Below are 135778 nucleotides of genomic sequence, written 5' to 3'. Positions count from 1 at the left end.
TCAACCTAAGAGTTAAATTCATATTTTCTAAAGATCTCTCTGGTAACAGTGACAGGTTACAGAAATTTTGAATTTGGGGGCAGAGATTAAGGAGGGGGTTGTGCCAAATGGGGACCTGAAGTATGGATTTGTGAGTGTCTCATGTTGTACATTGACCACTAGTCACCAAATCTACTCAAAAAGAAAGTCCCCCCCAACCCGACCCTCTGCCCCCCCACACCATGGACAAGGGTGCCAGCTTCCATCTGCATCTCTGTTGACAGTCCCCAGTCCTTTTCCTCCAGATAAATGCTCCCTAGGAGAAGGCAATGGCACCCTACTCCAGTACTCTTGCTTGGAAAATCCCTTGGACACAGGAGGCTGGTAGGCTGCAGTCCATGTGGTCGCTAAGAGTAGGACACGACTGAGCGACTTCACTTTCACCTTTCACTTTCATGCATTGGAGAAGGAAATGGCAACCCACTCCAGTGTTCTTGCCTGGAGAATCCCAGGGATGGCGGAGCCTGGCAGGCTGCTGTCTATGGGGTCACACAGAGTTGGACATGACTGAAGCGACTTAGCAGCAGCAGCAGCAGGACCCAAATATCAGCAATGTTACTCTGTCTCTGGAAAATCACTCATATATTGCCTGAAGTGGAAATATGTTTCAAGCATCTTCCCCTGAGAAGCCCCAGATGACTTATCATCCAAGTGAGTTCAGGCAGAGAAAAGCTGGATTTGCCTGTGAGCATCGAATCTATACCCAGGAAAGTTCATGGCTACTCTTGGCCCTTTAAAACACCGGTCGAACCAACAACCACAGCAAAGCTTGGTCAATATGATTCATTGTGCAAAGAACAAATTCTAAAGGGGTATGCATGAAGAGGACTCATTACTTTATTTTTCCCTGAGCAGAACTGAGTTAATTGATTATTAGAAATGCAGCTGCTCTTGCTTACAGACCTAATCACATTACAAAGTAACATAAAGGCATGTGTGTGTGTGTGCCTGTTGAATAATGATGCTTCTTGTAGTTAGAACAGGGAGCCCCAGCACCACTCGGAAGCTGAAGATGTCTGCAAATGATCCACACAGAAATACTCAACTTATCAGCTAAGAAATTTGGTGCTCCGGACCAAGTTCTGGATGAGGCCAGAGGTCCCACTTTGATTCCAGACCTTCTCTTGGTTACATATCATAACTTCTCTGAACAACCTTCTTTGTCTCTACAGCAGGAATAAAGATTCCTCACCAAGGAGGGTTAACAGAGATAAAAATGCCCTCTCTGCCCACTGAAAGAAGCAGAAAGAGAAAGGGGGAGAAAATGAGAGGACCCATTCTGCCGCTCTACATCCCAGGGTGTCCTCACATAGTGCCACACTGCACCCCACTCCCACTGAGTGCGTGTTAGGTGGGAAGCACCATGCTTCATGTGCAAAGGAACATCTCACCATACATGGGGTCCTCTCTGGACACGACCAGCACTTTGAGAGTCAGAATAGAAGGCAGCTCCTCCAAAGTCCACTGTGGGAGGCCACACTTGGATCCTACTGTTTCGACTCCACTGGGATTGTTGTCCAGTTGCTCAGTCGCATCTGACTCTGTGACTCCATGGACTGCGGCATGCCAGGCTTCTCCGTCCATCACCAACTCCTGGAGCTTGCTCAAACACATATCCATTGAGTCAGTGATGCCATCCAACCATCTCATCCTCTGTCATCCCCTTTTCCTCCTGCCCTCAATCTTTCCCAGTATCAGGGTCTTTTCCAATGAGTCAGTTCTTCGCATTAGGTGGCCAAAGTATTGGAGCTTCAGCTTCAGCATCAGTCCTACCAATGAATATTCAGGATTGATTTCCTTTAGGATGGACTGGTTGGATCTCCTTGCAGTCCAAGGGACTCTCAAGAGTCTTCTCCAACACCACAGTTCAAAAGCACCAGTTCTCTGGCACTCAGCCTTCTTTATGGTCCAGCTCTCACATCTATACATGACTACTGGAAAAACCATAACTTTGACTAGACGGACCTTTGTTGGCAAAGTAACATCTCTAATTTTTAATATGCTGTCTAGGTTTGTCATAGCTTTTCTTCCAAGGAGCAAGTATCTTTTATTTCATGGTAGCAGTCACCATCTGCAGTGATTTTGGAGCTCAGGAAAATAAAGTCTGTCACTGTTTCCATTGTTTCCCCATCTATTTGCCAGGAAGTGATAGGACTGGATGCTGGTCTTCTTTTTTTGAATGTTGAGTTTTAAACCAGCTTTTTCACTCTCCTCTTTCACCTTCATCAAGAGGCTCTTTAGTTCCTCTTTGCTTTCTTCCATAAGGGTGGTGTCATCTGTATATCTGAGGTTATTGATACGTGTTCCAGCAGTCTTGATTCCAGCTTGTGCTTCATCCAGTCCAGCATTTCTCACGATGTACTCTGATGCTGCTGCTAAGTCGCTTCAGTCGTGTCCGACTCCTAGTGACCCCGTGGACTGAAGCCTATCAGGCTCCTCCGTCCATGGGATTTGCCAGGCAAGAGTATTGGAGTGGGTTGCCATTGCCTTCTCCACTATGTACTGTGCATATAAGTTAAACAAGCAAGGTGACAATATGTAGCCTTGATGTACCCCTTTCCCAATTTGGAACTAGTTCATTGTTCCGTGTCTGTTTCTAACTGTTGCCTCTGTAGCGGGTCCTGTTTGTGCCCCACACCACATCCCGTGCCTCATCTGACTTTGAATAGAACTCTGCAGCTTTTGGTCTTCAGGGCCTTCTCCAAAGCCACTTTTCCCCACACAGACATTGCAGCCCAGAAGTGCAGAGGGAAGAGGAGATGTTGACAACCTCAAGGACAATCCTCAACCAATGCAAGAATGCAGGATTTGGAAGATAAATTAATATCCTAGCCTCCCAAGCTGTGGAGGAACAATTCTGAATCAAGTTTCTTGCAGAATCAATAGAAAGTCTGAGTCCTCATGTAGGGCTAGTCTTTCGCAATCCTGAAAGTAAGGGCCTCCTTACCTTTCTACTTAGGTGACTCTGTGGTCTCACCCTGACCCTGCCCTGCCCAGCTGCCCACAGCACTAACCAGCTTTGAGGGGAATTTCTCCCTTCCTTAGCTAATTGTCTCTCTGCTTCTTTACTTTTGCCTCCTGGAATCACCTTGGAATGCCTCCTAAGCAACGCACTCCAATATTCTTGCCTAGAGAATCCCATGGAAGGAGGAGCATGGGGGGCTACAGTCCATGGAGTCGCAGAGTCGGACACGACTGAGTGACTAACACACACACCCAAATCCTTGTCTCAGCTCCTGATTTGGGGGAATACAAATTATGACAAACTCCCAGATAGCCCCCTGCTCAGAGTTAGGAAGCTGTTTTCTCATGCTGTCCACATATCCATCATCCCGTCTGCAGGCTTTTTATATATTGCTGCTGGACCAAGGTCTGCAGGAAAGGAATCACTTCCTCAAGGTTATATGAGGTGTGCAAAGGGTCCCACCCAGAAGTGAGATTGTCATCTCTTCTCGTAGCTCTCTACTCATCACCCAGCTGCTTCTGACTGATGAGATGGTTAAAGCTCCTATTCCCTATTCAATAGTGCTCTGAAGCACTATTGAAGATTTGATTGGTGATAACTGTCCTAAGACCAAGTAGATCCTTGCCTCTGCTTCAAAATTGTTCTATGATGAATAGAAGTTTAATTACAAGCTTGAGTTTCAGTTTCCCACCACATCTTATAAACGGACAAAGATTCCTGACAAGTCTACAACCTTTTATGGCCCCCTTTTCCATCGGTTTATTGTATTAGGCTACTTTGGCATTCCACTATTTGCAATAAGACTCTCCAAACTGGGACTTTACCCAGAAGTTGTCATGGTGCCTTTTTCTGGCACACAGCATTATACTAAGTGACCATCAGTTAACAAGGAACTCAGCTGGTGCCACTCAGAGCAACAGAGAACTATGGGAGAAACTTCCTGGATTCCCCCTTGTTGTCTGCCCCAGAAAGAAATCAATGAGCAGCCAAAGCTGTCTCCAGAACACTGACAAATAAGGAGTCAGACTGGTGGCTTCATTCCAGTGGCATCGTGTATGTGGACTGTGGTGCTCACCTGAGTCACCCATTGTGCACTGTGGACTGGGTGACTTCTCTGGACTGAGCCTGCACCATGTTTTACCTTGGTCTAAATGTCTCTGGATAGAGATCTCTTTGAGGATAATAGTGAGCACTTCTACATATGTTTATTCTGCCAGTTGCAACACTTCCTGCAGCCACTAGTTCTCAAAATCCCTCCCAGGATCTCTCCCAAAGAGAACTTACAGACGAAGACAGACTTCACCCACAACACTCTGCCACGGTGTGGAAAGGATTACTGTGCCCATCCTGGTCCCCCAAGAGCTGATGTCCAGTCAGAACTAGACATGCAAGGGATTGATCAGGAGAAACATTAATGATGAATAAAAGGGAAGGAGCAGGAGTCAGGAGAGACAGCCATAGGCTGTGATGCAGGTCTCCCACTGTGAAAGGAGAGAGGGAAGGAAGGAAGATGAGACAAGAAGAACCTCAGACCATACTGCAGCTCTGAGAAAGTCACAGTCAAGTTGGAGGAGACTCCCAGGAAAAAGACTGCCCAGTGGAGGACTCTGTTGGGCAAGAATTACCCAGCTCTTGTTCCTGCCTCCTTATCTTTAGTCATGGATGGGAGCAGCACAGGAAGAGCATAGCTTCTGCATGAACATTGCCATAGATCATGAAGATGCTACAGCTGGAGGTCACTAGAGCACATTTTCCGAATATATTGTCTAAGAATCCTGAGCTATCTTGGACCATAAGAGATGTTTTCTGGTTAGATCTAGCAACACCTCCTCCCTGAGTCCCCACGGTCATCATGGATTGCTCTGAAGCAGAGGCCCCATTCAAGAAGACTCCACACAATAATTTTTATATTTTCCAGATCAGTACAGAGGAGGAAGCTTACCTCCTCCCCTCCTGCAGGGATGGTCCCTTCTCTTCTAGTACCGTCTACCAGGGCAGGGACTAGAGTGAGGAAAGCAAGGTGTCCTGGGCAGAAAATTTCAGGAAATCACTCATTTTCAAGTGCTGATCTTGCACTTGCATAAAACCAAGAGTTAAATTTTGCATCCTGACACCTTTCTGGCCTCATCTGGGTTTGTCCCATGACCACTGATTCTAATTCATCCACTGAACTCTGGAGTATCATCAGCAATATCATCGGCCGGAGGTTATTCTCCACCACTCAGCCATGCCACAGCCTCTGGCTCACTGTCCACAACCCTATTCCTGTCCTCAGTTCCAGAGTGATTGGCCCAATACACAGGTTTCTCAGATCCAGTGATCATATCCCTCACCCTGCATTCGCTACTGAGACAGTGGTCTATCCCGAACCTTGGCATCACTATCAACACCACACTTTGGCCAACTGTCCCCTCACCAGTACACTTACCTTATTACCTCCACTGAAATATAATTCTCCAAAGGCTGTAGGTCTTCCATCCTTTGCCTTTTCATCACTCCCACTCTCCCCTTGCCCACTCTGATGTCATGGTCTAGCTTGATAATCACATGCTTCAAAACACTTTCAAATCTTTTGCCACCTTCCCCTTGTCTATGTCCAGTAAATCCTTAAACAGACTTCCCTGGTGGCTCAGATGGTAAAGTGTCTGCCTACAATGTGGGAGACCAGGGTTCAATCCCTGAGTCAGGAAGATCCCCTGCAGAAGGAAATGGCAACCCACTCCAGTATTTTTATTTGGAAAATCCCATGGTCAGAGGTGCTTGGTAGGCTACAGTCCATGGGGTCGCAAAGAGTCGGACATGACTGAGCGACTTCACTTTCACTTTCACTCCAATTAAACCCAAATCTCTACCCTCTCTGTTCCTACTCCAGACAGTTGCTGGCCTTACTTCAGTTTCATAACCACAAACCTTAGATGGGCTCTAAATATTGTCCAATGACCCTGTTGCATTTCCCTAGAAAGTTCATTTTCCTACCCACCAAAATGACGCTTTTGTGTCTCTTCTCAAGCCTCCAACCCTTCTAACCCCTGACTTCTCCCCTCATTCATTCTCAGTTTATGCTCCCAACTCTTACTTCCTTGTTCAGTGATGCAGCTTCATTTTTGCTGTTCACTGTTTCATAAATTTCTATTTTTTATTGAAGTGTAGTTGATGCACAATATTATATGTTACAGGTATAAAATATAGTGATTCAAAAATTTTAAGGGTTTATCCTCCATTTATATTTACTGCAAGATATTGGCTATATCCCCTGTGTTGTACAATATATCCTTATACTTTATTTTATACATAATAGTTTGCACCTCTTAATCCCCCACCCTAATATTTCCCCTCTTCCCTTAACTCTCTCTACTGGTAACCACTAGTTTGTTTTCTATATCTGGTGAGTCTGCTTCTTTTTTGTGAGATTCACTAATTCGTTGTAATTTTTAGACTCCATAGATAAGAGATATTACACAGTCTTTGTCTGACTTCCTTCACATAGCATAATGACCTTCCATGTTGCTCCAAATGAGAAAATTTCATTCCTTTTCTTATGGCTGAGTAGTAGTCCAATGTACGTGTGTGTGTGTCTGTGTGTGTGCATGCACACACACACCACATCTTCTCTATCCATTCACCTGTTGATAGAGACTTGGGTTGCTCCCATATCTTGGCATTTGTAAATAATGTTGCTATGAACAGTGAGTACATGCATGTTTTTGAATATGTGTTTTTTCTTTTTCACATACATACCCAGAAGTGGAGTTGCTGGGTCATATAGTAGTTCTAGTTTTAGTTTTTTGAGAAACCTCCATACTGTTTTCCACAGTGGTTGCATCAATTTACAACCCCAGCAACAGAGTACGAGAGTCCCCTTTTCTTGACATCCTCGCCAACAATTTTTGTGTTCTTTTTGATGACAGCCATTCTGACAGGAGTGTGATGATATCTCATTGTGGTTTTGATTTGCATTTCCTTGACTATTAGCGATGTTGAACATCTTTCAAGCACCCGTTGGCTATCTGCATTTCCTCTTGGGAATACAAGATGGAACACTTCTGAATGAAATCTTGGATTATCCCAGAACTTTTCTAACTACTCTTATGTAATAAGAAGTCCATTGGTCACTTTAAGTCCCCAGCTGATGTGATACTTGGCGTGTCAGTCCTGTGTAACAGCCGAAGTTTCCAACTTCATTCAAGGTTCTGGCTCTCCCTCCTCCTTAGCTAGGGCGGGCTGCAGCAGGCTGCCGGCTTCCTGGGAAGGGGTGTTGGTCATGTCGAATGCTTTCTCCCTCACTTGCCTGCTCCTGCTCTCCTAGGTGCTGTCTCTGATTCCAACAGGGTTTGGCGGTTGGAGAGAGAAGGGCACTGGAAAATTCTCCCGCTTTCTGAGCCAGGCCAACATTTAAAGATAACTCTCTGGGAGTTTTTGTGAATTCATAAAAGCTCTGATTCCTGGAGATCTCTCACCTGCAGGTCCTTTGTTTGGAGTAATACCCTCCCCTCCAGCTCATCCTCCTACTCACTTCCTTCTGTAGCCCTGAGAAGCCTGAGGTGGTCCACCTCCAGGTGCTGTCTGCTGAGGGGCCCTGATAGATTCATAGACTCACTCTTTTTTTCTCTCTCTCTCATACCCCACATCTGATGCCTGGGAACAGTCACAGGTCTGACAAATAGTCTGCCAAATTCTGGGAGGGCATCTCCATCACAACAAAGCCACCTCTCCTTCAGCTTCTCTGCCAACAGCTAGGTCAGCCCACTTTTAGCTGATTAATGTCCCAGGCAGGAGCAAACACCAACCACTGCATCTCCCATTTGCAAGGATCCCAAAGCTGGCCTTTTAAAATCCTCCTCACAGGGTTCGGATATAAAGGCAGGCACCCCACCCACAATACCTCACCAGTGGATGTGGGGATGGGTCTCTGTACACTGTCTCAGCCCACTCTTGCCCCTTCCATCAAGAATCATCCTTAAAAATCCTTCTACCTTCAGGCAGATTGCCTATCTCCACTTCACTTAGTTTTCTTCTGGATTTCGCCTTGTTCCTTCCTCTGAATATATATATTTTATGGTGTCTAACTTTCTGTGTTTGCGGTCTCCATTCTGCAGGCTGCAGGGCTATAGCTCCTCTCACTTCTGGTGTCTACCCTCAGGTGGGTGGGGTTGGTCCAGGGGCCTGTGCAGGCTTCCTGGTGGGAGGGCCGGTTGCCTGTCCCCTGGAGGGTAGAGCTGGGTTTGTCTTTCTGGTGGGCAAGGCCACGTCAAGGGGTGTGTGTGTTTAGAGGTGGCTGTGGGCAGACTGTCTGCTGGTGGGTGGGCCTGCATTCCACCCTGTTGGCTGTTTGGCCTGAGAGGTCCCAATACTGGAGCTTGCGGGCTATTGGGTGGGGTCAAGTCTTGGCACCAAAAGGGCAGCCTTCGGGAGAGCTTGCAGAGAGGACTATTCGCTGAGGCGAATAGTGAGGCCCCCAGTGAGAGCTACAGCCGCCCCCACCTTCCCAGGAGACCCACCAAGACATGCAGGTGGGTCTGGCCCAGGCTCCTACAGAGTCACTGCCCTGCCCCGAGTCCCAGTGCTGTGGCATCTCGTGTGCGCCCTCCAGCAGTGGAGTCTCTGTTTCTCCCAGTCCTGAGCAGCTCCTGCACTCAAGTCCCGCTGGCCTTCAAAGCCAGATGCTCTGGGGGCTCCTCCTCCCTATGCCAGACCCCAAGCTGGGGAGCCTGATGTGGGGTTCAGAACTCTCACTCCTGTGGGAGAACCCCTGTGCAGAATTACTTACCAGTTTGTGGGAGACAGTGGGTATGGAAATTGATTATATACCAAAAGCTCCCATCCTACCATTTCGCTGTGGCTTCTTCTTTAACTTCGAATGTATAATATCTTTTTTGGTAGGTTCAAGTCTTTTTTGTCAATAGTTGTTCAGCAGTTAGTTGTGATTTTGGTATTTTCGAGAGAGACAGTAAGCTCAAATCCTTCTACTCTGCCATCTTGTCTCCTCTGTCTCTGAAGTGTTGGCATAGGTCTGTTCAACAATATGTTCAACTTTTAGGGTAGTTGCAGGGCTTCCAGGGGAAAAAAAAAAAAAAAAGCATGTCTCATAGCATATATAGGTGATCCACGGTTTCAGGATTCCTCTAGCCCCAAGGATGGAGAAGGTGATGGCACCCCACTCCAGTACTCTTGCCTGGAAAATCCCATGGATGGAGGAGCCTGGTAGGCTGCAGTCCATGGGGTCGCTGAGGGTCGGACACGACTGAGAGACTTCACTTTCACTTTTCACTTTCATGCATTGGAGAAAGAAATGGCAACCCACTCCAGTGTTCTTGCCTGGAGAATCCCAGGGACAGTGGAGCCTGGTGGGCTGCGGTCCGTGGGGTTGCACAGAGTCGGACACAACTGAAGCGACTTAGTAGCAGCAGCAGCAGTAGCCCCAAGGAATCCTGGAAGACTCTCACCCAGGATTCAGGTGGCCCTTTCTCGCCTGGACCTCGAAAAATCCTTCCATCATCATCCTGACAGTCTTACTCCTGCATCCCTCAGTGTAGGTGGAGTTTTAAGAGTCATGTCAGTATTTCTTCAAAAATTTGCATCTTGGTCTAGCACCTTACTTTAACATGTCAGATGTATTATATTTTGGTGTCTCAATCAACACTTACAATTTAACATCCTTTTACACTTCATTGAAAGAATAAAGTTATCAGACAACTTCCCACCAGCAAATAGACCAATTCACCCGCCTCAGTGAGTATATTCTCTGTGTTCCCTACTCCTAAAATGGAAAAACGTTTCTGCTGAAATCAAAAGTCAGTCTGTCCTCCGGACCACATACATCCTCATCCACCCTCCTTCTTTATCGTCAATGTCTTCATTCCCATCAGCCTTCAAATATGTTCTTTATCCCCCACCTTAAAACACACATACCTCCTTCCCCCTCCTCCTGAGGTCTTCCTCCTGTCCATCTCCCTGCTCTCCTTCACGGCAAAACTTGACTGAACAATGATCTAGACTCTCTCCACTCACTTAACTCTTGTTTGTTGATTTATTTGGTTTGAATAGAATTTCTTTCTTGCTAATTTTTATTCTAACTTTAAAATAAAGAGAAAAGCAGAAAAGGACAATTCCACAAGCAAACCCTCATTGAGCCATTACCTAGGGGTTAAGGGTATTGAACATCTTTTCATGTCCTTATTTGTCATCTGTAAATCCTCTTCAGTGAAACATCTGTTCATGTCTTTGGTCCATTTTTCAATGTTATTGTTTGGGTTAGTGTTACTGTTGAGATTAGAGAATTTTGTGTATATTCTAGATAGGAGTCCTTTGTCAGGTATGTGGGCTGCAAGTATCTTGTCCCTGACTGTAGCTTGTCTTTTCATACTTTTAACAGTATCTTTTGCAGAGCAAAAGTTTTTTAATTTTGGTGAGATGCAGTTGGCCAAGTTTTCCTTTTATGGATCATGTTTTTTATGTCAGGTTTAAATCCTGAAATCTTTCACCTACATATTTTTCTAAAAGTTTTTTAGTTTTACGTTTACATTTACGTATGTGATCTATTTTGAGTTAACTTTGAGGTTTGGGTTTCGGTTCATATTTTTGCCTGGAGATATCCAGTTGCTCCTACACCATTTATTCAAAAGTCTTGGGCTTCCCTGCAATCCGCCTGCAATGTAGGAGACCTGGGTTCGATCCCTGGGTTGGGAAGATCCCCTGGAGAAGGGAAAGACTCCCCACTCCAGTATTCTGGCATGGAGAATTCCATGGACTGTGTAGTCCATGGGGTCACAAAGAGTCAGACATGACTGAGCAAGTTTCACTTCACTTTCATCCTTACTCTATTGAATTGCTTTTGCACCTCTGTCAAAAATCAGCGGGACATTTTGTGTGGGTTTTTTCTGAGTTCTCTCTTCCATTCCAGGGATTTTTGTGCTTAGCCCCTCATTGGTGCTCCACTGTCTTGATTGCTGTGGATATGTAGTAAGCCTGAACATTGAGGAGAGTGATTCCTCCCACTTTTTATTTTCAAAATTATTTTAGCTATTGTAAATCCTGGGCCTTTCCATATAGAATTTAGAATAAGCTTGTCAATGTCTCCAAAAACTATTACTGAGATTTTTGACAAGAATTGCAATAACTCTGTAGGTTAATTTGGGAAGAATTGACATAGTCACTATAATGAGTCTTACAATTCATTAACATGGTATGTATCTCTATTTATTTAGGTATTCTTGAATTTTTAAAATCCACATCTTTTAATTTTTAGCATTTAGATCCTAATCATGTTTTACTAGCTTTACATGTAAGTATTTCATTTTCCCTGGAGTAATTATAATGATAGTTGTGTTTTAATTTTGGCTCACTGTTAGTATATAGAAATGTGATTATATTTTGTGTGTTGATCTTGTATCCTGGGATCTTGCTCAACTCATCAGTTAGTTATAGGAGTTTGCTTTTGTAGATTCCTTGGGATTTTCTAATAGATAATGTTATCTGCAGATAGGGAGCTTTCTTTCTTTTTAATAGGTATGCTTTTACTTATTTTTCTACTTGCCTGGCTAGAACTTCCAGTACTATGGTGAATAAGACTGATGAGAATAGTCATCCTTGCCTTGCTTCCCAGTCTTAGAGGGAAAGCATCCTGTTTTTCACCATTAAATATGATGTCAGTTGTAGGTTTTTTATAGATGCTCTTTCTCAAGTTGAGGAAGTTCCCCTCTATTCCTAACCGAGTGAGAGGTTGTATCATGATAGGTGCTGGGTTTGCCAAATGCTTTATTCTGTATCAGTTAATATGGACTGAATATAGCATGGGCTGCTTTAGCAGCAGCTTAGACAGTCAGAGGTTCATTACTCTGTCACATAAAAGTCCAGATGAGAAGTCTAGGACTGAAAAGCAGCTCCAGAACCATCCTTCTATTGAGCTACTCTGACAGCTTCACCATGAAGCTTTTATCTCATGGTTCAAGAGGGCTTTCCTGACTCCCACTGCTGTACCCATATTCTAGCCAGTAGGAAGTGGGAAAGGGGAGGGCGCATTCTTTCTTTCTGAAGGTATGAGTGGAAGTTGCCCACATTTCTTTTCTCACAGCCCCCCTCATGACTAGGTGTTTCCACGTGACTAAGTTCTAACAAGAACACAATCCCTTCTAGGTTCTGGTCCTCCACTCTAACTATGCACACAGCTTTGGCTGCACCCTCAGGGAATGGCACACCACCCACCATGGAGAGGGTTCTCTTTCCACCTTTTCAGTTACCTAATTGACAACTTAATACCTCATTAACAATCTTTATGCTAAATTACTCTCTATCTAAATAAGTGATAAGGACTTCTAGAAGGCAATGGCACCCCACTCCAGTACTCTTGCCTGGAAAATCCCATGGACGAAGGAGCCTGGTAGGCTGCAGACCATGGGGTCGCGAAGAGTCGGACATGACTGAGCGACTTCACTTTCACTTTTCCTTTTCATGCATTGGAGAAGGAAATGGCAACCCACTCCAGTGTTCTTGCCTGGAGAATCCCAGGGATGGGGGAGCCTGGTGGGCCGCCGTCTATGGGGTCACACAGAGTCAGACACGACTGAAGCGACTTAGCAGCAGCAGCAGCAGCAGCTTCAGCTTGGAGATACAGATAGCTAAAAGCTGAAGCCTAGCTCCCTGGGAAGCAAGGCTGATCTGGTGCCTGACACTCCTTTCCAGTATGGGGGCCTCTGGGATCCTGTTCTCTGCACCTCTCAGAAATTACGAGTCCAGTGCAGCTCCATACTCCCACAGTGCACATTGAAGATGCCAGGGCCCCAGATTCACCCCTAGGAACCCCAGCAACAACAGCCACTGCCACTTCCAGGCCTGAGGCAGGCCACTCCTTGTCCCGGGACCATCCCCTCCCTTGAGAGCAGTGATGGAGCTGGCATGGTTGATGTCCCCGCCCCGGCAGCCCCGATGCTATGAGCGGGCGAGAGTGGGAGGCAGCTCCTCTGTTCTCCTGTCAGCCTTCTCTTGAGAAGCCTGCACTCCAGCCCCTGCCTCTTATCTCTTCAAAAGCTGATATACTCGCAGACAAGAGGCGGCTTTTGTCAGCTGCTGCCAGTTCTGAGCATTTTCTGGCCCAAAGCAATGACTTGCAGTGAAAAAACCAATTTCCCTACAAAGTCTTCTGAAGTCTCTTGTCAGGCCTGGGCACCCTGGCTCACCCTCTTCTCTCAGGAGTGTGAAGGTGGGGGAGAGGGGGTTGGGTGATCTGCCAGCCATGGCGCCCCAGGACACATGTCAGCGTGTGGACAGAGTCCTTCCTTGGGTGCCTGTGGCCTTGTGGGCTTCCTTCCTTCATTGCTACAGCACTCTTGCGAAATGTCAGAGAATATCATAATCCCCACAGGCTTTTTGTCTTAGAGATGGGGAAACTGAGGCCCAGAGGATTCTGGGAGTTGGTCTGCCCAGCACCAGGGCTTGAGTCACTGGGGCTGCTGACCCCATATTCTCTTTCTGTATCTGTGACGCTTTTCCTCTTAGGACGCTGTGGATGCTGGAGAGGGGCAGGAGCTGAGAAAGCTCCGAGGCTCTCTAGGTGTGGAGCCAGGACTCACTCACTGGCCCCCTCCCTTGCTCTCTACCATGGCAGCACTAGGGAGGAAGTGTCTGGAAAAAAAAAAAAGAACCAACAAACAAACCAAAAAAAAAAATCCAGGCTTTCGTTTTAAAGTCCACAACCCCTGTTTCTGGGCAACCAGAGCCTTCGATTCAAGCTCACATACAGAGCAGTGGAGAGTGAATGCCTGCAGTCCGCAGACCCTGTTCTCCAGCTCTCTGGGGCCCGGAACAGCGGCTCTGACCATTGTCTCTTCAAGAACCACACACACCTCTTCTTTCTCTTCCACACACACCCACACCCACACCCACACGCTCACACATTCCTGAAGGAAATACCACTTCTGTTCAAAAAGGTAAAGATGCCTCCTTTTTTCTTTTTAAATTTTGTATTTATATTTTAATTTACATTCAGGCAAACCCATCCCTTTTAGTGCACAGTTCTGAGTTTTTGCCAAGTGCAGAGTCATGTAACCACCACCACGGTCACGACCCAGACCTTGAAACACTCCCTCCCTCATGCTGCCCTCCAACGCCACACCTCCCTCCACACCAGCCCCTGGCGACCGCACATCTGCTTCCTGTTCCTTTAATTTTGCCTTCCCCAGAATGCCGTATAGATGGAATCTTCCAGTATATGTAACCTCTTGAGGCTGACTCCCTTCACCCAGCATGACACATTTGAGATTCACTCAAGTTATGCGTATCAATAAAAATGCTTCACGAAGGCAGAAAAATCAAACCGTGATAGGAGCTCTGTGAGTAAGCATGGTGCCCATCTGGCGGGGGCCTCTGGCTCTGAGCACAGCTCCCCAGCTCCCCTGTAACCAGCCTCACCCTCCATCAGCCTCATTCCATTCCTGCCCTGAACCACTTCCCTACCCAGAGTCCAGAATTTCCATCCCTCCCATCAGCACCCACCTACTTCTGATCCTCGTTCACGTGACCACATGGGGTGCTCCAGAGTCCTCGTGGGGTGCTGGGCCCTCATCCAGAAGAGGAGAACCCTCTTCTTGTATTGTATTATAATATTGTATTATATATTGTATTATAATACATAATAGAACATAAAACATGATAGAGAAAGAAATGGTGGGAACCAAAGAGGACAGTGCATGTCCTCCCTAAAGACATTTGTAGCACCACAAACTGTCAGACACGCTGAGCTGCCCCTCAACATCCCCTCCCACAAGCACACCTGTGGGCTGCACTCAGGAGCCCAGACTCTGGTTCCCAGCCTCGAGTCTCTCATACTGAACCTCTTCCTCGAATCCACGACTGTGTTGATACAAGCTGTGGCACAGGGCAACCACGTCACAGTTACGAAGGTGGCAGGACTCGGGGTGACCACGTGTCCTTTGTGGAGTGGGACAGAACAGGAAGCAGGCTGCCCTATGTGGACCTGGGATGCGCCTATGGAATATGCTTCACACAGGTGAAGCTGGGAGCAAGGGCAGCTGAGCGGAAGAAACAAAGCCCGGGAGATCTGACCCTGGCCACAGCAGGCTAGTGCTTCTTATTCTACAAAACCCAGACCCAGGACGGTTCTTCTGTGCACAGAATCCATCTTTGGCTCTTTTCCAGCACCTGCCATATCACATCTACTGAGACCAACACCCTCCCCCACATATACGACCCAGGGAAGGGGGATGCTGCGGCAAATTGCCCAGAGCCCCTCTTAGGATCGAGGTACCGTTGTTCCTCCAGCTGCCGGGAGTATGGCTGCTGACAGCTCAAAGCTGCACCCACTCTGAGCACTGCCCCTGCCTTGCAGGAGCTGCCTCACCATGATACCACCGATGGCTGAAGTTCAGGTAGAAAAGGTTGCTCACTCTCCCCAGTCTCAACTGGGGACAGCTCCACGGGATCACCCCGCTCCAGAGTCTCCTGTGGCCTTTGGCTGAAGCCTCTGTTGCAGCTGCATTGGAGATCAATGTCTCCTCTGCCCAAAGCTGCTCCCTCACATCCTCACAGACATTGAACCCCAGTCCGCTCCCTAGAAACCTCATACATGAAAACCTCCATCTCAGAGTGTTTCCAGGGAACCCAGCTGAAGGCAAAGGGTGAACAGGCTTCAGTCAGTACGAATGCCAAGTTCAGCCTGTAAAATATTTATTGTAGTTCTCACGTGTTATTTCATTTGATCCTCTCAACGACTCAGTCAGGTGGGTATATAGTTATTCCACTCTGTATATGAGTAAAGTCTGGAAAGGCTATATGTGTCATCCAAGTTCACGTGGACAATAGTAATTGATCCCATCTGAGCTTCCCACCCTCCAAGCCTGGATCTCTACTTCACTACACTGGTCAGAGATGATGTGTGAGGGACAACAGTTTATGAGGAAGAGATGGTCGAGGTGAAGGCAGGAGCAGTCAGCCACATACAGCTGTGCTTCACACAATTTGGGGGCAAAATGCACATTCTTAGCCATCAGAGATTTACATCTATTTTCTCTCAACTCTCCAGCAGATGGCAGTCGAGTGTCTGGAGGAAGGGGTGGCTCTTCATTTGAAGACCGGCATCATTTGTGCTGGGAGCTGGCAGAGGTAAGGGGTTGGGTGTGACTAGGGCTGAAGGTGCATATAGGACACAGCAGGTCCCAGCTGGCAATGGTCCCTCAATAAGTGTTAGCCTGTCCTTCATCTAGGTATAAAGGGGGCATCAGGTCACCATCCCCTGGTAGCTCAACTGGTAAAGAATCTGCCTGCAATGCAGGAGACCCCCGTTCGATTTCTGGATCAGGAAGATCCCCTGGAGAAGGGATAGGCTACCCACTCCAGTATACTTGGGCTTCCCTGGTGGCTAAGACGGTAAAGAATCTCCCTGCAATGTGGTAGACCTGGGTTCGATCCCTGGGTCGGGAAGACCCCCTGGAGAAGGGAACGGCAAGCCACTCCAGTATTCTTGCCTGGAGAATCCCCATGGACAGAGGAGCCTGGTGGGCTGCAGTCCATGGAGCTGCCAAGTGTCAGACATGACTAAGCAACTTAGCACACATGTCCTTGGCCTTGACCATGAGCAAAGCCCCCTCTGAGGAGAACACTGACAACCCACAAGGGTACCGTGTGATTGCTACTTAAACTTACCTGGAGGAGAAACTGATATGGAGGACTTCCTTCAAAATATAGTGGACTGAAGACAACTCTTAAAATTTCACTAAAATTATACCAAAACAAGACATAAACCCTCCCTACAAGGACAAAACGTCTGGAAGAGGAAGCAACAGTAGATATGATGACAACTTTTTGAAAGTTTGAATGGTAACTGACTTCAGAGCGGGGAAGGTTGGATTCAAAGAGCCCACCGAGGGACGTGTGCCAAGGAGTGCAAAGAACTCCTCCACCTCAAAACCCCAGGACATTTCTGGAACTCAGACACTGGGTACCTCTGGAAGTGGGGAGGCGAGGTGAGGCCAAAAACAAGAGAGCTGGTGTACAGTTTGTATTAGAGCACCTGGGTTTCCAGACCCCTCCCCATCCAACACCACCTGGTTGCAAATAACAGAGAATCTGGTTTCGTCTGTTTGCACGAGGGGTGAAAGAAAGTATGAAGGGGGGGCTCTGGGGATCATGGTCATTGGGGCCAACCCTCCAAATCTCCTGGCCTTCCCTGCATGGCCACGTGATGGCTTCATCAGCTCCAAGCATCGTGCCCTCATTCAAGGCAGGAGGAAGGGGAAGAAGGAAGACAGCTCACCCCACTGCTCCTGTCCTCTTTTATCAGGAGAGGAAATGCTTTCCCAGAATCCGCCCTTCCCCAGCAAAGCTTTGCTTATGACTCCAGGCCGTTCAAGAATCACGTGGCCAGCCCCAGCTACAGGGAAAATTGGACAGGCAAATACTCAGCTTGTCCAGCCTCCAGAGAGGAGCAGACAAAGGAGAAATAAGATGGCAATGCATGTGGAGGGAGCACAGTTCCCAGGCGGCAGGGCTTCCAGTGGACAAGACTGGGTAGGTGCCCAGGATCAGAGGTCTTTTCTCTTGGGCTGGTCATTTTCTCCACGCAGAATTCCTCAGTCTTTTGCCAGAGTTATGGCACCTACAGAGAGAACCAGAGCTCTCAGTAGATCCCTTTACTCACAGGAAGTCTTCCCACTCCTGCCAGATGCCCGCTCCCAGAGCCAGAGGTAGTCGAGTAGATGGGGAAGGACCGGCCCTTAGCTTGGGGAGGTAGGGAGGAGGCATCTGCCTGGGGCTGTGGGTTTTTATGTGCGGTTTTCCCCACACCTCCTGTTTTTAGCCCCAACCTGCACCTCTACCTTCTAAGATGCCTGGTGCTCAGTGCCAGTGGATTCTGAACCCTGAATCAGCTTACTTCTTCACCTCCCCCCACCCCGCCTCAGGCATCAGCAGAATGAAGCCAACAGAAACACAAGCCAGTTACTACTCTTCCATCCTCAACCCTACCTAGCATCCCTCTCGAGGGGACTGGATAAATAAAACTCGGTGGATGCATAACACAGAACACTCTGCAGCTATCAGAAGCCAAGAACTAGCTGCCCACACCAAAACATGGATAGAGCTCAAAATCACAGCACTAAGGGAGAAACATAAGAAAAAGAATGCAAGTTAGAACAATGCCCATTTTATATAAATGGAAAGCACATACACACAAATGGCCAATAAACCATGAAAAACGCTCTGTTTCATTAGTCATCAGGGGAATGCCAATTAAAACCACAATATGAAACCTCTTCTCCACCCACTCAAGTGGCTAAAATGAAAAAGACAAAAATACCAAGTGCTAGAGGATGCAGATGAACCAGAATTCTCTATACATTCATCACTGGTGGAGTATGTTGGTAGAACCACTTTGGAAAACTATTTGGCCGTGCCTTCTAAAAGTGAGCACACTCCCTCCCATGGCCCAGCAACGCCACTCCCAGGTATGCCCCTGGCAGAAACACACACAGATGGCCACTGAAATTCACACCCCGGCACGGTCATAGCAGTGCTAGTCATAGTAACCCCCAGCTAGAACCAGCAAATGCCCGTCAGCCAAAGAATAGATAAATAAAGTGTGGGGTATTCACACAGTGGAACTCTATGCAATGACGACAAATGAATTCTATATATATGACTACAAGCAGCCACAGGGATGAGGCTCACAAACCTAATCAGAAGAACCAGACACAAGCATTTGTACTATCTGATGCTAGTTAAATAAATATCAGAACTGGACAAAACTAACCTAGGGAGTTGGCTGTGAGTGTAGTAGTTAATCCCAGGGGAGAAGTGCTGGTGACAGGAAGAGGGCAGGAAGGGGAGGTCTGGGTGCCGTTGCCGTTTAGTTTCTTGACCTGTGTGCTGGCTATAGGGATGGGTTCAACTAACAGGGTTAAACAACTCTTGCACTGAACACTTCGGGTTTGTGCACTTTTCCGTATGTAGTTTCAATAGAAGTAAAACAACAACAACAAAAATGCTGGGGCAGTAAACACACATATGAAAATCCATAGGCACAAACAACAATACTGCATATTTTACAAAGATGTGTACATATTTAAAGACCTGCCTATAAGGAAGGGCTCCTGTGTGGGGAGGGAGCTGGCAGCAAGGTGGTGGTAGCAGGGAGGAGAAATAAAAGGAAGTAATACAGGAGGGGGAGGAATCCTCTGTGCATGCACAAAGCGCTTAACCCAACTGCGAACCTCAGCTAGGGGGAAGAGCAGAAAAAAGGCAACAGTTTTTAAAACCTTGGATGTTCCAGCTTTCATTAAATGGGGTCTGACAAAGAGAAGGGAGTCTCCCAGATCTTGACAAGGGCTCCTTGTGGGAGGTGCCCTGTCTCTGGTCCATTAACCTTTCCCGCCCTCTGCCGCCACTCTCAGACCACCAGATATGTTTGCTGAATCTCTGAATCCGAACCGAATCAGAGCTTTTGTTCCTCCTTCTAATGAGCTTCTTTGCCCTTGTTTAAATCTGGGGTGCATACCTCTCCTGTGAGCAAAATCCAGGTGCCCACCATAAGGAGTGTGAGAAGCCCACCTCTGCTAGATGTAGATGAAGCACAAAGTCTCTCTGAGCCCGCCCACCCCTCCCCCAGAAGCCTCCGTTCTGAGTCTCCTTCTTGGCCCGACGTTCGTTTGCAAGTTTGAATCTTCATTCTGGGGCTCCAGAAGCCTGGTGGAAAACCTCAGGGAGAACCTAGGTTCTGCTGCTCTCTCCTCCCACCTAAGAGGCATGGGGTCAGGTGGTGCTAAAAATGGACATTGCCTGCACTTCCCTCTCTGGCCGCTAGTGGGAGATGCTGGCCTACCTGAGACCCATCAGGGGACCAGAAGCAGGAGGCGGGAATGTGGTTTATCTGGCGCCAGCCACTCTATCAGACCCCGGGCCAGAAAGGGTCCTGTGTCCTGAACTTTCCTACAGACTGGCCTTCTGTAGGGACAGATAGCTCCTCAGTATATAGGTAAGGCACCCAGTGATCCCTGGAGCGCCACACCCAGGTCCCAAATGGAGGATGGCCCCCTGGTGATGTCTCCAAGATCCCGAAAAAGGAGAGGCAAGTCACAGCTTCCAAACTGCCAAACACAGCACCTGGGTGCCCTCTGAAAGCGCTATTTACATTTAGGAGCGTTGAAAAAAAATGTCAGGAGAGATTAGAAGGCTGCAGGGGAAGAAGACAAAGGCTGTGTATCCCTGTGTGTGTTTTTATGTGTGTGCTCCTGTGTTGACTCTGGGCAATAGCCCATCCCTTCCAAAGATGTTTCTGGCCTGTGGGCAAAAACTGGTGGCCTGTTTCTTTTAAAGAAGGATGTGTGTTCCTGGGTATGTCTCCCAGTGGGTCAGCCTGTGTGTGAATGACTGTACCAGTCAGTGTGCGGGTCTCTGCATCCGTGTGTCAGAGACAGTCTGTTCCAGGGCCAGCAGGTGAGTGCCTACGGGTGTGTCAAGGTGTAAGTTTCCTGTAGATCAACAGGGTGAAGTGAGTGTGTATGTTTCAGTGTGGGTGTCCCCGTGTTGGTTGTGTCTGTTGTGTTGGTTGTTTCTGGTCTGGGTGTGTTTCTGTCAGTACCAATGTGTCAGTATGAAAGTGTCCACCATTGTGCAGACTTCTGTGCTGTGTGTGTGCATGTGTCTCTAGGAGACAGTGGTTTTCTGTGCGTGTGTCTCTGTGTCAGTGTGTCAGTGGATGTGTGTCTCTGAGTCATGTAGGTGTCCCTGAGTTTGTCACAGTATGTCTGCCTCAGTGTGTGTGTGTGTCAGTGATGTGTCTGCCTGTGTCCGTGTGGGTGTCTGTGTGTGTCTATGACAGCAGGTGTCTGCGAATGTCAGTGTTTGTCCGTGTCCACAGAGGTGAGGGCTGTGGTAGGGTCCCCAAGTCAGTGAGCATGTGTGAGTGTGTACCCCGCGTGTGCCAGGGTGTTTGCCTGTCCGCGTAGGCGTAGGTGGCTGTAGCAAAGCGTCTCCGGGTGGCTATGTGTGTACCCCCGCGTATGCCGGGTCTGCGCGCGTCTGTCGTGTCCGCGTGGGCCGCTTTCTGTGGCGGGGCGCCCCCAGGTCAGCGCGGGGGTGTGCGCCCCGGCGGGTGCCCAGGACTTCACCCTGAGAGCGGGCGGAGCGCCACGTGCGGAGTCCGGGGCGCGTCGCTCTGGGGCGGAGCCAGCCTGGGGCCCCAAGCCCCAGGCCGAGCCCAGGCGGGGCCCGCCCCCGACCCCGCCCCCAGCCCGAGCCCGCGCCGCCCGCCGAGCCCCGGAGCCCGAGCCGAGCGGCGGAGCCGAGACGGCGGCGGAGCCCGTGGGATGCGGGGATCGCGCCCCCGGGGCCGCTGAGCCTGCGCCCGGTGCCCGGAGCCCCGCGCGGAGCCAATCCGTGCCGAGCCGCTGCTGCCCATCCCGGGACCCGGGCCGGGGGACCAGCAGGTGAGCGAGCGCCTTCTTCAGCAGCCCCGGCCCGGCCGGAATCCCCTCTGCCTGCCGCCGCCCAACTTTCCTCCCCGAGGGTTGGAGCCTCCAACCCCTGCGCGCCCCCTCCCCAGCCCCGGGTCCACCGGCAGGCTCCCTCCCCCATCTCTGCCCCCGAGGGTAGGGGAGGGAGAGGAGGGGGCGCAGAGCTGCCTGGCTGGAGGGTATCCCCGGGAGGGGGGGCGTCTCTAGCCGGCGCGCGCCCCCTCCCCTTCCCTTTCCTTCCGGGTTTCCCCGTTCGCTGTCGAGGGCCGGGGGAGGGGGAGCTGCGGCCCCGGCTTCCCGGCCGATCCTGGCGCAGACTCGGGGAGGGTCTGGGGTTGAGACCCGGATACCGGAGGCCGGAGACCCCAAGGTCAGAACAGCGACTAGGAGCGCAGTGAGTGTGACTCCAGAGAGCGGGGGAACTGACCGAGCAGGGCTGGGAATGAAGGGGCCATGCACCCTCCTTTCTCTGGGCCCTGTGGAGCAGTCCGCCGGGGCTGTCCTCTCTGGGGTGAGATCTCTGCGTGTCCTGACCGGGGATAGATCTCTGTGCACCCCGAAAGGAAAAGATGTATGTCGTGTGTCCTGTCTCTGCGCGCTCCGACCATAAAGAGAGCTCTGTGCCCTCTTGACGCCCTAACGGGGACACATCTGGTCTCTGTGAGCCCTGGCTGCGGAGGGATCTCCGTGGGCTCTCTCCAGGGGAGACTGTGCGCTGAGATCAGGCGAGTTCTTTGCCCTCTTCGCTCTGACGGGGCAGATCCAAGCGCCCTGACGAAGGCCGTTTTCTACTTGTTATTTGATCGCCTTTGGTGGCGCCCTGGGAGGAAGCAGAGGTTCCTAACCTTGTGGGGGCTGGATATGTGGAGAGTGCTCGTGGTGAGGGGAATGCTGGGGACCAGGCGCTGGCCTTAGGCCCGCCTTGCAAACACCTGTTGGAGGTCAGCGCACAGCCGAATCCGGAAGCCATGGTCGAGGTTGTGGCAGGAGTCATCTTCTCTCCTTAGTGCTTAAGACCAGTGGGAGTGATGGGATCAGTTTCCTCTTGGGGTTCTGGGCTGGTATTCCATTCCCCCAGCTGTATCCTCCCAATCCTGCTGAGACCCCAGGCATCTCCACAGACAGCTTAGACATTGTGATGGAGACAGGCACTGCATATGAGCCCACCATGCAGCAGCACGGCTCCCCTCTCCCTGATTCCCACAGCCCTTCAGGATCCAGAGGGTCCCTGAGTGGCAGAGGCCCCGCCATCAGAAGCCCAGGCCCCTACTGCTGCCATCAGCCTTTCGCCTTAGAACTGGGCAGGTGCAGGAGAGTGGGCCGTAATGGAGCTGGAAGGTGGGCTGAGAGTGGCATGGGCTGATGGCTCAAGCATTGCTGCACTCACAGGAGTGAGGGTCGGGTTGGGTCAGAGAACTGCCAGAGTCGGGAACATAGCTTTTATACCAGAATGTCCAGTCCTGTGCTGAAATGAGCCTCAGTGAATTTTTAATCCAACCCTATCATCATCACCACATCATGCCAGGGTGGGGAGAAACTGAGGCTGAGAGTGGGTCAAGGACTAATCCAAGGTCACCTGAGAAGTCAGTGGATTGGGGGCCCCACTCAGGGTGAAGATGCTTTGAGATCTACTTTCTGAGAGCTGAATTGACCTAGGACTGATCCCAGAGAATCTGAGCAGAAAGGGAACTGGCCCTGGGGTGCCAAGAGCCAGCATTCAGCCCAGTGTGGTACAGCCAGCTGCTGTGCCTTTGGGGGACTTGGTACAGACTCTGTGGTGCTTGAAGGTCCTCTGGAAGATTTCCGGGATTGACTCACTCAACATGAAGATGGAACTCGGAGTAGTGGTGGGGAGCGCCAGAGAGGGCTGGGAGTTGGGGAGCACAGGAGCTGGTGTTTAGGGAATCCAAGGAGAAGGGAGTTCTGGGGCCAGCCTGGGACAGTGGTAAACAGCAGACTCAGTTCTGTTCATAGGAAGCTGATTCCTGCTGACCCTTGGGAAGCTTATTGGAAAAGTGTGCAGCCGTAGAAGCGTATCCCCACTCCACTCAAAAGAGGAGTGATTATCTTTGGCCAGGAAAGTCAAGAGTATCTAACAAAAATAACTTTCCTGCTGGATTTTGAAGGATGAATAGGAGTTTTCTAGGTGGGGAAGGTGCAGCCTAGCCATCAGGTCTAGCAGGTACAAAAGCATAGAGATGTGAAACAGTACAATTGTTCAGTGACCCGACGGGTCCCATGGTATGAGGAAGAGAAGAGTGGAAGCTAAAGCCAAGGTCACAGTCACGGGGGCCCTTGTGAGCTCCGCTCAGGAATTGGGAATTTATCCTCAGTAATGGTACTAAAAATAGAGAACATTCACTGAGTGCTTTCTGCCAGCCAGGCACAGCACTAAGCACTTTATAAGACTCATCTTGCTGAATTGTTGAATCAACCCTGGAGGCAGAGACCATAATAAGGTCCAATTTGCAGATGGTGAAACTGAAGGCCCAGAAAGGTTAAGTAACGTGCGCACCATCACACATCTACCAAGTAGCAGGACTTGAGTGTGAGCCCAGGTGTCAATCGAACAGCTTTGCATTGTACTACCTGTCCAGTGCAGACCATGGGCTCCGCCAGAAGTTTTTCAGCTGAAGGAGAGGGACAGGGAGATGACCACAGGTGATAGAACTTGTGGTGTTCCCACTTCCTTCCCTGTTAAGGGATATGCCACTCCTCCACCCCTAGCTTCAGTTGCTCACTAGTGAGGTTCACTGCTGCCATATCACACTGTGAGGGGAGGATGGACGAGTGGAACCTGGGTTGATCAGCTTGATGTAGAACCAAGGAGAAGTTGATGAATGTTTCAGGGTCCTGATCTGAACCTGTAGTACTTCCAGGGAGATGCCAACACCTTACAGTCAGTTGGAGGGAAAGGTCGAGGGTCTAGGAAGGAGATTTGGGCTGGAGGCAGAAACTTTGAATCATCCACAGAGGCTGGTCGTTGGGGCCATGACTGTATTAATTATATTTTGTTCAATGAGAATGCAGAACAGTGGTTCTCAACCCTGATGATATTAGCATCACTTTGAAAGCTTTTTAAACAAAATCAATCTATGCCCAGGCTCCACCCCCAGAAATTTTAGTTCATTCGACTTAGAGGTGAGGCCCAGGCATCAGTAGTTTTGGAAGCACCAGGGCAATCCTAATGTGGAGAAGAGGGTGGGAGAAAAGAGAGTTGAGTCCAGAGAGCCCTGAGACACTGCAACAGTTGAGGCTGGAGAAGTCTGCAGAGAAGGCTGGGACGGAGCAGTCAGAGAGGTGGGAGGAGAGCCAGCAGTGGGAGGTGTCACAGAAAGCACGGAGGGCACATGTCCCGGGAGTCTCCTGATTCTGCCAGGGAGAGTTAAGATACATTCTGAGAAGCTCGTGGATAGATGAAAAAGAATGCATAATTTTAAAACGAGTGTCCATTGGATTGAGCGACTGTGAGTGTGCTGGTGACCTTGACCACAGAAATTTCCCTCTTGACACCCACCGAATGTGGTGCTGGGTGTGTTGTTGAATGAATGAATGAATGAATGAATTGGTGAGAATGGAATTTCAGTCTGGAGTAGGTTAAGGAGCAAGCAGAAGGTGAGGACGTGCAGAGAGCATGTGTAGACAGCTCTTTCAAAGAGTTTGATGGTTTAAGAGGGAGGAGATAGAGGGGAGCTGGCCAGGGGGAGGTGGGCTCAAGGGGGTGCTGTAGGAGGGCCTGGGGTGGACAGGCAGGCGTGTGTGTCCGTGCGGTATGTCCACATGCGCGAGCTTATGGGGAAGATGCCTCTCCCTCCCAGAGAGGGCGGGAGATCTGGGAGGTGAAAGCGTGCCCATGGTGTTCTCAGATGCTCTGGTTTGTCCAGTGGGCTGGTCAGGAAGGCCTAGGGTGAAGTGACTCTTCCCATGCAGCTCTGAGAGGGTGATTTTGATGGCAGGAACTGTGATTCCTGCTGGGGGCGAGGGGCAGGAAGGAGAGGAAGATTTGCTCTGAGGAGAGAAAAGGGTTCCAGAAAGCCGATGTCTGGGGGATAAGATGAGGTTGTCAAGAGCAGGTTTCCAGAAGTAGAGGGGCTGGGCCAAAAGTCCTATGGCTAAATGCACAAAGGAGACAGAGTCAAGAAGATGAAGCCAGGGCAGCCCGTGGAGAGAGGCTGGATGATGCAGGGACACCCGGGCTTTGATGCCCACTGCCCTCTGCCAGCCCAGACTTGCCTGTGGTGGTGGTCTGAGGCTGAATTCAGCCTTAGGTGGTTGGAGAGCACCTGGTTTGGGTGTCCAACACATAATCTCTGCCAGGGAACATTCTAGAAGCTGTACAGCTCAGATATAATACCTGCTCTCATAAAATTTACATACTGTTGGAAAAGACAGGCTAGGTGCCATGAAACAAATAGACACCAAAGAGAACTTTAGATTTTGACCAGTGCTGTGTGTGTGTGTTAGTCACTCAGTCGTGTCCAATTCTTTGCAACCCTATGGGTTAGTCGTTCAGTTGTGTCTGATTTTTTGTGACCCTATGGAGCCCGCCAGGCTCCTCTGTCCATGGAATTCTCTAGGCGAGAATACTGGAGTGGGGAGTCATTCCTTTTTCCAGGGGATCTTCCCAACTCAAGGATCGAACCCAGGTCCCCTGCATTGCAGGCAGATTCTTTACCGTCTGAGCCACCAGGGAAGCCCAACCAGCGCTACAAAGGAAATAAAACAGGATGAAGTGGTGGAGAGATGGGAGTGACTCTAGACGGGCTGGTCAGGGAAGGCATCTTGAAGGAGGAGACTAAACTGAGACCTGAATAACACGAAAGAAGCAATCCTGAGGAGATCTGGGGCAAGAGTGTCTTGTAAAGAGAAGACTCCCAGGGCAAAGGCCTGGGGCAGGACCAAACTTCTGAGCAGGGTTGGCTGCTGTGCTGGAGCAGAGGGACTGGTGTGGGGATGGAGAGGTCCCTTGTGTCTGTACCCCACCTCCCAGTTCTCAGCCCCCTCAGACCACCCTTCGCTTATGTACTGCTTATACCACTCACCTCAGACAGGCAGCAGTTCCTGGGGATGACACTATATTTAGACTTTTCTCCTCTCTGTGGGCCTGGAACATACTGTGTGTTTTTAAGATGATCAATATGGGATGGGTGCTATTTATAGAGACCCCAAGTCAATTCCAGGGACCTGGGGCCCTTAAACGGTGGAGGAAATCCAGGACTAGGCTTTTTAGGGGCAGCCGCCACAGCTGGCAGAGCGCTGGAGCCATCTGATCCACGGACTCGGAAAGTGGCATCACCTCTCCTGGCAGGCCCGCCTCACCCTTCTCTGCAGAGTCACCACGGCCTTGGTGTGGGGAGCTGGGATGTCCATAGTCTATCCATCTCCAACTCTGTTTTCTTAAAAAAAAAAAAAAAAAAAAGGAACGCTTCATGAATTTGGGTGTCATCCTTGGGCAGGGGCCATGCTAATTTTCTCTGTAGCATTCCAATTTTAGTATGTGTGCTACCGAAGCAAGCACTCCACCTCTGTTTTCTGGAGGGGTACCTGGTGTGCCCCAGGCCCAGCAGAAAATTTCATTGTGATTGTCGAAACCAGAGTCTGGTGGGACAGCCTGTCCATCTCTTGTTCATTCCTCACTCTGTTTACTACTCTGGGAGAGCAGAAAAGGACCTCAGGGCCTCCCAGGTTCACCCCACAAGCCAGAGAGAGGTCTGCCCAGGAGTAAATGCGAGGTTGGAGTTGGGAGCTTAGTCTCTCCAGCCGGAGGTCAGTGTGGCCAGGAACAGCCAGGGGAGGCTGCCTGGAGGAGGTGGAATGGGAGCCCAGCCATGGCAAGCACACAGCATTTGGAGAGGCAAAAGAGAGCAGGTCAAGTTTTCAGCCTGTTTTTGGAAGAATGTTTATGATCTGAGGCTGGAGTTCTTTCTCTTTTTCTCCTCTTCCGTTCTTCTGATTAAATCTCCCAGGGAGACAGTGGAAAGTCACGTCCCCACAGAGATATTAGCTGAGTGGAAGGACAAAGGTGCTCTCACGGAGTCTGTGTGGGCTCGAGAAGATGCCTCACCCACTTGGAGATCCCGCTGCCCGTCATCTCCAAGGGCATTCACTTCCCTCCTGAGAGCCCCAGGAGGCCAGGGCCGCTGCTGGTTGCCCCCTAGACTCAAGGTCACACGGGCACGCAACTGGCACTAGGCCCAGAGCGGTGTCTCCCTGGCCCCACCCAGGCCTTGCCCAGGCAGTCCCCGGGCTTTCTGGGAATGGATTTTGAACAGTAGAAAGGCTCTTGCTGGCATCAGGAGGGTAGTAAACACCTTTCTGGCTGGTATTGATTCCTCGAAGGCCTGTGTAAAGGAAGAACCTGGCTCAGGAGGCAGTTTTCAGAGGGACAGCAGGGTGGGGGGCAGGGTAATCTGGCTTGAAGTACCAACTCAGTTCTCAGGCTACATTAGCATCCCTCCATCTGGACTGGGAGGTGCCCAAGAGGATCTAAGATGGGGGCAGGGGGCGATCAGACCATGGGAGGGACCAGCCCATCCCAGTCAATACCTCTCGCGCGGCCATCAAAGCCCCATCCTCATCGACCTGGGCTGAGAGCAGGGAAGTGGTCCAGAGAGCCTCTAAGAGCCAAGGTGCCTGCTCTCTGCTGCCCAGCACTGCTGCCTGCTTCTGGGCCTCTTCCTGGGAAAAATCCCAGCCCTGGGCCCATTCCCTTTAGGGCCCAGGGCCCCACCCATGGGACACCCAACTGGTGTAGTAGTGCAGAGAGGGTGAACAACAGAGGCCTGCCCACCATGGCCAGACTTGAGCAGGAGAAGGCCCAGGAGCTCAGAAGCCCATTCCGGTGCCAACCCTGCCACCGTACTGGGTCACAGGCAGTGCAGACTGCCAGTTACATAAAGCAACAGCTAGTTGATAACGAAACTGGAAATGCAGGGGAAACCCCCACTCACTTGCTGGGCCTGGGTGCCTATTAGATGTATAATTGCTGAGCTTCCATTTCAGGAAATGTCTGAGGGAAGAAGGAAAAAAAAAAACTCCTTAAGAATCCCCCGGGGCCGATCGTCCCCAGAGACGGCTGGACTTCGGGTCCCTTCCAGCCCTGTGCTTTATGATTGAATTAAGGACTTGTCCCCAGATGGGTCACTTGTGTTCCTGTGAATTGCACAAGTAATTTAAATGGCACTCACCAACAAATAAAACATAGAAGTCTCAAAAGCATTATGTTAAGCAAGAACACAACACACAAGAGCCCATACATTGTGATTCCATGTATAAGAGGTTCTAGAACAGGCAAAGCTAATCTGCGGTGATAGAAGTCAGAGAAGTTGACTGGAAAGGGACAGTGGGGAGCCATCATAATTGGGGTAGTCGTTACATGCGCATGCCTGCTAACTCTCTTCAGTCGTGTCTGACTTTACAACTCTATGGACTGTAGCCCGCCAGGCTCCTCTGTTCATGGGATTCTCCAGGCAAGACTCCTGGAGTGGGTTGCCATTTCCTTCTCCAAGGGATCTTCCTGACCAAGGGATCAAACCCAGGTCTCCTGTGTTGGAGAAAGATTCTTTACCACTAGCGCCACCCGGGAAGCCCCAGTAGTTACACAGATGTATATATACATTTGTTAAAACTCAACCAACTGTACACCTAAAATCTGTGCATTTTTAGGTGTACATTATGCCTCAATTTAAAAGAGTGTTAAGGCTCAAGGGCCCCACATTTGGCTCTGCTGTGTTCTGGACAGTTCTGTGGCGTGAACTCTGTGGATTAGTGGACTGGCTTCTCCCTCTGTGGACTGCTAGGTTTCTCTGGGGGATCTGTGTCTTCAGTGCACACAGTAGGTGCCCCCATAAATGCCTCGGTTGCCATGGCATCTGTACACAGTTCCCCTGTGGAGGCTTTTTTTTGACCCAGGGATTGAGGAAAGTGAGTCGGAAGGAACCGGGTCAGAGAAAGACTCGGGTTGCTGATTGCTGTCTTGGGGGCACCTCTATGCCAGGAGGGCGTTTCCTGAGCCACAGTGGGGCACCTTTCTGGCCCGGTTGTATGTATTGTGTGGGTATAGCTGCCACAGGGTCTGGGGCCGAAGTGCCCAGGGTGACTGAGCCAGCTCTCCAACTTCTGGTCTCTGAATAGTGGATGATCCAGGTCTCCACCCAGGAGACCCAGGGCCAGAGGCAGCGCTGGGCCTTGACTGACAGCTCAGAGCTGCTCAGCACATTATAGATCCTTAGTCATGGGCATTGGAGGGGAGTGGAGGAGGAGACTTGAGCTTGGGGCGAGGGGGTGCCGTGTGCCCAGTGGAGGGTTTGCACTTCCTCTGACCTGCCACCGAAACACCACAGAACACTCAGATGAGATGACCTGCCACTTCCTAGCCCCCAGGCCCCACCCTTACTGTGGGGAAGCAGAGATGAAAAGGCAGGAGGCTTGGGCTGAGTCCAGGGCTCGGCTCAAAAGTGCCCCTTTTGGACCTGAGCTCTGCCCACAGCTCCCAGTCCAGAAGGGGGCCTGGTCTCAAGGATCCCCTTTTCTTCCCTGCCTGGGGAATCACTTGAGCAGAGCAAGCCAGTGAGGTTTTGCCGTCAGCTGAATTAGCCTCAGCTTCTGCCTGAGTGTTGGAATAAATGAGATGCAAATGCATGTAAATGAGGGCATCCCCAGCTTCTGGGGTGGGTGTGTTCACCTCAGAGAGAGATGAGGATGATTCTGCAGGACTTCCCCAGATTGCTGGGGGCTGGGAGGGCGGCTGGGGAAGGAAAGCCCCTTCGTGACACGGCTCCCCCCTTCCCAAGGACCCGGCTCCAGACTGGACAGGGTTAATGCCTGTGCAGCCTCAAAGGAATGGAGCCTGCAGGGAGCCGGTTAGCTGAAGCCCCTGCACAGCACAAGGACGTGCCAATGTGCCTTTGATCTGGGAGCAGGGACCTGAATGCACAGGCCACGAGCACCAGCTGACACTCCCGCTGAGCCTTTGTCCAAGCTGTTACCCTGGGAGAGCCAGGACTGTGCAGATAATTGCCCGGGCAGGAGGGCTGGCCCGAAACACGCTGTTGACCCCTCCCCTTCCCCCCGCCCCCTCCCATCGCAACCTGTGGCTGGAGCCAGCACAGCCACCCACAGCCAAGACCAGAAACCCGGGTGGCCACTTTCTAGTCCGCTGAGGACGGCTCGCTTCCCACCCATCCCCCGCCCCTCCATCCCTCCTCCCCTTCATTTTCTGCTCCCTCCCCTCCCCCACCCCCAGGCCAGCCAGAGGCCCAGCCCCAAAGCAGGTGGAGTTCTGTAAGGGTTTAGGGTCCAGTGGCTGGAACTCTAAGACAGTGCCACCCAATAGAGATATAATTCGAGCTACAAATGCGAAGTCCCAGAGGCAATTAAAAATGTTCTAGTAGCCACATTTTCAAGAGTAAACAAGTGAAATTAATTTTAATATGTTTTACTTCCCCCAGTACATATATGCAAAATATGATCAGTTTAAGTTGTAATCGATGTTTTAAAGTTAATAATGGAATAGTTGGCTTTCTTTATCGTGCCAAGCAGCGTTCCGTGCTGGTGTGGATGTAACAACAGCGCATCTGGACGGGCACCAGCCACATGCCAGGTGCTCACGAGCCGCGGGTTGGGGTGGCTTCGCCCTGGTACCAAGCAGCTCCACGAGCCTGAGCTGGAGAGAAAATTGCTGTCAGAGAAAATGCCGACTCTGGGCAGGAGCAGAAATCAGCCAGGTCTCCCTGGCCGCGCATGGGCACCTGGGGGTGGTCCTGGCCAGCTGGGCTGTGCCGGAGGAGGACCAGCCTCCATGGAGGCTGATGGGCTGCTCTTAGCTTTGGAGCCAGGATCACAGACATGCTCAGTCCAGAGGGGCAGGCCGCAGGTAACCCTGACCCTTCCTCCTTGCTCTCTGTGCCGGCAGAGGCGGGAGGCAGTGTCGTGCAGTGGTTGGTCTCACGGGCCTGGCTTCACCACGGATGCTGGCAGCAGGTCTCCCATCTGTAAAATGGGCATAATAACCTCCCTTCGTCCTGGGATTGTTGTGTGAGGTTACTCCCAGGCAGGTAGTTAGCAGGTGACGCTGCTGGGCTGACCCACCTCAGCTCATGGCTGGGGAAACTGAGGTCCAGAAAGGACGAGGTGGGTGGTAATAACATTGTCCAAGGTCACGGTGTGGTTAGTGGCTGGGGAATAGGAAGGTTAAGCTGGCACTTATTCATTCACGCATCCACTCCTTCATTCACCAGACCCTTATAGGCTCCTCTTGGGGGCCAGACTGTGCTTTGGGAGAGGGAGAGGCAGAGGTGGAAGCAAATTGTGATAAAGCCACGTATGGGAAGGCAGTATGCCAGGAACAGCAGGGAAGGGAAGGACCAGCCAGGCAGGGAGGACAGGTGTGGGCCACCAGAAGATTTTTCAGAGAAGGGTCTTCTGAGCTGGACTTCTTGGGAGAAAAAAGAATGGCAACGATACCCACAATGATTATAGCAAATGACACTCACTGAACGCTTTCTGTGTGCTGAGCACGTGCAAATGTTAACATACTTGTGCCTCAGAACAGCCCCATGAAATAGGTACTGTTATTAACCCCGTTTTACCTGTGGGAAAAGTGAGGTAGAGAACCATCAATTGATGGTTGCCCAAGAACACACAAGTGGCCAGGACCCAGGATCACACAGCCAGTCTTGCTTCCAAGCCACAGCCCTGACTTTGCCGCTGTCCCGCATTGGACTTGGGAGTCTTTTAGAGACAGAGAGGCAAGCAGACCTGGGCACAAGTCTGGGTTCTCTGGTGCAGGGCATTTCCTCATGCCAGTCTCAACAATACCCAGTGGAAGTATCCTTACAAGCTACCACAGTCTCTCTGCTGGTGACTCTTCTCCCTCTCCTATCATTGCACCTGTTGATTTGGAATCCGTCATCTGAGAAAGAAGAGTATTCTAAGAAATCATTTGTAGGGCTGTGTACAGTGGGTGCTGATTAAATGTTCACTGAGTCATTCAGTTAATAAAATGAGTCTATGTGTTGAGGTATTGATTAATCCAACGGATCCTCCTCAAGGAAGAAATGAAGTGGCTCCTGGTACCCTTACCTCTGCCTATGGGGAGTGAGCTCCTACTTCCTGAGCTCCCTGAGCTCCCTGAGCCCCTGGGACTGAGGGGGCAGGGGTAGATCAGGGGTGAAACTAGTGCCCAGGGCAATGGGTGCTCCAGCCTGAGGTCACCTGGGCTGCAGGGCAGGAAGGAGGCGCCCAGAGCCAAGGAAGCCAGCGGAGATTTTCTAGGAAGCCAGGGAACCACTTCCACAGAGCGCTTTGCATAAATTTACATGGCAAAGAATATTCTTTGCCTGTTGTGTTCCAGAGGCTCCAATTCCAAGGCGACCAAAATGCCAGACGTGACTCAGAAACTGCCTTCAGGATCCGGGAGGAGAGTGGGCAGGAAGGGGCTGCAAGGAGGGGTTAGGCTGGAGTCAGGTCCCTCCTCACCGCAGGGAACGGCCAGCTGGCCTAATTTTCCCAGGACTGAAGGGCATTTGGGGATTCAGGAATTTCAGTGCTGACACCCGGGATGTCTGCATGTCCCTCCTCCACCCCGACACTACGCGGCTGCACTGCGGGCTGCCAGGCTGTCGTGTCCCATGTCCCGGCATCATAACCACCACCGTTGGCTGAGCACCAGCTGTGTGCCCTGTGCATTCAGGAAGTCTTCTTTCAGGAAGATGTAAAAAGATGAGACAGTCTAGGGAGGTCGAGTTTCTGGTGTGAACAGTCAATACTCTCCCCCTACAGCATCTCCACCCAGATGTGAATTCCTGTACCTACAGGCCAGTGACTCAGAGGAGGGAGCCTTGCCCTAAGAAGAGGTTTCCAACATGTCTGGGGAGACCAGACCCACTCCACCAACTGTCAGAGGGCAACTGAGGCCAGAAAGGGATCCAGGATGGGATGCGGGCTCAGCCTCCTGGCCCAGAGGAGGGAGGTCAGTGTGGGCGGGGGCAGTCAGAGAGGGTCTCCTGGAGGAGGTGGGGCAGTGAGAGGAGCCTGCAGCAACTCATGCTCAGGCCATTGCACAGGCCAGCGGCGGTGCTGGGAATGTCTGAGCCAGGGAGTGGTGGGAGCCGCATGTGGCGGGCGGAAGGAACGAGGGAGGAGGCGGTGGCAGTGGGCTCAGACTAGTCCCAGTTGGAGCCAGGAAGCCCATCCCAGGGCAGTGGCTGTGGAGATGGAGGCCTGATGTTTGGTGGAGTTGGGGGACTGTAGCCAGTGTCCGAGGAGACGATGTCAGGAGGAGCCAGTTTGAAAAGGAGGGCTCACCGTTTGCTCCCAAGAACTCTCAGGAGCCAGCAGAACTTAGGGAGAGATGCACGTGGTAATCCGCTGATGGACCTGGGACAGGATGGAGTAAGGGCTCCTTAGAGCTTAAGTGACAGAACAGGGGAAACGGGCCCAGGAAGGGATCAGCTGGAAGAAGCTGACCCAGCCTAGGGGGCAGGTGAAGATGCTGGTGCAGATGGAGAATTTGGTACAAATGGAGAAGCCGGTATAAACGGAATTGTTGTTATTGTTTAGTCACTCAGTTGTGTCCGGCTCTTGGAGACCCCATGAGCTACAGCATGGCAGGCCTCCCTGTCCTTTACCATCTCCCAGAGTTTGCTCAAACTCATGTCCATTGACTTGGTGGTGCCGTCCAACCATCTCATCCTCTGTCGTCATCCCCTTCCTCTTGCCTTCAGTCTTTCCCAGCATCAGGGTCTTTTCCAATTGAGTCGGCTCTTTGTATCGGGTGGCCAAAGTATTGGAGCTTCAGCTTCAGTCCTTCCAGTGAATATTCAGGATTGATTTCCTTTAGAATTGACTGATTTGATCTCCTGACAGTCCAAAATGGAGAGACTGGTTCAAGTAGAGAGACTGGTACAGGTGGAGAGACTGTTGCCAGTGGAGAAGTTGGTGCAGATGGAGAGGCTGTCCGGGGTGAGGGCAAGAGTCATGAAATGCTGGCATCTAGAAGAGTATGATCTTTGTGTGATCTCTGAATCAAATCTGGCACCGGCTCCCCCACATGATGGAGTTGTGAGAGACAGAGGCCCCCTGTACTTCCCCAGCCAGAGGTGGGTTCTTCCCACAAAGCTGAGGGCCTGTGCACCTATGCCAGAAGGGTATGGAGTCTGGAGTGTCCTCAGATCTATGCGGACGTCTCCTTACCCCGCTGTCACTGGAAAGCTTGCAGCCAGGGCTCAGCCAGTCTCAGCCTCAGCCTCAGCCTCAGCAGGGCGTGGGCCCGGAGCTTCTGAGGGAAGGGCAGGGCCAGAGCCAGGTGCAGGCAGCGGAGAACAAGGGAGAAAACGGATCTCACCCGCCCACAGTGGGCCACCTGTGGGGACCCAGAGACAAAGCACGCTCATGGCAGGTTTACTTTGGAACCTGAAGCTGCCCTGCTGCTGGGGAGCCGGGAACTTCCTCTGGAATCTGGTTTCACAAACCACCAAGCCCCAGGGGTTTGGTTCCCTGCTGGAAGCCAGCTGCGGAAAGACCCTTCCCAGGACCCAGGGCCCCGTTGTTGGGGCTTCATGATTACTTTATTAGATAATATCTAACAGTGGTTCTAATACATGTGCATGCTCAGTTGCTCAGTTGTGTCTGACTCTTTGCGACCCCATGGACTGTAGCCCACCAGGCTTTCTGTCCATGGGATTGCCCAAGCAAGAATACTGGAGTGGATTTGCCATATCCTCCTCCAGGGGATCTTCCCGACCCAGGGATCGAACCCGCGTCTCTTGCATTGCAGGCGAATTCTTTACCACTGAACCACCTGGGAAGCCCCAGGTTTAAAGTAGCCATGGCATTAATGACATTCGCGATATTGCAGCCCCTGTCGTGGGACAGGGAAGTAGCTGCATTTCTGTTGGTCACCGGTAATGCTGGCCCTTCCGTCTTGCTGCCTACATTCATAATGGAAGGAGATGTTAAGTTTCAGGTAGACAATTTGTTAGATTTCAGGTAGGTAATTTGAGAATGAGATGCAATCCCCTCCCCTGAATTTTTTTCCCATCGCTCCAAGAGGTCTGTTAGGTGCCTCTGAACTGCAGAGACAGAGCTGGTCTCCTGACTGTTAACAGTCAGGAGAATGGTTATTCAGTTGGGGAGTGAAGGGGAACTGGAAATTACCTATTTCCCAACCTGGATGCTAGATACTGGGTGAGTTCAGTTTGTGGAAATTCATCCACGTGTGTACACTTAGGATATGGGCGCCAATCTGTACGAAAAGTTGATTTCAGTACACATTTTACAAACACTTTTACTGGAACAGATGCATATGCAGGTGCAAGCTTGCACGCACACACACACACATGCACGGGTATGTACCAGTAAAGACTCCATAGGCCCATGGGCGTCCACGTGTCTCCAGAAACCTTGCAGGCGTATGGACACAGATGGATACAGTGAGACAGAGAACACTATTTTTAGGAAATAATTCCAAGCAAAAGAGGAGGTTTCCTGATTTACGGGGCTAGTGATTGCTCAGAGTGAAGAGGATTGCCCTGCAAGGAAGGGGCTGCTGGCATCCAGGCTGGCTTCTTCTTTAAAAAATAAAAAATAAAAAAGAATAATGAGTTTATTGTTTTTGTAAAAGTAACACAAAATCATCATAAATCATTCAAGAATTGAAGAAGAGCACAAAGAAGAAAGTTTAAAATTACCTAAATTCCCAGCCCGGGGGGAAAAAAATCACCATTCACATTTGGTGATAAGTTTTACAGTTGCCTGTCTTTGTGCATGCAAAGATGGAGGTAGAGAGGGACAGCCTTTGATTAAACGGGGACCTACTCCTTCACCTGCTGTTTTCAACAAGGATGTTCCTTTAACTTTACTGGAGGGAAAGAGAAGCGCAAGAGGCTGAAGCACGGGTGGTTCTGACAGTGTCCTGGGACCTCTCTCCTCTGGCTTCCCTTCACACGTTCCGTGCCATGCCTCCCCTGGGACCAGGGGCGCCCTTTTGAGACCTGGCTGTGTTGTGTTTGCTCACTGTTTACCTGTCACCTGGCCAGGTGCCTACTTCGCGGTGCTCGGGGCCCCAGCCCTCGGCGGGGTATGCGCAGGGGTCAGGGTGGCGGCTGCTTGTTGGGGTCAGCAGTGACGTGTGTCAGGAGTCAGATCAAGGCCAAGCCGATCTTTGACGGAAAGGGATTTTGTCCTGGCAGAGACCTCCAACAGGTGCCCGGCCCTGCCTGGGTTTGATGTGGTAATTAGCAACACGGCCTTCCCCTCCCATTGGCTGAGGTGTCCCACTGGGGAGCTGGGCTGACCACATCCTGTTTTGGTGGGGCAGTCGGGCACACATTCTCCAGGCTCCGTGTCAGAGTCAGAGCCTGTTCACACCAGGTCCTGGATCATCTGAGGCCACTGGGGGCCACATTCTCCCCGTATGGCGTCACGCGCGGGCGCCTGGCTGGACGTCCTAGCGGAGGCGGGGTCACCATTTTCTGGTTCTGCTATCTCTCAGGGTTTGTTCAGACTCAGGGGGAGGGGAGCGAGTGGAGGCGTGGGGGAGTCTGGGATGCTCCGTCAGCATTTCCCATCTCTGGAAGGCTGTCTCCCTCGGGGATTTCCTTGAGATCCTCTGGGGGGTGGCCTCTGAGGCAGCTGTGTACGCCAGGTTACCAACATCTGGATGGCAGCTGCCAAATTGTTACCCAGCTGTTTCCCCAAACCTGCAGGACTTTCCTGGGCCTTGGTCAGCAGATCCAGATGCCCCAGCCATTGCCAGATGTTGGTACCTCCGTGCCCCAGGTGAAGTCTGGGCACCCTCCCCCGCACAGGTACACGGTGGGAAGACCAGACAGACTGTCCCCCGCCCTCTGGTCCCACCACTCAGGTCAGAGAGCTGCCTGGAAAAGAAGCCCAGAGTTCATACATTGGCCCGGGAGGCCTCTGATCACCCTCCTAGGGTCCCAGGGTGTCCTGTAGAGGAGGCAAATGAGAGGAAGGGCAGCATCGGGTACCTTCTAATGCGCCTGCCCCTCACCTACGTAGTCACCATTCATTCCCTCACTCATGGGTTCAGGACCAGCCCTGCCAGAGATCTAGGATGAAAAGACGACCAGCCCCTTTCCTGCCCCTTCCCGTGGAATGTCCCCCTCAGCCCAGGGTGTTGGGGGGGCACCAGTTATGAGAAGTGTGTCAAAGTGGGCTTGGTCAGGAAACTCACAGGTGTGAGGGTTTCCTTTTGTATTGAATAGGGTAGAATGAAGGGTCACTGGTGACCCAGTTTCTCATGCGTACTTGCTTTCAAAGTTGCTCCTTGGGATGGGGAAGGGACGAGTGCCCCTCTTGCAGATCCCCTTGCATTCCCCGCAGCCCGGAGAATTCCAGGTTTCCCCTGGGTCGGTATCTGCCGGGCGTGCCTCTGGAGAGGTGGGGACATCTCTGCAGGGATGTGGGTCCTTCCTCCACCAGGCCCAGCCGCTCCCCCCAGGTCTGACCAGCCCACCCCCCGGCCCCGGATGCAGCCTCAGCCCCGTGTCTGCGTGTCTTTCAGCTTCCCTTCAGGCAGCGTGAGGACAGCCTGTGCCCCAGAAGCAGGATGAGAAGATGGCAGCCTTCCTGTTACCTCGGGGCACCAGCAGCTTCCGCAGGTTCACCCGGGAGTCTCTGGCAGCCATTGAGAAGCGCATGGCGGAGAAGCAGGCCCGGAGCTCGGCCGCCTCGCAGGAGAGCCGTGACGGGCTGCCCGAGGAGGAGGCGCCCCGGCCCCAGCTGGACCTGCAGGCCTCCAAAAAGCTGCCGGATCTCTACGGCAACCCACCCCGAGAGCTCATTGGGGAGCCCCTGGAGGACCTGGACCCCTTCTATAGCACTCAAAAGGTGACTGCCACCCACTCCCACCCTGCCTCCACGCAGCATCTCAGTCGACCAGGCAGACAGGGAGAGGGTCTCGCCTCCATACGGGGCTCTCTTTGGGGCTGGCTCCCTTGGGCCTCGGGGAAGTGAGTCATTAGTAATCTATATTCCAATCACCTTAACTTTGGAGTTCCAGAAAAAAAGCCCAGAATTATGCAGCCTGAGATAGTTCAGTGCAGTGAAGGAAAGAACAGGCAGCCACTCTGGAAATCTTGCCTCCTGGTGGAGCATGTACTCAGGAAATAATCTGTGGTCAGATTTCCACCCCTGGAGGACTCCTGATCCTGTGGTGTGTATGTCAGTCAGAGTCGGGCCCTGAGTCCTATCCTGAGTTGAGTTTTGGACCCAGAGCACAGCATGGGATCCCTCCCCCAAGTAGGGACAGCATGTAGCCTCCGCCCCCCACCCCAGAGAATTTGCTGGGCATTGGCTGTGCCATCACGGCTTGGGCTGGGGGCCACAGCAGCAGCATCTGGGCCTTGTGGGCTGGTGATGGGACTGTGACGGCTCGTGGGAAATCTGAGAGGAGTGGGAAGCCGGTGGCTCTGCCATTGTCCCTTCAGAGTGTGGGGAGAGGAATGGACTTTGGCCCACTGTTTGTGTGTCTTAGTCACGGCCGTTTCCGACTCCACGACTGTAGCCCACCAGGTTCCTCTGTTCATGGGATTCTCTAGGCAAGAATACCAGAGTGGGTTGCCATTCTGTTCTCCAGGGGATCTGCCCGACCCAGGGACTAAACCTGGGTCTCCCACACTGCAGGTAGATTCTTCTACCATCAGAGCCACCAGGGAAGCCCCTTGGCCACTTGGATGGGGTAACTCAAGCTTCCTCCAGCATGAATTTCTACCCAGGAGATAAATGCCCCCATCTGGGGCCCCTGCGCTGTCCTCACCTTCAGGACCGTGTGCCCAGGCCTGCACCCGGCCAGACCTCGGGCACACAGGACTCCTGCAGAGGCCTGAGTCCCCACCCCAGCTGCCCACACTTTGGGCTGCATGACCAGGGGAAGGTGGGTTTCAATTTGGTGGACGCCTCTCCCCAGAAGGCTGGGTGCCAAGCAAGACAGGTCCTGTCCACATCCCTGCTGTCAGTGCCCGGGCTGAGGAGGCACTGAGGGCTGACAGGCTGGCGTTGCCAGGGCAGGGCCAGCACCTGGCGTTCCTGAGTGTGTGTCAGTGTTACCAGGTGCCCGAGCGGCGTGTCACACTGCGCTGAGACTGCATCCAGCAGACCAGGGGTCTGAGAGTGGGAGTGATGCGCAGTTGTCTCCCTGTGTGCACGCACGTGTGCATGGGTGGAGGTCAAGCCCACCCAGGCTATGCACACATCTGGGAGAAGAGACCGTGAATTTGGCCTCACCCCCCACCCCCCAATTCAGGTGACTCAGGCTGGGTGAAGGTGAGGGCTCTGGCTATATTGGGATTAGTCAGGGTGGGTGGGCCTAGATCCTGGTTGGTCAGAGCTGGAATTAGGGCTGGGGTTAAGGCCACGGCTGGGACAAGTCATGGTTTGAGGGGTACATCAAAGTGGTGATGGGGTCGGAGTTCACAGACTGGAGTCATGGCAAAGGGACCCAACTGAGAGTGGGCCAGAGCTGGGCTGGGCTTTGGGGGCTGGTGGTAGCTGAGCCTGGGGGCGGTCAGGGACACTCTCCTGTCCCTGTGACTTGTGACACTTGAGCAGTGGCCCCAGGTAGGATTCTGGTCTCTAACCTCCTGTCTTGCCTTGCTGACCCCTGGTCACACTGCCTGCAACCCCATGGGGTGACGCAGGTACCACAGCAGAACTTTCAGTCCCGATCTTTCTGGACAACTTGTCTCCCTGGCCCAGATTAAATAGAACCTTATCTCACCAGCTCAGCCCTGGGAGAAGCCCAGCCCCAGGCCTTGCCATCTCAGCAGTGCCTGCTGTAGCCAACGGGGATGGACCGCTGTCCTCAAAGACGGCACTGGACGCAGATGCCCACTCCATGTGCTATGGCGCAGCCTCCAGCACCCACTGTCCACTCCCATGCCTCACTGTGCTGTGTAGATAGAATCTTCCGGAAGCGTGAAGAGCAGGTTTACCCTGGGCAACACATGACCCTAGTGAGGAAGACACCAGGTCATGGCCTCTGGTGTCAGCTGGGGCTGCCATCTGTCTGGACTCCAGGAGACAGGGTCCCAGGGAAAGTTTCTGTCTCCTGGGCTGAGTTCTGCATTTTCCTCATCCCTATTTGGTTGTTCCTGCTGACCCAGCTCCCTCCTCACACCCTCAGTCTTTGGTGGGCCCGGTGGGGAAGCACAGAGGGGTCAGAGGGAGAGGGGAACCAGGGGGGCATCAGCTGGGCCCTGGCCTCTGCTATGATAACAGCTCAGCTAGGATCATGAAAGGCCCCTTCTCACTGAAACGAAACTAAATCTACCCAACCTGACAATCCCCTGAACTTGCTCTTGTCCCAGCCCAGCCATGGGTGACCGTATGAGGATCCACTCACCTGCCAGCTCCCGGTACCCCCACCACTCTGTCAGGCCCCCTCCTCTTCTTCTCACCCTACCCCTCTGCCAGAGTTCTAGACCTCTGAGCCCACAACTGCCCCCCAGGAGCCCCTCCATAAGGACCTAGGGCTGCCACCCTACCTAAAGTGGCTCTCTGTCCACAGACCTTCATCGTCCTGAACAAAGGCAAGACCATCTTCCGGTTCAGCGCCACCAACGCCTTGCATGTCCTCAGCCCCTTCCACCCCATCCGGAGAGCGGCTGTGAAGATCTTGGTGCATTCATATCCTTTGCGATTGATCCCTGCTGGGTGGGCCCCACCCGGGGGAAGAGGGTGGACAGGGCATTTAGGACTAAGGGCGATGCTGATTCCTGGTCGGTCCTCAAACAAGCAAGCACACAGTCGTCACCTGGGAGCCGGCTGGACATCAGTCTCTCAGACCCCACCCCAAGACCTGCCGATTCGGCATCTGCATTTTAACAAGATCCTGGGGGATAGTGGACACATGAAGGCTTGGGAGATTCAGCTGATTCTTCAGGAGAGAAGCGTCCTAGAAGCTGAGCTACCAAGGAAAGCATAAGAAATGAGGCCGGTCAGTGTCCCCTGATTCTGGTCTTGGCTCCCCATGTCCCCTTCGCATTGCAGCGCCCCCCACCCTGCCATGCCCTGCACCTCCCCACCCACTGGCAGGGACCTCCGGCAGGTCACCAGGGCTCAGCCAAGGAGAAACTGCTTCCCAATCAGGAAGCCTCTGGTTTAGTCATACGTGGGCCTCTTTCGAGGGAGGCAACACTTGCTTTTTGATTAGGTGTTGACAAAACGTTTGCAGTTTCAGAGTATCTCAAAGAACTCTGGTTAGCATTAAATTATGTAAACCACAGCCTGAAAAAGCTTCAGGCTGTGGAGGAGACCGATGGGTGGGCTGTGGTGTGATGAGGGATGGGTACTGGTCTTTGGGTCCTAGAAGGATCCCATTCAGACTGAGCATGGAACAGGGAAATGGCTGTTCTTTGGATTTCAGAAAAGGGACCCCATATGCAGAGCCTCTTGGGGAGGGCGGGTGTCTGGCCATGGAGTCAGAGGTGCCTGTGTTTCAGCGTGAGGGCCTGCGCAGCTTTGCTTCAGCTGCAGCTGGCTTGGCTGTTAATTGATCAACACTGCTGGGCTCAGCAGTGTGATTAGTTGTGGGGTTGGCAGGTTGGGCCCAAGGGAGCTCCCTAAAGTCTCCTCTCTGTTCGCCTTCTGGTTGGAAGGCCAAGGCCTGTGGTCAGGGCAGGAGGTTTGGTGAAAATGGCTGTCCAGTGAGGAACTGAGTAACCGAATGCTGACCACTCAGGGGGCCTTTCCTATCCAGGCAGAGATGAGAGGTGCCCATTCCTGGCTCCATGGTCTGCCCACCTGTGACCCAGCACTGATCCCAAACCCGGGGCCACTCAGAGGGCCTTAGGGCCCATTCGTTTTCTGCATGCTGATGCTCTCTGGCCCCCTCCAGCTTGCTCTGGCCTGTCTCCTGGGGATCCTGAGACGTGTACATCCAGGGAACACTGCTCCCCCCTATTTAGGCCATAACTGTGGCATCAGCAGGGTGGTCTCCAGGGTGGGCAGACACTGTGGGGAGGGACTGTGTTCATGGAGCAGCTTACTATTCACAGCTGCATCCTACTTTGTGAGGCATGGGTGGTTCTGGATTTAATTTTGAGCCATTCCCAAGCTCCCTGTAGGTGCTACACACTTTGCCTGGCACTCTGGGGTGCTTATCAAACTGGATAAGTCCCTGTCCTTGCCCCCTTGGGAATTTTACAGCACCCCACCCCCCTGCCCAAGAGTGATTAGACAGCCACATGAGGAGTTGTCATTTTGCTGGCGTGTGGGCATAGCCTGGTGAGAGCAGTGCAGTAGGAGGAAAGGCCAGCCTTCTTCTTGCTCTGAGCCTCTCTCCGGACTCAATGCGAGGGCGTGGCCTCACTGAAAGTACGCTCTGGCTCCCACCTGGGGCTTCTCCTCCAGGTATCTAACCAACCAGCTCTGTTTAGCAGTCAGCTCAGCCCCTGGGGATGCACCTGCAGCCCCGGGGTTCCTGCAAGGCTGGGCCACGGGGCGGCTGAGGCCAGGGAGGCAGGTGGGCCAGGGGGAGCAGGGCCAACAGAGTCCCCAGCCTGGCCAGAGGGTCCACCAAAAGTGGTGGATCTCAGGCTCTGAGGAGCTGGTTCTGCCTCGCAGGACCGGCCCTGAGGACCCTGATGTGGACCTTGTCTCCCAGGGCAGCTGCCCCAGGGAGAGGCTCAGCGTCTGGGAGGCCCTGCGCTGGGCTCTTGATGGCTCTGGGAGGCTCCTTGATGCTCCGCTACCCGGGGATGGAAGAGCACGGCGGGCCTCCCACAGCGCCCCCTAGCGGGCTCGGGAGGCACTGAGGGAGAGGAGGGGCCTGGATTGTGCGGTTGGGGACAGCCCTTCTGTGTCCTTGGGTCTTGCCCTCAAAGTGGGGTATGCTGATCAGCAGCAGCAGCATCACAAGGATCTTACAGGAACTGCTGAATCTCGGGTCCAGAACCTGTGTTTTAGGAAAGTCTCCGTGATTGGTAGCTTCCCTGGTGGCTCACTGGTAAAGAATCCGCCAGCCAGTGCAGAAGATGTGGGTTCAATCCCTGGATCAGGAAGATCTCCTGGAGAGGGAAGTGGCAATCCACTTCCAGTAATCTTGCTTGGGAAAGCCGTGGACGGAGGAGCCTGGCGGGCTACAGTCCATGGGGTTGCAAAGGGTCAGGCACGACAGCGATAAACAACGACTATGATTTGTGCACTCACTGCTCGAAGGCAGTCACTTCTAAATGTCAGTCTGAGTGGCACCAGGGAAGTTTGCTAAAAATGAAGACTCCTAGCCCCTTCCAGACCAGAACCACCAGTGTGAGGCCTCAAATCTACAAGTTCTTCATGCATTTTTCAATCAAGATAAAATTCACATACCATAAAATTTACCATTTAAAGTGTACAGTTCAGTACACTTATATTCAGTACAGTATATTCATAAGGCTGTGCAACCATTACCAGTCTCTAATTCCAAAACATTTTTATCACGAAGAAGGAGTCCCATGCCAATCAGCAGTCACCATGCATTTCTAAAGCATACAGATTTCAAGTCTTGAATTACAAAAGTTTCCTCTCTCTCTCTCTCTCTGTGTATAGATAGATAGATAGATAGATAGAGATATATGACTATATATAGATAGGCTTCCCTGGTAGCTCAGCTGGTAAAGAATCCACCTGCAATGCCAAAGACCCTGATTCTATTCCTGGGTGGGGAAGATACCCTAGAGAAGGGATAAGCTACCCACTCCAGTATTCTTGAGCTTCCCTGGTGACTCAGATGGTTAAGAATCCACCTACAATGCGGGACCTGGGTTCAGTCCCTGAGTTGGGAAGATCCCCTGGAGGAGGGCATGGCAACCCACTCCAGTATTCTTGGCTGGAGAATCCCCAAGGACAGAGGAGCCTGGTGGGCTACAGTCCATGGGGTCACAAAGAGTCGGACATGACTGAGTGACTAAGAGTAACACAGAATATACATATGTATACACACACGTGCCCCGGCTTCCCTGGTGGCTCAGCAGTAAAGAATCCGCCTGCAGTGCAAGAGACACGGGAGATGTGGGATCGATCCCTGGGTTGGGAAGATCCCCTGGAGAAGGAAACGGCAACCCACTCCAGTATTCTTGGCTGGAGAATCGTCATGGACAGAGGAACCTGGTGGGCTACGTCCATAGGGTAACAGAGAGTCAGACAGGACTGAAGTGATTGAGCACACACACACATTTTGTGTGGTATAAAACATATAAAATTGACCATCTTAACCATTCTTAAGTGTCCAGAACAGTCATGCTAACATCGCTGTGCCACAGATCTTTAGTAACTTTTTCATGTTGCAAAACTGAAGCTAATTGTCTGCTTACATTTCTGCTGCTGCTGCTGCTGCTGCTAGGTCGCTTCAGTCGTGTCCGACTCTGTGCGACCCCATAGACGGCAGCCCACCAGGCTCCGCCATCCCTGGGATTCTCCAGGCAAGAACACTGGAGTGGGTTGCCATTTCCTTCTCCAATGCATGAAAGTAAAAAGTGAAAGTGGAGTCGCTCAGTCGTGTCCGACCCTCAGCGACCCCATGGACTGCAGCCTACCAGGCTCCTCCGTCCATGGGATTTTCCAGGCAAGAGTACTGGAGTGGGGTGCCGTCACCTTCTCTGGCTTACATTTCTACAGATATTCAAACATCTCATCCCCCAATGTGCAAAGTTTTGTGCCAGGCCCTTTGGAAAGGGCAGTAGGAACAAAGACTGACTTGAAAGCGGGCAGGAACACAGGCCCTGCTCTCCAGAAAGAAATTCCTCTCACTTGTGACAATCCAGGCATTCCCAGGGACCGGCTCACAAGCACACGATAACACTGTTCAGCTTTGCTCTGGGCTCCATGCTCGCGGTGCGTCCCTGGGAAGTTGCCTAAAAAGTAAATATGTGCATGGAGAACTTTTTTTCCCGATGTATTTTTGTTATAATCCTGCAGAATGTGTTCCTGCCAGGATTAAATAAAAGAAACCAACAGAACTCCAAATTCCACTGCAGTCACATTCAGAGACGCTGCACGTTCATGGCGAGCAGCATTTTGCCTTCCTGGGTGCACAGGATCTGTTCACAAAATCCTCCCACGTTCTTCTAGATTCAAATGGGCAATCAAACCGTGTGTGTGTGTGTGTGTGTGTGTGTGTGGTGTGTGTGTGTTCATTTAATAGAACAAATATATGAAAATACGCTGACTGTTAATTCCCTTCTCATTGGGAGTTTTTTGACTCCTTAGCATCTGAAGACAGGCAGCCCCAGTTTCAGGCATTCCCCACAACCCAGGCTGGCAGTCCTTGCTGGCATTTTAATTACGAGGCTGGGAGTGGGTGTTTAGGGACAATGACATGACAGGATTGAAGATGTTCGGCTCGGCTCAGCCCTGGAGAGCTGACCTCTGCCGCTGCCCACGCACGAAACCCACCCAGTCGTCGGCCTGCAGCCACCAGGCAGCGCAAACAGGTGCGCTCCGGCCGGGAGCGCGCCTGGCTTCTCTCTCTGGTATTGGCTGTGTGGTGGCTCCATGGGAACTCAGGGATGCTTGGGCAGAGTCACGTGGATGAGAGGCTCAGTCTATGTAGGAAAAGGTCACACGCTCATACACCTACCCAACAACGACTGAGAGTAACGGCAGGGCCGTCCTCAAGAACTGGAGAGCCAGGCAGGGTTTTGAGCAGTCAAGTGGCAGAGACTGGAGTCTCGGCAACTCATGCTAGGGCATTGCTGCGTCTGGAGAAGCCAAAATTCATTCAGATGGCGCCTTTCCTTTCCCCTGTGCAGCGCAGGCCATGGCTGGCAGGGCTCAGAAGGGCTGTCCGCTCTGGCTCTTCCCTAAGTCTTGATGTCAGACTGCAGTTCACCTCTGTCTGTGTCCAGCCGAGTCCTCTGGTCCAAGGCAGCCTGTCCGCAATGCTGCTGTCTGCCAAGCAGCCTTTTCTCCACACTGATGAGAGCCGTGAGTGCTGTGACCACAGCGGGGAGAGGCTCGGCTCCTCAGACAGGCGTCTCTCTAGTCCTGAGCTTCCCCAGGACCAGCTGGGCTGTTTGCTGGAGGAACCCTAACCAGCCTGCAGAGCCTATGTGAATGCCTCCTCCAGGAAGCCTTCCTGCCCAGCCTCACTGGAGACAAGTCTGATTTCTCATTATCTCCTTTCTTGGAGCAGTTCAATGGCTTGGAGGTCTCCCTGTCCCCCACACAGAGCCACGCCTATGTGCTCTCATGAGATGGGTTCTTAAAAATGACAAATAATTCAGTTCATCTTCCTGGGTGGCTGTCTGCACACACTTTACAGAGCTCTCCACCCCATGGTTTTCAGCGTGCCTGTGGGTGTCAGAGTCCAAGTGTGGGATGGCACTCCCACTTGGTGACTGAGGGCCTGAAACAATGTGATTCCCACAGGCCCTTCAGTTTGGAGGTGAGGGAAGGGACCAGGGGACTTTGCTGTCATTGTGTAGAGACGGTGAGGCCGCAGCGGAGTTCAGAGTGGAGCCTGCATCAGGACGGCCAGGTCTCAGATCTGGGCTCTGCTATTGACCAGGGTTGGACCCACAGTCATTTTCTGCAGCTGCTACAACAAATTACCAGAGGCTTAGCAGCTTGAAACAATGCAGACTTGTCATCTTCTGGTTCTGGAGGTCAGAAGTCCAAAAAAGATCTCACTGGGCTAAAAACAAGGTATCCGCAGGGCCGAAGTTCTTTCTGGAGGTTCTCAGAGAGAATCTGTTTTCTAGGTTTTTCTGTTTTCCAGGGGCTGCGGAAAATCCTCAGCTCTGGCCTCCTTCCATTTCCAAAGTCAGCAACAGCTGGTGGAGTCTTTCTCGCGAACATCATGCTGACGCCTGATGGTCCTCTTTTATAAGGACCCTGTGATGACATTGGACCCACCCAGATAATCCAGGATAATCACCCGATCCTTAATTTAATCACATCTGCAAAGTCCCCTTTGCCATCTACATGAACGGTTATCATTTCCAGGGATTAGGACGTGATTGTCTTTGCTGGGGGGCATTTTTCTACCTACTAGAGTATCCTTCAAGGTAACCTCTTTGTGCCTCAGTCTCCTCATCTCTAGAAGGGAGAAGAAGTCTCCACCTCCTGCATTCTTGGGAGGAGAGAAATAGTCAATGGGTGCAGACAGCAGAGCCTGGCACCTAGGAAGGGCTCAATAAATACTTGCAGTTAGCATCATTACTTTCATATTTCAGGAGTCATCTGATCCTCAGTAGACAGTTAAGCAATGTACCTTTGGGGATGAATAAAGGCTGGTTAAGGGGGCTTGTTAACTCCCTGCCCAGTGAGGAAAGCCTTGGCAGGGAGCCGGGGTGTGAGGAATGTGTGTGTGTGTGTGTGTGTGTGTGTGTGTGTAGGGGAGAAGGGCTATTGAGATGGTTATATAATCTGCCCTTGAATGCTGGAGAAGGAGCTAGGCCCAGTGGTGGAGACCTTCCCCCAGGCAGAGGGAGGGACAGATACCAAGCTGAGGGAAGGACCCCAGTGTCTGGGAGGTGCCCCCTAGCTCTGGGGAGAAATCAAGGCTCCTTGCAGTCCTGGCCTCTGAGCTGAGCTACCAGCTTTCCAGTAGTCATATGACTTTCCAGTGGTCATGTATGGATGTGAGAGTTGGACTATAAAGAAAGCTGAGCGCCAAAGAATTGATGCTTTTGAACTGTGGTATTGAAGAAGACTCTTGAGAGTCCCTTGGACTGCAAAGAGATCCAACCAGTCAATCCTAAAGGAAGTCAGTCCAGAATATTCATTGGAAGGACTGATGCTGAAGCTGAAACTCCAGTACTTTGGCCACCTGATGTGAAGAACTGACTCACTGGAAAAGACCCTGATGCTGGGAAAGATTGAGGGCAGGAGGAGAAGGGGATGACAGAGGATGAGATGGTTGGATGGCATCACCAACTCAATGGACATGAGTTTGAGCAAGCTCCGGGAGTTGGTGATGGACAAGGAAGCCTGATGTTCTACAGTCCATGGGGTCGCAAAGAATCGGACACAACTGAGTAACTGAACTGAACTGAACCCTGTTTTAACTAGGGGTGAGGGTCCCCAAATCTGACCCCTGTCATCTCAGATGAGAAATTGGAGAATTCTCTATAAAGCTGCAGGCTGGATCTAACATGCTATCGCCTGATTCCCTGGATTCTCTCCAAGAAGCACTGGAGGTGTGGAAGACATCCCACCTCTCTCCCCCGCTGGGCCAGCCCTCTTCCAGAAATCAAAACCCTAGCTCAGCCCCCTCTCCAGTCTGACTGCACTGGACTCCGCGTTGGGCCTGAGGTTGGGCAGGCCATGGGAAAGGGTGGAACTGTGATGGGGAGGGAAAAGGCAGGCCCCCAGAGTTCAGTTACTGCAGCACCTGGGGCGTCCATGTGAATCACCCTGCGGGACGATGCCATGGCAAGATGGTGACCGTGGGAGCAGCTGCAGGGGCGGGAAGACGTTTCTTCAGTCAGACTCGGGGGAGGATTCCTGAGGGCAGCAGAGTGTCCTTGTTCTGGGCCGGGACCCTCGGGTGTCCCCACCCACAGGAGGCCCAGGGTCTGGCCTTTGTTCCTCTGCAGTCCTGGTAGAGGTGAGAGAGGCCATGGCGGTCAGGCAGAGCTTCATCCAGTCTGAAGCAGCGTCTGGGACTTGGAGCCAAGGAGTCAGGGATCAGACAAGGCCTGGAGCAGTTCGGTTCGAGGCCAAGTGCCCAAGGATGCCCAAGACACAGTCGTGGCATTTAAAGAGCTCCCCTTCTGGTGGGAACAGAGGAAAGCTGTCATTCAGGGAGGCAGACATGCTAACAGAGGGGTGCCCGGTGCCCTGGGGATGCAATAAGCAAGGAGTCAGGGCAGACCGCCCTGAGGAGGAGCTCCTTGAAGGAGAGAAGCAGGGTACCAGGTGGAGCAGAGGCCAAGAGAGAAAAGCCTGTGCAAAAGAAGCAACAGCCAGAGAAGCCGTCTCCTGCTTCCCCCCAGGACAGTGTGTCCTGACAAGGCATACAGGTTTTGGCAGAAGTCCTGATTCAAAGGTCAGCCTGGGCCACTCCCATAGAAGTGGAGGAGGGCACTCAGAGCCCTGCCATCGTGGCTTCCCTCCCCCCAAAACAGTGGCCTCCGAGCAGCCGTTTATAAAGGTAAAAACCTCTGAGGTCTGGGAGGTTCCTTCCATCCATCCCTCTGGGATGGGCCCTACAAGGGACTCTGCTAATAGCTCAAATTCAAGGGTCTGGTCCCTGTCAGAGGCTGTGGAGCAGGGCAGGTGTCCAGCCTCAGAGGGGAGGGATTGGCAAGGACTGGGCAGAGCCCCGGTGTGTCTCCTGGGAGCCCTCGTCTCGTCGACCTGGCAGCCTTGGCCTGGTGGGGTGGGGCCCGGGGGCGGGCCCGCTGGTGGTGGCGGCAGGTCGGCCCCTGCAGGGATCTTCCTTGACACTGCGCCACGCTCTTCAACATGCTCATCATGTGTACCATCCTGACCAACTGCGTGTTCATGGCCCAGCACGACCCTCCGCCCTGGACCAAATATGTCGAGTGAGTATCCCCAGGGCCTCTCCAGCAGGCCCTGCCCCCTTTGCCTTTCCCTTTCGAGACTCCTGGCCTCAAGGTCACCTGAGCAGAGGCCCACGACTCACCCACCTGGGGCGCCCTTGGCCCAGCCCTTCCCTCTCTTGCTGCTTCCAGTCCTGCCAAATTTGTGCTTTGATTTGTGTCCTCAGGAGAGGAAGCTCTCTGCGTTGGCAAAAGGAGGGCTTTCTCCCTGACCCACCCGATGGTTTTGGAGAATGCACAGAGGCAATACTAACTAATAATTGAATGAACACTTAGTGCAAGCCAGGCACTGTCCTAGAACTGGAAGCATCATGTCCCGTAACCCTCACGACAACCCAGTAGGGCAGGTACAGCCGCTGGGCCCGTTTGACAGATGAGAGAGAACTGGAGAAGTAACCCCTTCAAACTGTGCAGCTAGGGGGAGTGGGCACCACGAAAAGGCCCCCGGCTCTCCCTAGCTCAGCACCACACGCTGCTGCCTCTTTTCCCTAAGTCCTACTTCCTATAACCAGTTTTAGAAAGCTGCCTGGTTCTTCCTTCCCAGATGAAAGTACCTGCCTGATGGGCTCTAAGAGGACCCAACACCCCTGGTGCATTTGGCTCTTGTTTTCAGGGGACCACCAAAAGGCTGGGGAAGCCTCTCTTCCCTAGGCGGCTTGCCTTGTTCACACAGGGCCCAGCAGCATCACTGACGCTGTGCTCCGCATCCAGCTGCTAAGACCCAGGGACCAGCAGGGCCGTGGCCCTTTCCTCGTGGGGCCCTGTGGGCCGCAGCCCCGGCATCCGAGCCTTTGGGGTTGCTCCACTGGCCCCGAGCTCGGAGAACAGCCGTCTTCTAGTCCCAGGTGTTAGAACATCAACCCGCTTTCAAAGCCCAAGGCAGACCCCTTTTCCCACCTACCCGCAAGTGGTTGACGATAGACCAGGCTGTCCACTGAGAATCCACAAACAGAAGCGCGGGGCCATGGCTCTGAGTGTCCTGACAGCCCGACAGTGGCCACAGTGGGTACCTCAACCCCCAGGGCTGCGGTGAGGAGACAGGTGAAGGGTCTTCTTACATCAAGACAACTGAGAGAAGATAGACAGTTCACACGGGAACGTGGGAGGCCTGTGCACGATGCTGAGTAAACAGGATGATGCATTAGCCGACCAGGTTTTTGGAACAAAGCTCCAACTCCCAACTCCAGCTCTGCCCAGGGGGCTTTGCAGAGAGCTTCGTCTGAGGGCCCTCGCCGAGGGGGAAAGATGCACAGGGCTCATGCCAACCTGCCCTGCAGGCTTCACCCTCCCGCTGATCTCTCCTCCCCAGGTACACCTTCACTGCCATCTACACCTTTGAGTCTCTGGTCAAGATTCTGGCTCGAGGCTTCTGCCTGCACGCGTTCACCTTCCTTCGGGACCCGTGGAACTGGCTGGACTTCAGCGTGATCATCATGGCGTAAGTACCTTGCCGCTGCACTTTCTGGGAGAGGCCACACTGAGGGGCGTGGGCGCCATGGAGGCCCTTGGCTCATCCTGGTGGGGAGAGATGGGTTCAGGGTAGCTCAGGCTTCCTTCGGGCTCGGGGCCACTGGCTCATCTGTGGCTCCGTGGCAGCCTTGTGCTCAAGGGGTTTCATTAAGATTCAGGTTTCGCATCCTCTGTGCTTTCCGTCAAGGGAAACCAGTGTTACAACCTGAAATCTCTGGACCACTATGAAAAGTGACCTGGATTCCAAGGTGACTTAAACTGCAGAAGAGAGATCAAAGGAGCCCAAAGAAGTGGCCAGACATCCCCAGGAGCTCCTGCCAGGCACCCTGGCATGGCTTCAATCTCCATTCACAGACCCCACGTCTGGCACATTGAGAGACCCCTAAGTCACCGATATAATCCACTAGGTCCTCACACCAGCCAGAGAGGTAGACGGGATTGGGGTTCCTTATCTCCAGTTTACAGATGAGCAGTCTGACGCCAGGGACGCAGTGAGCAAATGCGACCCTGGGCCTGCTGCTCCACCGGCTGAAGCCGCACTTCCTTGCCTGGGAGGAGACCTCTTGCTGAGGGGCTGGATTGAGGCATGCCGCTCTGGATAGCTCAGACAATGGAGGCTGGGTTCTGGCAGGGTGGAGGGATCAGGGCAGGCCTCTCATGCAGGAGTCGTGGTCAGGGGCTTAGCCATCAAACCCATTCCGAAAGACTGATGTGTGTGGAGAGCCCAGTGGGTGCAGGGCTGGGCGCTGCACCTTGGCAACAGCAGAGCCGGTGAGGGTTATACTCCCTGCCCTTTCGAGCCTCGCCTTCCCCACTGGTGAAGGGGTGGTGTTGAGCTGGGTGTTATCTGACGTGCAGTTCCGCTGCCACTTTCTAGGTTTCTCAGATTGACTAAATCGGCCTGTTCATGACGAAGTCTTTATTGGCCCTTGGATGTGAGTGGCTCTGAGCTCAGCCATGCAGTGGAGGAGAGAGGGAAAGAGAGAGGCTGGACCTTGATGGTGGGGTGCTCTCTGTCTTCCGGTCACAACAGGCAGCAGAGCCCCCGTTTCTAGGCACGCTACTGGTCAGCTGACTCCAGCCCACCCTTTTATAGCTGGGGAAACCAAGGCTCGGAGAGGGGCCATCAGTCGCCCGGAATCCAGTGTCGATTTAGGCCTAGACAGAGCTGAGCAAACAAGGGCAAGAGCCCTGGGCTGTGGGAGACAGACTTCAACCCTACAGGCCGAGAAAAGAGCCTGTGATGAGAGCTGATGGGGGTTAAAAGCAGGGAGGGACGCACTCTGCTTTACCTTTGAGGAGGTGGCCCTGGCTGCTCTGTGGGTGCGACTCTGGGGAAGGATAAGCACAGAGGCTGTATTGGGGGCCAGGAGAGAGAGGGTGGTGGCTGGGACCAGGGTCCCAGTGGAGAAGGTGTGAGATATGCTCAGATCCTGAGGGTGTTTGAAAGTAGGGCTGACAGGAGGCCTCGAGGCAGCTCTTGGCTTCAGCAGCTGGGTGGCCGGTGTGACCATGTGTCGGCCTGGAGAACACAGGGAGGAGAAGACTCGAATATCCGGTCTGGAATATATTAGGTCTGAAAGCATCCAGGGTGAGATACCGAGTCAGCAACTGGATCTTCCAGCCTGGAGTTCAGGAAAGAGGTCCACTCGGAGGTATAAATTTAGAAGCCATCGGGATATGGATGGTATTTAAAGCCAGGAGACCAGATGAGATCATCTGGGAGAGTCGCCAGGGATGGGAAGCCGCCTGGGGACTGTACCCTGGGACGCTCCGACATCCTGAAGTCAGGAAGAAGGAGGATGGAGCAAAGAGACTGGAAGGAACCCCTGGGGAAGGCTGAGGAAAACCAGGAGAGAGCAGTGTCCTGAAAGCCAGCGAGGGGACATGACTCGAAAGGAACCACAAGGAGGCTCATGAGAACCGACATGCACTGTTGGAGTCGACAACGTAAAAAGGGCAGATGACCTTGACCTTGACAAGACGGGGGACACGCAGCTGATTAGAGGGGGCTCGAGGCGGGGTGGGAGGAGAGTGGAGCAGGGCAAGTGTACCCATGTGGTCTGTGGGGTTTACTCTAAAAGAGGACCCAAGGTAGGATGGTGATCAGAGGGGAGGATGGGTGAAGGCAGAACCCTTAAAGAAGGGAGCGTCTGTGCAGGTTGATGGCAACGATCCGGGAGAGAGGGCAAGTTGGTGATGGTGGGAAGGGGCCAACTGCAGGAGCAAAGCCCTTGAGCTGGCCCTGAGGGTCAGGAATCCAGGGTCTTGGGGGAGTGTTGGCCATAAGAGCAGGGAAGACAGAATTCCCAGGGGCAGTGGGGGTGGATTGATAGATCCGATGATGAGGGAAGGAATTTCTCTTCTGATTGCTTCTGTTTTCTCTGTGGTAAGAAGCAGGGTCATCAACTGAGAACACAGAGCTGGGAGGCAAGTCCAAGGTGTGAGAAGGGAGGTAGCGTTCTCTGTGTCTGAGCCACGACTGATGAGAGTGGAGTAGGATCCCCAGGCCCAGGCTCTCAGGTGCCCTGCAGGAGGTGGGCGGTGATCCACAGACCCCTGAGGGCCTGAAGTCACAGGAGGAGGATACCGCGTCTGCCTGAGCCTTCCCTACCTTCCTATCCTGGAGCCTGAGCAGAGAACTGGGTTATGGCAACAACACGCCCAGAACCCTGGGCCCCTTGTCTGATGTCAGGAGCCAGGCTTTGCCTTGTCTTCAGCCCGTGGCTCTGGGCGGTGCTCCGAGTCCTCTCCATCTAGCTCTTAGGAAGTCCTCCTGCCTGTCTCGTGAGAGGATCCAGGTCAGCGCCCACCCCCTCCACAGAACCCCAAGGGAAACTACTCCCTTCGTTCAGAATCGCAGAGCAGGAGTGCCTTGCTCACCAAGGCCTCCTGCCCTCATTCTACACTGACCCTGGGCTGAAAAAGCAGAGCGAACCTCCACGGCGACCAGACAATTTCCACTTTTCTGAATGTCTCACAAGAAATGGCCTGCTCACTTCCCCTGGGGCTGCCCGGGCCCATTGGAATGCTGGATTTGCTCTCTGGGCTAGACTGGCCCAGCACTTCGATTGACGGTGCTCCTGCTTTGCAAAAACAATGAATTACTGCCGTGGTGATGCAGTGAAAAGCATTCTGCTAGAACCAAAGTGATTCAGTAATGTGGGCTCCTAGAATAATCAGAGTGGCAGGAAAGCTCTGTTCAGTGACATTCCCCCGCCTCCCCTCCGTTTTAATGATGGAGAAACTGAGGCTCAAAGAGAGCCTACCCCTTGCCTCAAATTGTAGGATGAATCAGCAGCAACACAGGGACTCAAACCAGGTCTCCTTAACTCGTAACCTTGAGAAGCACCCCAATCTGATGTTTCTGACTTAGGCTTGCACCTGATCCCCAGTCCCACCCACTTTAGAGTGGAGGGTCAGAGGAGGGTGCCAGGAAGCCTGTCAGGCTCCACTTGCAACCCTCCAGCCGGAGCTCTTCCTGTGGCCCCCCTTTCAGCTGGGCATTACCAGCTGCCTCCCACCTTCTGGGGTTGTTATGGAAACCAAACCTGGAAGGGAAGGCAGGGAGGGCAGAGAGGAGAGGGTGGCAATCACCGCAGCAGCTAACGTGCCGGCTGTACCTCTGCCTCGCAGCCCAGGAGGGGCCGTCTGCCTGGAATGGGAGGGCCGCCTGACCGGATGGGGGCTGAGCAGGAGCAAAGCCGGGCTCTGCCCTCCTCGTGGCTCCTCAGCTTCCAAAAGCGTCTCGCACTGGGGCTGGTGTGATGGGGTAGAACTCTCACCCACCACCATCTGCTCTTTCTGTGTCAGGGCCCGTGATCCCACCCCAGCTGTCTGCCCCTGCCCTGAGGCTCGGCCCCCGCAGAAAGAGTGGAATGGCTCGATGGAGCATCTGGGCAGCACAGATCTCTGCTCCACCCTGCTCTGGGGCACTGTTGAAGCTGCCCCTTTGCTAGATATAGGGTCTCTCCTGCCTTGCCGTACTCCAGGGCCCCAGGAGAGGCTTTGGTGAGGGTCTAGGGCCCCGAGTTGGGAAGTAGTCAGGCACCAGGTTCTGGGTCGAGTAAAAGAGGCAGTAGCCCCCCCCCGTGTCACAGACGTGCTCACAGACACACCTTGCCCTCACCCTGCCCTGCACCCTGCCTTCCAGGCTTCTTCCTCCTCAGTATTTTGGCTGCTGGCCCCGCCCCATTCTCAGCCACGCTGCTGGCCTTGAAGGCTATGGGGAGCACACCCCTTGGGGTCCTGGCTTCCCTGTGCCCAGCAGGTGCTGACCAGAGGGCAAGCGCTGCTGCTGCTAGGGACCCTTAGGGGGTGGCGAGGCAGGGTCTACACTGGGACAGGCACAGACTGGCTAAATCCAAGCAGGACATGGGCAGGGCTTCCCTGGAGACCCGAGGGGACAGGCAGGGTCTGGAAGGGACAAGAGACTGAAGTAGTTGGCTCCCTCTCTGGCACAGCTCTCTGCCCATTCCCTATACCCAGGAGACACAGCCTTGAAGCCCGTGTCCTCAGCAAGAAAACTCAGTTCTGGGGCACACCCACTGGAGTAGCCGCAGAAAACGGACCCAGAGCCACCTGCAGGCCGGAACGGTGGCTTCCATGTAACAGCGACCTTGGCAGTGGTTCAGGTTCATCCTGACAGTCCCCTGGCCACACCTCATCAGGACAGAGTCCAAGCCTGAGAGGAGAATGTGCGACCCTCAGAGGCCTGAGGGTCAGAGCCCTCACAGAAAGTGGACTAGCCATCCAAAGTAAAGAGGGAGCTTCAACCAAATCAGCAGATGAGGTGATGCTTACCTCCCGTCGGGAGCCAGGGCTGTATCTGACTAACGCACCCAAGAAAGATTTGCAGGCTGCTGTGAGTCCAGTGGAAGAAATGGAAGCCACACCATAGAAAGGACCTGGTACAGACAGAAGGAAAGCTCTGCTGAGAATGAGTCTGCTGACTTCCCATCTCTGAAGGGATATGGAGAGTGAGGAGGGAGCAGGCTTGGTCCACAGAGCCCCATGAGGATGGAGGAGTCCTGTGAGTGGACGGACAGGAAGCTGGTGTCAGCGCTGGTCAGGCTGGACCCGACCAACCTCAGGACACTGAGTCCCTTGGCGCAGCCTGCCACGTCCCTTCCTGCAGACCCCCAGAGCTTGAAGGCACACGCAGAAGCTCTAAGCAGAGTGGAAGGGCCTGGAGGGCCACATTGACTGGCAGAGTGAGTCCATCAGCCCTGTCAACCCACCCTCGACACTCACCCAGCGTCGCTGGGCTGATGTCACTCAGACACCGGGTCGGACACACTTGGTTACACATGAGCCATCCAGAGTCCGCTGTTCTTTGTCAAACATCAGACACCTTCGGTTAAATGTCAGACACCTTGGATGTGAAACCTTTGATTAAATATCACCAGTCACTTGCCACTCTCCCAACGGCCCCGGGCACACACTATCCATCCATGCTCAGACATCCTGGTCATGGGACCCATCCACGCGTGTCCTTGTGTTCTGCTTGGGTGGGCCCAGCCCCCCAGAGACTGACACCTTCCTTCTGGGGCTATGGAATGAATCTGTTGTCCAAGTTGCGCCCATGGCCACTCAGCCCAGCTAAACACTACTCGGGCCCGAGCAGGACATATCCCCAGGAGGGCTGCTCACTTCCCGAGGTGACTCCTCCCATGGAGACCCATCGGAAGGGGACACCAAGACAGAGGTGGCCTCATGAGAGAGGGGTTGGCACATCCCTAGGACTCCACAACCTGCTTTTTTCCTCTTCTTTTGTTGGCCATTGCCCGTAGTCAAAGAGCTCACCATCTGGGCAACCTCCCATCTCGCCTTCCAAAGCATCCTCTTGGGAAGTCTTCTCCCTCTGAGTTCTCAGGTCACCGCCACCTTCTGACTTCAGGGACTCCTGAACCAGCCCGTGCACAGAGATCTGTGGTTGAAAGGAGCAAGCAGACTAACTTCAGACACCCAGCCATGCCTCTACAGTGGTTTCTAGGGCTTCTGGGTCCCACAGGTCAGAGCTTCAAGGCATGAGCCATGACACTGCAGAAGACACAGGGCACAAATGGGGCCAGACAGCCGCTTGCTTCCTTTATCACTTTTCCCCTGGAAAATGGAGTCTCCCTCTTGGCCGTGTCCCCAGCCCCAGACCCCACCGTGTGGCCTTGCGTCGGTCTCCAGTGGCATGGAGCATGTGGCAGAGTAACCGCCTCCTAGCGCCGTCACCAAGAGAGTTGCCTGGGAGCTTGCCCTGTGGACACTCTTACGGCATCCTCCCTGAGGTCCCCATGGCAGGAGGGATGAGAGCAGGAAAAAGACCTGGGGGAGGCCGCGGGTCAAGCCCAGCCTTTCCTGTGGGAGTGGGAGAAGAGAGAGGGCTGGTCGGGGAGGGTGGGCTGAGCTGCCGCTTTGTAATTCCCAATAACTGTGGTTTGATTCTGCAGGTATGTATCAGAAAATATAAAACTAGGCAATTTGTCGGCTCTTCGAACTTTCAGAGTCCTGAGAGCTCTAAAAACTATTTCAGTTATCCCAGGTAAGATGCCCAGCTTTGCTCCTGGATCTCAGCTGCAAGTGACTCTCTCTCTGTCTCCCCACCCCCACCCCCACGTGTGTCCCCCTGGTGTGTTGTCGCTGTCTTGTGTGTGACTCTCCCCTGTTACAGATACACCACTGAATTTGTGGACCTGGGCAATGTCTCAGCTTTACGTACCTTCCGAGTCCTCCGGGCCCTGAAAACTATATCAGTCATTTCAGGTGAAAATCAGGTTAAACGCCAAGGCTGGAGGGGTTCGCTTGGGCCTTTCCAGCCACCTGGGGGCCAAGGCGACCCTCGGGAAGGTCCCCCCGAATGTGCCTGTCCCCAGAGTACCTTTCCCAGAGCTCAGATGTGGGGGCTATCGGCAGTGGACACGGTTGTCCCTTCGGTGCCTCAAAGGGGCTCCAGACCCACCCCAGCAAAGCCCAGCACCACAGATCCCCGGGGGCCCAGAGTATACCATGGAAGGTCCTGGGTTGAACCCAAATTCTCCCCAGGACAGTGATCGCTTTCCCAGACTGAACTCAACTATCGGAAGAGGTCAAAGCTTATGTGTGTGTTGCTTCCCCTCGAAGCATCGTCCTGCGATCAGGACACTAAAAGAGCTGTTTGCAGGGAAACCACACCCAGAGCCCAGAAAGACAGCATGGGCATGGCCTTTCGCGGCTGAGCGCCCCGTTCCTGCCCCGAGCCCCCTGGGGTGATACACACACAGCTGGCACCCCTCCCCATTCTGTGATCAGAGCGTACTCTGTGGACAGGTGTCACCGGGCCTTGGCGTCTAACAGCCCTCGCTGCACGTGCGGTAGACGTTTAGCAAACCGTGCATGGTAGCCTCGGGAAGAAATTCTCCTTGACAACATGTTGGCAATTGTCCCCGGGAAAGCTGCTAAGGCCCAGGTGGCCTCTCCAGAAAGCCAGTCAACCCCATCCATCTAGGAACATTCTCTAAGACTTCTGACGATGTCAGAGCCCAGAGGCGCCTCCCAGCTTGTCCACACTCAGAACCGGAGCAGGCGCTTCTTTTGAGCAGGCAGCTGAAAACAGTTTGTATGCCACCGATCTGGAGAGACGGCAGAACCAGATGGTGGTATCCACTCCTGAATTGGAAAGCAGATGGGTCCTGGGCCCTTGGCCTGCTTTTGGCTGTTGCTGCCTCCAGGGAGCCAGGGGCCCTGGTCTGAGCTCCCTGAAGTTCGGTCTCCCATGGCGGGGCTCATTTATCATATAAGGGGAGCCCCCACTCATGCTGACTTCACACTGAGCCTCAGAATGCTCCTTCTGGCTCTGATCCCACCATGGGCTGAGCACAGGAGCCACTTGCCCCCACACTCCCCACAAGTGGCCCAGGCATGCTAAGAGCTCATAGTGAGTGGGACAGGCTGCTCCAACTCCCACGAAGCCTCCCCCACCCCACCGTCGTAACAGGTGTCATTGGCCTTGGTACACACACATCCTCAGATACTTCGGGGTCTGTCCTGTAGGGCCCCGGGGACTTCATAGCACACACCCGGCAAAGGTAGGAAAGCACGCTGACCAGAGCCATTAAGAAAAGGCATGCCCCAGTTTGTTTTATTAGAAAAGGGTGACAAGAAACTGTTTCTCTGCCTGGGGTTAAAGGAGAGGGAGCCCACCATTCCCAACCCGGCCCCACTGGATCTCTAAAAAGCTGCCAGACAGCAGCTCCTGAAAGTGAGCATCAGGAAAATGCTGTGGTCAGCATTATGGAAGTCTCCTTGGAGGAGCTGTCCCCTGCGCTGAGGCTTAATAGCCGTGGCTGTCTCCAGACCTCAGTCTCCTTTGCTTTAAAATGGGAAGGAATCAGAATGGTTGGTTTTCTAAGGCTCTTCAGCCAGCCTGTTAGAACTTCAGTGGAGGGAGACTTTCCCATTTGATCCGCCAGGACCCATCCCTTCCTGGGTCTTTTCAGAGAGAACCCCTGTCCCTGGTTGGAATCCTCCTGGCCAGAAGTGGACTCTCATCAATCTGAGAAGTGGTTAAAGGGATGGGTCGCCAACTGACTGTTCCCAAGAACACTGTCTCCATAGACTAGGAGGTGTTCAGAGCCTTGAACTGAGTGCTTTAGGCCAAAGATGCTGTGGAGGCAGAGTCCAGTTTGGAAATGTGGGCTGCTGCCCACTGCCGCTCACTTTGCCCCCTTCCCCGTGCCTCTTTCAGTGGGCATGGCGAGGAGAAGCAGACGCCCACCACAGGGTCCCAGAAGCTCCGCTAGAGATGAAGCATAGTCCCGGACTACAGAGGGCTCATGAATCCCATCACCACCACCACTCCAGGCCCAGACCCCTCTGAGGTCCACTCCCTGCCCAGGCAGTTGCCAACATCTGCCAGGACGATTTCCCAGAGGACGCTGAGTGCCTCCGAGCCCCGGGCAGGCAGCAGCGTTGCTGGCACTATGGGGAGGACTTCCTCTCCCCTCTCCCGTGTTTGCCCATCGCTGCCTCCTTGTCTCTGAGTCATGGGCACTGCCACACGGGTGCTCCTAACACATTAACCGGCTGGACGATGGATGGATGGGGCTTAATCTGAGATCTGGCCGCTTTGATGGAGGGCTAGGGAGGAGGCGTGGAGGGGGTGAGTCCCCGCTGCTGGCAGAAAAGCTCCCTCGCTGCCTGTGCTCTGCTCGAACTTGTGAACTTGCCACAGGCCCACAGCCAAGTGTCACACCAAAGGCGTCCACACGTGCTGGCTTCTGCAGGGAACGGGCCGTGCAACTAACACATCAGGCCTTTCAGCTTTGGGGAGCAGGATGGACAGGGACGAGTCCCCAGGGCGCAGGGCATAGGAGGAAAACACAAAACAGGCGCCCCTGAGCCTTTCCCAAAAAGTGTGACCTGAGGCAGAACAGGCTCCTTGGGACATCCCCCACCACGGCCTTGCCGGATCCCACACCCCCACACACACCTGCCTGGCATACACGTTCCCCTGCTGAGAATGGCTGTGTCTCTTCCCATCTCAGGGTCAAGGCCAAGGCTCTCCATTGCCCTGCAATGGGCCTGGCCCTCTGTCTCCTTCCCAGGGACTACATTTAAAGGAACCAGAGAGAGGGACAGGCTTCGAGTGTTTTCTCCTTTAAGGAAACAGCACTTTCCATGCTTATATCGGGTATCTGGCTATGGGAGAGCAAAGAGAACGAGGCCCCTCTGAAGACACACAGAGGCACTCCAGGCTGGGCTCCCGCTGCAGGGGATCAGGACAGAATCTCGGCAGCAGAGGAAGGGGGGAGCTTTGGTCTGAAAAACCCAAAAGAGGCCTCCCTCCCGTGCCCACACCTCATGATCGCCCGCCCGGCCCAGCGCCCCTCGGGCCCGGCCCCTGCTCACTGGGGCAGGGGGCGTGGCGCCGCGGGTAACCCCACGTTCTGCCTGCCTCCCCCAGGCCTGAAGACCATCGTGGGGGCCCTGATCCAGTCTGTGAAGAAGCTGGCCGACGTGATGGTCCTCACGGTCTTCTGCCTCAGCGTCTTCGCCCTCATCGGCCTTCAGCTCTTCATGGGCAACCTGAGGCACAAGTGCGTCCGCAACTTCACGGTGCTCAACGGCACCAACGGCACCAACGGCTCCGTGGAGGCCGACGGCCTGATCTGGGCATCGCTGGATGACTACCTCAACGCCCCAGGTGCCGACTTGGCTCTGTGGCCCCCTGGCAGGGTTCTGACACCCCCACCAGAGCTGAGCATCTCCCACCCAGGGCCAGGCATCTCCCATACAGGCCTCCTTCTGGGGACATCCAAGCCCTACCCGCCCCCCTAGAGACCTGGCTGGGTGTCAGGGATCCCCACCCCTGCCCTCTGGGGCTCCGGGAGAGAGGACGGCAGAGGAGCAGTCTTAGCACTGAGTTCTCGGGCTGCACGGGGACATGACCCTTGAAGAGCAGGAGGATGGAGAGGTAAATAGGAGAACAGCAGTTACGATGTTTGCAGGGTCGGGAATGGTGAAGAAACCAGCCTGCCTGCAGGGGGAGGGTTTTCTCTTGGGAAGGGGTCGGGGAACAGAGCTGGGACAGTTTTTGAGGCTTCAGAGTGGAGACCCCATCTGCTTGGCATGGGCTTTGTCACTTGAGGTCAGTAATCCTTGTCAGGATGTTAATTCCATCCGCGTGCAGCCCAGAACAAGCTCTGTGATGCTGCAAAGCCATGTGGGCCCCTCAGGTTTTCTCACTGCCGTGTGGGTTACACCTCCATCCTCCATGCTGATGGCCAGAACCCCCCTTGTCTAGAGCCATCAGTCTGGACCAAAGGTTGATGGTAGATGCTGGTACAAGGTAGATGCTCATCTACAAGGGCCCCAAGGGCCATTCTGAAGTCAAGGCCTCTAACCTACACCAGCAATCCACTTTGGAAAAATGAAATAGATGGAAGCTCTGTGAGTGAATCTGCTTGTGATGCAGCTGTGGCCATGTAGCAGCAGTTCCAAAACTTTTTTCATGCATGCAAGAGTCACCGGGAAGGTTCCGGGAAACAGACTGCTGGGCCCCACCTCCTGAGTTTCTGAGTTGGTATCTCTGGGAAGTTGCCTTTCTCCCAGTTGGTGCTTGATGCTGCTGGTCTTGGAAAACTGCTGCCTAAGACCGAGGCAGGTAGTGGGGTGGGAGGGGGACTGATAGATGGCCCCAGAGTGGAGGCAGTGGGATTGGTGTCCCATGTCTTACCTGGTCCAACCTTAGCCCTGTCTGAACAGACCCCTGCCTCCTAGTTCGTGGCCTGTCATGACCAAGGTTGGCCCCTGAGTGATTGGAGCAGGTGTAGAAGTTCCCTGTGGGGACTGCCTGAGTCCACTGGGGACACTGACAGGTGACTGAGGAGGAGGAGCAAGCAGAAGGCCAGAGAAGCAGCCAGCATTGCCTCAGACCTAGCCAGAGGGCAGAGGTCAGGGCTGGAGCAGAGAAGCAGACGGAAGACACCCAGCGGTGCCTCTGTACCCCTCCCCACACCCAGGACGTAAGTTGGAAACCCCAGGAGTCTGGACCGCACACGCCCCTCCTTATCAGATGCTTCTCTTCCAGAAAATTACTTACTCAAGAATGGCACCTCTGACGTGTTACTGTGTGGGAACAGCTCCGACGCTGGGTATGTACCACCCACCCCCCAGGGCCACCTCACCCAGCCAGGGGACTCTCCTTCCAGTGCTTTCTGTTTATGCCCTTGACGCCAGGGACAGCAAGACCTTTCCCTGGTTCTCTTCCCAGCCAGGTCTGAAAGATTCCCCCCACCCCCACAGGGAGACATCTGGGAGAGGTAAAGAAAGAGAAGGGGGCTCACCTCTGCAGGGAGGGCAGACAGAATGCTGAAGAGAGGACCCAGGAAGCACTGCAGGGCCCCCCACCAGTCCAACGCTGGCTCCATTCCCTTCCCAAAGCCCCCCAGGGTGGCACCCTCCCCTTCCAGTCTTCACTTTCTCTGTCTTGAACTGTCCATCAGGTTAAGAGTAAGTATGGCCTCCCCTGGCAGCCTAGACTCTCCTCCAGGGCAAGCAGGGTGTGGCTCCCAGAGACGCCCGGTGCCACATGCATCTTCCGGGGCCCTATGTGCCCCTGCACCTTGGGCAGGTAACTGCTCCACAGGGCCACACAGCCTCACCGAGGGGAGTGCTCTGTGGGGCAGTAGGCCTGCTCGTCTGACTGTGGAGTTCCAGAGCCCTTCTTGTTGCCAAAGAGGAAGTCTTCTTTTCTTAGTTTAGCACATTAGCAAGGCGCAGAGGCCCCTTGGTTGCATCCTCCTACTTGCCAAGTTTCCCTTGTCCCCATCCTGTCTCACAGTCCACTCATGGCTCCAGACCAGTGCTCCCTTTTGGGAGAGAGACTGTCCCCTCCAGACATGGCCGGGCCCCAGCCTGTCCAGCCTGGAGTCGTCCCGCAACCCCATGGTCTGGCCTTTGCCCGGGTTTGGCCTATTCAGCTCAGCCTCAGCGCTCCCCCTGAGTGTCTGCCCTGTGCCCAGCTCCCCTGGGGTGGGCAGGCAGGGAAGAAACCTGAGCCAGGCCCTGGACACTTCCTCTGGGAGGGGAGAGGCAATGCAGACACCAGCTGGGATGGCATGTCGTGTGGACAGAGGGAGCTGGATTTAGGCCTGGCAGCAGACAGATGAAGAGAAAACGAGAAGCCTGTCCCGGGTGGGAGGCACAGTGTGAAAAATCAGGAAGGCAGGACCCCGCTGTGTGGAACTAGAGTCTTGGGGACAGAGGCCCCCTCACAGCGTGGAACAGCGTTGGTGCGTCTGGCCACAGGACATGTCCCGAGGGCTACAGGTGCCTGAAGGCAGGCGAGAACCCTGACCATGGCTACACCAGCTTCGACTCCTTCGCCTGGGCCTTCCTCGCACTCTTCCGACTGATGACACAGGACTGCTGGGAGCGCCTCTACCAGCAGGTACGTGGGTGCGCAAGGCCGCCAGGATGGGCTGAGCGCCCAGCAGCAGGGCCCAGGCTGCACAAGTGACTAGCCACAGGCGGCCCTGCAGCTTCCCCACTGGCCAGAACAGAGTGGGGACAGAGGGCTCTGAGGGGCGGGGCTCAGCAGGCAGAGAAACTTGCCTTCTGTTGTGACCAAGGACCCAGCCCTCTGTATAAGACACTCTGTGCTCTGTGAGTGGGACGCTAGTTCACCCTATGTGATGTAACACTTGCTCTGTCAACTGGAGCATTCTGCCTCCTCCCACGAGTAGGGCACTGCCCCATGTATGTAGGTCCCTCTCTGTAGGTTAAGATGCTTCTGTCTTTAGGCGGGACATGTTCTACTGCCTCCCCATGCTGTGGCCATTTGAACCCCTGGCACAGCCAGGCTGGGCAACTTGGAGTTTACGCCCATGACCCAGATGGAGCCCCAGTGAAGATGACCTCTGCCCCCTTGCTCCTCCAGACCCTGAGGTCTGCAGGGAAGATCTACATGATCTTCTTCATGCTGGTCATCTTCCTGGGCTCCTTCTACTTGGTGAACTTGATCCTGGCTGTGGTCGCCATGGCCTACGAGGAGCAAAACCAAGCCACTATCGCGGAAACAGAGGAGAAGGAAAAGCGATTCCAGGAAGCCATCGAGTTGCTCAAGAAAGAGCAGGAGGTGAGTGAGCAGTGCAGCCAAGGAACCTCCAGCCCAAGCCTTCACCTGACCATGGGTGCCTACAAGCGTGATACCTGCTGGGTCATACTGGTATCTGGGGGTGTGACGCATGTTGGGTAAAGCTGGTGGCTGTAAGTGATGCATGCTGGGTAAAGCTGGTACCTGCTGGATAAAGCAAGTGTCTGGTGGGTATAGATATTTCCTGTGAATGTGGTGTCTGCTGAATAAAAATTTGTTAGCTGCTGAGTGAAGACAGAGCCTGTTCATGAGGTGGGTGTAAGTGGTGCCTGCTGAGTAAAGGTGGGCCTTGTGAGGATGGTGCCTGCTGGGGGAAAGCTCTTCCCTATGACCATGGTATCTTCCGGGTGAAGTGGTGCCAGGTGGATGAAGGTGGTGGCTCCAGGCTAAAAGCGGTCACTGTGAGCTCAGTGCATGCTGGGTAAAAGCGAATCTTGTGTCCATAGACATAGTTTATCCTGGTCAAGGGATACCTTCTGTTGGGATAGGAAGATCCAAGGTCAAAGGCTCAGGCTCAGCAAATGAGGACTGGTAATGCTGACGTGGCTGTCCCCACAGTCCCACACATGGGTGCTGGCAGCTAACTGCAGAACAAGCCTTTTAGAAGCCAGGCCAAGGACATCCAGAAACTGCCCTATTCCACCTCCTCCAGCACCCATTTTGGCCAGCCAAACCTTCTAGAAGATCCCCTGCCCTCCAGTTCTGTCACTTCTGCTCATCAACACCCCCAGTCGCACCTGCCCAACACTCTACTCTTTCATGAGCTGTCCACTTTCGCCACTACTCTCCTCCTCCCTGGATCTGGATCTTTCTCAAAACATCCTGGGTCTGTCTTTGCATACCTCTCCATAATGCCCCCCTTTTGGGGTGAGTGGGCAAGTGCACTTACTGTTGGGGAAAACCAAGGTGCTGATAGTTGCCTGGCCTACCTTGGCTTGAGTCTGCACCCTGTCTCCATGACCATGACATCCCTTCTTCCACCGTTTTTCAGGCCCTCGCCATCAGGGGTGTGGACACCGTGTCCCGCAGCTCCTTGGAGATGTCCCCATTGGCCCCAGTAACCACCCACGAGAGAAGGAGCAAGAGAAGAAAACGAATGTCTTCAGGGACGGAAGAGTGTGGGGATGACAAGTTCCCCAAGTCCGACTCAGAGGATGGTCCCCGAGCAGTGGTAACCCCCAGCTGCGGCTCTGCCCCTTTCAGGATGGATCTGGTATCCAAAAGCCATCATGCTAAGCCTAGTGCTATCAGAGCCCCCACGGTTGCTCCCCAAGGAAAATATTCCTTGAGCCCCCTCCCAGTCCCTCCTGTTTCCCATGGCCACTCTTAGAGTGGAGAAGCCCTGGGCAGAGGGATAGGGTAGGTTTGGGTGTTAGCGTATCCCCAACCTCAGCTAAGTCCCCAGCACTGGAGCTGGGGGGCACCCCCATTGTGTGGATTGGTAGGAGCTCACAGACATGCCCAGATGAGCAAGGGACGTGGCTGATTGCCAAGGTCCTGCTCCGGCCAGGCCTGTCTATACCATCAGGAGCCTTCTGCTGCTTCTTTCCCATATGAGCTTCAGTCTCAGAGCCCCAGCAGCCCAGGCCTCAGGTGAGCAGAGACCCCAGAAAATGCAGGGTTGCCTGTAATCCTGCACCCCTCCTCAGAGCACCCCTAGTTCAGCCCACTCGGCTCCTATGTGGCAGACAGAAGCCCTCAGTGCTCCAAGTTGAGCCGGGGCCAATACCGCGAGTGACAGGCCGGGAGCACGTGAAACGCTGTCCCAGCCATGTCCTCTCTCCATGCCTTCAGAATCGTTTCAGCATCACCCATGGCCTCAGCAGGACCTCCATGAAGCCGCACTCCAGCCGCGGGAGCATTTTCACCTTCTGCCGACGGGACCTGGGCTCCGAGGCAGATTTTGCGGACGATGAGAGCAGCACCGCCGGGGACAGCGCAAGCCACCGCACATCACTGCTGGTGCCTTGGCCCCCGCGGCGGCCTAGTACCCAGGGACAGCCCAGTCCTGGGACCTCAACTCCCGGCCACGTGCTCAACGGCAAAAGGAACAGCACTGTGGACTGTAATGGGGTGGTCTCCTTGCTGGGGGCAGGAGACCCCGAGGCCACCTCCCCAGGGAGTCACCTCCTCCACCCTATGAAGCTGGAGCGCCCCCCGGACACGGTGAGCCCGCCCCACGGCGCAGCACCAGGCACATCCCATCTCCCAGACTGCTCACCACAGCCAGGTCTAAAAGTACTTGCCAAGTATTTACTGAGCACCTACTGTGTGCTGGGCTACCAAAAAAAAATCTCTCCTTCCTAGACTTTCCAGACAGACACAAATCAAAGAAAGAAGAAGAAGAAAAAAAAAAAAAAAAAAAATATATATATATATATATATATATATGTGTGCATATCAGGGCTTCCCTGATGGCTCAGTGGTAAAGAATCTGCCTGCCAAAGCATGAGACCTGGGTTCGATCCCTGGGTCAGGAAGATCCCTTGGAGGAGGAAATGGCAACCCACTCCAGTGTTCTTGCCTGGACAATCCCATGGACAGAAGAGCCTGGTGGGCTACAGTCCATGGGGTCGTGAAAGAGTCGGACACAACTTAGCAACTAAACAACAAATGAACGAATATGTGCATATAATGGTGATAAACAGGGATGAGAGTTAAACATTTAGCAACTAGCCAGGCACCGAGACACCGCAGTGGCAAGACCGGTGCTCTGGAGGCCCTGTGTGTGCCCGGGGTGGGCCCGGGAGGGCTGTGGACCCTGGACAATCTGGAGAAGGGCCAGAGTGGCAAGGGGACATTTCCTAGGTTCTGGGCAACAAGAACCTCATCAAGTTTGAAGTATTTCAGAGCTTTACAAACTGGTAAATGTCGGGGAATACTAGCCCAAACTCTAAGTATTATGGAAGAACAAAAGTAGGAAAGAGAGAAAGGGAAACCTCCTTACTGCAGGGTATTAAAACAACAACTTAATGGAGGCAAGTGGGGGGGGAGGGTTATGGCAGACAGGTTAGCACTCAGATTCTAGAGACAAACTGGATTTGAATCTCGCCTCATCGCTTACCAGCTGGATGGCTGTGAGCAAGTTCTTTTATTTCTCTGCGCCTCAGATCTCTTGTCTGTAAAATGGATTTAAAACAGCCACCTCAGGGACTTCCCTGGTGGTCCAGTGGTTAAGACTGCAGGCTTCCATTGCAGGGGGAATGAGTTTGATTCCTGCTGGGGGACTAAGGTCCTCATGCTGCACAGTTTGGCCAAAAATAAATAAAACACCCACCTCAGGATTGACGTCAGGATGAAGGGCTAATGTGCATAAAGTACTCAGGACATGCACACATATGTTGATGTGGTGATAACAACGTAGTAACGGACTGTCTTTGCATCATCTGGGGGAAGCATGTTCTAGGCCTAAAGAACAGCAAGTGCCAAGGCCCTGAGGCAGAAGCATGCCTCCTATACAGGAGGACACACCATGAGGGCAGGGTGCAGGAAACCAGGGAGGGAAGGGGAGAGGTGTTGGAGCGACTGTCAGAGAGGTGACGGGGACAGAGGTGCCAGATAGTGAGAGCTAGTCAGAGCTTTGATCACTCAGTCAGCCGATCCCATGACGGGCTGGTGACCGCCCAGCCGGTCATCAAGTGCCCTTGCTGACCACTGCCCCCCAGCAAAGGCCTCGGAGCAGCCCACGGGGAGAAGGGCAAATGTGCGGCTCAGACCCTGAGGCCGGCAGGAGGTGGAGAAGGGCAGACTTTCTGAGGAAGCGGGACAAGACAGGGAAACCGGAGCAGGAAGGTGGAGGCAGGCTGGAGAGAGAGCCTGTTGCTCCGGCTCAGATGGGCGCTGCAGCTGTGGGACTTTGCGCGGGTTAGCGAATTTCTCTGTGCCTCCGTGTCCTCACCTGCTGGTGGTGATGGTTTAGTCGCTAAGGCATGTCCGACTCTTGCGACCCCATGGACTATAGCCTGCCAGGCTCCTCTGTCCATGGTATTCTCCGGGCAATAATACTGGAGTGGGTTGCCATTTCCTCCTCCAGGGAATCTTCCCAACCTAGGAATCAAACCGGGCTCTCCTGCATTACAGGCGGATTCTTTACCGACTGAGCTACAAGGGAAGCCCTGTCACCTGTTAAGTAGAAATAAAATTAATATCCACATCAGCAGGTTGTGGTGAGCCAAGCATGTACCATCTGATGCAGAAATGAAAACTTGGCCAGCACCTCAGATGCTCCCCCAGCGTCCCTTTTCCCAGTTTCCTCCCTCCTTCCCACCCAAAGTTAACCATTATCCCAGTGTCTAACACCAGAATTTCATTTGGCCTGTTTTTTGTATGTTATATAAATGGAATCATAGAGCATTAAAAAAAAAAAGTTGTGGCAAGGACTGAAAGAGTTAAAACCTGTCTGGTGCTTAGACCAGTACTTGCCTCATGTTCAAGGGATCATTACTATTAGCTATTATTGTTATTAGAGAGCAAGAAGGTGTGACAAGTCCAGGAGCACCCCCCGAGCGCCTGGGGCCCTCACACTGCTCTGGAGTGGGGAGTCAAGGAGAGGGTCCTGGGAACACACTGGGGGAGACCGTAGCTCCTGGGTGGGTCTGGGGAGGCCCCTGGCCATCACCTGGAGGGTGGGGTGTCCAACTTCCCAGGAACACAGATTTCCAGGGCTGCAGGTCCAGCCCTGGAGCCTCAGCCTTGTGGAATCAGGTCAGCAGCTGGAGCACTAATAGAATTTCCTAATCTCATTAGGGAGAAAATCATCTCATTGTACTGCACATGTCGGGAGGAATCCAAGTTCAAACACTTCATTACCAGGAACTCTGACTTCACCCATTCTCACTTCGGTGGGGCCCATTTGTAACCTTAAAGGGATTAGCAGGCCAAGGGGGTTATTTGAAAAGTTAAAGAGATTAGCGGGCTGTAGTCCCCTGAGGAGGCCTTCCCTGTGTCTGCGGGGCCCTTGGAGACACTCCTGCCCAGTTCTAGTTTGAAAAAAAGGCACAGTGTCGGGCACAAAGTGGGTGCTTCATCAACAGGGAGAGAGCTGACCCGACCGACAGCTGGCTTTAATTGGGAACAGAGGGTGAAGGTTTGCTTTGCTTGATATCTGAATATGTGCCTGGCCCCAAAGGCAGAGGAGGTGTTAGAGGCACCTTGAACAGATTCTTCTCCCTTCCCTCCCCCACCCCCACAGTCATCTCAAGGACAGAGCTAGAGTTTAACCCAGGGCCCTGGCTGCTGCGTGTTTATCCATCCATCCAACATCTACCCAGGACCAGCCCTCTGTGTTGAGTGCCAGCCAGTGTTTAAGGCACCAAGGATATGGACAGATGAGCACTCTGACCTCGTGGAGTTGGCATCATAGTCAGGAAGACAGTAAACTGATCAATATTTCTAGGGACCAATAAGGATCATGTGATAGAAAGTTGCTAGGGGGAGGGCTGGGAGTGGGGAGCTATTGGTTAGAATACACGGGGAAGTCCTCCCCGTGAAGGTAACATTAAAATTGACCAGTAGAAGATTTTAGGGAGCCAGCCACACATTTGTCGAAGAATAGTGCTTTAGGCAGAGGGAACGGAAAGTGTAAAGGCATTGAAGGAAATAAGCTTGACATATTTAAGGGATGAGAGGGCTGGGGAGGGCTCGGTGTGGCGGAAACAGGAATAGAAAATGAGTTGGAGCAGTTAGGGTTTAGACTGTGCAGGGCCTTGTAAGCTATAGAGAAGTTTGGATTTGCTATGAATAAGATGGGGGAGAGTTGTTATTCAAAGGATTATCATGAACTGATTTACTTTTTAAGGGTATCTTTTTCAGCTGTGTAGAGAATAGAGGAGAGAGAAGAGGCCAGTTAGGAGACGGTTGTAGTATTTTTGGGAAAGAGATAATGAGAGCATGCCCTAGAACAGTGTATTAGTCATTTCCACAATACTGCTGCTAAACAAACTACCCCCAAAGCCAATGGCTAACAACAAATGAGAATTCACGCTCACTTCTCTGCAGGTTGACAATGGTTTGCCTGGCCTAGGTTGACCTTGGCCAGGCAGCTGTGCCTCAGACTGCACGTGGCTGGCTCCATACTATAGGTTAGGCTCAGGGATGCTCCCCTGGTGTTTGTCCTGAGCTGAAAGGGTGGCAGCTACTTGGGGAAGCTCTTTTCCTGGAGGATTGCTGGAACACAAGGTGAATGTCACAAGGACAGTTAAAGCTTCTGTTCACAGCGTGTCCACTGACATTCCCTTGGCCAAAAGCAAGCGTGTCACCAACAGGACAGGGAATTTTGCTTCAGTCACAGTGGGAGACGAAAGAGTAAAATTTGCTGAATGAAAACCCAAACTATCACAGATGTTAGAGGAGAGAAGTTGGGAAGATTTAAGACATGCTTGTGAGTTAAGCTGGCCTGATTTGTGGATGCACTGGACCCAGGGTACTGCTGTTCCACCAGCTATGTATCCCTCTCAGGCACCTCTGCTTGAAGACTTCCATGACTGGGAGCTCACTACCTCCCTAGGCAACACTTTAGGGCAATTCCACGGATCACAAAAGCTGACCTTAACTTGAGCCCAGATCAGTGTATTACCCCACCCCAGGCCCTGACCCTCCCACCCTGCATTGCCTAGCCCCATCTCCCCTCTGACCCACAGAGATTATAGTGCCTCACTCTTGCACGCTGAAGAGCCCAGTGCCTTCATCAGCCCCACCTTGGGCTCACAGACTGTGGCCATGACGACATGAAGCCTCTGTGGGCCCCTTTTGGTTCTGTGGGAGGCTCTGAGTAAGCCCAGGGAATGTATGTTTTGCCCCCTCTTTTCATCAGGACTCACGCCGTCTCCATTCACAGGCCTGGTTCTTTTACTTACAAAATTGGTGCAAGCTTGTTGAAAACAAATCTAACAGTGCAGAAGTCAAAGGCCCTGCCCTCCCCACACAGTCCCACTCCCCGGATATAGCCACTTTAACAATTTAGTGTGTTATCTTCCAGATCTTTTTCCTGTTTTCTCATCACACTGTCCTGGAAGTGCTCCCATGGGAACACACGTGCAACAGCCTTGCTCTCCTTACTGTCTGTGTCAGAGTCCAGAGTTGGATTGTATCCATAACTGATTTTAACATTCTTCCTATTGATCAGTTGTTTTGTTTTTATGGTATTAGGGACAATGCTGCAGTGAGCGGCGTTGCGTGCATATTTTTGATTGCATGTGTATAATTATTTATGAAGTTCGATTATTAGGCAAGGAACTCAGAGCCAATTGAAAATTTTCTTAGTAGATACAGCTAAGTTACCTCCACAAAAGCTCCGACCAGCTATGTCAAAGCATTGTGCTTTATGCTTCTATTAATGTCACTTTAGAGCATGGTACATATTTTTTTTTTTCAGCTTCTGTATGCTCATGACTCTAGGGAGCTTGGGATCAATTAAGACTCCCAGATCGTTTTTATATGTCCTAATGTATATGACAGCATCTGGTTAAAGAACTCAGTACATGTCGTTTCCCACCCAGGAATCACCACTAATGAGAGATGTGCAGGAAAAGAAAACAAAGGGGATAATGATTGTCGAGAGGGGAAGTGTTAACTGGGAGGGAGCTGGGAGCAGAGAAGCCCAGTGCCAGGTGTCACATCAAGACCCCTATGGTGGCCCCCTGGGACCTCCCCAGCCTGAGTCTGGGGCAACTGCCCCAGGTCCAGGTGGACCCCCATCCGTCCCCAGGCTGATGCAGATCTCCCGGTTACACCCAGACCACACCATCGGAGGAGCCGGGCAGGCCCCAGACGCTGACGCCCCAGGCTCCGTGTGTGGACGGCTTCGAGGAGCCAGGAGAGCGGCAGCGAGCCCTCAGTGCAGTGAGCGTCCTCACCAGTGCCCTGGAAGGTCAGCACCCCGGCGTCATCCAAACACCGCCCCTTCCCCGCCCCCCGCTTCTGGTCTGAGCCATTATCCAGACCGGAGCCGGGCTTGCCCTAGCTGCTGAGCCTGCCTTGGACATCCCCACAGCTGTCCCAGACTTTTCAGTCTCTGTAGCCTGTCCTGAGTGTCTTTTCATCTGTGCCAGCTTGTTTTGTCCTGGGCATCCTCAGGAGTCATGCCTGTGTTTCTTCCAAACGTCCTTGCAGCCGCCCTGCCCCATCCCAGGTGATCACTGATCTCATCCTGTCCTCTGCCGAGTATCCCCAGGTCTGCTGGGGTCGTCCCACCCCAAGCAGACCTGTTCTAGCCTATTCCCCATCATTCCCCATCTAGCCCAGGCTAGTCCAAGCATCCCACATCTGTCTCAGCTAGTCCCACTTTAGGCAATGCCACATCTCATTCATTCTGAGCTTGGTACCAGCCCCCTGATTTGTTCCCTCCTGTCCCATATGACTCCTGTCCCAGGCACCACCACCACCCCCACATCTCTCCTGACATGTCCCAGATATCCACATCTGTTCCTACCTCTTGGGTCCTGAGTGTCCTTATATCTGCACTTGCCCATCTCAGATGTTGTCTCTGCCTGTCCTCCCCCGAGGGGCCCCACATCTGTGTGGGAGTATTGTATCCAGAGAGCCCACACCTGTCCTCATCTGTCTTGTCCCCATTTTCCCCGTACCCATGCTGGCTTTCTGTCCCTGTGGCCCTCTTTTCCCACACTCCAAGAGTAAGAAGTCAGGATGCAGGCCCCTCTTCCCCTTAGCCTTCCCTGGCCTGCTTTCTGTCCCCCTGTTATGCAGCAGCCCTGTCATCTGCTGGGTGCATCATACAGCTTTTCTGGAAAGTTATGTGACGCAGTCAACAGAAACAAGCCAGCTCACTGGCTCTCCCCACTCCCTGCCCCCAGAGCTGGAGGAGTCTCAGCGCAGGTGTCCACCGTGCTGGATTCGTTTCGCCCAGCACTACCTGATCTGGGAGTGCTGCCCGCTGTGGATGTCCATTAAGCAGAAAGTGAAGTTCATGGTCATGGACCCATTTGCTGACCTCACCATCACCATGTGCATCGTGCTTAACACGCTCTTCATGGCACTGGAGCACTACAACATGACGACCGAATTTGAGGAGATGCTGCAGGTCGGAAACCTGGTAAGTGCCGCTGGCAGCTAATTCTTAAATGGGCATTGTGGTGTGAAGGGCTCTTGGCCAGCTGGCACAGCCTTCATGGGTGAGGGAGGAGGGACTCAGAGCACTAAAGGGTCTTCTGAAGATAGGCATCTTTATGGAAGACGTTCTGGTAGGAGCCTCAGGATCAGCTTTCAAGGAGCTGGGCGATGCAGTTGGGAAAGCGAGTTAGGGATAAAGATGCCCAAAGGCTAGAAAACAAAAGTGAGTTGAGGGGATCCTGATGTGTGGGGACATTGGGCGTGGCAGTAATGGAGGAGGAGAATATGCCAAAAAGGGGCAGTTCTCTTAGGGAAAGGATGGATGGACGGTAGGATGGAGAGAAAGGAGGAAGGGAAGGACACAGAGATGGATGGATGGATGACTGGGTGAATGAGTGAGTGACTAAATCAGACAGAGACAGATTTGAATTCTGACTCAGTCTTACTATATGACCTCAAGCAAATTACTTAGTCTCAGTAATTGGTACAGTAAGTATTTGTTGAATGTAATAAATGTAAAATTAGTATGACAATATCAAACTCAGGAAGCTAATGAGGATTGAATAAGATAATGTGTGTAATGTGCTTGGCTCAGAGTTTGATAAACAATAAACACTCAAAATAAATGATAGCTGTGGTTATTATCTTTGTTGTTGTTGTTGAAGAGACTATCCCTGGAAGTCAGAATGTGTCAGTTCTAATTCTGGTTTTTTTTTTCTTGACACCAAATCAAGTCCTAGCTCTTCACCCTAAACATGGAAAACTGAGGCCAGAGAGGTGACATACTGGGCTGGCGTGTGGCTCTTGTCTCCTGACCCTAGGGGACAGGGTCCTGCTGGTCCTGCTGCAGCAGATCCCAGGGCAGGGCTGCAGAGAGCCCACTGGCTTCTGGAAGGAGCTCCTGGGGTCATTGCTGAGGTTGAGTGGGCAGAGGGCTCATTCAGTCCAAGCCGTCTCCTCTTGCAGACCCAGCCCAGTCTGTCTCAGTCCCAGCTCCACAGTGGCCCCCACGGGCGGGCAGGTCTCCTACACTGTGGAGTGTGAGGATCGTTTTCCCTTATTACTTTCCATATCCAGAGCTCTAGGTAATTCTCTACAGGGTCTGTTCACATTTTTTCACAAATGTGAGTCTATTTTGCTGTGGTTCTACTTTTCTTTCTTTCTTCTGTATACAAACAGAAGGAAAAGCTAGCTCTCAGTCTGTAGGAGTCTCGTTGCACTATTGTGCTGGCCTTGTGTTGGGTGGTCTCCAAGTGGTGGTTATGTAGGGTTTCAGCTGAATGCAGTCTTAATGGAATGTGACCATTGGGTTGGACGGAGCCATTAGTCAAGGTGATGAAGAGCACAGGTGGCTTCCCTGGACCACTAAGTTGTGACTGAATTGCGATTGTGTTAAACTTGTGGTTAAATTATTAGTAATAGGTCATGTTGTTGGATTACAGCTCTTCTTTCCTGTTTGGATAGCTTTATTGTTAGTATGTAAGATTTTAATTGTCTTGCAGTTAATATATTCTAGATGGTTTAAATATTCAATGTAAAGAAACAAAACCACAAAAATAAGCATGGGTAAATAATCTTGGTGTGAAAAGAGCCTTTCTAAGCATGTCGCTAAAGACAAATTCCATAAAGGAGAAGATTGATAGACTTAACTAGCCCATTACATAAACAAAGGTAAAAGGCAAATGAAATACCTGCTTTTAGCAATACTGTGGACAAGAAAACCTGACATGTCTCCAACTACAAAACAATTAAAAATATAGCAAAATTATAGCAAATTATGGCAAAATATAGCAAATATTCTTTGATACACATAGCAAAGTTCATGAGAAGGAAACAAAACAAAAATCCCCAAGTGCCAAAAACAAAGAGGGACTTAAAAACCGTAGCAGTAAACGTGGGAAATCGTTCTGTAGTTGTTTTAGGGGGTGGGACAGGTGCTGATCGAGTAATTTGGGGGGCTTGGATTTCAGTGATCATGCAGAGACAAGACTTGTGTTTGGGACAGTGCAAGTAGGGTTTGGAACGGAGGAGCCCCATAAGAATATGACCCTACATTCAATACAGTGGTGAACTAAAAAAATTCACACGCTGGCCCTGGGAAATGATAAAGAAGGAAGGTTGTCAGTCTCAGTCAGGGCTGGAGAGAGGGGCTGAAAAAAAGTAAGCCTTGGAAGCTTGTGTCTGTGAATTGGCTTTATACAGGTTTGGAGTTCGAATTTATACCTGACTGTTCCTGGAACCTGTTTTAAAAATTAATACACAAAGAGATTCTAATAAGCATAGTTAACACTTGTTGAACACCTAATTTTTTATAACAACCAGTAAGGGAAATGCTATTATTATGACCTCTATTTTGCTGATGGGGCTTCCCAAGTGGCTCAGTGGTAAAGAACCCGCCTGCCAATGCAGGAGACACGGGTTCAATCCCTGGGTTAGGAAGATCCCCTGGAGAAGAAAATGGCACCCCACTCCAGTATTCTTGCCTGGGAAATCCCATGGACAGAGGGCCTGGCAGGATACAGTCCATGGGGTCGCAAAAGAATCGGACACGACTCAGTGATTAAACAAAAACAACATTTTACTGATAAGGTAACAGAGGCAGAGTGGTCACACAACCAGGAAGTGAAAGACCCAAGATTAAAGTCCATGCCTTTTGTTTCTAGAGCCATGCTCTTCGCTAGTGGCTTACACAGCTGTGCCACAGCTCGAGCTTTGTTTCCGTCTGCCTGCTTCCAGTCCAAGTTATACTGGAGCCCTTATCGGTGTAGTTAGAGAAGAAAAAGAAGGAAGAAAGAAGGAAAACAGATCCAATGTTATTTTCTAGATTATGTTGTTGTCTAGAGAAATAATCCAAGAAAATCTACAGAAGGAATATTAGAACTAGTAAGAGAGTTCAGGAATGCTGGTAGGTACAGGCTCAATATATTAAAATTAATTCTGCTCCAAGCCACCATGAGTGATCATTTGGAGAGAGGAATTTATAAGTTAACACAATAGCAATAAAAACTGAGGAATATAGGAATAAACATAGCAGAAGATTATAAATTTGATATGAAAAATTATAAAAGCATTGAAAAACAGTTAATTTAGTGCAGCAATATGCCATTTTCATGGACGAAAGTCTGAATATTGTAGAAATATCAGTTCTGATCAAATTACACCTAGATGTTTGGTGTAATTCTGATAAAAATCCTAACATACTTTTTACCCATGGGATTTGACAAGGCAGTCCTGTAATTCATATGGAAAAGTAAAGTCTGTCAAGACAAATTAAGGAATTAGGTGAGGAGCTTACCCTGCATGTGTGCATGCTAAGTTGCTTCAGTCCGACTCTTCTATGACCCTATGGACTGTAGCCTGCTAGGCTCCTCTGTCTATAGGGATTCTCCATGCAAGAATACTGGAGTGGGTTGCTGTGCCCTCCTCCAGGGGATCTTCCCAACCCAGGTATCGAACCCACGTCTCCCACATTGCAGGTGGATTCTTTATCGCTGAGCTCCTGGGGAAGCCGGAGCTTACCCTCCTGTGTATAAAATATGTCGTGGTATTTTCATGTAGTGAAACACTATGCACAATTAGAAGGAATGCATATATATCTTTCAGTATGGATAAATCTCATAAACATGATGTGAAGAATAAAAGGAACTTGCAAAAAAAAGAATACATATGGCATGGCCCCTTTATATAAACCTTAAAACCAGGCAAAAATACTATATATCAAAACTGTAGAAACATGCATGATAGCAATTACCTTGGAGTCAATGTAGTTCTGTGGAGTGGGTTGCCATTTCCTTCTCCAGGGGATCTTCCCGACCCAGGGATTGAACCAGGTTCTCCCGCGTTGCAGGCAGACACTTTACCATCTGAGCCACCAGGGAAGCCCAAATAGGTACCTGCAAGACTCGGTCAGGTATTTGGCTATGTTCCTCTAGAAGTGAGGTGAAGTCACTCAGTCGTGTCCGACTCTTTGCGACCCCATGGACTGTAGCCTACCAGGCTTCTTAGCTTTACCATCTGAGCCACCAGGGAAGCCCTTCCCGTGACTAACGATGCAGCGAAGAGAGCTTCCTTGGACATGCCTCCTTGTGCAGACATGTGAGACTTTCTGAAGAATATACATATCTGACATTGTTACAGCTTAGGGTATGCATAGCTGTGACTTACCAGATACTGTACAACTGTTCCCTGAAAGGGTTGCACCAAATCCACGCTCTTACAGAGTGTGAGTTCCCAGTTTCATGTCATTGCCAACACAGAGAAGTTCATTTTTGATTCTCTTATGGGTGAGAAATAGTAACTCAGTGTTGATTTAATTTGCACTCTCTGTGTGTCATTTGTTTATGAAGTTCCTCTTCTGTCATTTCCCGCATCCATTCTTGTGGTTGTGTTTTTGCCACTGAGTTGTCCCTCTTCTCCATACAGATGTGTAAGCATTCAGTATATATTCTGGATTCCATGTCTTTCCAGTTAAATACTTTTCCTAACTTCAATTTCCAGTTTGTGGTAGTGATTTCACTTTGTTTACCGTATCACTTATCATACAGATATAAATTTTAATGTATGTAAATTTAGCAATCTTTTCTTTCATGGTACAAACTTTCTGTGTTGTTAGAGAAAGCCTTCCCGACCTCCAAATTTTAAATATTTCCCCCCATTTTTATTCTAGACAGTTTAAATGTTTATTGTATTTGGGTATTGAATCCATTTCCCTGCAACTAATTAATGAATATAGTGTGGGGTAGGAATCTAAACTCATTTTCCTCCATAGAGGTAACCATTCTTCTCAGCATTGTTTACTGAATAGTCTGTCCTTTTCTTCCTGATTTAAAATGCCATCTCTGTTATTTATCAAGTCTCCAAATATGCATTTCCTATTTCTGAGTTCTTAATTCTGTAGCTCTAGTCTGTTTTCCTGTATTTGCACCAATATTATAAGAAAATCACAATGTATACAGTGCGTTTATTGCAAGGCATAAACTACATTTATTTATGAACAACACCCAAAAAAAGGCAAACACCCTAACAGGAAAATAAGTAAAGGATATGAAGAGGCAACTTTACAAAAGGAGAAATTTAAAAAATTGAAGAAATGTCCAACAAAACAACAATAAAAAATGGCCTTTGTCCTGTTGGACTGGAGAGGTGAGTGAGACAGGCATTAGCATCTTTATGAGGAAAACAGTTTTCCCATGTGGTTCATGGAATTGGTTAAAACCTATCTCTGAGGATCATTTAGGACCTAGGTGTCAGAATCTCTGAAAGTGCTTGTTGACTGTGCAATTCCGTTTCCAGAAATTTATAATAAGAAATGAATTGGACCAAGGGTCATCACTGGCATTGTAAGGGCATGAGAGCAAAGCTGGATAGTTTAAGATGTGCAGAGTACAGCAGCCAGACCTGGGTTCCAGAGCCGGGTCTGCCTTGGGGGAATCTTGGGCCAGTTTCTCCATCTCTCTGAGCCTTGAGTGTCCTCATATGTAAAATGGAGACAATAATAACTCCATAAGGTGTTTGTAAGAGTTAGAGTTCAAGGATGTCAAGTGGGTGAGAGAGTGGTTATTGTTCTCTTTGGCCTCATTTATTATGCCTGCTGAGATCTCCAGCCCAAGCAGGGGCTTCAGATACAAACAGCTCTTCGTGTTTTACAAGCTCACTGGGATCTGACAGACAGGCTGTGAGTGTGGGCACCCACCTCCCCTGACTCCCAGCAGATGGTTCACAGAGCCCTGAGCCCTAATAGTGGCTTCCCAGGAAGCGGGAAGGTTTTGCCTGCAAAGGTCCGTCTAGTCAAAGCTATGGTTTTTCCAGTAGCCATGTAAGGATGTGAGAGCTGGACAATAAAAAAGACTGAGAGCTGAAGAACTGAGGCCTTCAAACTGTGGTGCTGGAGAAGACTCTTGAGAGACCCTTGGACAGCAAGGAGATCCAACCAGTCAACTCTAAAGGAAATCAACCCTGAATATTCATTAGAAGAACTGATACTGAAGCAGAAGCTCCAATACTTTGGCCACCTGATATGAAGAGCCGACTCATTGGAAAAGACCCTGATGCTGGGAAAGATTGAAAGCAGGAAGAGAAGCAGATGACAGAGAATGAGATGGTGGGATGGCATCACTGATTCAATGGACATGAGTTTGAGCAAAGTCTGGGAGATGGTGAAGGACAGGGAAGCCTGGCATTCTGCATTCATGGGGTTGCAAAGAATCAGACACGACTGAGTGACTGAACAACAACAAAACTCTCTAACCTTGGCTTATGTCTATAATGGGATCATACTGTACACATTATAAACTTGCTTTTGAAACATAACACCTTGTGACTGTCCTTCCATACTAATTAGACATCATCTGCTGCTGCTGCTAAGTCGCTTCAGTCGTGTCCGACTCTTTGCAAGCCCATAGATGGCAGCCCACCACGTTCCACCATCCCTGGGATTCTCCAGGCAAGAACACTGGAGTGGGTTGCCATTTCCTTCTCCTACAGCATCTTTTTTTTTTTTTTTCCCGTAAGAAAAATAGTTATGGAATATTCTACTGTACAGATGAGCCATAAATCAGATCAGATCAGTCGCTCAGTCGTGTCCGACTCTTTGCAACCCCATGAATCGCAGCACGCCAGGCCTCCCTGTCCATCACCAACTCCCAGAGTTCACTGAGACTCACGTCCATCGAGTCAGTGATGCCATCCAGCCATCTCATCCTCTGTCGTCTCCTTCTCCTCCTGCCCCCAATCCCTCCCAGCATCAGAGTCTTTTCCAATGAGTCAGCTCTTCACATGAGGTGGCCAAAGTACTGGAGTTTCAGCTTCAGCATCAGTCCTTCCAAAGAAATCCCAGGGCTGATGTCCTTCAGAATGGACTGGTTGGATCTCCTTGCGGTCCAAGGGACTCTCAAGAGTCTTCTCCAACACCACAGTTCAAAAGCATCAATTCTTCGGCGCTCAGCCTTCTTCACAGTCCAACTCTCACATTCATACATGACCACGGGAAAAACCAGAGCCTTGACTAGACAGACCTTTGTTGGCAAAGTAATGTCTCTGCTTTTGAATATGCTATCTAGGTTGGTCATAACTTTCCTTCCAAGGAGTAAGCGTCTTTTAATTTCATGGCTGCAGTCACCATCTGTAGTGATTTTGGAACCCAGAAAAATAAAGTCGGACACTATTTCCACTGATGGGCCCTCTTTTGTCCCTATTAAAAACATTGCCATAATGTTCTTCTCCTGGTTCTCAAATTTATGAGCTACTTGACTCCAAGCACATTACTTAACCTCTCAGTGCCTCAATTTCCTTATCTGTAAAATGGGCTTAATGCTACTTTTCTTGCCAGGTTGTTAGGCAGGTTAAAAGAAACGACTTATTCTAAGCATTCTAGCCCAGCTCTAGGCACACAGTTAAGCCTCAAGAAATGGTGGCTGATTGTTGTTACAGTGAGAAAAGTCATCACACGGACAGGGAGGAAGTGGGAACAGCATGGGCAAAGGGGCTGAGCCATGGAAGCACGAGTGTTTGTGGAAATGTGTGAATTTGGTGTGTGTGAAGCAGGGAAAATTTCCTGTGGCAACATGGGCTTGAACGAGTCTGGAGCTGGGTGGTGTCGAGGTCCGCCCCAGCCTCCCCTGACCCCAGGTGCCTCCCCGAACTGTCAGTCTTTAGAGCCTGCAGTGGGCTTGGTTGTTTTTGAGGCCCAAGCTGGTGGGTCATGTCTGGGAAACAGCAGAGTTGGCTGGAGTTATCGGGTTGGAGGTGTCCCCAGGGAAGTGGGCCAGGGCCGAGCAAGCACCCACTGGGATTCTGGGCACAGTCAGAGCTGGCAGCCCTGGAGGGGGACCCTCCCGGAGCAAGAGTCAGGAGGTAGGGAGACCCTGCTGCCAGAGGCTCTTTCCAGCCTAAATGTTGGAAACTCCTCATTCCCACTCCTTTCCAGGTCTTCACAGGGATCTTCACAGCAGAGATGACCTTCAAGATCATTGCCTTGGACCCCTACTACTACTTCCAGCAGGGCTGGAACATCTTCGACAGCATCATCGTCATCCTCAGCCTCATGGAGCTGGGCCTGTCCCGCATGGGCAACCTGTCGGTGCTTCGCTCCTTCCGCCTGGTACCCGGCTGGGCCTGGCAGGGATGGGTGGGTGGGGGCCTGGGGCCACTGAGGCATGCCCTCTCTGAGGCCATCACTCAGTCACCCCTGCTCTGATCTTTCATACCTTCACCCAGAAGCTGTTCGCTAGGTACAGCCTAGGCTAGTATGGGCAATGTGGGGGACACAGAGGTGGGCAAGGGAGCTATCCCTCCCTCCAGAGGGCCATTTGGGGTGGTATCCATCCTGATGATTTGCAAAGCCCTTTACGGTCCACCATGCCCCCTTCAGTCCTCACAGTATCCCAGGAGAGGAGCTAGTGTTACTGCATTCCCATCCTACACACGAGGAGACTAGGTCTGAAAGAGGTGAAACGGTTTTCCAAAGCCACATGGCAGGTAACAGGTGGAGCCAAGTCTCCTGACAGCTCACCTGGGGCTCTACCTGCTGGTTTTAGAATCTGCATTTTTGAGACTTTACTGTACACACAAATTGCCTGGCGATCTTGCTGAAGTTCCTATGTGGATTCAGCAGGTCTCAGACAATGTCATAGCCATGAGTCTGTGGACCATGCTCTGAGTTCATTCACACTGTCTCAGAGGTCCAGGCATGGGGCCGGAAGTAGGTCAGGGAAGGCTTTCTGGAGGAGGTGGCTTCAACTTGGGCTAGGAAAGCAGAATGGTTGGGGCAAAAGAGAAAGCCCAGGCTGTGGATTCTAATCCCAACTGCACGGCCAAGATCCAAGGGATTTAGACAAGTTACTCCAGGCTTCTTCATCTGTCAAATAAGGTAATAACAGTGCCACCCTCGTGTAGTTATTTGGAGTTCCTAATTAGCTGATCCAAGCATAAGGCCTGACACAGTAGGTGTTCAATAAATGCTAAGCACTGGCTACCTTTCTCTATGATGACTGAGAGGAGGGAAGTATGGAGTTGACTGGGCAAGTCAGGGATGGCTTGGGCCTACCTGGAAGGACCCCTGATGAGGAAAGGTCTGGAAAAGGGATGTGCCATGATGGGGGAATCCACTGGGCAGTTCCTAGAAGTGAGACCAAGGTGAGTAGCAGGCTGGTGTGGGGACAATTAGAAGGGGTGGTTGGGGAGAGGAGTCTGGCGCTGTCGGCCTGACTCCCAGATCAGAGCCCAGTGAAAACTACCCTCAGGTTCTGGAGAGAAACAGTAGTGTGTGCTCTTGGAGAAAGGGGAGAAACAGGTGTTGGTGACCTCCAAGGGCGCCCTGGGTTTTCAGGCAGGAGCTAGGGGCATGAGGGTGTCCGTGGGCAGTGGGAGCCAGAGGCCCTCACAAGGACCCCTCCCTCCCTAGCTTCGGGTCTTCAAGCTGGCCAAGTCCTGGCCCACCCTGAACACACTCATCAAGATCATCGGGAACTCAGTGGGCGCTCTGGGCAACCTGACGCTGGTGCTGGCCATCATTGTGTTCATCTTTGCTGTGGTGGGCATGCAGCTGTTTGGCAAGAACTACTCAGAGCTGAGGCACCGCATCAGTGACTCGGGCCTCCTGCCCCGCTGGCACATGATGGACTTCTTCCATGCCTTCCTCATCATCTTCCGCATCCTCTGTGGAGAGTGGATCGAGACCATGTGGGACTGCATGGAGGTGTCTGGGCAGTCACTATGCCTGCTGGTCTTCCTGCTTGTTATGGTCATTGGTAACCTCGTGGTAAGTTGACCAGAGGCCTCTCTCGTACTCACTCACCTGCCCATCCATTCATCTGCCTAGCTACCCATCCACCCAGTCATCCATCTGTCCATTCACTTACCCTTCCTTCCATCCATCCACTCCCTCCGTCAGTCATCTATCAACTCACCCATCTACCCGTCAATCTCATCCATCCATCCACTTGTTTACCCATCCTTCCACCTATTCATTCATTCATGGGCTTCCTTGGTGGCTCAGCGGTAAAGAATCTGCCTGCCAATGCAGGAGACACACAATCAATCCCTGGGTTAGGAAGATCCCCTGGAGAAGGAAATGGCAACCCACTCCAGAATTCTTGCCTGGGAAATCCTAGGACAAGAGAGCCTGGTGGGCTATAGTCCATGTGGTCACAAAAGAGTCAGACATGACTTAGCAACTAAACAACAACAGCAATATTCATTCATTCACCCATTTACCCATCCATTCATATATCTATCTATTACCCATTCATTCTTTTCATCTCTGTACTCATCCATCTAGTCTACCTATCCAGCTATCTATCCACTCATCAATAACCCACCCATCCATTTGTCTACCTCTGTCTCTATCAATCTATTAAGTTATCAATCTGCCTATCCATTTATCTACCCCTTCACCCAGCCATCCACCCATCAATGCCATCTACTCATTCTCTTACCCATCCATTCATCTATCCATCAACTATCCATCTATCAATCCCCATTTATTCACACACACGTGCACCTGTTCACCCATCCATTTGTCCATCTATCTACACATCCATTCACTCACCCACGAATCCATCCATTCACTCATCCATCACTCATCTGTCCAGTCACTCATCTATCCCTCTGCTCATTCATCCATCTCTACATCCATCTCTCAGTCCGCTCATCTATTTATTCATTCGTCAATCCCATCCATCTACTCATTTATCCAGCCAGTTATCACTCGTTAAGCTATCCATTCATCCACATCACTCTTTATTTGCTCATTCATTCATTTACCCATCTATTTACCTATTTATTCTTTATGTGTTCAGTTTATATCCATTAATTAATTATTTGCTCAGCTACTCATTACTTTATTAGCTGTTCACTGTCTGATTTATCACCTGATTCAGTTCAGCTTAACAAACATTTGCTGAGCCCCTGGTACATGCAAAACATTGTGCCAGATGCTATTGGGTATACAGAGGTGAATGTGGCCCTGACTTTGCTCACTACCTTGAGAGAGTGAGCAGGTGGAGAGTTCAAACAGGCCTGAATGAAGCTGGTCAGAATGATCAGAACCATTAAGGGGGAGACCCTGGGTACTGATCCCTTTCAGCTACGTAAATCAAGGAGGCCTTTCTGGTAGAGGGGACTTGTTGCTGACCTGATAGACAAGTGCTGCTAGAGAGGGAAGAAGCAGGTTAAGCAAAGTACAGGTGCAGGCAGGGGGTGGTCCAGGAGGTGGGGCCTGAGGGAGCCCTGTATGTCACCCTGGGTAGCTGTGGTGAGAGGCCCTGCTGCCCTGTCAGAAGGAGCCCAGGTCTTTGCCCTCTTGGTCACCTGTCTGTCCCAGGGCGAGTGCATCTTGCCTTGTGTCTTTACAATGTGGGAAATTTTTGGAGTTGAGAGAGATCAAAATCTAAGTGCCAGAGATGGAGCCTTTGGAAGAAGCAAGGTTGAGAGGGGTCAGTGGTTCAGGGAGAAGTCAGTGTCCGCTGTGGACATGCAGCCTTCTTCCTGGGTGTACAGGGGGACCACACACGTTCCGCAGTCACAGCTGCAGGGTCTGGCTCCCACTGCCTCTGGTGTGGGCAGTGCAGGCTCCACAGCACACAATGAGGTTTTGGGTGATGTGAGTACCATGGGCTGCAGATTCCAAAGCGCTTCTCAGACCTGCCTGCTTTCTCCTCCCACATGCCTTAAGCAGGCCAGGGTGGGCTCAGTCTGAGTTGAGGTCCATCTCCCTTGGTCTCCAAGGATGGAGCCCAGAGAGGAAGCAGGGTGCTCAGTGCCCATGGAGTCCAGCTCTTTCTTTGGCTGGCCCTGCAACCCCCTCCCATCCCTTCAAACACGCCGCCGCCACTCAGGGTGCCCCTCAGTCAGCCCCCCGGCCCAGCAGACTCTTGTGTGTTCCGAGGAGGATGTGAGTGCACAGAGCTCTCAGCCCAGGGCCAGGCTGAGCTGCTCTCACGCACACACAGCCTGCCATTTCCAAGCGGATCTGCCTGGGGATGAGAAGATTAGAGGCTGCTGGAGGAGGGAAGCAAACACAGCCCACGCAGCCCCCTCCCTAGCCACCTCAGGAATTGAGCTGCTGCCGGCGTGGGTGGAAGCAAGATTGCCATTGAAATGGGAAGTGATGATCAGGCAGGGGCCAGGGAGCAGCAGCGTGTGATTGACGGGGAAAGCACCGGAAGCCGCCGAACTTCCGAAGCCAGTGGCAAGGAAGGCCCTGGCACACTCTGTGGGCAGACGAGGCTGCCCAGGCACCCCCTGCCCCACCCCCAGCCTGGCCCTGGATGCCTGGTGATCAGATGTTAAGCCAGGCATGAACGAGGTCTGTGGTGGGCGTATCCAGGGTGGGCTACCAGGAACAGAGGCAGGTCAGGCCCAGGCCAGTGTAGACAGAGGCCAGGGGCCTGGCCAGGGGCCAGTGTAGACAGCAGCTCTGAATCCCATCACATGCCTCACCCCTCCAGTGACGACATAAAAAAAAAAAAAAAAAAAGGCTGCCAGGTGTCACAAGCGATCATCTCTCTGTGGATATAGGACAGGAGAGCCCACTTCTTAACCTTTCCATACTGTCCACATGAATGAGTGTTACTTCTGAAACCGAAGGCAGGTTTCTGAGGCCCGGCATGCCAATCTTGCCCACTGCCTTCGTCAGAATTCTCCTTCCCAGCTTGCTGACAGACGTGTCTCAGGGGCTTGTAAGAAGCCAGGGCAGGAAGGATTCAAATTGGGTGTCCACCTTCACACACCACCCTGATGTAGAGGCCCCCATCTGACTGGACTCCCTTCTGGGAGTGGCTGTGGGGGAAGAACAAGCCCAAGGTGGGGGAGGTTGCTTCTCTAGCCCATCGGCCTGGTGGTGCCCGGGAGCCAGTCTGCCCCCTGTGTGGAGCAAGCCTGCTGCCATCTTCAGTTACCCTCCCCAAGACCCAAGCCCAGTCCCTTGTCACTCAACAGAAGTTCGCTTTTTTAACCAAAACTAAAGCTTCAGACTTGCAGGATGGTTTAGCAACAAGCTAATGGACTTCCCTGGTGGCTCAGATGGTAAAGCGTCTGTCTACAATGTGGGAGACCTGGGTTCTATCCCTGGGTTGGGAAGATCCCCTGGAGAAGAAAAGGCAATCCACTCCAGGACTATTGCCTGGAAAATCCTATGGACAGAGGAGCCTGGTAGGCTACAGTCCATGGGGTCGCAAAGAGTCGGACACGACTGAGTGACTTCGCTTCACTTCACTTAGCAACAAGCAGTAGTCAAGAACCATCCAAAGACAGGAGGATTTTGCAACCCCTCCTTAGGGGTCTCAAATCCATAATAGTAAGTCTGTGTCTTCTGGCCCCTCTGAGACCTCAGCCCCTCCCCTGACTCCCTGCAGCATATGGGCACTGGAGCCAAGGCTGGCCCCTGGCACCAGCCCCAGGTCTCTCTACTCCATCCCAGCTGTCTAGTGTTACACAGCACCCACCCAAGCACCCTGCAGCACCTGGTCACAACAACCCCCTCTCAGTGGCTTGACCCTGCAGTCAGTCCCCAGAGCTGCCACCTGGCCTCTTCTCCTGCCATTGCCCTCTTCTGTGCTCAGTATCCCATGTCCTTCACCTGGGGAGCATAGTAACATCTGGGGACACCAGTGGAGTGTGCTGCACAGCAGGAGCCCCCAGATGTTTGAGTGGGGAACTAGCTTCAGTGGGGAACTTAGAGGCACATCACTGTCCCTCCTTCACCAACAGATGCACAGGCCCCTTCCCAGGAGGTCCCCAAGAGCAGATGAGCGATGGATGGGTGGGCCGATGAATGGATGCTCTGGGTTGCTTCTGGGTGGGAGGCTGTCTTTTCCCTGGTACTCCCAGCTTGGATCCCACTTCCCAGGAAGCAGTCCTGTGCTCACCATGACTGCATGTGTACATGCTAAGTTGCTTCAGTCGTGTCTGACTCTTTGCGACCCCTGGACTGTAGCCCGCCAGACTCCTCTGTCCATGGGATTTTCCAGGCAAGAATACTGGAGTGGATTGCAATGCCCTCCTCTATGGGATCCCAACCCATAGATCGAACCCCTGTCTCCTATACCGCAGGCGGGTTCTTTACTGCTGAGCCGCCAGTGAAGCCTTCACCGTGCTACAGGGCCCCCCATTACTCCCAAGACAGCATGGCAGTATCTGCAGGCCTTGACATCGGAGGAACCCACGGTTCTCCCATTGAATGTGCACCAACACCCAAGATACCTGGGTCTGCATGCCCTCAATTCAGACTACCTGAACCCTTGGGAGGAGGGGTTGATTCTGGTGGTGAAAAGCTGGAAGAAGGACCTCGGTTCTTCTTTGAAGAAAGGATTCAGCAAAGAGACCAAGACTGTGAAAAAGATAAAAGCGTTTATTAGAAGCAGAGTACATGTGGAAGAGCAGACAAGCAGGTTAGGAGGGAGCAGTTTAGGTTGCTTAAATCGGGCGGTTTTCCATTGTTGTGTTTTTTTCTAGCCAGTCATCTCCATATCTGTTCCTAGTGTGGACATGCATCTCTCAGCCAAGATGGATTCTAGCTAGCCTATTCTCACTCCTTTGTCCTTCCCTTAGATTGAGGGCCTTCTCTGCACACGTGTTGGCCTGGGAAACCCATGAGAACACACCCAATTGGGACCCAGCGCTCCCGCTGGTCTCCCATCTCGAAGCATCAGCAGGAGACCAGCTGCAGCTGCTCAGTCCAGGGCCTGTGTATCTCCTATCTCAGGATGAGAGCTCGCCTTTCCTTTTAGAGCTAAACTCTTTATATTGAAGGGAGTGAGAGCTTAGAATAAAGCCCCACGGTCCAAGCCTTGCACTCTTTGCTTCTGGCTCTCCTCAAGCGTTCTCCATCCTGAGCACCCAGGGCTTGGCGTTGTCTCCACAGGTCCTGAACCTCTTCCTGGCTTTACTGCTCAGCTCCTTCAGTGCAGACAACCTCACAGCTCCCGAGGAGGATGGCGAGATGAACAACCTCCAGCTGGCCCTGGCCCGCATCCAGCGGGGCCTGCGCTTCATCAAGCGGACCACCTGGGACTTCTGCTGCGGGCTCCTGCAGCGGCCGCCTCAGAAGCCCGCGGCCCTCGCCTCCCAGGGCCAGCTGCCAGGCTGTATCGCCACCTCCAGCCCCCCACCCCCACCAGAGAGCGAGAAGGCGCCCCCAGCCCGCAAGGAGACGCGGTTTGAGGAAGGCCAACGGCCAGGTCAGGGCGCACCTGGGGATGCCGAGCCTGTGTGTGTGCCCATCGCCCTGGCCGAGTCAGACACGGATGACCCCGAGGAGGATGAGGAGAACAGCCTAAGCACAGAGGAAGAGTCCAGCAAGCAGGTGAGCCCCCGAACCCTGGCCCTTGTGTGCGTGAGGGGACCCAGCTTCACTCGGAGCAGTTGCCCCAGTAGGGATTGGCCTGGAGGGGGAACACAGGCCACCCCCACCCCCAGAACCAGCCTCTTGGAGGCATGCTGAGGCCAGCCGTCAACCCTCTCTCCCCAGCCCAGCCCAGGAGGGCATCTTCAAGGGACCGCTGTCTATCATTCATCCCCTGGCTGGACACGGGCAGCCAGTTGTTCAGAGAGGGAAACCGAGGCACGACAAGAGAGACAGACTTGCTAGGAGTTCCTTACAGGTCTAGGACAGAGCCAGGAAGCCTGGCTCCCAGACCCAACCCTGACCTTATCCCCTCCAAGACTAACAAGGAGGAATGTCTTGGTGAGGGGGGAGAGCGGCCTCCTGACCTCTCCACTGCCCCTTCCCCTCCCCCCAGGCCCAGGGCTCATTCTAAGGTTTAAAAATAAGCATCCCTAAGATGGCAGGTGTCAGAGACAGCACTATCTTATCTCCCAACCTGTTATTTTTAACACTTAGGACTGGAGTCTGAACAAAAGGGACCATACACCCTACCCCCACCCCGGCTCCCTCAGTGTTCTCACAGCCTGAGCTCGGCTCAGGTGGCTTCTCCCAAGGTCCTTGGTCAGACAGTGAGGACTGGGTCTCGGTTTCATTGGGCCCACGCTGGCCACCTCTCTGGGGCCTGCACTGGGTGGGTCTGGCTGAGAAGAGCAGCTGCTCCCCTGCACGGAATTTGATCTGTGGCTCCAGGCTTGATTCCACAAACTCCTGCCTTCCTGTGGTCCCTGAGGCCAGCTCCTGCCCTTTCAGGCAGGCAGCAGGACAGCCACAGAGTCGGTTGGGGGAGGGGAAGGGTTGGTGTTGCCAGAACTGCAGCTTAGAATTAGCTCCAGGACGCTTCCAGCACAGGAGTGGGATTCCGGCTGTCCCTGCTTTTCCTCTGCTCCTTTTCTTGACCCTGTTGGCCCTGAGACGTGTGTGTGTGCGTGTGTGTGCATGGGTGTGTGTGTGCGTGCGTGTGTGCGTGCGTGTGTGTGTGTGTGTGCAAGCCGAGCTGCCATGGGAACTCCTGGGGAAAGCCTGTCCTTCCTAAGTGGAGCTGCCAGCTGGGCATCAGGGCGCACCGACACCCTTCAAGAAGTGGGAGGAGGGGAGATTTGTGCCAGCCAGGCCAGGGGCTTTGTTGAGCTTTAGGCCCTTTGCCTGGTCCTCTCAGGAGCTTTCGTCAGCCTTAGAATGAATGCCTGAGGGAGGGGTCTTCAGGGAGATGATGCCTCATGAAGAGGGTAGTGAAGCAGAGCCAGGATCCTGGAAACACTGGCTGGGTAGCTCATGAGCTGGGGGGGTCTCTTCAGCAGGAATCCCAGCCTGCGTCCGGCAGCCCAGAGGCCCTCCCAGAGCCGAGGGTCTGGAGCCAGGTGTCGGAGACCACCTCCTCTGGGGCCGAGGCCATTGAGGTTCAGGCAGACTTGCGGCGGCAGCGGCGAGCAGAGGCCCCGGCCCCAGGGTGCAGTGAGGTAACGCACACCTTTGTCCCCGAAGCCAGTGGGGCACTGCCGCTGGGGCCGGAGGCCGTGAGAGGCCCCCAGACACCAACCTTCTGGTGGGAGCCACGGCCTCTATCACAGCCAGTGTGCGAGACCCGTTTGCGGAGTGGCCCCAGACAGGGGAGGGATGGCCTGGGGCCCAGAGCCATGCGGAAATTAGGAAGCAGCCCCCCAGGAGCACGCCACAGGACTAACCCTAAACCCCTGCGTGTTCACCCCTTCCTCACTGGGTTCCTGTGCTTTGGTCCTGTTGGCAAACGTCTGTCCTGTGAGTCAGTCCATCCTGGGGGACTGGGGGAGCTCTGAGCACAGGCTCTCAACACACGAGCCACTAGCCGCTTCTCACCTGGATGGAGGCTGAGGCGGCGAATACAAGGTCTGTCAGGGGAATTTGTTCTGGACACAAAAGAGTTTTGATTTGAGCTCATTACCAATACTTTGGCCACCTGATACAAAGAGCCGACTCATTGGAAAAGACCCTGATGCTGGGAAAGATTGAAGGCAGGACAAGGGGATGACAGAGGATGAGATGGTTGGATGGCATCACTGATTCAATGGGTATGAGTTTGAGCAAGCTCCAGGAGATGGTGAAGGACAGGGAAGCCTGGCGTGCTGCAGTCCATGGGGTCGCTAAGAGTCAGACACAACTGAGCTACTGAACAACAAAATAACAATGACCAACATTTAAAATCCAGAGGCTTTTCTGTAAAAAGTCTGCATTCTGGCTTCTCTTGAAAAAAAAAAAAACATTGGAAGAAGAGCCTCCCTGCTGAAGATTCTAACCGCCTCCTTGACCGGCCAGAACGCCGCGATTGGCCAGATCTCACCTGCCTGCCTTCATTCCATCACCTGCCTGGCCCCATAAGCATTTGGGTTTGCAGCCCCTGAGCTAACTGGACTGGCGCTACTGGCTACACCCCACCCCTGCTCTGCCAAGCACCCAGGAAGGTGGAGGTCATGTGCTCAGAGACCATGCCCAGGGCCCTTGTCCTGCAGCCTGACCTCAGCCTCAGTCTGGCAGCTGTGACTTGCTCCAAGGCGACATTTCTCCTTTGTCTTGTTCCTTTCATGGGATGGGCCCATGGGAAGCTTTGTTTTCATGGCCAGTTTGGGAGTACAAGGGCCTAATGGAATCATTGCCCTGACTGTACATGTCACACTTGTCCTCCTGGATGGTCTGACACACCAAGGTGTGGGGAACAGGAAGACACGGGAGGGACAGAAGGTCATGGAGAGAAGGGGCTCCCGTACTGGAATGCTGACCTTTGAGCAAGTCTGGTACCTTCATCACCTCTTCAGATCAAGTCCCAGTGGAAATGAGGAGACAGCCAGGTGGGCTGGGACTTTTCTAGAAGGACCCCTCATCTCACTTGCCCGGGAAATCCTGAGAACTTGTCGTCCCACGTGAAAGCTCTAGTGTCTGAAAAGAAAAGGCGCACAAAGTCCCTCGACTGTGCCTTTCCCAGCTCAGCACTGCACAACGAAGCTGGAGTGAGGACGCGACCCTCAGAGCCACAGAAACCACCCTGCACCCAAGGGCACTCCCTACATTTTCACCAGGATCCAGTTACTCCTTACAGCCAATCTCAAGGTTAAAGAGGACTTTGAGACAGCAGTGGACTGAGTTGTGGAAGGAAGAGAAAAGAAGGCAGCTTTGAGAGCCAAGGCTGCCCAAGAACTCAAACCAGCTCTCCCCAGAGGAGCGGAGCCTGAGCAGTGTGAGGTGGACAACTGAGCTGGGTGTTGTAGATGTGATCTGAAGCAAATGAAGGCTGCCCTCCTCCCCAGAACCCTCTTCCCTGCCATACTTGTCATTAAGGTGGATTCCCAGAGGCAGAGCCAGAGCCCAGCTTCCTGTGCAAATGATTCATTGAGAAGGTTCCCTCAGGAGAGACCCATAAGGAAGTGAGAAAAGCAGGCTAAGGCAAAAGAAGCAGCTCCAGATGTTATGCTGGCTGGACTCCAGCCTCAGCTGGGTCTCTTCCATATCAGTCACTGGGTGTCAGCCACCCTGGACTTGGGTTGTAACCCCCAAGCTATTTCCAAGGATGGCAGGTCCCTGGCTAAAGACACTTTTCTGGAGATGGGGTCGGCTAAACAGTATTTGCAGCAGCTGGAGACAGGTGCACTGGCCCAAAGAGGGGAATTGGGCAGAACTACAGCACACCTGTACAGGTGCCCGCACGTGACACACACAGGTGCTCCTAGGGCAGCGGCACACACCTGTCGTCATCAGGTTATGCGGGATCAGGGCCACAGAAGCCTGCGTGACCAGGCAGGGAAGGTTCCGGCACCTTCTTGCTCTAGGCTGTATGCCTCACACTGGCACCCGTATGAACTGAGTGAGAAATGTGGGCTGGGGTCCCTGGCCTGCTCTTTGCATGTCTGACCCGGTGCCTGTGTGTGCCTCTGACCCTGGCGCTGACTGTTCTGGGCGTGGCCTGCCTGTTTCCTGCGTGTGTGCTGGGCTGCCACTGTGTCCACATCCCAGTGTGTGTCCCTGTTGCTCCTCATGCCTGTTTCACTTCCACCTGGATGCCTTCCCCATTCCTGGGGTTTTCCCAGAACCCTTGTCCCACCCCTGCACCCCTGCCCTAGACACCACCAGCCCAGAATCACAGACCCAGGGGCCCTAAGGCCCAGCCTTGATGACCTTCGTGGCAGATTCCCACCCCCCTGGGCTCAGATTCCCCAGGTGTGCCATGGGGGGGATGGCCTAGGCACCTCCACTCTGGGAGCCCCAGGCTGGAGGCTGCTACAGAGCCCACACTCATGCGCTCACCCTCCCCACCTCACAATCCTGCCTGCAGCTTCCCGAAGACAGTTACTCTGAGGGGAGCACAGCAGATATGACCAACACTGCTGACCTCCTGGAGCAGATCCCTGACCTCGGAGAGGATGTCAAAGATCCAGAGGACTGCTTCACTGAAGGTACGGCCCCGGCTGGCACTACGGCCCAGCCTCAGCCCTGCGCAGAGGGGCAGGAGGACCCACAGCTGCTGTGTCACATCCCGCTCTGACCCGGATGCCTGTTATCCTTTCCCCATTCCTCAAGACCCTGGGGGCCTCCCCACCTGCCTGTGACGTGACTTACGGCAGGTGTGCCTTCAGATGTGTTTGGCTGGACCGCTGTGGGTCGGCTGCGTTTGTGGCATGGTGGTATGACTGGGAGCCCCCATAGCAGCGGGGACTGGTCTAATTCCCCCATCCCCTCAGGCTGTGGCACAGTGCTTGGCACGTAGTAGGCCCTCTGTAAACATTCAAGGTGGGTGTGACACGTGGCCATGTTGGTGACAGCATCTGGAGCTTTTATGAATCCATGGTATATTTGGAGGGCAGCTGGGGATAAAATGAGGGTTTGTCTTCCATGTGGCACACCCTTTGGGACTGTCAGTGAGAGGTCTGCCCTTCCCAAGGCTCAGAAACTGCAAACATGGAGAAAGTCCAGGGACCGAGCACCCCAGGGGATTCTGGAACATTCCCCCAGGGGGTGAGTTGCCCGGGTGAGCACGGGACAAGCTGGAGCCCAACCCAACCCCAGCCTTGCCCCAGCCCAGACCTGCCAGGCCCTTCATCTACTTACTGGTAGCCTAGTCCATCCACCCTCTCCATGGAGTACCTGCCGCCTGCAGCCTCCTGAGGGCAGTTCCCACAGTCATCACCCCCCACCATGGCCCCGCCCACCACATGGCCCAGTTCATTATCCATCACTGTAACCACTTTCAGTCATTCTTTCAAGTGTCCAACTTCCTGCTATCAGATGTGGGCGTTCGCAGGTGCCGGGCTGGGTCTGAGCCCTCTCCCTCCCCCAGGCTGTGTCCGCCGCTGTCCCTGCTGCACCGTGGACACCACACAGGCCCACGGGAAGGTCTGGTGGAGGCTGCGCAAGACCTGCTACCGCATCGTGGAGCACAGCTGGTTCGAGACGTTCATCATCTTCATGATCCTGCTCAGCAGTGGCGCGCTGGTACCCTCCTGGGGGTAGAGGGTGGGCAGGGAGGCATGAAGGAGAAGGGGTAGGCAGAGAAAGGACATCTCCAGCTGGAAAGCCAGGTTAGAAACTGGGGCAGAGCCCTCTGCTGAAAATGAAACCCCCCAGGGCCCCAGATGAGGACCAACTCACAAACTGTCAACACCCACAGCACATACAGAGGTCAGAGCAGAAAGGGATCATGGCAGAGGTCATCTGTCCAGGGGCCTCCTTGTTCCACAAAGGGAAGTGATTTTCCCAGATCCCAGTGCACAGCTGGCATAATCTCGGGTCACCAGCCACCTACACCTAAGCCCTGGTGACATACCCACCTGCGCACAGCATCAGACACGCCATCAGACTGGCTCAGTGCAGGTAATGCAGGCTGATGGTACACTGGTACCTCCACTCGTTCCATGTCTTCTAGGGCTAGAGGCCAAGCTATGTGGTTCACACATTATCACATTTAATCCCCATAGCAACCCTTTGTTGAAACATTAAGTAACTTGTCCAAAGCCCCACCACTCACAAGCAGCAGATGTGGCATTTGAGCCCAGAGAGTCAGATTCCAAGTCCTTTGTCTTGACTTTCCATTTGTTCAATAGATCTTTACTAAGCTCTCCTTGTATCTACTGGTCCTGTGATGTGTGGAGGGGCAATAGGAGGAAGAGACCCCGGCTCTGGCCTCAGGGACTCCTAGTCTAGTTGGGGAAACCAGATTCAGCAGGTTTGAGATAGTCAGAGATCAGCTCCAGAGAGAGGAGAACAAGAATGGAGTAGGTGATTCAGAGTGATGGAAGGTCAGGGGGAACTAGAACAATCAGGAAGACTCCTTAGAGGAACCAGATGGAGCTGGACTACGGAAAACAGGGAGGTTTGGTGAGATGAGGAGGAACAGTGAGGGCCTCTGGAGATGCCCCAACTGGTTCCCAAGCACCCTACTCATCTCTTGGAGCCCTTCTAGAAGGAGATGAAACATCCCTGGAGAGAGTTGTGAAAGGTACTCATGAACAGGGAGAGGGGTGATCAAGAAGGCAGAGGAAACAGAAACTTCACTAGCGCAGAAGGAGCAAGAACCCAATATTGTTGGGGAGATGAGAGCCCCATGAATGAGCAACTAACAAGGAGTGCTTTGGACTTTAGATAGGGAGAGTGAGTGGTATACTCTGATCGCAGGCTGTTTACCTCCAGCTCATGCTGCTGCTGGCCTCTGAGACTTCCCTGTAGCTCAAATGGTAAAGAATCTGCCTGCGAGGCAGGAGACCAGGGTTCGATCCCTGGGTTGGGAAGTTCCTCTGGAGAAGGGAATGGCTACCCACTGCAGTATTCTTGCCTGGAGAACTCCATGGATAGAGAAGCCTGGCAGGCTACAGCCCATGGGGTCGCAAAGGGTCGGACACGACCAAGCGACTAACACAGTCCACATGCTGCCCACTATGGGGCCAGCCACGGGGAGACACTGCGGCCGTCACTTCTAAACCTCTGGGCCTCCTGCCCACCCTGTACTATCCTGTCGCTGTTCCAGAGTGGGCCTGGAGCCGCTGCTTGCTGGCTACATGCTGTTTTACCATCGGCTAGAGCCAAATCTCTGTAGGCTTCAGAGAAGGAGGATTTGACAATATGTTAACGAGTTTTGTTTTTAAACAGCCGCAAACAAGGGCAGCCAGAGCCATTTAGTCTGGGCTGTGGAGGAAAAGCTCAGCCTGGCATAAGTGAGGAGGTGTTTTGGCAAGCAAATGGTGAATCTCATCAGGGTAGACAGCCAAGCACTGTTTTTAAAAAAAAAAAAAAACCACATCAATGATATATTGAGAAAAATAAGTCAGAGTGTGTTATTTAAAGTTATAAACTTGTTTAACAGAAAGCAGACTATGTATCACTTTGAAATTGCTGAAGGGAAAAAAAATTTCTTTTGAGAACACAGATTTTACAGCAAAAAAGATATGGAGAAAAGAAGGAACCAGGAAGCATTAAATCAGGAAACAAAATAATATGGCAAAGATAAGATCAGACATGTGTTTCACTAATAAATGTAATTGGATAAAATTCATCATTTTAAAAGGAAAGGATTCTAAGTGGATCAGAAAAAAACAAAAAACTACAGCCGTGTGTTCTCAAAGTACAACCCGGAAACTCTGTGACTCGGAAATATTAAAAGTGAAATAGTAAGATATAGCAGGAAAGTGTAAACAAGGACAACAAAAATCAGAGTGCTTTTGTTTGTTAATGTTAAACAAGGTTGAACTCAAGGTGAAAATCTTGAGATAAAAAAAGAAGGTCCAATGGGGTCGCGAAGAGTCAAACACGACTGGGCAACTTCACTTTCCCTTTTCACTTTCATGCATTGGAGAAGGAAATGGCAACCCACTCCAGTGTTCTTGCCTGGAGAATCCCAGGGACGGAGGAGCCTGGTGGGCTGCCGTCTATGGGGTCGCACAGAGTCGGACACGACTAAAGCGACTTAGCAGCAGCAGCAGCAGCAACCTATAATAAAAACATAACTATTATGAATATATTTATTTGGGGCACTTACATAAAGTAAAATCAGGAAAAAAGTGGCAACAGTACAATAATACAGTGAGCTCTTACCTCATTTGTTTAGTACTTGGCTAATCAAGTATTAATAGAAAGAACAAGACAATGAGATATCTTAAAAGATATAGTTAAGAAATTTGATCTAACCTAAATGGACAGGGAGGCCCAGCATGCTGCAGTCCATGGGGTCACAAAGAGTTGGACACAACTGAGGGACTGAACTGAGCTGAACTGAATAACAATAATAGCTAACACTTAAATAGTACTATGTGCTAGGCTGTGTTGTAACATTTTACAAGCATTAATACATTTAGTTTGCATAATAGCCCTGTGAGGTAGGTACTATATTACAGATAAGAAAACTGCTAGATGTAGCAAAAACAGAAAGATTAAAAATAAACCTGTAGAAATATAAAGTGTTTTCTTAAACTGTGGATTAAACCAAATAGTTTCATGGAGGGTTCATGGGTGTTCATTATATTATTAATAAGATGTGCTATGATTCATGAGGTCACAAAGAGTCGGACACGACTGAGCGACTGAACTGAAAGAAGTAAAGAAACTATTCATGAACCATATATGGGGGTGTGTCATAAAAGATTATGATTCAACCAGTTTTGTCCTCCTGATATCTAAAAAAATAAGAAAGGAAAAATAGAGGTAGAGAAAAAACTTTGACTTGGGGCAGGTGAAGAAACTAGAAAGTAACAATATTGCTAATACTTTATGTGGGATATAGCCAAAGGTGTAATGACTAAAATTCATAGACTTAAACATTTTCCTTGTTAAATAGAAAGAATAAATTTATTAACTCAAGAAATTAGAAATATAACAACAAAATAATTGTAAAGAAAGCAAAGGAAATAATTAATAAAGTAAAAACACAAATTAATGAATTAGAAAATAAATAGTAAAATTGATAAAATTCCAAAGCTGATTCCTTGAGAAATTAAAGTGATCAATAAACCACTAGCTTATCTAATCTCTTACATCTCCAAGAGTGGATTCTTTCATATTTTCAAGGAAGAAAATAATTTAAATTCTATTTAAAAATCTTCTGGAGTATGAAAAACAGATGGAAAATCTATAAATTATTTTTATGAAAGCTAACAGTGCTGATTTTTAAAACCTTAAGTATTACCAAAAGTAAAACAATACACTAGTTTCCATGCTCCATACTTGTTAGTAGTGATGCAAAAATATTAAAATACATGCAAATAGGATTCAGTAAAATATTTAAAAGATTAAATGAGTCACAGTGAGGTATATCCTAAAAAGTCAGAAGGACGCCCTGTTAGGAAATCTATTTACATGAATCAGACAAAGATGAAAAGCCATATAATTATCTCAGTGAATGCTTGATTTTTAAAACTTTGGTAAAAATAGAAATAAAATAGATTTCCTTTACTTAATGAAAAACTTAATTTCAAGTTAACTTCTACATCATCATTAGTAGTAAGTAAAGCACTAGAAACATTTTATTAAAGTCAAGGATAAAAAAAGATAATTTAACTACCTTTTATCTGTTTTTCATTATTTAATAATGACTTTGAAGTACTAGCCAGTGCAGTTAATCAAGAAAACCAAACATGCAGCATAAAAATAGGAAAACAGAAGAATTGAAGTTAATAGAATCAAGTATAAAATGAGTTTAAAATAATACAAGCATATCATTACTTGTAGATAATGGTTGCTTAGAGAAAATTTAACACTCATTCAGTTCAGTTCAGTCACTCAGTCGTCTCCGACTCTTTGCGACCCCATGAATCGCAGCACGCCAGGCCCCCCTGTCCATCACCAGCTCCCGGAGTTCACCCAGACTCACGTCCATCGAGTCAGTGGTGCCATCCAGCCATCCTCTGTCATCCCCTTCTCCTCCTGCCCCCAGTCCCTCCCAGCATCAGGATCTTTTCCAGTGAGTCAACTCTTCACATGAGGTGGCCAAAGTACTGGAGTTTCAGCTTTAGCATCATTCCTTCCAAAGAAATCCCAGGGCTGATCTCCTTCAGGATGGACTGGTTGGATCTCCTTGCAGTCCAAGGGACTCTCAAGAGTCTTCTCCAACACCACAGTTCAAAAGCATCAATTCTTCGGCGCTCAGCTTTCTTCACAGTCCAACTCTCACATCCATACATGACCATTGGAAAAACCATAGCCTTGACTAGACGAACCTTTGTTGGCAAAGTAATGCCTCCGCTTTTGAATATGCTATCTAGGTTGGTCATAACTTTTCTTCCAAGGAGTAAGCATCTTTTAATTTCATGGCTGCAGTCACCATCTGCAGTGATTTTGGAGCCCCCAAAAATAAAGTCTGACACTGTTTCCACTGTTTCCCCATCTATTTCCCATGAAGTGATGAGACCGGATGCCATGATCTTCGTTTTCTGAATGTTGAGCTTTAAACCAACTTTTTCACTCTCCACTTTCACTTTCATCAAGAGGCTTTTTGGTTCCTCTTCACTTTCTGCCATAAGGGTGGTGTCATCTGCATATCTGAAGTTATTGATATTTCTCCCAGCAATCTTGATTCCAGCTTGTGCTTCTTCCAGCCCAGCGTTTCTCATGATGTACTCTGCATATAAGTTAAATAAGCAGGGTGACAATATACAGCCTTGACGTACTCCTTTTCCTATTTGGAACCAGTCTGCTGTTCCATGTCCAGTTCTAACTGTTGCTTCCTGACCTGCATATAGGTTTCTCAAGAGGCAGATCAGGTGGTCTGGTATTCCCATCTCTTTCAGAATTTTCCACAGTTTATTGTGATCCACACAGTCAAAGGCTTTGGCATAGTCAATAAAGCAGAAGTAAATGTTTTTCTGGAACTCTCTTGCTTTTTCGAAGGCTCGAGTATATTTGTAGTGTGTTTATCTCTTTGTCTTCCTTTACACTCCAAAGGAAAGTTTAATAGTTTTCTTCATGTATCTATTATACATTTCATGTTGTATTTATTCTCAGTTATTTTATGGTTACAATGCCTGGCATCTAAGGACTATTGGAGTAAATGCTACTTGTGACTAAATGTTTCTATTACAACAGCAACAATTATTTGTACATTTGTTTTATAACTAGCCATATAATATAATATAATATGGCTATATTATATATAATATATATAGCTATATATAATAATTATATATAATATATATTTATATTATATTTATAATATAAATATACATTATATATATAGCCATTATATATAATATAATATAATATGCTGCTGCTGCTGCTAAGTTGCTTCAGTTGTGTCTGACTCTGTGCGACCCCATAGATGGCAGCCCACCAGGCTCCTCTGTCCCTGGGATTCTCCAGGCAAGAGTACTGGAGTGGGTTGCCATTGCCTTCTCCATATAATATAATATATATAGCCATATAATCAGAGAAGGCAATGGAACCCCACTCCAGTACTCTTGCCTGGAAAATCCCATGGACGGAGGAGCCTGGTAGGCTGCAGTCCATGGGGTCGCTAAGAGTCGGACACAACTAGGCGACTTCACTTTCACTTTTCACTTTCATGCATTGGAGAAGGAAATGGCAACCCACTCCAGTGTTCTTGCCTGGAGAATCCCAGGGACGGGGGAGCCTGGTAGGCTACCGTCTATGGGGTCACACAGAGTCGGACACGACTGAAGTGACTTAGCTTAGCATAGCATAGCATAGCATAGCATAGCCATGTAATATGGCTAGTTATAAAACAAATGTACAAATAATTGTTGCTGTTGTAATAGAAACATTTAGTCACAAATAACATTTCTCCAATAGTCCTTAGATGCCAGGCATTGTAACCATAAAATAACTGAGAATAAATACAACATGAAATGTATAATAGATACATGAGGAAAACTATTAAACTTTCCTTTGGAGTGTAAAGGAAGATAAACAGATAAACACACTACAAATATACTCCAGCCTTGAGCAGAAAGACTGAATTAGTTCCTAAAACAGTTGATAAACTCAATGCATTAAAAATTTCTAATGTTTTAAAGGGAATTTGACAAAATGTTGTTTAAATGTATCTTAAAAATTATGAAAAGTAACCAGGAAAATTTGTGTGACACTAATTCAGGAATCGACCAGGAGAGCAATGGAACCACACAGAAGTCCTAAGCGAATATAGAAGTGTAGTAGATTATCGGAGAAGGTAATGGCACCCCACTCCAGTACTCTTGCCTGGAAAATCCCATGGACGGAGGAGCCTAGTAGGCTGCAGTCCATGGGGTCACTGAGAGTCGGACACAACTGAGTGACTTCACTTTCACTTTTCACTTTCACGCATTGGAGAAGGAAATGGCAACCCACTCCAGTGTTCTTGCCTGGAGAATCCCAGGGACGGGGAGCCTGGTGGGCTGCCATCTATGGGGTCGCACAGAGTCGGACACGACTGAAGTGACTTAGCAGCAGCAGCAGCAGATTATAGTGTTGACTTCTACTCTGTGGATTTAGAGTGGGTTCTTTAATAAAGTGTGAGGACACTTGACGAGTCACTCTGGAAAAAATATTAAAATAGATATTTACTCCTTACCAAAATATATTAGATTTTTTAAATTATGATACAAAACAATGAAACAAGAAGGAAAGAAATAGAACAGAAAGGTCATTTTTTTCTGGCCTTTGGAATAGGCAAGGGCTTTCTTTTACTTTCTTTTACACGTGTACCTCATTCTTTTTGTTTTTAACTTTTTGTGGTCTTTTTTAAATTAAATTTTTATTTTACATTGGAATATAGTTCATTTACAATGTTGTGTTAGTTTCAGATGTACAGCAAAGTGATTCAGCTCTAAATATACGTATATCCATATTCTTTTTCAGATTCTCTTCTCATATAGCTTATTACAGAATATTGAGTAGAGTTCCCTGTGCTATACAGCTGGTTCTTATTGATTATCTGTTTTATATAGAATAGTATGTACATGTTAATCCCAAACTCCTAATTTATGCACCCCCCCCCACCTTTCCCTTTGGCGACCATAAGTTTTTTGTGTCTGAATCTGTTTCTGTTTTGTAAATATTTCATTTGTATCATTTTGTTGGGGTTTTTTTAGATTCCACATTTAAGTGATATCATATTTGTCTTTCTCTGCCTTAACCTGCTGTGATAATCTCCATGGCCCATCCATAGTGCAAATGGAATTTTTATTCTTTTTTATGGCTGAGTACTATTCCACTGTGTATATGCATTCCTCTGTCAGTTAACATTTAGGTCGTTTCCATGTCTTGGCTGTTGTAAATAGTGCTGCAGTGAACGCTGGGGTGCTTGCATCTTTTCAAATTATAGTTTTCTTCAGCTATATGCCCAAGAGTGGAATTGCTGGATTAGCTTTTACTTTTTAAGTAACCTCAATACTGAATACATAGTTGTTGTACCAATTTATATTCCCACCAACAGTGTGGGAGGGTTCCCTTTTCTCCACACCCTCTCCAGCATTTATCGTTTGTAGGCTTTTTGGTAATGGCCATTCTAACAGTGTGAGGTGATACTGGTTTCACTGTGGTTTCTATTTGCGTTGCTCTAATAATTAGTGACGTGGAGCACCCTTTCATGTGCGTTCTGGCCATCTGTGTGCTTTGTTTGGAAGTGTCTATTCAGTCTTCTGCCCGTTTTCCTTTGGGGTGTTTGGCTTTTTGGGGGGGTATTGACTTGAATGAGCTGTTTGTATATTTTGGAGACGAATCCCTTGTTGGTCACTTTGTTTGCAAATATTTCCTCCCGTCCTGTGGGTTGCCTTTTTGCTTTGTTTATGGTTTCCTTTGCTGTGCAAATCCTTTTGTGTATAATTCGGTCCCATTCGTTTATTTTTGTTTTATTCTCATTACTCTAAAAGGTGGATCCAAAAATATATTGCCACGATTTATGTCCAAGAGTGTTCTGCCCATGTTTTCCTCTAAGAGTTTTAAAGTATCTGATCTTACATTTAGGTATTTAATACATTTTTAGTTTATTTTTGTGTATGGTGTTACAGAATGTTCTAAATTTCATTCTTTGAGGTGTAGCTGTCTGGTTTCCCAGCATCACTTATGGAAGAGACTGTCTTTTCTCCCTTGTATAGTATTGCCTCTTTTGTTGTAGATTAATTGAGCACAGGTGTGTGAGCTTATTCCTGGGCTGTCTTGTTCTATTGACCTATATTCCTATGTTTGTGCTAGTACCATACTGTTTTGATTTCTGTAGCTTTGTAATGGAGGCTGAAGCCAGGCAGCTTGATTGCACCAGCTGTTTTTCTTTCTTAAGACGGCTTTGGCTAGCTGTTTTACACATGGTAGTGTATATATGTCAATGCTATGTATGTGTATATGTCTCCCAGTTTGTTCCACCCTTCCCCTGTCCCCACCACCGCCTTTTCCACATGTCCATTCTCTACATCTGCATCTCTGTTACTGCACTACAAATAGTACTGGCCTGCACCATTTTTCTCGATTCCATATATATCGTTACTACATGATATTTATTTTTCTGATTTACTTCATTGTGTATGACAGACTCAAGGTCCATCCACATCACTACAAATGGCCCAGTTTCATTCCTTTTTCTGTCTAATATTCCATTGTAAATAATGCACCGCATCTTCTTTATCCATTCGTCTGTTGATGGGCATTTTTGTTTCCATGTCTTGGCTGTTGTGAATAGTGCTGCTATGAACATAGAGGGTACATTTACCTTTTTGAGTGAGAGTTTTGTCTGGGTCTTTGCCCAGGAGTGGGATTGCTGGATCGTATGACAGTTCTATTTTTGGTTTTCTGAGGAACCTCTGCATTCTTTTCCACAGTGGCTGCGCCAACTTACAGTTCCACCAAGCATGGAGGACGGTTTCCTTTTCTCCATACTCTCTCCAGCATTTGTTATTGGTACACTTTTTAATGATGGCCATTCTGATTGGCGTGAGGTGGTACCTCACTGTAGTTTTAATTTGCATTTCTCTAATAATGAGTGATGTTGAGCATCTTTTCATGTATTTGTTAGCCATCTGTATGTCTTCTTTGGAGAAATGTCTATTTATATCTTCTGCCCATTTTTCGATTGGGTTGTTTGTGGGGATGGAGGTTGTTGTTGTTTATTCTCTTTTTTATAATTTCTGTATTATTTCATTTTTTTATAAAAGACACATTTTTATAATCAGAAAAAAAAATGCCTACTTTTTATCTTGAAGAATCCGCAAACCCCACCTGGGGACCCGAATTATCCTTTTGTCCCACCTACACGGACCAGGTTAACCATGTGTTGCCTGGGCAGTGCCTCCTTGGGCACTGCTGACGGTTCTGGGCCCCTGGATCACTGTAGCTCACAGAGGCCCTGCAGTCGCACAGGGAGGCCCAGAGCGAAAGATGGAGGCACTCCCCAGGGCCCTCAGTGACGCGTTCAGTTGCCTAGACTGGGAGCCTCAGAGCACATCCTGGGGGAGGGGCAGATACATAGCGGAAGCCTGGAGTTGGAAGAGGGCAGCAGAGGCCATCCGAGTCTCTCTCGGCCCAGGGATTTGGGTTGAGGCAGGAGTGAGGAGGTGGGGAAAGACCAACAGCTAGCTTGTTAGACACACTGACTCCCAGATTCTGACGATTGCAGAAGGTCTGACTTTGTCTAGTCCTGTGTTTCCTAATCTTCATATCTATAGACTGCCTTCACTATCACTTCTGTGAAATTTTGCATTAGATATAAACACTCACTGGTTTTTTGTTTGTTTAAATAAATTTATTGTAAAGGGCAACTTTGAATGATTGTTGTCATTGGAAACCAATATTGTTTCCTATGAAAAGTAGGTAAGTGCCCAAAGTGAAGAGAGTAAAAACACAGTGGAGGGGGGCAGGGGGGAGATAGATGTATGCTGTTTCCGACAATAGGCTGTGAGCTGTTTTAGAGAGATCTTAATGATGGATGCACTAGCCTTGAACTGAGACTTGCTCTTCAAAGTGAAGGTGGAAGCATTCTCACTGCACATTCTTCCTTGTTGTCCATACACCACGTAACACCATTTCCTGACCCAGCAGTGGTGCCCATGGGGCTCAGAGAGCATGCCGCGGAAGCCCCTCCACTGTGCGGCCTCCTCCACCCTGGCCTCCTAGGGGAGGGATGCCGTCAGGGATGAAGGCTCATGTGGGCTGGGACCGGCTGGGTCAGGACGCCATGTCTGCCTTGCCCACCCTGGTCTGCAGGCCTTTGAGGACATCTACCTGGAGGAGCGGAAGACCATCAAGGTCCTGCTGGAGTACGCCGACAAGATGTTCACCTACGTCTTCGTGCTGGAGATGCTCCTCAAGTGGGTGGCCTACGGCTTCAAGAAGTACTTCACCAACGCCTGGTGCTGGCTTGATTTCCTCATCGTGGACGTGAGTGTGGCCCCTGAGGGAAGAGAGGGGAGGGGGCGCCCTTTGCCAGTGCGAGAAGGAGCTGAGGCTGAGGGATTGGAGGACAGGAAGGACAGGTGGCGGGAGTTCGGCAGGCTGACGTGGAGGCTCTTGGCTGTGCTGCAAGGCAGGCGGAGGGGCAGGAGATCTGAGTCTGAGGTCACGGAGGGGAGGCAGTCAGAACCCCCAGCCAGGGACACAGGGAAGTCTAGGCCCTGCTCCTGGGAGAAACTGGACTCACCGTGGGGGTCAGTGCATGCAGTCCTGGCAGGGCTGTGAGCCAGGGCGGGGGTGAGTTCTCACCCTCTCAGGACTGCCAGAAGCAGGGCGCTGACCAGCCTGTATTACAGCTCACCACGGCACCTTGTGAAGCGTCCGTCAGGGCCACTACACACATGGCCAGTTAAGAGCCTACATGTCTACACACCAGAGGGGATGAAGTGAACCAAAGGCCAGAGGGCATGGGGTTGGGGAAGGGGTGCTGGGCAGGTGGGAGATCGTCCTGGCTCAGGTAGAAGGTACCACAACGGGGAGGATGAGTCGGGGTGGAGTTACCTGCGAGGAGGAAAGCCATGAACATGGGCTGGGTGAGGGGTTCCAGCCAGCTGCCCTGGGTTATCTGGTAGCTGGCAGGCCATGCCAGTCTCTGATGTGTCCAGAGGGGCCTGGGGTAGGAGGCTGGCATGTCCTCTGGGCACCCGGTGGGCAGATGGAATGCAGCCCCTTCCCCACAGCTCCCCAGGCCCCGGAACCTTGTTGGGTGCAAGCAGGGTGAGTTTGGGGTCCTGTGGGGCTCCTGAGTACAGTCAAGTGGGAGAGTAACCAGAGGGTGACGGGGGGAGAATTGAGGCTCAGGCTGCAGGGCAGCCTTGGATCTGTGCTCCCTGAGGGCAGAGGGAACACGGTGAAGGGCCCAAGTGAGGGCTCACCATCTGGCTGTGGCGCTTCTCCCACAACAGAATGTGGGTCAGGATGTGCGAGCTGGGAAGAGCTTTCCACAAGACGCCCATGGCTTCTGGGCTTGGCGTCAGGCTCTGCCCACCTGCAGGGGCTGTGCTTCCTAGAGTTCTAGCTTAGGCCTGTGCTCAGTCCTTACAGCAGCCCCAGAGGCCCAAAGCGGGGCTCGACGGCCAGTGGACCTGGCCAGGGTCAGGCCTCGGTGGGTCAAGCTTGAGTGGCCCCCTGAGCTAAAGCACGTGTGTGGACACAGAGCCTCACGGGTGGGCCTCCTCACAGGTGACTCCAAGCCACCACAAGTGGCTGAAAAGATGCCAATGCTGGGGTAAGGGGTGCTGGGGTGGCAGTCAGGGAGGGGCTCTGGGTGCACTTATAGCCCGGGGCCCTCAGAGCCTCCCTGAGGTGACGGAAAGGACCGTGAGGCCTCCCTGCTAAGGGGCTGTGGGAAGCCCTGGGAGCCTGGCAGCTCCGCCCTGGCCCCCTCACCCACCTGTTCCTGCAGCTTCGTGGGACTGACTCCCCCAGGGCAGGCCAGATAGAGTCTACAAAGATGTCTGGGGAAGCCCACACCCCTCCCACCCGCCTCTCACCCCCTGCCACTTTGGAGAACTTAGCTGAGGCCAGGCCTCAGGGCCTGAAATTCCCAAGATTGGAGAATCAGCCTGTGGAGAGGAAAACTGAGGGTCCCAGCAGAGAAGGGCCTGGCCCAAGAAAAAGAAGGAAGTAGTGCTGGAATCCAGCTTTCCTGACACTGGCCATGCCCCCTGACCCCCATTCCCACACCCCATGGAAATGGTGGACTTGAGGCCTCAAGATCTGGAGAAAGGTGTTTCCATGTTCAATTCATGCAGTTTTTAAAAACTGCCGAGCATCTACCATGTGCAGGCGCTATAGCAGACGCTGCGGACCTCAGGGAACAAAATAGACAAAGTCACTGCCTGCTGGGAGCCAGAAGCATAATACATGAGCCGGCTTTATATAATATTACACTGGGATGTACACATGGAGAAAAAGAAGTGGAAAGGGAAGGGGATTAGGAGGGCCCGGACTCAGAAGACCAGAGCCAGATTACAACTTTAAACAAGCTGGCTGAAAGCAGGCCAACTGTGGCGATGTTTGAAGGACGTTGGGGCTAGCCAGGCAGATGTCTGCAGAACATTCCAAGTAGAGGTTGGAGTAGAGTGCACAGGTCCTGTGGTGGGAGAGTGCCTGGGACACTTGAGGAACCACAAGGAGCGCAGAGTGGCTGGAGCAGAGGAGAGGGGACGGGAAGTGCAGGAGTTGAGGCCAGACTGCATGGGGTAGAACGCATGCAGCCTTTGAAAAACCATGGGCCTTTATTTAGAATGAAATGGGAGGTGCTGGAGGGCTTTGGACAGAAGAGTGACATCATCTGACCCATTATGAAAGGATCACCCTGTCCAGGGGAGGGGAAGTGCAAGCAGGGGGAAGGTTGGCAGGCTGTGGCAGTAATCCAGGGGAGAGATGACGGTGGCCTGGCCAGGATGGCGGCAGTGGAAGTGGTGAGAAATATTTGGTCTTCTGAGGTATTTTGAAGGCAGAGCCAACAGGAAATCCTGATGGGTTGGATGTCGGGCGTGTGAGACAGAGAAGGCAGGGATGATGCCAAGGCTTGTGGCTTGGGCAGCTGGAAGGATGGAGCTGCCATCCGCTGAGATCGGGTGGAAAGGTGGGGCAAGCTTGGGAAGGAACAGACAAGGGCGGCCTGCTGGGGACTAGCTAGAGAGCCTGGCCAGACCTGGTCCCTGGGACCCTGGCCTCAGCAGCAGGTCCCTGAGAGAGGCCCCTCATCCTCTCCAGAGTGGGGACCAGCATCCTTGAGGGGTGAGTCGGGGCAGCACAGAAGTCCATCCTGGGAGTCCCTGGAGGAGGCAGCTCCTCCAAGCTCTTCTGCCCAGCCTTCTCCCAACCTGCACTTCCAAGCCTGGAGCAGGCTATGGGGGTCACACCTACCCCCCACTCCCCACGGCCCCTCACCACCCCCAGGCTGCCCTCAGAGCCCGGATGGCGGTAATGGTGATAGCCAGTGAGGTCAGGCAGGAGGCCACTTCCAACCTGTGATCACTGGCCAGCAGTGACATAAGAAAGGATTGGATGCCCATGGAGCTTTAGAAGGATAAAGTCCGAGGGGTAGAAATGTCCCAGTCGGGGCAGGGCAGAGGAAGCAGAAAGCAGTCCACAGGGGCTCCATCTGAGCCTCTCTTCCGTGAAGATGATAGAATGTTGCAAGGTTCAGCCTTGAGGAAATGCCCCAGGATGGTCTGTCTGCTCTCATTCAACTCAGGATGGTCCTTCTTCCCCCAAAGAGTTTACTCTGGGGGAGGGGATGGGCCAGCCCAAGAATCTGATTTTGAAGGAAAGCACACGGGGACCTAAAGCCACCCAGGCTTTGTGGCCCTGCTCTTCCACACTAGCAGGTGGCTTTGGAACTCCATTTTCTCATCTGTAGAATGGGGAGATGCATTCCAAGGCCTGGGGTGAGTGGAGCTATCACAGACATGTGTATGAAGTGCACACAGCAGGCCCTTGGTGAAGGCCTGAAAGCTGGGACATGCCTGGCCTTGTCCCCAGCCTCTTGGGCCCGGGCAAGGCTGACCCAGCACAGGACAGCCTGTGAAGACGATCCAGCCGGAAATCATAAAGCCTGGACACGGGGAGGCCTGCTGGCTCTCTCACTGAACCCAGCCTGAGTTCGGTAGGCCAAGAGCCCTCCCACCGGCCTCGAGCTGGCCTCATGGCCTCACCGCCCTGTCTCCCACAGGTCTCGCTGATCAGCCTGGTGGCCAACGCCCTGGGCTTTGCTGAGATGGGCCCCATCAAGTCACTGCGGACCTTGCGTGCGCTCAGACCCCTGCGAGCCCTGTCACGATTTGAGGGCATGAGGGTAAGAGGGGTGGCTCCGTAAAGGGGACCCCCAGACTCACTTGCTGACCTGCTGCAAACATGTGTGAGATCTCCAGGAGGTACGGCTGGGCTTAGAGGTGCCCGGAGGTGGAGAGCTGTAAGAACCTCCCCCCAGGCCCGACATCCCAGCCCTGTGGGCTCCACGAGTGCCAGAGAGCACTGGACAAAGGAAAGGAAGCAAGGGCTGGACCATGGGTGTCTCAGCTGCAGCCCAGCCCCACCAGCCCGGGGCCCCTTCAGTTTCTGCTGTCCCCTGGGGCCTCGTGTCTGTGTGCCCTGGCTCCATGTGCCCGTCTGTGTCCCCCGCCTCCTGACAGACACAGGTTGCCTCCCCTCTAGGATGGGCAGTAGGGCAGGGCTAGTGAGGATAAAGCAAGCAAGCAAGCAGCCAGTTGTAGTCCTACCAATCAGAGAGCAGTTTGATTTGCTTAGTAAACTCTTTGGCACTATTTTCTAAGTGCAGAGAGCTCTGCCTTTTTTCCAGTCACTAAGTTTTACCAAAGAATGTGCACATTTAAGGCAAATTTAAAAGCCCAGCAAGAAAAAACATTACCCATGATATATAGCAAGAAAACAAGCCTATGTGTTTGAGTATTTTATTGTTTTTTATAACAATGGCAACCCACTCCAGTACTCTTGCCTGGAAAATCCCATGGACGGAAGAGCCTGGTAGGCTGCAGTCCATGGGGTCACTAAGAGTCGGGCATGACTGAGAGACTTCACTTTCACTTTTCACTTTCATGCATTGGAGAAGGAAATGGCAACCCACTCCAGTGTTCTTGCCTGGAGAATCCCAGGGACGGCAGAGCCTGGTGGGCTGCTGTCTATGGGGTCGCACAGAGTCAGACATGACTGAAGTGACTTAGCAGCAGCAGCAGCATAACAGTATGAGTTTTATTGAGTTTTTTATTGTTTGTACGAAATGTGCACGGTTCTGTTGTGACTTTAGCAGACAGCTCTGTGTGTCTCTCACTGACCCAGAAGACGCCACTCTGCAGCCCCATTCGGTTGACAGTTTTGAACTTCGCCCACATCCCCGATCCATGGAGAAACAAACTGCTTATTTCTGGTGGGAAGCCACTCACAAGTGAATAATCCGATCTAAGTTAGATGCTCCCAAATGTCCAATGGGAGAAAAAAACACTTGGTTCTGGGGCGCGGGGAGATGGGGGAGACACTAGTTACCAGGATTGCCTCTGCTGTGGCTACTGGCCACAAAGCCAGCCAAAGGCAAGTGCGAGAGTTGGTTTCCACCCTGTTCGCATGTTCATTGCATGCTGGGCCAGGGGCACCCCCCGTCCACTTCCTCTGCACGTGTCAGCATGACCCATCCTGGCACCATACCCACCACCCAGCCCCACGCCAGCTCCGCCTCCAGTTTGTATGGCAAACAAACATGTTCCTGGCTCACAGACAGCTGGGGACTAGGTCCCTCCCTGGAGTGAAGTCCCCAGTGCTTTTTGCCAAGGATGCCTCTCCTGGGTGCTGTGAGTTTAAATGAAGAGAGCACGGGGCCGTGGCTCCACAGGGTCAGAGGGCCACTCCCTGGAGCGGGCAGAGGCACAGTGCGTGCACACCGCCCCGCCGGCCCTGATCCCATCACAGCGAGGGACGGCTGTCAGAGCACCTTCCACACGCACCACCCGGAGAGCCCCCGGGCACACTTTCAGGAAAACCCCATCCATCTCAGGGGCAGCAGCCCCCAAATGAACCAGAAACTCAGCCCAGAGAATGTGTCTCCAGAGACCCTTTCTTCCCATCAGATTTCTGGCGTACTATCTAGCAGAGACTGTGTTGAAAGTTAAGTTTGAAGGTCATGGATTCCGGGCAGGGCTATGAAGATAAGACAGAGGGCTCTGAGCTGTGTGAGTGTGGGATGCAGAGCAGAAGGCACGTGTGTTCTCTCTCACTGCCCACCAGAGCTTCCAGCCATGGGCTGTCCTTCCTTGGTGACAGGAAATGTTCCCCACCCGTACTCCCACAGGGACCTATACCCAGGGAGTTCAGTAGGTTTGGGGGGACGTCTTACAAAGGGGGTGCATTCTGAGCACTCCCAGAAACTGAGTCTGTTCTCTGCCCACTTGAGGTTGTGGTCAACGCCCTGGTGGGCGCCATCCCATCCATCATGAACGTCCTCCTCGTCTGCCTCATCTTCTGGCTCATCTTCAGCATCATGGGCGTGAACCTCTTTGCGGGGAAGTTTGGGAGATGCATCAACCAGACCGAGGGAGACCTGCCCTTGAACTATACCATTGTGAACAACAAGAGCGACTGTGAGTCTTTCAACGTGACTGGCGAATTGTACTGGACCAAGGTGAAGGTCAACTTTGACAACGTGGGGGCCGGGTACCTGGCCCTTCTGCAGGTGGTGAGTTGGCGGGCGGTGGCGGGGGGGGGCGGAGGGGGGCTGTCTTCCTCTCCCTGCTTGTCCAGCAACAGGCACCTTCCCCGAGGCTGTGGGCAGGAGGGGGACAGCGGGGCCACTCTGGATCCTCACAAGAGGGTCAGGATTCTCCAGAGACGACTTGTCTGTTTGGGAAGGTGCCAGATGTTCCTTTCTAAGGAAGATGCTACACTCTCCAAATATGGCGTGGGACTCCACGCTGGGGCATTTCACCCGGCTGTCCAGCCAGCAGTCAGGTGGACTCCTCACACTATCAGTTTGGCAGTGCAAGAGCACAGGTTGCAAATGAATGACCACAGACACCCAGGGACTGAACTGTTGGCAAAATTGTGACTCGGGCCGCCCCTCGTTATACAAGGTGGTGATTCCTCCTGCCTTGTTTAAAAGAATATGTTTACTTTCATCTTTAATGTGCAAGATGTTCAAACACTCACGGCCCTACCAAAGTTTCTATTGATTTGTGAGGACGATGGCTTCAGTGACTCTAACGCACAGCATACAAATAGCCTTGACAGCAGAACCGCAAACAGAACTGTAACACGTAAAGCTGCAGCTTTTTCTTCTTGTCCCAGTGCGAAGCCCAGACACCTGTCTCCAGTGCTGAGCAGAGGGAAACTCACACATCCCCTCTCACCTCCGTTGTTGTTTTTGTTGTTTAGTCGCTCAGTCGTGTCCGACTCTTTGTGACCCCGTGGACTGTAGCCCACAAGACTCCTCTGTCCATGGGATTTCCTAGGCAAGATTACTGGAGTGGGTTGCCATTTCCTTCATCAGGGGATATTCCTGACCCAGGGATCAAATCTTAGCCTCCTGCACATTTTCTGCATTGGCAGGTGGGTTCTTTACTGCTGAGCCACCAGGGAAGCAACCCCACCCATCTCTTAAATCCCAGGAGTAGCTTTCTCCAGAGTCCCTGAAATACTTCATGAGGAACAGGATTAGAGGCCAACCCAGAGAGCCTTCCCTTCTGAATGTCAACACTCGGAAGGAAAGCCCCCGTTGTAGTCTGAGAGCTGCCTGCCGTTGCAGACACACCCACACGGTGGCTAGAAAGAATCCGGTCATGGGTACCTCATAACCTTGGGTGGTCCCCAGCAGGTCCCACTGCATCTCCAGGCCTCTGTGCGGGTGAGGCCCCATGGCACAGGAAGCTGAAGCAGTTGCCTTCTCTATGGCTGCTTTGGTTTCCCCATCCACCCTCCCTGACTCATAAAAACTCTCAGATGTAGGAAATCTGTGTAGACAAGTTTACACCCTGAAAAGACTCATAAAAACTCTCAGATGTGGGAAATCTGTGTAGACCAGCTTACACCCTGAAAAGAGGCTCAGGACCCGGTAGGATTATGCCGAGGACACAAATGAGATCCGCTAGGTAGTCAGTCTCACCACCAAGCATGTCCCTCAGCTCTGAATCATCCTAGCAGCCCAGACTGGGGCCATCCATGCAACCGGCACCAGGACCCTGTCCTGTTCGGCCTCCTCTTTCCTGCCATGCCAGAACCAGTGAGTGTGGACTTCCAAGAGCCAGTTGTTATATTTTCCACTATTCTGTGAGCCATTATTAAAAATTAGATTTATAAACTTGTAATTAACTCAACAATATTGAAACAAAATAAAAACTTACCATTACCGCTTGTTATCATCTATGCTCTTGAGGTTACGCACGCCTATTATAGTCATACCATGGAAACACTGCAATGCTGTGGTCCTGTGCATCTCTTCCCAGCACTGAGTTCAGTAACGACACTTTGGCAACTTGAGTTTGGCCATGATGGGAATGTTTACACAGAGAAGCTGGCCCACACAGTCAGGGCTTTTTTTATGTATAATTTTATGGTGTTTACTTTTGGCTGTGCTGGGTCTTCACTGCTGCCCGGCTTTTTCTCTAGTTGCAGCAAGCGGGAGCTACTCTCTAGTTGCCGCGTGTGGCTTCCCATCGGCTTCTCTTGTTGCAGAGCACAGCCTCTAGGGTTCAAGGGCTTCCGTAGCTGTGGCTCCTGGGCTCTAGAGCACAGGTTCAATAGCTGTGGCAAATGGGCTTAGTTGCTCCTCAGCATATGGGATCTTCCTGGGTCAGGAATCGGACCTGTGTCTCCTGCATTGGCAGGTGAATTCTTTACCACTGAGCCACCAGGGAAGCCCAATCAGGGCTTTTATTTTTCCTTCTGGAAAGCCATTTGTTGTTAGTCATTTGCCAACACACCACTAGCAAAAGGACCCCCTTAAGTGTGAGGGAACATTAGGATTCTTGAGGGATGTCCTTGAAAAGCTGTGGAGCAGAAGCCCCAAGGCTTATGACAGAGAGGACCAGGTCAGCACTGAGGCCCGCCTTAAACCAGAGCAGAGAACCCCAGTGCCCACTCTGTGTTCCTGACACCCCTGTAGGCCTCTGTGTCATTTTAGAATCTGAAATGAATGCAGATCTGAAGGGTAGTCTCTTGGCCAACATCAGAATGCTTTTTCCCCCACTAAATGACCTTCCTGGAGTGTCTGCTTGGCTGGCTTCCCCTCTGCCTCAGCCCTGAACAAAAAGGCCTTTCCCTGACTGCCCAGCCACTTGGACACCGCTGAAAGGGTGGAGCAGGCTGCCTACTTCTAGTGGGAGGTTACTTCCTGGTCCCATCTGTCCAGATAGGAGCCCGGAGTAGCTCCATAGACGCAGAATTAAATTTCCTTACTCTTGTCTCTTTCTTCCAGGCAACGTTTAAAGGCTGGATGGACATCATGTATGCAGCTGTAGACTCCAGGGGGGTAGGTTGTCACACTGGTCTCTCTCCTTGAATCAGTCAAGGTTCCAAGCACCCAAGGTTCCCAGCTGCTTAGCCGCCACAGAAACAGGGTCTGCATCCCATAAGGGCCAGGTCTCTTGTGTCAGCCCAGAGTTGAGCCTCTCTGGAATGCGCTTGGCTTCCCCTGGGACATGGCTGTATGGTCTCCCGGGGACTCCCCAGATTCTCAGATATCTTGTGAGTTGCATTCACTGTAATTTAGTTGAACAAAAATCCTACCTCTGGAAGGTGGGGTGGGAGCAACAGAGACCCAAATCAAGTTTCTCTGTGGTCCTGTCCCCGCCCCACATACATACACCAGCCACCATATCACATGGACAGCTGAATGCTGCGAGACGCCCCCATATACTCAAACCTCCCAGTGGCCCAGGGGCAGGAGCCACACAGGAACACAGTGCCAGCTCTGAGCCCAGCGTGCCTGCCCTCCTCACCTGCCACCACCCACCTTCCTCAACTCCATCCCCGCCTGCCCCTCATGCACACAGACACACACCCCGGGTGGTCACCTTCCTCTGACACACCTGGCCAGCCCATCCCCCGATCCTGCCTGCCTGACCTCCTGTCTGCTTTCTCCCCTCTAGTACGAGGAGCAGCCCCAGTGGGAATACAACCTCTACATGTATATCTATTTTGTCATCTTCATCATCTTTGGGTCTTTCTTCACCCTGAACCTGTTCATCGGTGTCATCATTGACAACTTCAACCAGCAGAAGAAAAAGATACGTAGAGCACGGGCCCACCAGGCTGCAGGGCAGGGCTAGGTGCCAGGCACCTGGCAGCCTCTCTGGCTCCTGGCCCCATTCCTCCTTCCTGTTGGGGACTAAGCTCCCATCGGGATGGGGTGGGAGAGGGGTGTATCCATGATGTGACCTGCTTAGGCCCGTAAGTGTGTAACAAGGGGCCCTTAGTCTGAGAGATGAGGCTCCTGAGAGGAGCTGGGGTGAGAGTTGGGACTGTTCACCTGGCCCATGATCGAGGATCATGGGGGTGGGGCTGGGGAGCCACTGCACAGAGGCCTGGGTCTTCCCAGAGTTCCATCATAGAAGCTACAATTGGGTGGCAGGCAAGCCAGGTGGGCAGAGGGAACTTCCAGGGTGGCTGAGCTGGGCAGGGGAGAGGATGGAGGCCGGGGCTACATTTGCAAGTCCCAAAGTCAGAGAGAGCTCAAGGTGAATGGGGAAAGGCACCCTGGAGAAGCAGGTCCGGGGTGGTGGTTGAGGGGGACTCTCTGATGTAGGATAAGGCATACTTTTCTCTCCCAGAAGAGGCAGTGAGGAGGAGGGCCACCCTGGCAACCTCACCAAGGAGGCTAGATCCCTGAGAACCCCCAGATGAGGCTGGTGCCTGTGTCTCTGCACTTAGGGGGCCAGGACATCTTCATGACAGAGGAGCAGAAGAAGTACTACAACGCCATGAAGAAGCTGGGCTCCAAGAAGCCCCAGAAGCCCATCCCACGGCCCCTGGTGAGCCAGGCTCTCAATTCGGTGGGCATGGGGAAGATCTGCCCAAAGAGGGCCCTGGGAAGCCCCCACACCACAAGACCAGCTATCGGGACCTCTTCACAGTCTTTTGGTGCAACCTGGGGCCTTTGGCCTGTCCAGGGAAGGAGGGACCTCCAATCACGCACAGGGGCCTCAGTCTCATGGAGGTACAGGGGAAGGCATGAGACAGCTGTGGAAGCCCAGGGATGATCCCCTCCCACAGGAACTTCTGAGTGAGGCCCCTCCTCCCCGATAGCACTGCAGGCTTTCCCCAGGGAGGGCTGGGCAGCCCCTGTGTAACCTCATCCTTGCAACTCCCTGGGCCATAGAGTCCCCAGGTGGGTGGGGCCTGCTGAGTTCTCTGCTAGGCTGACTCCCTTGGCCAAATCAGGCCAACACACACCCATGTGTGTGTATATGTGTGTGTGTACTGGAGCAGGATGGGGGCAATACTTAGGTAACTCAGGTGAAAGTGTTAGTCACTCAGTCATGTCTGACTCTTTGTGACCCCACAGACTATAGCCCACCAGGCTCCTCTGTCCATGGGATTCTCCAGGCAAGAACACTGGAGTGGGTTGCCATTTTCTCCTCCAGGGGATCTTCCTGACCCAGGGATCAAACCCAGGTCTCCTGCATAGCAGACAGATTCTTTACCAGCCAAGCCACCAGGAAAGCCCAGGTTATGCAGGTGATGGTACCTAAATCATTAGCTTGTAGGTGGCAGCCCCAGTTTTTGCATCCAATTCATCCATGTCATCTGACTCTTTCCTGTTCTCCATGCTCTGGTCTAGGTTAGGAGTGTGTGTGTGTTTTCAATTATTTATAGTCATCTCTCTTCCCCAAAATGGGGCTCCCCTGGTGGATCAGATGGTAAAGAATCTGCCTGCAATGCGGGAGACCGGGGTTCAACCCCTGGGTTGGGACTATTCCCTAGAGAAGAACATGGCAACCCACTCCAGTAGTCTTGCCTGGAGAACCCCATGGACAGAGGAGCCTGGCGGGCTACAGTTCATGAGGTCGCAGAGAGTCAGACATGATTGAGCGACTTACACTTTCCCCAAAATAATCTTGCAATTCAAGACATGTATAAATACAGTTTCAGTGGAATAAATAAATTCCACAGAAAGAATGGAGAAATTTTGTTAACCTGAGGGCTGAGACAGTTTCTAGAGCTGAACTTTAGATCTGACCTTGAGCCTTCAGACAGTGGGAACAAAAAGAGAAGCTTGATGAACAACGGGCACCATGAGAGATGGTGTCTGGGACAAGGAGCCCGGGGCTGGGCCTGGAAGCCCAGGGAGCTTTCAGCAGGGAGCCAGACTGTCCAGCATCCTGCCTTTTTCCTCTCCCTGTGACAGTCTGTGAGCACTGGACGCCCCTGCCCCAGAGGGTGGAGTCAGAGGGTGGGTGGTCTGAGCTGAGGGGCAGCAAAGGAGGCCTGCTAGCCTGTCTGAGGCCCCTGCTGAGCCCTTCCTTTGCCCTTCCTTTCAGAACAAGTACCAGGGCTTCATATTCGACATTGTGACCAAGCAGGCCTTCGACGTCACCATCATGTTTCTCATCTGCTTAAACATGGTGACCATGATGGTGGAGACAGACGACCAGAGCCCCGAGAAGGTCAACATCTTGGCCAAGATCAACCTGCTGTTTGTGGGCATCTTCACAGCCGAGTGCATCTTCAAGATGGTTGCCCTGCGCCACTATTACTTCACCAACAGCTGGAACATCTTCGACTTCGTGGTTGTCATCCTCTCCATCGTGGGTGGGTATGCACGTCAGCTGGGCAGAGAAGGCCTCCCCCGGCCCCTGATCTGTGCTCCATGCCAAGTACACCAGCGTCCTGCATTCTTTGCTCCCTACAGTCCTTCCTACCCCCACCCCCCACAATCACACACACACATCTGGGAAGGCCACTCAGGCCACGGGGCCAGCTTGGTAGAGGACCCAACACCCCCTCCTGGTCCCACCGTCCCTGAGACCCTGGAACACAGCTCTCTGTTTGGAGAACTTCGAGGGTGAGTCTTGGAAAGGGAATGGGGCCTGTGGGGGTTCCCTGCCTTCCCAAGGGAAAGCCTTCAAGCCCAAGGAAGAGTCTCCAGAGTTGGGAGGCAGGTGGCCCTCTAAAGTAGACGTTAACCCTGGAGATGGACCTTCTGGAGTTGAGAATTGCCACCTGCACACACCATGGAGCACACCCTGGTGTGTGCCAGGCTTCTTCAGACATCACTTGCCTCATGCAATTCACCATATAAAGTCAGCACCAAGGCAGGGAAATCGTTCAGCTAGGGAGAAGCTGAGATAGGAATCACACATAGTCTACTCAGGCTGATACAACAAAAATAGCAGACTGGGTAACTCATAAACAACAGAAATCTACTTCTCACAGATCTGGGTGCTGGGAGTCCAAGAGGAAAGCACCGCATGATAGGTTTCCTGCTGAGGGTCCTTTTCCTGGTTCATAACCCACACCTTGCTGTGTCCTCACAGACTGGAAGGGGCTAGGGAGCTCCCTGAACCTCTTCAATAAGGGCACTAAGCCCATTCATTCGGGCTCCACCCTCATGAAATTAAGCCCCTCCCAAGGCCCCACCTCCAAATACCATCATCTTTGAGAGGGGGAATTTCAACATACGAATTTAGAGAGAGGCAGAAACATTGAAAACAGAGCACACGCCCGTATCTGTTTGACCTGAGCCCAAATTCCTTCTTTAAAGAACAGTTTTATTAAGATATACTTTACATAACACAAAACCCACCTTTTCAAGTGTACAATTCAGTACTTTTAAGTATATTCACATGCCTGTGCAACCATCATTATGCTCTAATTTTAGAATATTTTCCTTACCCCCAAAAGAGACTCTGCACCCACTGAGCTCACCATTTCCCCTCTCCCTGCCCTCTGGCAGCTCAGCTGGTAAAGAATCCACCTGCAATTCAGGAGACCCCGGTTCAATCCCTGGGTCGGGTAGATCCACTGGAGAAGGGACAGGCTACCCACTCCAGTATTCTTGGACTTCCCTTATGGCTCAGCTGGTAAAGAATCTGCCCACAATGCAGGAGACCTGGGTTCAATCCCTGGGTTGTGAAGATCCCCTGGAGAAGGGAAAGGCTACCCACTCCAGTATTCTGGCCTGGAGAATTCCATGGACTATACAGTCCATGGAGTTGGAAAGAGCTGGACACGACTGAGCAACTTTCACAGTCACGGCCAGCCACCCCCTGGCAGCCACTAATCTAAAATTTTAAGGGACTGCCAAACTATTATTTTCCAAAGTGACGGAACCACGTTACAACCCCAAATTCAATGTAGGAGGGTTGCAGTTACTCCGTATCCTCACCAACACTTGTTCCTGTCTGTATATTTTAATTACAGCCTTGCTAACTGGTATGGAGTGACATCTCATTGAGGTTTTGCTTTGCATTTCCCTGATGACTAATGATGATGAACATCTTTTCATGTGTTTATTGGTCATTTTCCTTGGTATATCTTGGTATATAACAGGAGAACTATCTTGGAGGAATGTCTGTTCCAATCCTTTGCTTGATTTTTTAATTGGCGTATTTGTGTTTTTATTGAGTTGTAAGAATTCTTTATATATTCCAGAGGCTAGTCCCTTATCAGATACAAGATTGGCAGATGTTTTCTCCCATTCTGTAGGTTGTCTTTTCACTTTCTTGGTTGTCACCTCTTGGAGCACAGAGGTTTTAAGTCCAATTTATCAATACTTTCTTTTGTCACTTGTGTTCAGAGCCCAATCTGGACCCTGCCCCCACAGACCTCTGCCATGGGATAACTGGCTTTCATCTTTCTTCCGGGTATAGCCTCTTCAGTGACTCAGAGGGAAAGGCAGGGGCCAAGAGAGGGGCTGCTGTGGCTATAGTGATGCCCAGATGCTTAGAAGCTAGAAGTGGGCTCAGGAAATGCTCCAGGAGGTCTCAGGCAGGGATGAGGGTGAGGCCATGCCTGGTGGGGCTAGAGAGGAGCTTCTCTCTAAAGCAGGTGTCAGGAGCTGGAACAGAGCCCTGAGGGACAGTCTCCAAGATTCCAGGAAGTGTAGACTATATTCAGGAACTACTGGTTCCAGAGCTTGTGTACCAGAGAGGCATGGTTAACAGCTCAACTTGGAGCCAGAGCGTCTGAGTCAAATCCCCACTTCTCACTGACTAGGTGGCAACTTGGATAAGTTACCTCACCTCTCAGTTTCCTCTTCTGGAAAAGGAGGATGATAGTATCAGCTTCCCTCCTAGGGTAACTGGAAGGGGTAAATGGATGTGTGAATTGCTCAGCCCAGTGCTTTATTGACAGTGGACACTTGACACATGTTCGTGAGTGACATTATCATTAGGTTGGTACAAAAGTAATTGCGGTTTTGGACCGTGAATTCTAAACCATTATAACTAGGCTCAGACACATCTTTATTCATCAACATAGGAGCCATTACAATCAACCCATTTTTGCCAATGAGAAATAAGTGTTTATTCCTATAGCACAAAAATCCATGCTTTTGGATTCGATGAACTGTTGGAAAGCATTTTCTGCTTCCTGCTGGTTGTGGAAGCGTTTTCCCTGCAAAAAGTTGTCGAGATGCTTGAAGAAGTGATAGGGGGTTGGCGAGAGGTCAGGTGAATACGGCAGATGAGGCAAAACTCCGTAGTCCAAATCGTTCGACTTCTGAAGTGTTGGTTGTTCAGTGTGTGGCCGAGCATGTCATGGAGATGCACTGGGCCCTTTCTGGTGACTAGTGCTGGCTGTGGGTGGTGCCGTTTTCAGTGCATCTCATCCATCAGCTGCGCATACTTCTCATAGGTAATGGTTTCACAGGGATTCCGAAAGCTGTAGTGGATCAGATGAGCAGCAGACCTCCAAACAGTGACCATGACCTTTTTTGGTATAGGTTTAGCTTTGAGGAGTGCTTTGGAGTTTCTTCTTTTTCCAGCCACTGAGCTGGTCATCACTGGTCGTGGTATATAATCCACTTTTCATCGCATGTCACAATCCAATTGAGAAATGGCTCATTGTTGTTGCATACAATAAGAGAAAATGACTTTTCAAAAGGATGCTTTTTTTGATTTGCGGTCAGCTGAAGAGGTACCCACTTATCAAGCGTTTTCAGCTTTCCAATTTGCTTCAAATGCTGAAAGACTGTAGAATGGTCAACGTTGAGTTTTGGCAACTTCTCATGTAAGAGGATCAGCTTCAGTGATCCTCTCAGTTGGTCGGCCACTGTGCTCCTCATCTTCAAGGCTCTCATGTCCTTTGCAAAATTCCTTGAACCACCCCTGCCCTGTGCATTTGTTAGCAGCTCCTGGGCCAAATGTGTTGTTGATGTTGCAAGTTATCTGTGCTGTTTTACAACCCATTTTGAACTCAAAAAAGAAAATTGCTCAAACTCGTTTTTTGTCTAACATCATCTCCATAGTCTAAAATAAATATAAAATAAACAGCAAGTAATAAGTCATTAGCAAAAAAAAAAAAAAACATAAAGCAAGAAATGCACACTAAAGTGATGTAGAACCTAGCTACATTTACTTAAAATGTATTCCAATATCAAACAGCAGATTTCAACAATACAAAAACCACCATTTCTTTTGCACCAACCTAATATATGAGAAGTCTGGAAAGTTCACTTGGGCCAATACGAGGCAAGTATATTCCATTCTTTCTTCTATAACTTACATCCATGCTCCTTGAAACTCCAAACTCAGAGTAGTCAGTAGAGACGGAGTGGGCAGGCCTGGCAGCTAGCAGGGGTGGGAAGGTCATAGGAAGTACCTCGGAGAGGCTGACTTGTGACAGGTGAGGTGTGAGGAGTGTGCCAACTGCCTGGTCAGGGCCTCTTGTATTTCAGTGTGCACACGGACCACCTGGACTTGTTAAAACACAAGGGGTGTGGGTGCAGAGCTGAGATTCTGCATTTCTGATAAGTGCCCAGGAAATCCCAAGGCTGTTGGTCCACAGACCACACTCTGAGCAGCAAGGAGCTAAAAGTTCTAGAGTTCTGGTCCAAGCTAGGCCATCAGGGATGCTGAGCACGTCTGCTGAGGCCCCTGAACCACAGTCTGGATAATGGGCCTCGTATGTGCAGGTAGGCTCAGGAGACTAAGGAGTGGAGGGCTGAGAAGGCACTTTGCAAAGGATGCAGGAACTGTGGGTCCTTTTCTGGACTATAAATGCAGAAATGGAGACTCAGGTGGGTGGAGGCAGGGTCCTTACAGGCCCCAGGTGACCCAGGCCTCCACTCCCAGGCTCCTTGCTGTGCAGAGACCCCTCCCAGCGAGGCTGGGCTGGAGGGAGGACAGTGATCCACCGGTGGCCACAGTCTCCATTGTTTCCCACAGGCACTGTGCTCTCAGACATCATCCAGAAGTACTTCTTCTCCCCGACGCTCTTCCGTGTCATCCGCCTGGCCCGCATCGGCCGCATCCTCAGGCTGATCCGCGGGGCAAAGGGCATCCGCACACTGCTCTTCGCCCTCATGATGTCCCTGCCCGCGCTCTTCAACATCGGGCTGCTGCTCTTCCTCGTCATGTTCATCTACTCCATCTTCGGCATGGCCAACTTCGCCTACGTCAAGTGGGAGGCCGGTATCGACGACATGTTCAACTTCCAGACCTTCGCCAACAGCATGCTGTGCCTCTTCCAGATCACCACGTCGGCGGGCTGGGACGGGCTCCTCAGCCCCATCCTCAACACGGGGCCCCCCTACTGCGACCCCAACCTGCCCAACAGCAACGGCTCCCGGGGCAACTGTGGGAGCCCCGCGGTGGGCATCCTCTTCTTCACCACCTACATCATCATCTCCTTCCTCATCGTGGTCAACATGTACATCGCCATCATCCTGGAGAACTTCAGCGTGGCCACAGAGGAGAGCACGGAGCCCCTGAGTGAGGACGACTTCGACATGTTCTACGAGATCTGGGAGAAGTTCGACCCGGAGGCCACCCAGTTCATCGAGTATTCGGCCCTGTCCGACTTCGCTGACGCCCTGTCGGAGCCACTCCGGATCCCGAAGCCCAACCAGATAAGCCTCATCAATATGGACCTGCCCATGGTGAGCGGAGACCGCATCCACTGCATGGATATTCTCTTTGCCTTCACCAAGAGGGTCCTGGGCGAATCTGGGGAGATGGACGCCCTGAAGATCCAGATGGAGGAGAAGTTCATGGCGGCCAACCCGTCCAAGATCTCCTACGAGCCCATCACCACCACGCTGCGGCGGAAGCACGAGGAGGTGTCGGCCACCATCATCCAGCGGGCCTTCCGCCGGCACCTGCTGCAGCGCTCAGTCAAGCACGCCTCCTTCCTCTACCGCCAGCAGGCGGGCAGCAGCGGCCTCTCGGAGGAGGACGCCCCCGAGCAGGAGGGCCTCATCGCCTACATGATGAACGAGAACTTCTCCCGCCGCCCCGGCCCGCCCTCCAGCTCCTCCATTTCCTCCACGTCCTTCCCGCCCTCCTATGACAGCGTCACCAGGGCCACCAGCGACAACCCCCAGGTGCGGGCGTCCGACTACAGCCCAAGCGAGGATCTCGCCGACTTCCCCCCAACCCCCGACAGGGACCGTGAGTCAGTCGTGTGAGCGCAGCCCAGGGAGGGGGGCGCCAGCGCAGAGCATCGCGGCAAACCCAAAGGCAGCCCCAGCCCAGCAGCCGCTGGGCCGTCCGACCTTTGCTTTGGGCTTCGGGAGTGAGAGAGGAGCCTCGGCCCCGTGGACCGACAAGGCAGAGTCCTGTGCACCGTGCTGATGGCTGGAAGCACTTGGCCGAGCTGTCTGTCTGGGGTTACCGGTCCTGGGGGCTGGGGCTGGTCCGGCAACGCCCTGGGGCTCTGACCACCACCTCCATCCCAGCTGCTGAGACAAAATGCGAAACCGAGACTGTGTATGTTGTGAATGGGCTTTCATAAATTTATTATATTTGATATTTTTTTACTTGAACAAAGAACTAACATTTTTTTTTCATGGATGGATCGGCAGCGGTTCACACTGCCTCTTCCTAACTCTGAACAAGAGTGTGGAGCTGCTGCGGCTCTGCTGTCAATGCAAAAGTGAGATCCGGTGTGGGTCCCACGGGCCTTCACTGCCTAGGGGCAGAAAGGGGGCCCCCCGCCGCTTGGGCTGAGGTGCCAGGAGGGCTGACCCCCTTCCCATACACACATGCGCACACTCTCACACTCACAGAGGCCAGACACAAGCCACATGTGGCCTGGACTCCCCGAGGCGAGCGAAGTGACCGGCCTTTCCCCCCGGCCGCCCACAGGTGGGATTATTGTCAGCCAGGGCTCACTCATTGCCCCATTTCCCCCCTGTATGTTTATGCAGGCCACCCTGGAGTCAGGCCTATAAATACAACAAGCTTCCAGAAGAGAGTGGCCTGGCTCCCAGGGCTTGTCCTTGGCACTGACGTTGCCTTTCTTCCCTGTGGAGCTTGGCCTCTGTTAGAGTATTAACATTAAGGGAAGGGCCTGAGGGAGGCACATATGTCCTGCCACCCAGCTTGTCCGCGCTGTCCAGCCTGGCTGGCCCTGCCCCACAGGCCAGGAAGAGAAGGCTGAGCCCATGGGGTTGGGGTGAAGAACCCACTCCACAGCCCCCAGCATGGTACCCCCCGCCCGCCTGGAGAATGGAATCCGCTGTCATCACCCAGGCTCGCTCTCCAGACCTTTTCTGCCTCTGCCCGGGGCTGAGGGGGTGCCTGTGTGGACCCCAGCTCCTCTCCAGCTGCGAAAGCACGGAGAATGGGGAGGGCTGCCCAGGCCCTGTGCAGGGAAGGGGCTGCAGGATGCTCAGCCCAGTCCCAGGGCCCTAGGAGGGGAATGGACCCCAGGTCTCCTGGGAAAGGGAGTCGAGTGACCCTGGACCAGCGCCCCCTTGCTCAGCCCAGGGTCCCGGGGACACCACACACGGGACCTCCTGGGGCAGGGTCCAGGCTGCCCATGGGTCTTGTGAGCAGGCCTTTTCAGGGAAAAATACTTTTTTCTAGTCCAATTACCACCACCCTCCCCACCCCACCCCGCACCCTGCCACAGGGCCTCTTCAGCTGCTGACAATCCTACTGAGCATATGCAAATCTTTCAACGTAGAGAACTGTCACCCTGAGGGACAGTGGCGGCTGGTGGAGGCTGTGCAGGCAGGGGCTCGGCTGCCAAGTCCACTCTCCAGCAAAGCCGCCCTCCACCCGGCGGCCACCTCACAGGCCGCCTCTCAGGGCAGCCCCGGAAGCCAGAAGCTGGCTGTCCTAACCTACCTCGCCGAGCCGTCGGGGGGGCCGGCCGTGGGGAGCTGAGGGGGAACCGCCAGCGGCGAGTCAAGTATTAACATTTCTTCTTGTCACTCGAGTTCCCTTGGTGGCAGCCCCAGCCGCCCGCCGCCCCCAGTGCTTTCCCTTCTCTCATGTTCCCTGGAAGTCTGCGTGGGACGTGGTTTTAACTATCCCAGCACCACTTCTCTGAGTGGAAATCTTATTTTTGTAGCTCTCTGTGCTGTGCTCTCAAGGCTTGGAGAGGTGTATGCCCTCCACGACACCTGGCACCCTGCGTGGGCAGGGAGGCAGCGGGCAGGCCGGCCGGGCTGCAGGCCCAGCTGACCAGAAGGAGACCAGGGTTCTGTGTGTGGGGACAGCCCAGGAGCCTGAGACAGGTGCCGGGGCCGGCCACTGACTGCAGACCGGGTGGCCGAGGGCAGGGCCGAGCGAAGCCAACTCCTTAGCTTTTAGCGTGTCTCTCGTTGCTTTTTTTCCAGAACTGCACAGTGACCAGCAGGAGGGGAGGACACAGGAGGGAGGGACAAGCACCAAGTGCCAGCCGTTGTCGGAACTACCCAAGCACTTCGCACCAAACTTCGTGCATAAATAAGATACATATTTTTAAAACAAACCAATAAATGGCTTACATGACCTGGTCTGGACTCTGTCCATTTTTTTTTAAATAGAGTTGATTTACAAATTGATAATATTGTGTTTGTTTCTGGTGTACAGAAAAGTAATTCAGTTGTGCACACACACACATATATTTGGGGGGGAACAGATGCCTGTAAAGATGGTGTCTGAAGAGACATGGCCCCAATGTCATCAAATCCAGCCTTTGTTTTTGCCTCTCCCTGTCCCCTTCAACTTTATTCAGTGGAGATAAACTTCCTTGGCCCCAGATGAAAACCAGGCCAGCCCTGGGGCTTTTCCACTCAGTCTTGGTGAAACAGCAGCCTTCAGCCACCCTGTGTTGTAAATACCACCTTAGCTTCCTTCTGAGCATGTCCAGTCCCGTGACAGTCAGAGACGGGGTGGCTGGACAGGCACCACGCGGGCATCTTCAGGCTTGCGGGGCCTTCTCCTGGTGGTCTCCCAGCCCTGGGGATGCACTCTTCCAGGTGCCCCATGACCCCTTCTTTGCCCATGGGTACCCATGGGTCCGTTCAGCCTCTTCCTGCCAAGCCCCTGGGCTCCCCCAGTAGCCCCGCTGTGGTGGCCCACAGCCCCCCCGCCTGCTGCCCCTGCCCCACCCACACTGGCCTGCGGCCCGGCCCTGGCAGCACCGTGCTCCACAGCCACCGCCAGGGCAGCTGGCCCACAGCCCTCCACCCAGATCCCAGAGCTGGACTCAGAGCCCTGTCACTGGCCCACCTGAGTTTTCTCAGCCCCAGGGGGGCCCAGTCCTCACTTGGAAAACAAACTTATGGTCACCAAAGGGGAAAGGTGGGGGGGGGGGGAGGGATAAATTAAGAATTGAGGATTAACCTATACAGACTACTGGGCTTCGCAGGTGGCTCAGACAGTAAAGAATCCACCTGCAATGTGGGGAACCCGGGTTCGATCCTTGGGTTGGGAAGATCCCCTGGAGAAGGGCCATGGCAACCCACTCCAGTATCCTTGCCTGGAGAATCCCCATGGACAGAGGAGCCTGGTGGGCAGGCATGACTGAGCGACTCAGCACAGCACACTACGATACATAAAATAGATTATCCACAGGGAACTGCTGTAGCGTAGGAACTCTACTCAATACTCTATATTAACCTATACAAGCAAAGAATCTGAAAAAGAATGGATGTATGTACATGTATAACTGAATCACTTTGCTGTACACCTGAAACTAACAATAAACTTCTATATTAACCTATACAAGCAAAGAATCTGAAAAAGAATGGATGTATGTACATGTATAACTGAATCACTTTGCTGTACACCTGAAACTAACAATAAACTAACGCAACACTGTAAATCAGCTATCCCTCCAACAGAAGATACTGGCCTGGGAGGCGCAGGCTGATCCAGAGGGAGGCAAGAGGGGGCCTTGCGGTCACTACACCGCCACAGCTCTCACCCGGCCGCGCTGGGGCGAGGCAGGCGTCCAGGCTCCATGAGGGACGGACGCCGGCTCCTGTGTCAGAGGGAAGGCATGTGGCCCGGGATCTCAGCCCTTGGCAGGGACAGAGATGCTCCTGGACAGACGTCAGCTCTCACCCTGGGGCCATGGCCCTGGCAGCTCCCTGCCCCGTGCCGGCCGCTCTTCCGCCTCAGCCCTGATGGCCACGGGACTTGGTGCCCGGAGGCTGGGAGGGGCAGGGAGACAGCCAGGCACTCACTCCTACAGGTGGAGATGGAGTGGGCAGCGGCCGAGAGCCAGGAGACGCCAAAGGCCGCCTCTCATGGGCTGGGGGTGCCACGGGACTGTACACCCCTCCAGCACACTGTCCTCTGTGTATGTGCTCCCTAAGGGCTGGGGAAGGCCAAGCCAGCACCCCCATACCTCCCTCTCCAGCCCTGCCCGTGCCCGACACAGATAGAACCCCAGGAGTATTAAAACAAGAGACACCCCATCAACCCAGCTGTTCAGTGTCCACGGGGTTCACCTGGACCCTCTCCTCCGTTTGAACCCTTCCTGCCTTTCTGTCCTATGAGACCCTTGGCCCCGTTTCTCAGCCACATTTCTACATTCCATTCCTTGTTCTTCTGGAAGGAGGTCACCTACATGGAGGGGCACGGGCAGATTCACACACAGGGTACACTCAAGGCACAGTAGCCAGTGTCCATGTTGATGAGGGGGCAGATGTGCTCACAGGGAGATGCCTGAAATCCTAATACTGAACCTCAGGCTTCCTGTCCCAACCACCCTGGACCACAATCCTCGGGATAGGGAGAGACAGACAGACCAGAGGTTGGGGGCAAGGGACTTGGTTTAGAAATGACACTCAAAGCCTGGCAGCTGCCAAGCTCTGTCCGGGGGGAATCCCAAGAGGCCCCACCTGAGGCACCTGTCTCCTGTGGGTGTCCCAAGTCAGCGTAAATGGCAGGGGAGGGGGCTGGGCCAGCCCAAGCCCAACACGTACAATCACCACTCTGACAAGCACTTCCTCCCATGCCAGCTCACGGGGCTGGCATCCACGGTCAGCTGCCAGGCACCTGCTGCCGGAGAGAAAAGGCCCATCACTCCAGCCTCCGTGGAGGCATGAGCCAGCTCGGGTTCCAGAGAGGCATGCAAGTTGCAGCAGAGCCCCCTTCCCCGGATGTGGGTGAGCGGCAGCGGTCCATCCCGGCCTCCTGCCCCGCCGTCCTGTGTCTGGCCGCTGTGGGCTGAGTCTGCCTCCAGGATTTGCTCTTGGAGCCATGTCTCCTGGGGACCATCTGTCTGCCACTCACCCTCTCGGGCTGCACTTCCTGGACAGCCAGGGGCCAGGCTGCTTCTGCGTGTGGGGCTAAGGGAGGTTCTGCAAGGACAAGAGGGCAGGGAGGGCTTGACCAAGAGGAGAGGCCGGCTTGATGGAGATAATTGGGCCTCCTGTATCCTGTATCAATCCATCATGTTTATAGTCTTCCCTCCAGACAGGAGACAATGAGGAAATGACAAAAGCCAATAAGGCCAATAAATGAGGGGTAATGGAATAATCAGTATGTGCAGCCCTGAGCCCCAGAGCCAGGAGCAGGCCGAGCCCCTCCACTCCCCTCCCCACCCCCCACCGCTGGTCTCTGTCCTGACTTCAGCCACAGGCCCCCAAGGGACAGGCAAAACCAGTCAACAGCCTCCACGGGGGTGTCCGGCTGGAGATCCAGCTACTCGGTTCCAGCTGGCGTCCTCCCCGCCTCCTCTCTCTCTCTCTCTCACCCCACATCCAATCCCAGGAAATCCTGTTGGCTCTGCCTTCAGAATGCATCCCAAGCCTGACCACTTCTCAACACCTGCACGGCTGCCATTGCTGGTCTGAGCCACCATGGCCTCGCCTGGAATCTCCCAAAGGACTCCTGCTTGGTCCTGGGTCCAGACCATTCTCAACACAGCAGCCAGTGGGGTCTATCAAAAGTCATGCTGTTGGCTCAGGCTGCTGCTTCACACAGAACCCCAGTGGCCCCCAGCTCACTCAGAGAACAGACTTAATGTTTTCTATCAACTAGTCATGAATTTAGTGACATATCCAGTTCCTCTCTTTTTTACTTTTTTTTTTTTTTTTTTTTGAGGGATCTTCACTCTCTGCTTGAATTGTTTATAAAACGAAATAGGGGCTGAGGTCTGACAGCACTGCCATTTCACTGTTGAGGAGACCTGGATACCCTGCAGGGTCCAGGCTACCAAAAGGCGTTGATGTTGTTTAGTCACTAAGTCAGGTCCAACTCTTTGCAACCCCATGGACTGTAGCCCACCAGTTCCTCTGTCCCTGGGATTTCCCAGGCAAGAATACTGGAGTGGGTTGCCATTTCCTTCTCCAGAGAATCTTCCCAATCCAGGGATTGAACCCACGTAACCCACGTCTCCTTCATTGCCGGCAGATTCTCTACCGCTGAGCCACTTGGGAAGCCCACCCGAAGGCAGTACCATTCCTCAAAGACATGGAGAGCTGAAGGGGTGAATCCACTTTGACTCTTCTCTAGGGGACAGTTCTGTGGATAAATAATCACAGTCTCCAGTCAAGAGCACAAGCCCAGTTCAGCACCTCCCAAAAGTGGCCTCACTCCACCCTGAAGCCAGCCTTCCCCCCATGAAACACAGGGGAGCCCTGCCACCACCACTGACTTCTGCTTCCCCAATCATTTCATTTCAGAAGCCCCTGGCCCAGGGCCTTTACTGTGGCCACTCCACCCCACTGCAGCCTCCTTCCCTTCCCGTCTCAGGAAGCAGCAGGTGGATACTGGGTCCTTCTGTGACCTGATGCAGTTCCGCCAGAGGCCAGCTTTGCATACCTCGGATTTCAGAGAGAGGAAGCCTTGGATCTTGTCTCAAAACAGTTAACTAACTTCAAGTGGGGGACTGGGGAGACTCACTCACCCGACGTTTGCATAACTAACAAAGCCAGCCAAGTGGCCTTCACTGGACTCCAGGTACTTTCTTTCTACCTGCTCCCTGTGGACATGGCGAGTGGGCTGTGCTAGGCGTATAACCATTTCTGCTGGTCCCCAGAGCCTGGCGGAGGCTTATCTGGAGAGCAGACCTCCAATAGCACCCCAGCCTTAACCTCAGCACAGTTTGTGTGCTTTTCGTGCAGGAAGAAGGAACGTTTCCAGGTGGAAATCTTCCAAATGTGTCTTCCCCAATCACCCTGTCACCAGATTGTTCTCAGCAAAAACTTTCTTGTAAATTATCTTTGCCTTTGACTGTTCACACACAAAGGTCGCACAGTTGCCTGCCTCTGGTATCACACACGTAGCTGGGGAGCTGGTTTCAGAGGTTCCCACAGCTGGAATCTCCAGAGGAATTCTGACTAAGAAAGAGGACATGAGGTCATGATGAAGAGGGAGAGAAGGACAGAGAAGGCGGGGAGGACTCAGACAGCCAGAAAGGGGAGGGACCCTATCCAGCCCACCTTGCCCCTCCCATCTCCAAGCTGCTGTTTCTTTGCGGTTGCTCACACCACCGCATCCAAATGAACAGACAATAAAATGCTCAACTAGAAACAATAATACACTGGTATCAATGAGCTCATGTAGCACCCGAGTCTTGCTTTCTAAATACTATTCTGGGGACTTCCCTGGTGGTCCAGAGGCTCAGACTCTGAACTCCCGATGCAGGGGGCCTGGGTTTGATCCCTGGTCATGGAACTAGGTCCCACATGACCCAACTAAGAGTGCACATGCTGCAACTAAGACCCAGCACAGCCACATAAACAAATATTGTTTACAAAGATTACAAATACCATTCCATTCAAAGGAAAGAGGATTCCTTGGTGAAACAGCTGATTCACTGTTAGAGTAGAGAAAAAATACAAGATGAGCCCTGGACCATCCTGGAAAGTAAGAGAGTTCTTAGGCTGATAGATACACATCAAAACACACAGGAGGCAGTTTGGATGGTCCAGTTAGTAAGGGAGTAACAAATCATCAGTGGATGAAAATTAAGGTAAAAGTTTGAAGAGCAACATAGTCTCAAAGTATCCTCCAACCATTGCTTTTTATAGCTTTCTTAATTTAACAGTGGGGAGGGGGAATTTGGTGCTCACCTCCTAAACCACTGATCGAAGACAACATTTCTAACAAATGAGAAAATGTACATTGCATGGCTCCCCATGTGATTCTCAGAGAGACACATCATAACCTATGTGGTAATCTTACCGAAAACGCATAACCTGAAAGTAATCACGAGGAAACAGCAAACAGCATTTGAGCAACAGCATTCTACAGAATAACTGGCCTAAACTCTTCAGAAATGTCAGGTTCAAGTAACACAAGGAAAGGCTGAAGAATTCTTCCAGATTAAAGGAGATCAAAGGGACATGGCAGCTAAATGCAACAGGTGACTCCGGAAAAGGAAAAAAATAAACAAATAGAAGATAGGATTGAGACAATGAACGAAATTTGAATATAGCCTAAGGATTAAATAACACATTTTCTAGTTTTGTTAACTGTGTTGCAGTTTTGCAAAAGAATATCCTTATCCTCATCAATATACTCTCAAGTATTTAGGAGTAAAAAGGCATCATGTCTTCAACTTACTCTCAAGTGATTCAGAGAAAGAAATGTGTGTACTGCGCATAGTATATTACAATATAGAATACATACTGTATATATAGAATATATACAGTATAAATATACACTATTTATAGTATATTATATACCTAATATATTGTATATGTAGTATATACATATATTGTATAAAATATATTAAATATACTATATATAATACATTATATATACACATATATAATACAGTATACTAGACACGTATATGTAGAGAGAATTATAAAATAAATGAGCAAAACATAAATAACTGGTGACTCAGCATAAAGGATATAAGTGAAATTAAAGTAAAATTTACGCAAATAATAATGGCCAAAACCCCATGGTGCGTGCTGTGTGCCAGGCCTTGTCCAAATACTTTGTAACTCACTTGATATTTGCAAGAGTCCTACAATGTATGCGGTACTAACATCCCTGTTGTCATGGAGATGGGGAAACTGAGGCCCAGACCAGTTAGGATGGCAGAGCTGGGATGTGACGCCAGGCACCCTTAGACCGTGGGCCTGAAGATGCACAAGCTGTGCAGAGGCTGAAAACGGAACCCAGGGACGAAGCACAGAGGACCCCACACTCTTGTGCCTGAATGCACATGGACGGGCTGCCCGATGCAGCGGGCCGCAGCCTGAGAATCAAAACAACCTCCAGCTCTGAACATATCAGCAAGACTCTGAAAAAGCAGGAAGAAGCTCCGAGTTGAGTGCCTTAGGCGTGGGGGACAAAGACCCGCTTTCCCAGAGGGTCCGCGCAGCCTCTAGCCCAGACGGTTGGCCTTTCCATTCCCCATCCAGAGAGCTCCAAGCTCTGGTTCTCTTCCTCCTTGACCCCCGGCCCACCACCCGGAAGTGAAGGGTTTCTGGCCTTGGCCTGCTGGCGATGATCACTGCCTGGGGCCATGGAGGAAAGGAGGAGGCCCCTTTGGAACGCTGGCCCCGAAGTCAGAGCTGGTAGGGGGTGGGGGATGACTGAGAGCTGGTGGCCACGCGCACTGCAGGAGATGGGGGGTGGGGATGAGGTCACTGCAGGAGCAGCTGGGCAGGGGCGGCCGTCCTCCTGGGCTTTCTGCCAGAAAGGACGGAGGGAGGTCTGCTCCCCGCACCCAGCAGGCGGGGCCTCGCTGCCCAGGACAGTCTCCAGGCAGGGGCGGGAGGGGCTGCCCGGGCCTGTCCAGCCCGCCAGGGAGGAGGGGAGGGGGAGGAGGCCGCTGCCGTCCAGGCTCAGCGGTGGATGGACCCCCCATCCCCTCCCCGCTGAAGGGCCTGTCACATGGCTGCCGCGGCTCACACCCGCTTATCGGCGCCCGGGTGTGGAGAGGGTGTCGCGGACGGGAGATAGCGCTGGGACAGAGCTGTCCGCACCGGCCTGCTCTGCCTCCCTCATTCGCACCTCCTCTGAGGCCCCCCAGCCCGTGCATCCCCGGGGCCTCCAGGCTGCCCCCACCCGCCTCCCCGCAAGCCCCCTCTGCAGGCTGCCTTTGAGAAGCAGAGCCCTGCCCTGGACAGTCAGAACACTGGCCGCCGAGCGACCCTGGAGGGTTTCTGGTCCTCGTTACACCTAGGGGACCAGGCAGATCTCACTCACCTGAAATCATACTGCAAGCAGGCAAAGGAGCAGAGCTAGGTTCTGACTCTGGACCAGGGCAGGTGAGGGTTCGAGCCCCTGCCTGGGACCCTGGAGGCAGGGTCCTGGGGCCACAGTGAAGGAGCAGTGAGGGGCACGCTTGTCCCTGAACCAGGCCGTTCAAGTTTCAGCCTCATATGGGGAGTGAGGACACAGACACGCCATACTGTCCTGGACTCCACTGACCTTGGAGAAGATCCCAGCCTGTGTCTGAATGGCAACGATGACGAGAGGTTGAAGGCCGCCTCCGCAGTGTGGGGCTGGGGCTGGGGGATGCAGAGACGTGAGCGGGGACCCACTGCCCAGAAATCAGGAGGCCGGGGTAGAAGTCAGGGGCCCATCATGAAAGGTGGTGGGAGTGAAAACCTGTGTCCTACCTGATGGCCTTCCCTGGTGGCTCAGATGTTAAAGAACCTGCCTGCAATGTGGGAGATCTAGGTTTAATCCCTGGATGGGAAGATTCCCCTGGAGAAGGGAAAGGCTATCTACACAAGTTTTCTTGCCTGGAGAATCCTCATGGACAGAGAAGTCTGGTGGGCTACAGTCCATGGGGTCACAAAGAGTCGGACACGACTGGGTGACTTTCACTTCACCTCATGGGCTAAGGTGGGCCCCTGACTGGGCCAAGGTCTTGCAGGTATGGGGAAGGCCTGGCAAATTCAAGGGCCCTGTCTGCCACTGTCCCTACCCCCACAGCCTTAGGAGACATTTGTGCAGAAAGGAGCCCTGGCATCAGCAGAGGGAGGGTGGTCCATCTTGTGCCTTTCAAGGAACTGAGGCTGGGGGAGGGAGAGGTTGGAAATAATCCCAAGATCCTGGCTGGGAGCAGGGGAGAGGGCAGGGCTCCACACTTGCACACAGCTGGAAGACCTAAATTAACTCAGCTTCTCCCTGGGCCAAACACACAAAAACCCTGCTCAGCACACTCCCACTGGCACCCCCTTGCTCCCGTGCTCCCACTGGGAAAGGCAGCTTCAGGACCAGACCTGGCGGAGCCTGATGAAGAGTGAGCAGGGAGAGCGCCCTGAGAGCTGCAGTGGCCGGAAGCAGTGCTGGGCACCCAGACATCCCAGACACAGGGCCCTGCTCTGCTCCGCACACAGCAGCCTGCCCACCGGCATACAGCCTGGGCCCTGGCTGGAGCCTAAAGGCCAACGCACATGCTTTGCTGTCCCCTCTGAGAAGCCTTTGTCATGGCCGGTCTCATGGTCAGCTGGTCGAACTGGTTCCTGCAGAGGGATTGGCCCACCAGCCAGGTCCTAGTCCCCAGCCTTCCTGGGTTCCCTCCCAGGGACAGGGAACACGCCGGGAATCAAGCAGGATAACTTGCTGGTAACTCCACAACAAGTCCTGGGCACGTGCTATTTACAGAACCCTCTAGAGGCCCCAGAAAAGAGCCACCTCCACAATCTGCCTGCCTCCAGGAAGTTAAGAGGCCTTGGAGAGCTAAGGCAAGTCAATGATGAATGACTGGATTATGAAGCAAAGTAAAATAACTGCAACGGCCTTAGGGAAAGGGAAAGTGAAGTCGCTCAGTCGTGTCCGACTCTGCGACCCCGCGGACTGTAGCCTACCAGGCTTCTCTGTCCATGGGATTCTCCAGGCAAGAATACTGGAGTGGGTTACCATTTCCTTCTCCAGGGAATCTTCCCAACCCAGGGATCGAACCCAGGTCTCCTGCATTGGAGGCAGATGCTGGCCTTATGGGGTGGAGGTCAAATGTTAGATGGGGGGGAAGACGGTTGGGCAGCCAAGTGTGCCTCCCTGTGTCCAAAGCACTGACCCAGCTATGCTGTGTGCACCCAGAGGTGAGAGGGCCACCTCCCTG

The 135778-nt window shown here is 52.1% G+C and overlaps 1 protein-coding gene and 1 non-coding gene across 10 annotated transcripts; one reads left to right on the top strand and one right to left on the bottom strand.

The window, feature by feature from the left end:
- Positions 1-21271: 21271 nt before the first annotated feature.
- SCN5A (sodium voltage-gated channel alpha subunit 5) lies at positions 21272-126294 on the top strand. Of its 9 annotated transcripts, none has more exons than XM_025272059.3 (29): positions 21275-21435; positions 37170-37271; positions 37991-38316; positions 40994-41112; positions 49866-49955; positions 51283-51411; positions 58108-58199; positions 61378-61617; positions 63004-63067; positions 64224-64365; positions 64855-65052; positions 66062-66241; positions 66865-67236; positions 72805-72937; positions 73881-74119; positions 82061-82234; positions 83537-83893; positions 88997-89437; positions 90814-90975; positions 93816-93936; positions 94818-94972; positions 105653-105826; positions 109584-109706; positions 111813-112094; positions 114828-114881; positions 115501-115638; positions 116278-116382; positions 117892-118162; positions 122740-126294. In XM_025272059.3, exons 3-29 carry the CDS (start codon positions 38044-38046, stop codon positions 123978-123980), a joined length of 6069 nt encoding a protein of 2022 aa, XP_025127844.3. In that variant the 5' UTR covers positions 21275-21435; positions 37170-37271; positions 37991-38043; the 3' UTR covers positions 123981-126294. The 9 variants fall into 9 exon arrangements, 8 of the variants coding, with proteins under 8 accessions (XP_045019790.1, XP_025127844.3, XP_025127846.3 ...); XR_006547198.2 differs by lacking the exon at positions 37170-37271 and having other exon boundaries at positions 122740-124281; positions 126141-126294; XM_045163855.1 differs by lacking the exon at positions 37170-37271 and having other exon boundaries at positions 21272-21435; positions 126141-126294.
- Positions 26874-26980, bottom strand: LOC112581295. The gene has a single exon (XR_003105830.1). It is a non-coding gene; the product is annotated as a U6 spliceosomal RNA (small nuclear RNA).
- Positions 126295-135778: the final 9484 nt, after the last annotated feature.

This window comes from Bubalus bubalis, chromosome 21 (genome assembly GCF_019923935.1).
Source record: "Bubalus bubalis isolate 160015118507 breed Murrah chromosome 21, NDDB_SH_1, whole genome shotgun sequence".
Lineage (NCBI taxonomy): Eukaryota > Metazoa > Chordata > Mammalia > Artiodactyla > Bovidae > Bubalus > Bubalus bubalis.
The sequence above is the reverse complement of the archived record's forward strand: the minus strand, read 5'-3'. Positions and strand labels throughout refer to the sequence as shown.

Coding starts and splice junctions, on each gene's coding strand:
- SCN5A (XM_025272058.3), top strand. CDS start 38,044: ATGGCAGCCTTCCTGTTACCTCGGGGCACCAGCAGCTTCCGCAGGTTC. Junction 82,235..83,536: donor TGCTTCGCTCCTTCCGCCTG/GTACCCGGCTGG, acceptor CTCCCTCCCTAG/CTTCGGGTCTTCAAGCTGGC. Junction 115,639..116,277: donor TCAACCAGCAGAAGAAAAAG/ATACGTAGAGCA, acceptor GTGTCTCTGCAC/TTAGGGGGCCAGGACATCTT.